At 40.9% G+C, this 144,179-nt stretch overlaps 1 protein-coding gene across 1 annotated transcript; it reads right to left on the minus strand.

The window, feature by feature from the left end:
* Window positions 1-1,543: 1,543 nt before the first annotated feature.
* On the minus strand, window positions 1,544-74,590 carry LOC124804698. The gene is made up of 6 exons (XM_047264953.1): window positions 74,018-74,590; window positions 48,711-48,943; window positions 21,618-21,824; window positions 21,194-21,381; window positions 19,264-19,539; window positions 1,544-7,233 (listed from the first exon to the last, which is right to left on the minus strand). Exons 1-5 carry the CDS (start codon window positions 74,245-74,247, stop codon window positions 19,291-19,293), a joined length of 1,107 nt encoding a protein of 368 aa, XP_047120909.1. The 5' UTR covers window positions 74,248-74,590; the 3' UTR covers window positions 1,544-7,233; window positions 19,264-19,290.
* Window positions 74,591-144,179: the final 69,589 nt, after the last annotated feature.

The raw sequence follows: 144,179 nt of genomic DNA on the forward strand, positions 1-144,179 counted from the left end.
TACAAGCAATGATCACACGCACGGCACAGCGGACACACCAGGAACCGCGGTGTTGGCCGTCGAATGGCGCTAGCTGCACAGCATTTGTGCACCTCCGCCGTCAGTGTCAGCCAGTTCGCCGTGGCATACGGAGCTCCATCGCAGTCTTTAACACTGGTAGCATGCCGCGACAGCGTGGACGTGAACCGTATGTGCAGTTGACGAACTTTGAGCGAGGGCGATAGTGGGCATGCGGGAGGCCGGGTGGACGTACCGCCGAATTGCTCAACACGTGGGGTGTGAGGTCTCCACAGTACATCGATGTTGTCGCCAGTGGTCGGCGGAAGGTACACGTGCCCGTCGACCTGGGACCGGACCGCAGCGACGCACGGATGCACGCCAAGACCGTAGGATCCTACGCAGTGCCGTAGGGGACCGCACCGCCACTTCCCAGCAAATTAGGGACACTGTTGCTCCTGGGGTATCGGCGAGGACCATTCGCAACCGTCTCCATGAAGCTGGGCTACGGTCCCGCACACCGTTAGGCCGTCTTCCGCTCACGCCCCAACATCGTGCAGCCCGCCTCCAGTGGTGTCGCGACAGGCGTGAATGGAGGGACGAATGGAGACGTGTCGTCTTCAGCGATGAGAGTCGCTTCTGCCTTGGTGCCAATGATGGTCGTATGAGTGTTTGGCGCCGTGCAGGTGAGCGCCACAATCAGGACTGCATACGACCGAGGCACACAGGGCCAACACCCGGCATCATGGTGTGGGGAGCGATCTCCTACACTGGCTGTACACCACTGGTGATCGTCGAGGGGACACTGAATAGTGCACAGTACATCCAAACCGTCATCGAACCCATCGTTCTACCATTCCTAGACCGGCAAGGGAACTTGCTGTTCCAACAGGACAATGCACGTCCGCATGTATCCCGTGCCACCCAACGTGCTCTAAAAGGTGTAAGTCAACTACCCTGGCCAGCAAGATCTCCGGATCTGTCCCCCATTGAGCATGTTTAGGACTGGATGAAGCGTCGTCTCACGCGGTCTGCACGTCCAGCACGAACGCTGGTCCAACTGAGGCGCCAGGTGGAAATGGCATGGCAAGCCGTTCCACAGGACTACATCCAGCATCTCTACGATCGTCTCCATGGGAGAATAGCAGCCTGCATTGCTGCGAAAGGTGGATATACACTGTACTAGTGCCGACATTGTGCATGCTCTGTTGCCTGTGTCTATGTGCCTGTGGTTCTGTCAGTGTGATCATGTGATGTATCTGACCCCAGGAATGTGTCAATAAAGTTTCCCCTTCCTGGGACAATGAATTCACGGTGTTCTTATTTCAATTTCCAGGAGTGTAGAGTCAACCCTAATATGTGATGGTGAAAAATCATTTCCAGAATTTGGTTTTTGTCTTCTGCAAGATGTCCCACAGATAAATGTGGTGGCTGTCTTCAACTTTAGACATTAACCCACTAAAGGATCCAGTAAGGCTCTGACAGGAAAGTTGGCTGACATTATATTATTATTTATTGGGATTCAATTCTCAAGAATAAACATTGATTCTAATATTAAATGCTTTATATTTCTTAATAACCAATCAAATCACACTAATCATTGATACAAAAAATTAGTCTTCTTTATCACATTTTAAAACAGAGAATGAGCATTTCATGTAATCTTAAAAAAGAAGAAACATATTGCTTTATATCACATGCATTGATTATAGTTTCAAAATACAATAAATCAAGCTCATTTACACGTTAAGATCTGTCACAACCTAATATATAGTATTTGTACTATAGACACATCAAATACACCAGTAAGTATTCTACACAAAATGCACATCAGGCATACAATGTAAATTATATATCTTTGACCACTATTTTTTAAAACCTGTCTTTTTTTTTAACACATGACTCTCACAATATCATCTTCAAAGTTAAATTCCAAGGTATTTAGTGAAGCATCCGATACAGTTATTTCTGAAAGTCTACAAATAAATTTAATCATCAGTAATTAACAAAAAATGGGTTTAGAAATTCTGCAGCAAGACCTTCAAGAAAATTCATAACAAAAATAATTATGTGTTTAAAATAATTCACCTACATATTTTGAATCATGTGAACATTGGATATCAAAATCACAAGGTTTTGCAATTCATCTCCAAGGAAGACTGAGATGGTAATATATAATTCAGACGAGTACTTACCTATGACACACAAAATCAAAATTAAGACAATGTACTTTCAAAATTTCTATAGAAAACATGGAAGACAAAATATTTAAACAACTGAGCTGATTACACAACCGATGCTGCATTAAATAAATTGCAGACTATCAGTCTCTAATATCTATTGTATAAAAATTCAAATATGTACACATCAAAAGAAGATCTACAATATTATTCTTGGACATACATCGGAATAAAGTCAAAGACAATATCACATTTTAGAACATCTACTGAAATTTTGTAGAATATCAGATGCATATATTAAAAGGCTCAAGAAGAGTTCTACCACATTTTGGACATAAAAACTCACTCTCCTCATTTCCTGCTACTGCTAATGGTATTTAAAATCTTCATAATTAGAAAAACTAGACAACTGAGACTACCCACAGTGAGTTTTGAGAGAAAAAAGCAGCTTCAAGGCAGGAAGGGGCAGGGCATAGTAGTTTTTCTAATGGATTAGAAATGCATGTGATATTTTTTCCTTTCCTTTTTTCTACTGTGGACAACACACTGATTAAAATGATTAAAACACAGCATCGTGAAGAAGTTATTCAAATTCATGATCACAATAACGAGACAGCCAAACTTTGTCTGTCTGTTACATTATTTGTTTAACATTCACTTTTAAATATCACAACACAATTACTCCACAAATATACAAATATTTAAAAATTTACCATATCTTTGGTGTCTCAAAATGGTGTCCCATTGACTACTGAATCTCAGTTTTGTTTTTATTTAGTTTATAGTTTCTTTTTTAAGTGTAACAGGTGTAGATAACTGATGACTGTTGTAACAGACTGGCAGTCAATTTCACAATTTATCATCATTTATATGGACCACAAACAAACTGTAGGCTATATCTGAAGATCTTTTAATAAATTTGTGTCGAGATTAACACACCTGCCATTTGACTGTATGCTTGCAAAACTGTAAGTTCTCAAAAACCTGGCAGCGTTGCGGGGAAGAGAAGTGACTTCACAAGCACATGCTATAAGGTTAGTGAAACTTGTCCATTTTCTTAAACTTCCATTAACCACTGTATTTGAAAAATATGTTTTGGCACTAAAAACAGATCTCATTTCATGAAGTGACTGCACAAATTACACCACACAGTAGTGGATATTTCAGTGTGTATAACATGCACACACCTAAGTGTAACACCAAAAATATGAGTGTGATTTGAGAAAAGAGAATAAATTAACACAATGCTTTGAATATTAAAAAAATTCAAACATAACAGGAAAGACCTGCCTGCAATGGAAATGTGATTATGCAGCTGGGCTAACACTATCATGAGCAGTTTAGAAGAGGAGGATAATACCACAACAACAAACCCGTGAACACTGTATGTAGATGCATACCTAACATGTCAAATCTTTTGCATAAGAATGACAAAAAGAAATGACAAAATATATTATATGGAAACATAAAAGTCCCACATTACACTACTAAAAAACGAAAGACAATTTACACTGCAGTAGCAGAGCACTCAAATTCATGAACAAAAAGTATTTGTAAAAGCACCAAAAGAAAAATCAATCATATGTCCTGAAAGCTAAAATGTAGCAAAGAGAAACTACTAGGAACTGGTATGTATATGTAATTTCTGGCACCCGGCATTAGACTTTAGAATTCTTTTTCAGATGTTTTAATATAAGTAGTTGCCCATGGAATGTGCGTAAATGCACGCACCACTAAAGAAATGAGAATATTATTAGAAAATAAGACATGTGGATTAGAGACAAGGATCCTACAATTATGAAATAAAGGACATCATAGGAAAAACTTAAGTCAACATATAACCTTGAAATGAAAAATATCTGTCACATTTCATTTATGAAAGACAAATAAACAGATAAATAGTCATAAAGAATTTGCAAAAATACTAGAGTCATTTTAGGGTAACTTGGTAGTTACCTATCTTAGCGATGACAGTTAAGAGTAATATAAAGATATTTTGTGTATTTTACGAAATAGATTGCATACACTGTGTTGTAAACTTTTGTGAAAAAGTTATCAATGAGTAAAAAAATGCAAATAATTCTAAATATTTGAACACTTTCACCAAAAATATATGTATTAAATGCAAGAATTCACAAAACTGGGCTCTTCTACATGAAAGTGTCAATAAACTTATCAGTATCGAAAGGTAAAAACTGATGAAACAAATACTCATTTTAGTAGTAAATGTGGATGCATACGAGTATGAAAATTCCAGAACTTTAAAAAGAAAGTGTTTTTTGTTGTTTCCACTATTTATTTGGAGAATGAGAAGTTTGTGTCATGACCATTTACGTATGGTTATTATTGTAACAATCTGACACATTCTACATCCTAGCGATGCACTTGTGTCAAGAATCTGTGGAACTTGAAAATAAATAAAACATATTCAATTAATCTTTAATAATTGGAAAGAGGGACACTTTGGATTTATGAACTAAAAATTGCGAAGATACTTACTAATAATGTCAGTACTATTGCTTGACACCAAAAATCTACTGAAATAGTAAAGATGTAATATCTGTGTCTACATATCTCAAACTTCCTGTTTAATGTGTTAACCAAATGCTGACTGTCAACTCTAACAAAATGTGTCTCAAAGGAGTAAAAATGTGCTTTTTAGTCTGAAGTATTCATGTGAGATGTCTGGCTGAAAACTTCGAGTCAGCAAACTTAACACTGTGAAAACTTTAACACTGGTCTAGGAGATCTGGTATTTCCCATGCAATCCTCAACAGAATAGAGAGATTGATTTCTGTCCACACAAATGTCAATATCAGAAACAGTGTAAAAATGTTTTCAAAACTAAGTAATGTAAATATGGATAAGGAGGAAAACGAAGAGGAAGTGAAGTAATAGTCAAATGGGGGTACCAGTGATAAAAGAGCAAGACAGCCTTAAGTAGAAATATGAAGAAGACCTGATGCATATCAAACTAATATGTAAATCACAAATAAAAAGTTTATATTTGATAGATCAGTTATCAGGAGAATCATAGACATATATAAACACACTTAACAAAAGCTTACCGACAGGAAATTTTAGCCTCACGAGACAAAATAGTAGAACAGAAACAGTGAGCAATGAAAAAAAAAAAACTATGATTATCCTTTAAATGTAGAAAATACAGGTGGAATGTATAGGCCAAGCAACACAAGGAGCAACAGCAATGAGAAAATAATGAGGGCGAAGAAGAATAGGAAGGTTGGGCTACTGGGAGCAACACTAACCAGAACTGCTCAAATGCACCAAAAATATGTCTCCTGTGTAAATTGTAAGCTATTGTATCAACAGTGTTTTGTTGGCAATCTGCTGCTACAAAACAGCACCTCATTAAATGGAAATTTCTGTTTAAACACTGCATGAGGGAAAATTATGAGGAGGACAAGTTAACAGAGTTAAAAAATTAAAATTTCTTTTAGCAGGATAAACGTGAACACAGCAAGAAGAACTAGCAAAAGAACCAAAGCAGTCAAATTTATGATAGTGGTTCAAGCTTTGAGTTGTACACCAAGACCTGTGCATCATGTAAAAACAAGCTACAAGCAGAAGCTGGATTGGATATAAGAAGCTCCCCAATGTTAAATTCATACAGGTGGCAGCAATAAAGGTTACAATGTGAACACTTATTGTATCACTAAGAAAAAGGCAAAGGGAAGTTGATGAAACAGAACTGAGAAACATCAAAGAAATGTGAAGCATTACAAAAAATGAAGTTGGGATGAAAAAGAAAGGTAAATAATGCTGAGACATCCATTAGACCTCTCATGGAGAGGAGGGAAAACACATTATGAAAAGGACCAATGAATCCACAGAGGGAGACAACTTGCACAAAGAAGTAATATATTAACTGAACAGGGATTAATGGCAGCAATTTTAATGTTAGTAGCAATTAATATGGCTGGATAGTTGAATTTCAGCGAAAACAAGACATAAATGAGATTTATGCTGGGAATTGTCAGTACAAAACATTCATGTGTATTTAGAGTTATACAATGAAGATGTCGTTTCTGCACATTGGATACATATTTATTAAGACCTATTCTTAGTTACAGAAGTTGTTTCTAATTAAAATGTTATTTTTTAGGTTTACCCAAAGCAGTGAACTCATATAATGTGTTATCATTTGTAATGTTTTACAAATTACACTGTTTTTTTATAGTTTAACACATAATGAGTTTGCTATTTTCGTGAGTATGTCAGCTTACTCTCGGTAAATACTCTAAAATGGCTTTTTAAACCCAAGCTAGTTGTGTAACTAAGAAGAGATCTTACTAAATATGCAGCATAAGAGGAAAAATGTTGAAGTAATTCAATAAATTCACGACTGTGGTCCCACTAATAAAAAACAGAATTTAATAAAAAGAATGAAACGCAAAAATAAAGTTTCGAGTACACTGGTGAACACAGGGAAGACACACAAACCTACAAAAAGTATCAAAAGAAATGGTTAAAGAAAATATGCAGAAAGATTAAAGGCAAATGAATTACAGTTTCAATCCATACAGGCAACCTCCTCACTGTTTGCATTTACTTAATGTTTGCATTTACTTAAATCCTGAATACATGAGAATGACTATCACAATTTTTGCATATGATAAATCACAGCATGATAATAACAAACAGCATATTATTACAGTACAGTGTATCAAAATAAGTTCTCTGCATAAGTCATGTCATTGCTCCTTCACAATAATTCAGTGAACCAGGTTGTGATCACACCAAAGTTATCTCAATGCACAAGGAAAGATTTGTACAATTCCTTTCTCTGATTGTTGGTAGACTGCTGGTCTATTGTTGCTGTCAGCATAAAGCACTAAAACAACATCATGTGTATTTAAATGAAGAATTCTGTTTGTTTTGGTGATAACACACATTACTTCCATGCCTCCCAGCAATGCAGCTGATGCTTGGGTTTTTCCTTACAGCTGCTGCTCCTCTTATTCCAAAAATAATTAAACTTGACCAGATGTCTCCTCAAGGAAGAGCTGAACAATTGGTTTTCAGATCATCTCAGCTGCAGGCACAATAAGAAACAAAAAAGTTACCACTTGACTACATTTCAAAGTGCAATTTTAAACTAACAGCCAAATGCTAATCTATAAACTACATTATTAGAGCAGAAAATGTTGACTATCACACTTCCATTTCATTAAAATATATTTTTGTATTTGACCTGACAAAATTAGAGTTTTAATATCTTCTCTAACATCCAAAGACTACTCCTTAGAGAGTACATCCAAATAATCAGTCTTACAGAGTTAACACTGTACCATTCACAGCGCTCGAGATGTACTGCATGGCAGACCAAGCTGGTAACATGGCCATCTGGCAGCACTGTCATGTTTATGCCTGATAAGCAGGGAGGAAAGGTATCAAAAGCGTACAACCTAGTACTCTTACAAATGGAGCACTGTGACAGTCTACATGTCTTTAAGCAACACTGAATGAAGTGCCCATTTAGAACAAGAACAGAAACAGAACGTACAATATTTCTCGCATTAGCCACTCATGACGCTTCACTGACAGTATCCATAAAACTACCCTCACTGATGATGTTTCTATTTTCCGCAGTGGTGATTGTTAAGTCACTGTCTGCTACTTCAGCTGTGGATGATAATGTCGACTCTTTGCTTGAATCTATGCCTTTTGATTTTATTATGTTTTAAGTTTCTCATCTGCCATATATTTCTCCTACAGCAGTCATCAACACTTTTTTGGTGTGACCCATGGCCTTCTAAAGTCTTCTGTCATAACAGTCAAAGTTAACTTCACAGCTACAAAAGCAAACTGACCATATGGGCTAGCAGTTAGCATTTTTGGCTAACACCAGGGATCAGGATAAATTCCCATTGATCACTTCGATGTATATATATATATTTTAGGAAGGGTGAGGGGAGGGTGGGGAAGTTCTGGATGCAGGCCCACCAAGGCTTGTGAGGCCAACTGAAAAGCTACTTGAACATAAAAACAGCAAAACTGGTGTGCAAATCACCGAAGCAGACTTACACCAGGCTTGCAACAGGCAAGATGACTCACGATCTTCATGAAGTAACTGCAAAAGCATCAGCCATTATGTTTTCAGGTTAGAGTGTGAGATGCCTGATGTACTACGAATCTTATTCTTTGCAAGATTTCAGACCAGTTGTATAGAACTTAGGCCTAGATGATATGGTGGCTGTAGGTAGGGAACCATTTTGTTGCAGAATATTGTCAGTGGGATAAAGAGGAGATTGTGTGTGCTCCTTAATTAATGCTAAAAGTTCAGCTTTCCCAGTCTCCAAATATTTTAATTGTTTTCTGTCCATTTCTATACGTCAGTTAGATTTCCTGTTACAGTCAACAGAAATTTAAATGACCACGAAACAAAACTCTGCATTCACAACAATGAAATGTTAACTGGCATTATTGTTTGGTATTACTCGTAGAACACTGCTCAACATTTATTCACAGTGCAGTGTGTACGAAAAACAAATAATAATTCATTTATTCAGGTACCTTCTAAAATCAAATCCCATAGATGGAACAGTTTCGTCTCGAATTTCTTTGCTAGCCTGGGAATATAGTTTTGTGTGACAAAGGCCGTGATATTTTTGCTGAGACAATTTTCTCTGCATTGTTCATAATATAGCAAAAACTGCTGTCTCATGATACATTATCTGTATCATTAATGGAATGTTTATAGTGTGCATTTAACTTCTACTTTGGAGCAGATACCTGAATCCTCCTCCACTTGGCTTCATACCCTTCCTTCAATAATTTTCACATGATTGACTCAACTTCTGCTTGTCAACATTTGTTTACACCTACCATTGCCTCCTCTGTCCAACACTATCACACTTTTTTTGTTCTCATTGTCAGTAACACTAATTATGCTAACAGCAAGTTGTCATGGCTTCATGCAAAGGTATTTCCTATGCTCATTTTTTGTGATCACTTTTCATGTTGATATAGCAAGTTAAGAACACATAATGATGATGATGGTGTGTTTATGGGGACTAAACTACTTGGTCATCAGTCCCTCCATTTCATGAGAGAAATATGTAAAAAGTAAAAAAAGTGGGTACTTGATGCTGCAACAATACAAGTAAGTCAAAGAGTTAGAAAAAGGGTGTGACAGTAGTTGTAACATGATAGGTAAAAGGAAACAGAGATAACCCAGGCAGCATTTTGCACAAGAGGGGTCTCAAGGCACAACAAGGTGAGGGTGGAAGAAAGTAACATGCAGTCTCATGGAGGGTACTGGCTGCTGGGGGACGATCTGCCCCCCCTCCCCCCCCCCCCCAAACCACTCCCAACATTGAAAGTAGAGGAGTATTATAGTTTAGCGTAAAATCCACTCTCCCACAGGAAATGCAACACTTTGGTAGTGGCTGACTCAACATCTGCAGGCATCTAAGGTAGTGATGTTGACAAGCTGAGTGTGCCCGGATCGGCCAGCAGGGCCCACTCAACAAGAACATGTGCTTTTGTCAGTAGACTACTGCAGTTGCAGTGAAGAGAACCCTTCTGACGCAGAAGGAACTCCTGAGTGAGTCTCATGCGGCTGCTGCGTTGTCGGCACAACATAATGGCATCTTTCTGAGAGGCCTGGAAGGATGTATGCCACACCTTAGCAGAACTTTTAATCACTCTCAATTTGTTTTGGGTTATAGTAGCCTGCCATTCCAGTCCACAGAACCTCAAAAAGTTCTAATTGTATGTCACCACCTGGAATTCTAACGTCAAATTGATCTCCTGCCATTGCATCTTTAGCTAGATGCCTATGTGGCTCGGTGTCCACATGAAATTCACTGTTCAAAAATGGCTCTGAGCACTATGGGACTTAACATCTTAGGTCATCAGTCCCCTAGAACTTAGAACTACTTAAATCTAATGAACCTAAGGACATCACACACATCCATGCCCGAAGCAGGATTCGAACCTGCGACCATAGCAGTCGCGCAGTTCCAGACTGAAGTGCCTAGAACCGCTTGGCCACTCCGGCTGGCGAACTTCACTGTCTTTTCAGAGTTGTACGTGTCAACTAATAGGTCCTGGATGCTGGCAACCAAAAGATTTTTGGTATAGCACAGGCATATGTCTTTTAAGCAACTCATAGAATCGTTACAGATCTGAAAAAGTTTGCCATCACGAGGGATTTGACATACCGCAAAGCCTGAGATATGGCAACCAACTCTAGTGTATATACTGCAGGCATTCAGCAGAGAACACTTCTCGTGTCCCCTTGCATGTACTAAAGTGTAACCAATGCAATGACTTTCGATCTGTATGCCAAATTAGAATAATCATAAAGCATCACAGAGCATTGAAACAGGTAACAGAGAAGGGTAGGAAGAACTATGTGGTCTGTGCCCCACTAGGAGTGACTAAGAAAACGAGAGCATTCAGCTTCTTCATGCAAGTTGCCTCAAGCTAGCAGACATAAGGCAGCCAAGTTAGCGTGTTGTCAAATAAAATACCTAAGAACTGAAAAGTTTCAAGGACTTCAAGTAACTGGTCATCAAGATGAATTTCTAGGTGTGGGTGCACTGTCAGGAGTCAACAAAAATGCATAACTCATGATTTTGCAGGAGAAAATTGGTAGCTGTGAGTCAGGGCCTGATCATGGATTCTCCAGTCACCCCCTGAAGATGGCATTTAGCAGTGCGCAGTGATGCAGAGGCACAGTAGAGGCAAAGATCATCCACATACAGTGACAGAGACTACTATGAGGCCCATTGCATTTATGATACCACAGCAAACAGTGTTACACTCAGAATCGATCCCTGAGGGACCCCAGTTTCCTGCACATATTGGTCGCTCCACGTCAAACCTATCTGAACCCAAAAAGTTGGAGAGATAGAAAATTCTGGATAAAAATGGGTAAATTGCCCCAGAAACCACATTCTTGCAGTTTAGACAGGATGTGACATTGCCAGGTGGTATCGTATGCTTTCTGTAGGTCAAAGCACGCAGTAATCAGATGTCAATGACACGTGAAAGCATTGTGTGCTGCAGATTCCACCAGTGGTTCACCATTCCTTCGAATAGGTTACACAGCCCATTCATGAGAGAGACTGGCCGGAAGCTAGATAAAATATGTAGATCCTTTCTCAGTTTCAGGAAAGGAATAATAATACCTTCCTTCCATTGAGAGCGACATTCTCCAAATATGACGAGGGGTAAGATACTCGGACTCTAAACTTTGAGATCAGTAGCTGATTATGCTCCGTGGGTCACACTGATATGTGCTGCAGCTGAATTGTTGGGTAGGCAGATGTCCAATTCTGAAAGGAGGGATCCCAGTACTCTGCCTCTGCGAATAGTGCCGCTGCCCCACAGAGGATTATGGGCATTAAAGTCCCCCAGTAAGAGGAATGTGGAAGCAGCTCTTCAACTAACTAACAATTCGTGATATTGGAAAGGTCCATCCGGAGGCTGATAGACATTACATATTGTCATCAGAACTGACAGGCAGACACTAACAGCCACGCCTTTAGTGCAGTGGTAAGGGGCAACTGTTCACTGGAAGCATCAAAAGCGTATGAGGGTACAGACCCCACTAAATGCTCTTCCGACATTAATGCAATTGGTACAGTAGGAATTGCTGTTTTCCTGAGTGGGCAAGTATGTTGCTGTAAACTTTGTATTCTGAAGAACTATGCCAATTAAATGCCATTAAATGATGGAGTTGGGTCAGATGGTGACGGTAGCCATGACAGTTCAATTGAAGAAGATGAAGTCAGGCATGAGAAAGTGGCAAATGGAAAATTTGGGTGTAATTACTTCGTGACCAGGTCATATTCCATCTGGTTGTGTGATCCATCATCAGTGTACATAGACTCAACCTCTACAGGGTTTGCGAGCAGAACGTCCGAATCCACAGAAAGTAGTTTATCTTTCTTCTTATCCTTGTGAGACTTCGATTTCCGTGAAGATTTCCCCATGTTATCTTCTGGGAGCGAAAAAGGATTGTACTTTTCTTCAGCCCACAGCCTGTGGCTGCTAGTCCTTGTCTTGACAGGTGTCCTCGTCCCTGATGAAGTCAGAGGATGGCTAGACACTCTGGCCACAAGTATGGTGTGGGAACCACTGGTGGAGTACATGTACGGGGCAAGGGGGTTGACATTCCCTCAACTGTAGGACAGGCCCTGGAATATGACCAGTGCCAGGAGGTGTTGTGTGAGACCTTTTCATTGCGTGAGGTATGGACTGTGACAACAGTCGCAAAATTTGAGACCTTATCAGTCAGATGAAGCCTTTCAAACTTTTTCTTTGCATCTTGATAATACAGGTGATCAAGGATTTATACCCTTGAATTTTCTTTCCGTCTTGAACTCTGGGACATTGCGGTGAATGAGGAGGATGTGGCTCCATACAGTTGACATATTGAGGGGGTTGGTCATAAGGACTGCCCTCATGGACACCCGTCCACATGCGCTACGGATAGCCTCATTAGGATAGGTCTATGAACAAATCTTTGGCACTTAAAACATCTCATCGGAGGAGGAAAAATAAAGCCTGACATCACACCTATAAACCATGACCTTAACTTTCTCATGTAAGACATTGCCTTCGAAGGCAAGGATAAAAGCCTCATTATCTATGGGACCCTTCTGGATGCAGCAAACAAAATGGACTCCACAACATGCCTGATTAATATGCAGCTCTTCAGCAGTTTGTAGTGTTAGGTACCGATGCAAGATAACACCTTGAATGCTACCTAGCTTGTTATGAGGAGATGATTGGTATATCATAGGCCTGATGTGCCCGTGATCGGTTGGCGTGTGATGTTATGAACAGCAAAGATCCATTTCTCATCTACTCTATGCAGTAACCCCCCCCTCCCCCCCCCCCAACACACACACACACACACACACACACACACACACACACACACAAAACCCGATCTCCAATATTTTCAATGAAAAACAGTGCCTTTGTTGTAGTGAAAGATTCACTGTCAGTTTGGGAACAAACCAAGAGCTTGGCAAACTGTCCACTTTCATTTCTTCTTATCTGGCTCTTATCTTGAGGCAGGGACAAAGATAGAAATGCCTTAGGATTGTAAACCTCTGCATTAAAATCACAATTCCTGACTGCTGAGATGGCTGTAATGATTTGGACATCATAAAGTTTGATCCACTTCATTGCAGATCACCCATCCCAATGCCACTCAACCTGATCGGAGCTCTTCCCTTGGGCACCACCCTACCAAGGCAAAGGCCACCTTCCAAAAGTACCAATTGTCCGGAGTTGTGGTAACCCAAATTGGATAGGTACCTACTCCTTGGCTGACATGGGGAGGTTACACCTCAGGCATCGGCAGGGTGATACCTGCGTTGCCAGGGGACTACCACTGAGTGGGTACATGACAACTCCACCATAACAGAATGGTTACGGTGGCAGAATCTGTGTGCAAAGATAGATCCACTCAATTGATAGGTACAAAAAATAAACAGTGCACAGTGGAGCGTTAATGCACCACAGTAAGGTGTCCTTCCCCAAATGGCTTGCATTTCTGTAAAATTTGAAAAGTCGAGGTGCAACCCAAAAAAGAGACCAAAATTTTAAAAGCCAGAAAAGGTAAGGGAAATAGTGTAAAAAAATGAAACAAAAACCTTCAGAAGTAAAAAGAATAGGCAAAATATCCAGGTAAAAACATGACCAAATAAAAAGACTCCTATTAGTTGCCTCTTACAACAGGCAAGGAGTGACCATGGGTTTATCAGCCCCTGACACAGCAGGGGGAAACAAAACATGTTACTTTGAATCAGAACACGACTGTACCTAATTATGCGATGAAGATCATTCCTGCTAGGGTTTCACTTCACCTTGCAAGTAATAAATAATAATAATAATAATAATAATAATAATAATAATAATAACCATGAGTATATGGTATTAGAGCATTGTCCATCTTATTAACATTGTGTTAATTTTATCTCCTGTTTGGAAGCATTTATTTCCATTCTCTTCTTTCTAAGAGTCACTCGTAAGAGTTAAAAATAACTGCACTTGTTTTTAACTTTTATGTCTGCAGACTAACTGTTTACCTTACACATATCTTTATAAAATTTCCCTGTCCTCTGATCAGTGAAATTAATATGCACTCTGTTCTGGTTCACTTGCCCTATGTAACCAAGCACTACTAAGATACCATCAAAATTTTAAATTGCGTACACTATTGTCTTATTCCTGTGATTTATGTTTCAAACTGATATAATGTTTATACTGTCGATTTGAACGAAGCCCACATAAAAATCTTAAAACAGATATGCAATATCTGCTGTTTGAAACTAAAGCTTTCTTATTCTTTGTTTTACCTGTTGGGGTCATTGTAAAAATGAAATTTTACTGTCTTGCCTTCTTCTAGAATTAATCTCATACTGCCAACTGTCAATCACTAAATGTTAACACGTACACAATCAAACATACATGACCAAAGCTATTTCGGCCAGCACGTGTTTGCTATAGTTCAATTCTTTTATCATGGCAGCTCGCGCATGTCCGCCTAGACACAGGAGATTGCTGTGTTGCCAGTTGCACACGACGCACGCGCCAAGAGATCGGCGCCATAGTATAGGATAGTTCGCAAACTTACGTTAAGGGGGGAGTGCGCAGTTCATGAAGTAAAGCCACCACGGCCGCATTAACCCTTTCCCTGCTACAAAGACGTGCTCCCCGCATTCCGCACTGTGCGCGATTTCGTCATCACTGCACTGCTCGCCTGTGCAGACACATGGTGTTCCGACTGCTTTGATACACTTATTATTCGATTTCACAAAAACTATTTGGCCCAAAAATTTGATTTTTACACATCTTCTTGACTGATACCTTCCTCCCATAAATGACTTAATTTTGTTTCGATGCTCAACGCAGTTATTATGCAGCATTAAATGTAGTAAGCCATTGCACAAAATTTTGAAGAGTTTGCAGAGGTCAAAGTCCATAGCGTATACTCTTCAAAATTTCATGCAATGGTTTACTACATTTAATGCTGCATAATACCTGCGTTGAACATCGAAACAAAATTAAGTCATTTATGGGGGGAAGGTATCAGTCAAGAAGATGTGTAAAAATCAAATTTTTGGGCCAAATAGCTTTTGTTAAATCAAATGACAAGTGTGTCAAAGTCAGAACACTATGTGTCTACACAGGCGAGCAGTGCAGTGATGACAAAATCGCGCACAGCGCGGAATGCGGGGAGCACGTCTCTGTAGCAGCGGAAGGCTTAATGAAGAGACAAAGCACTAGAAATTTCAAAAAATTACATTCAAATGAATAAAATTCATGAAGTAAGACACTTCGATATTGTTTTTAAATAAAGAAAATATTAAGCACCGCACAAGGTTTGAACTCATAACCTTTCGTTTAGCAGCCCAACACCATAACCATTGCGCTAACACAGTTTGTCCGGCAGTAAAACTCCTTGACGACTCTGAAATGTCACGCAAAATACCGACAAACGCTGTTGGTATGACTATGAATTACTCACACTTCATCGAAGTACAATAGGAAATAAACAATTACCGCTGTTCTTTATTGCGAAAAAGCGGTTCGTGAGATTGACACAAACACCTTTCCTTGCTATCGCCTGAATTAGGAGGCTTATTGCTTGTTTGGCTTAATTAATTAATAGAATATGAAGCAGTTGATATAAAGAATGCTTTTTCCAAATTTTCTATAAAAGAAAGTCTGCTATCAAGACATTGCTTTTGTTCTATTACTTTATTTATGACTGAACATTTCTAAAATTGAAGACACTCATCCGTGCACTGCACTGCAGTCGAGCTCTGGCAACATCATTCTCTGCTCATTGGCTGACTGTGTTTTGTGACATCAGATGCGCAGAACGAACCTAAACTCGGCCGCCGTCGTAAATGACACACACTATAGCATTGAACACCTCTCCTCCCTCCCACCCCACCCCGTGGATGCCACCAACCGCTCCATGTCTTACCCTTCACCCCCCCCCCCCCCTTCCTTTCCTGCTGACCCTACCTTCAATAGCATGTCTTCTCATCTCCTCTTCTCTTCTCTCCTGTGCCCCCTCCCCCTTCCCCGCCAACATACAATGTTAAACTCTCCTCTTCCTGGAACCAGCATCATTAAGAGTATCCCTTCCCTGCCAACCTTGCCGTGCAGCAACATACTTATCACCTCCTACTATACCACCCATGACCACACTTTTTCAACCGATATTTGTAAGCATGCCTCATGTTTTGAATGTAGGTTCTCAATATTTCACAGACAGCTTAGGGCATTCTTTCACTTTCCTCTCAAACATCAGTGACATGCTATTTATGGATTTCTGTTATAGAATGTTAAACTGAAAGACTACCTAATAACTTTGTCTGTTACATAATACAAGCAGACTGAAAATGTCTCAAAGAATTTTGTGTTAATTCTGAATTTCATTTTTGTGTCTCCTGCATCACTGGCTTGTAATTACTGCACTTTGAGCATACAATTATCAAGGAGCTTTCACATTCTTTTATTTTGATTTTGTGTTGATTTTATGACTTCAGAGTAAAATTCTTCAAATATTTTCTTGCGATGTTTTGTTAATGAAGACTTACCATGATCTTGATGCATTTATATACTTTACTAACCTTTTGTTAATTCTAGAACCTGATGAAGACATACTGAGGAAAGCACTGTGTTCTCACATGGCTTTATGGAACTACTTTGTGTTAAACTCTTTCCTTTGTATGTTGTTTTGGGGGGCAATCTTGTGTGCTACAGGAGTAATACGATCTAAATGTTATGCCAATGGATTTTAGGCCAATTATTTAATGTGCTTTGATGAGATGCTTAACTTTTGGTGTACTGGCAAATTAATAGCAGGTGTTGGAGTGACTGTCTGAAACCAGGCCTTGTCTATAGCAACACTTAAGTAGAATAACTTTTCACTCGTATAACTGCACATTTTCCTTCTTTTGCCTAATTGGAATTAGCAATTTTTCATGTGCTTTAGTGGCAAAAGGAACTTAGAGTGGTACTGAATTAACGGATGGGTCTCATGCAGGTTAAAGGTTCTAGGAATTCACATTGAGGTTTCTTACTTTACACTAATTGTATACAGAGGAACTTTCAGAACTGATTAGTATTTTACAAACCACGTTTGATGATTATCTCTGTCATAAATATTGCACTATTTTATAGGTTTAATTATTTACTACTCCATTCTGTATCAATTTAAGTGAGAAATTGCTTGTGGTTAATGATGCACCCAAGTAAAGTGGAGGATAAATTACTGTGGTTGTCCATTAGTATCTATGTAACCCCTGAATTAACGATATGGACTGATCAATTTGAGGATGAGGTAATTCAATACTTTTTACAGTGAGTAGGTATATTATTTCCCTTTCTTCCATATGATGTCTGTTTGGAGTTTTGCGGAATACTAACTTGTTATGTTTCCACTTATTGTTTTTTTGTCTCCTTATTTGTATTGACATTTTCATAGAGGATGAAATGCTACATTGTTATTATTGTGTAACAGGAACTTTGTGTAAAGCATATATTTGACAGATTATTCTAGTTCTGAATTTTCACACATAAAAATAAAATCCTGGTAACAGTCTTTTTGACAAACCTCGATACTACAGCTACATTTAAGTCCCTCCCACATACACTAAATGCAAGCAATTGTAATAGAGACCTCCCAGAGTTTTAAGATCCCATCTGGGCAACCTGCCTTCCTGATGAAGTGTGTTACACCCTCTGTAATCAATAAAAGGCATCACTTCTTACTGAAGAGGGGAGGATGTGCAGGGTGGCCCACCAAATTAGGGATTTTTAGGAATTTATACATGATTTTATTTCAAACTTCATTTTTTGTAGAGCTTTTCAAGTACTTCACCATGTTACTGCACACAACATCATGCCACTGTTCCTGTGACTCTTCTGAATAAGCTGGCATATGCACAGTACACACACCACCGTTTTAACCCTCACGGAACATGAGAGGTGCATAAAGTGTGTGGTTGCTGGGAGGTCTTGGGGTGCAGATAACAGTTGCATCTCTGTCCTACTTCCCGACTTTTATTCAGAGCAAACACTCTCTCATGCTACAGACTTCAGCAGGAAAAATGGCTCCCACTGTCTGTCCTTGGCTGGGTGCACCAGAACTTGCCACCAGCTACGCAAACATTAACCACCACCTCTCCCATTCCCTATTACTCCAGAGCTGGCAGTCAGCCTCTAGCTCTGTCTCTGCCTCCAGGGCATGTCCCTCCTGTATTCCATTACTGACAATATATCCCAAGTTTTCATTAATTAACTCCTTTTATTTTGCCACCTCCCTTCTGACTCTCAACAATCGCAATCCACATCCTGTACAGCTGATATGGCAAGTAAGTGGAGAACTTTTTATTCAAGAATAACAGCTGATAATATAGAAAGATACTGGCTGTCACTAGGGGAGGCATCCTTAAATAAAACGTAAATCTGTATTCCACATGAAAGTTTGTTGAACACCAGAGTGCATAATGCATGGTCCTATTGGACATGGTGTGACCTTCCACAGACATTTGAAGCTGACTTAGTATCAATTATAAGGACACCTACAGCTTAATATGGACTCTGAACCATTACACAACTTATGTTTCATACATCAGATCATCATGAGAGGTGAGAAAAAAAGCAATGACAAAAAATTCCTGGATCAACTAAGGATTGGACCTCAAATCTCTGAATTAGCAGTCTAGCACTTCTGCAGTTAACCACAAAACCTCATTATTTGAGCAGATTAATGCAAAAGTCAGCTGTTAAGATGTGATATAGATTAATATGCCACTTCATTTGCACAAAATATGACATTTTTCTTAATATGATGTGATTAATATTTTCAACATAATTTACTACACGAGTAAAAAATATTCTTTTACATTTATTACAAATTACTAATGCAAGTATAGTACTAGATAAAATCAAGTTTCCGGGTTACTTTTACTAATGTAAAAAAAAAGGAGTAATGTGACCAATTCTTTCATATAATTTGTGAGTATGTGAATCATTATGCTAAGAAACTTTAAAGTACACTTTGATAGACACATACCTTTTGCAACAATGGCTAGACTCAAATTCAGCTGAGAGTATCACGCTGACTACATGGACTATCAAGGGCAGATGCAGGATACGACTCCTCACTTATGGTAGACAATGCCTTACGATCCTTTGGAGGTAGTTTCTTGTGACCAAGGGAAGCCACTACCGTGTGTGGTTGTTCACCATTCCCTAATGATGTAAAGTCTGATACAAATGGTAGCAGATGTGGGCTCAGTGGCGATGTCATTCTCTGATACTGATGAAATCCAGGCTCTGATGTACCGTCCTGCAATTTTTCACACATACCATTAAAAATTATTTTTATTGGAACAAGTAGATACTTAATTACTGTAATGTATGATGATGATGATGATGATGATGATGGACTCTCCAGCTTATTATAACATGGGATTTAAAGAACGACATACGATCAGTTGTGAAATTATGTGATGAAATACCACTCAATTCTTTTCCATCACACATACACAAATTCTGAACAACTGTGCTATAAGAATCTACCTATATCATTTTACCCAGGGATGAGGATTTTTTCCTCAGAAGCGACACATCAGTTGGTGATACCCCACATCCCCCAAAAAATTCATTTTATCACATAAGCAACACATTGGGCAACCCCACCCATCCATCCCTCCCCTCCCCCATACATAGTTGCCTTTCCTTGGGCTCTTGGTAAGACATTTAAAAAATCTAAATCTAGTGAGCCTGGGAACACATTGTTTTCACCACTAATTATGATACACACTGTGTGCAAATTCTGCATTAGGGGCACCTATGGTGCCCCTCTCTGCTTGACACCCTAGTGAGCCCCTTGTCTCACTTGGGTCTGTTTTTACCTGATATTGTCCACTATTAGCATCTAATAACAATGTTTTATATATAATAATTATTGCACATAGAAAATGTTCCTATGAGAAGATCACCAGTGAAGTTCAGGAAAGTCAAGCCATAAGGCAGAACTCATTTTATGAAATATGCGAATAATGCAAGAATTAGATTCAAAACACATGAGTACATGAATATTACGGTGAGAACACAATTTAAAATGTTAAGACTAGATTTGTGATTTTAATGTAGTTAAGTCAAAAGTGTGTTGCTTGAGAAAATCAGTACTTGATTAAATGTTTGTTGGCAGGAAATATGCAAGATGATGGACAAAATCAGAAAATAAATTACAGTTTATGAGTTCATAAGGGAAATATAGAAAATTCTAAATGGGAGATTCTGTGAAGTATCAAAATCCAAAGACTGACTGTTAGCTCTGCCTGACGCTTTCATACTATGGCAGTTGAGATTCATATTTACTACATATGAAGGGAACGAGCGTAGATGAATAGAATAAGGTACATTTGTGTTTCACATCAATTAATAACAGTTAGGAAGCAGTATTATAATGAATACTTAATAGCCTTCTGTTACCTATGTAATTCGTTTATCAATGTTATATGGTGCTATCATAATATCAGTGACTGCATACAATGTAGTATAGTTCCTGCTACAAAGGGAGAATATATATAAAGCTACATAAATGTAAGTAAATTAATAAATAAAATTATTTTTTGTGTAGTCTCAACAGCCACTCATGTGAACTGATAATTTAGTAATTGCCAAATTAAGGTATCTTGTCATTGGTAATTAAAGATGATGTATTCTCTTGAGCAGCTCTTCCTTCTATATCATACATTCAATATCTGTTAAGCAGTAACAAGCAGTGGTGATTTTTTAAATAGTGTTAACATATAATGAGATTATTCAGTTTCATAGAGAAAGTGACACACACATGCCCTAAAAATTAAAACAGACAGTCACAAACTTCCTTTCCTGTCAGAAAGTAACATTTATCTTTGCTGGGTTCAATAAGCAATTAACCCTGCTGTACGGTTCACACTAATAGCACATTTAATTTGCCTGAGCTTTCTCACCGCTGTGTTATAACGGCTTGCAAGGGCAACCTCCGAGTTATGAGTATCTCCTTCCACAGGTTGAAACACACACAATAAAGTCCATGTAGGAACCAGGAACTTTACAAGCATTAAAAGTGATGCAACCATTGAATAGAATATCTGTCTGTGAGCAAACAATGCACTGCAGCCTTCAGCTTCGGTACCAACTGAAACAGAAAGAAGAACAAGAAAAGTACTTGTAATAGAATTCTTAATAAATTCTGTTGTATTAATAATAAAATATATTTTTAACATATTTCAACATGTGTTTCAATTTATTTAGCAAATAATTCCAGTAAACTTAATAAATCTTACCTTTAATGTCTTACAGATTTCAGACCACTGTAATATAACCTAGCATGTGACATTGACTTTATGACTACATCTGTGACCCGATACTTACCAAATCGCATAACAGCATCGTGGGTAACAGTAAGCAGAGCAGAAAATTCATACACAACAATTATACTCCATAAATCTCTCTTTTGTGTGCCTTTGAATGAGGCAAGAGAAGATATTCCATCAGCACGTCTGGTAACATATAGTGCTACACCAACAAATAGTTGCACCATTAGTAAGTCCGCAGATGACAACATTACATAGTAAGGTCCTGCAAAAAACAAATAACTTTTTAGTTAGAATCATGGAGAATGGGATACTGAATTTATATTATAACTGTATATACTAAACTATAAGTAATACAATTCACGTAGAAGCATATATTTAAATATGAAAGAGGTGAGACTATCACTAAATTGGCACAAAAACTTCAATGATCCTCTTCAGTTGCTTCAGCTATAGTAGAACATAATGAGGTAACGCTGTGACATGTGATGTGTTGTATTACCTACAAAAGAGGCAATAACAATCATAGTCACTCTTTATTTTGCATGCTACAGGTTTGGTTGCCATAATTTTCTTCATACATTGCCATCAGTAAAGCTATTGATCTCTAAAGTATCAGGATTGCAGGCTATAGATTGACCACAGAAATTTCTCCCATGTGAGAGTGAATTCCAGTAATGCTGTTTCATTTATTGCTGGAATGGACCATTTGTCACTGCCCTCTAATAATTAAAGATTAATTTATGAAGATACATCGCTGAAACACAGCAAAGGATATAAAATCTTGTTTTATCTGGTAACTGTTAGGTGGTATAAATTTGGGGACTGCAAACCACTGAACCACTGTTAGTAATATAATAGGGAGTGCCTCTCGTCCTGAGTAGTCTCAAGTTACAATAGTAACTTATTTTAAGAGCACAAAAATTATGTTTGTTTATTCTTTTAATGCCTTTTATCTGGTACTGTTCTTCTGAGTGCAAACACAACTCCAAAGTCACAAAATCACAGACAGTATTTTCTTTTTCTTCTGAAAGATGGTTGTGGATTTTCAGCACCCACCACCAGCACTCTTACAAAAATGTTGAAAGATGAGTGTATTTACGAGAATTTAAAACTTTAAAATAGATATAAAAAATTTTACTCTCAAATACACGTATACACCCACCCTCTTGCATACAAATAAGTGTTGTTTTTTTTTCAATGCACTTATCAAATACAAATACAGTAGAAACTCGATATAACATGGTTGTCGGGGGACATACTTTACTCCCACATTCTAGCATACCTGCGGGATATTGAGAGTGAGCCACGTAATGACGAACTACATATGGAAAGTTAGGTAGAACATATAATGCAAAAGTTGTACATACCGTACTGTACTGTATTTAAATTTAAAGAACATTAGAAGTAAAACATCTCAGAAAGTTACCAGTGTGTAACAATTACACAAACTTCACTCAAACTTTGTCCAAACAGTAACATGAGTTCTGACACTATCTGTAAAGTATACTATCAAATACAGTATGGTAATTTATAACACGGCCTGCAAGATACAGCAAGTAATTATTCTACTGCAATAAATAAGTCAGTCAGCTTTCTTTGTGCATCATTTCACATGGTTTCTGTAGTGCATATTGTTTTTTGCTTATCAGGTGCAACGGCTCAATTTAGTTTGGTCCAATTTGTCGCTCCGTCCACATAATCTGACATGTACTGGGATCATCATCTATACTTCCTTCTTCAGTTTCGTCATCCTCATCCTCAAGTGTTTCACTACTCTCACTTAGACCAGAATCAATAATGTCCTTGACACCTATGATCTCCACATTCGGTTCTTCGCTGTTGACAACTACTCAACGGTTAGTCTTCAAGATCAATATTGCACTGTATAACATCAAATGCAGACTGGATGTCACAGCAGTTGAGATCTACATCACTATAGCATTCATATGTTGCATGTCCTTCAATGAGAAACTTGTTCCAGTAATTCCCAATAGTGGTTGGACCAATGCTTTACTGCAATGCCAGGCCTACTGAATACAGAACTCTCTTTAGATTACAAGTTTCAAGAAGATCTCCACTTCCTCATCTGAATTTACTATCAATGAGAACAATTCACTGCAATAATGAGCCTTAAATGCTCACATGATGCCCTGATCCAGTGGCTGAATTAATGCCATCATGTTGTTTTAGTAAAAACAAAGTTTTTTTTCTCTTTTTATCTTCCAATTGCAGCACATCAGAAGGTGGATAGATGGACAGTGATCAGGTGCTTACTCATTGATGGAACAAACTCTTCTTGAAAACAACTGGTCATCCAAGCATTCTTTGAATGCCTGTAAGTGAACTGTATGATGACATGTTTACATGCCTGAAACATTTTGGGCTTTTACATTTACCTATACAAAGATGTTTCAGCTTATGTCAGCCCCGTTTATTTGTGGTGGAAAAGAAGAGAGTTATTCTGTCTTTATTCATCTTCAGACCCATTTTGTTTCCGGATTTTTTCTATATCGAGAGGTCTGGTTGGAAGCAACTGGTAATAAAGCACTGCTTCATCACAATTATAACCTTGATTATCATTAAATTTTCATCTACTATTACTATGTCCACAATTTCAGGAAACTGTGAAACAGATTCACTGTCACAAGACCAGTGAAACAGATTCACTGTTACAAGACCATGCATCTCCTTCAATGGTCATTTGGGTGAATTCCATGGCAATATTTCCATCTGGGAAACCATCCATTGGAAGCTATAAAACCTTTGTTTCCATGTAAATCAAAGTTAAGTTCTTCAGCTTGGGCTTTAATCATTGGCCTCAAAAGTGGCACACCTTCACTTCTCTTTGTTAAATACCACCTAAATAAAGACATTTGTCAAGTTCACTGTCTTCTCCTAGTTTAGTACTTTTTCTGTCAATTCCCACATCACTTTCAACTGTGTTCACAAAACTTCTAAGTTTATTCTCTTCTTTTGCCCATCCTCTGGTAGTTACTTTTGATACACCACACTTGCATGATAAACTTACTTTTGTTTCACAGCTCTCCACAAGATCAATAATTTTTAGCTTACCATTCACAGAAAACGCTTTCCATTCCTGCGATGCAACAAGCACACAGAAATCTAGCCACTGAATACATAACTTATGATCCACAACCTGCCATTTCAATTATTGCCAAGCACTGCTGCATAGTCACTTTGCTGACCACATCACAATGTTAACTATGAGATGTGTATTCAAAGCTTCTTTAAAGCAACAGTCCTGATATGCTGATAAGACAAACCGAAGGTTGAGTTCAGTTACACCCAGCTATTCTCGTTATTGTTTAGAAAGCTTGGAGGCTGTAGGTTCATACAGACGGTAATAAGATTTTTTTTTTTTTTTTTCTCCAAGTTTATAAAATATACTAGAGTGCAAAAATCATTAATAAATGGTATTTTATCTTGGGGGACATACTTCATACCAAATTATATCTGAATCTGTGGTGTACAAGAAAATGGTATATCAGTCTTCCACTGTACAAACATGGAAGAAACTAAAACAGTTAGTCAAGATACTGTGGATGACTTATCACTTACACAAAAACACAGATGAGACAGGCACCCTGAGAACACACTAAAATATCCTAACAGTTCAGGTGAACTTTGATTAAAAGAACTTTGTACCGATGTTTCGGCAAGTTGTGTGGTAGAGGCCAACAGCTAGCCACTTTCTTGAGTGCCGTGTGTTCCCCGTCTTTTCTGTACATTCAGGGCCTTGACAAGCAAGGCAGCCTGGTAGGCTGTAAACCAGCAACACTGCCTCCCCCCACCCCGCCTCTGTAATCTGTTAATGACAAAGTGATTTTATTTGAGCTATAGAAAGATGAACACAACACACAGCCCCAAAACACATATCACTTTTTTTCTTTTGTCACTTACAATAGGGTGTTTTCAAGATTCTGGTTTCTCATCATGATATATAAAACAATAATTTAAAGTGTGACACAGGCCTACTGAAGTATATATGCCACTTCTTATGTGGGAAGATCCCTTGCATTATACAACATTGCCTTAAATGGCAATGCATTAATTAATTCATTCATCATCTACTGTAGATCTCATCAACGAGGAGAACCTTCAGCAGTGTTGAACAAGTCAATGTACACATTCAAATGTCTTCAAATGGCTCTGAGCACTATAGGACGTAACTTCTGAGGTCATCAGTCCCCTAGAACTTAGAACTACTTAAACCTAACTAACTTAACTAACCTAAGGACATCACACACATCCAAGCCCGAGGTAGGATTCAAACCTGCAACCGTAGCGGTCGCGTGGTTCCAGACTGTAGCGCCTAGAACCACTCAGCCACACCGGCCGACTCAATGTACACATTAACATGAGTCAAAGAACTCATAGAAACTTAATCTGTATACTATATTAACAATAAACTATCACTATACTGCTTAATGTTATTCATGCTTATGCTGTATAAATTTAATCAAGTAAATCAGTGAGGAAGCTACTGGGTCAATCCAAATGAAGTGGCCCAATAAAAATTAAGTTGGTCGCTTGACCATTTTTAAATATTTTTTTATATGTGATTACTGTATAATTGAGATGTTCAATAGAGTTTTTTTTTAATTACCTTTCACCATTACTTAATGGTGGGCATTTTTATTTGTAGGCGCGTGACGATTTTTCAGTTTAGAGATGTTAGAAAAATATGAATATATCTACACTGGGTTAAGTTACAACACTGCAACTGACATGATTGTTTTTAGAAAAGTGTCCTCTACAACACTGTTTATTACACAAAATACCCTAAATTCAACAATAACCAGTCAAAATGACCTCTGAAGTTTGGTATCCAAATTTTCAAAAATCCACTTTTTAGGCCCAAAAATAACAAACAAGGAGTGATTTATGAGAGTCTATTTTTTCTTATAGTTAGATATCATACACTACTAGCCTCATATGGAGCAAGAACATTTACAAATGTTTCCTTAATTTTTTATGAATTTTTGAAATTTGAAAATTTTCATTTGTTGTAAGTTTGGGGTTAGTTATCTCAGGTGGGACTGAATATAAAAATTTGATTTGTGCACAGTTTGTACACCTATACGATAGCAATGATCTGTAAAAATTCTAACATTGATATCTGACTATGAACAAAGATATGAGTTTTTGAAAATTAGGAGATAATTCACATTACAACTGATCTTATGGCTGTTGCCTATTCATGTGTGATATTGGCAGGATATAATCAATTATTATTGAAGTAAGGAACTGAATTATATATAAAAATTGGAAACATCACTGAAATTAACATTTATATTATTTTGAAATACTTAATAAATATTTCCAATTAACATCCTTCGAGATGCGACTATTCCTAAACCTGGTGGTGAATGTTAATAACACTTATTTTCTTCACACAGCTTCTGTGATGTAGAATAAGACCTTCCAGCTGCTGTGGTAAGTTCAAGCACTGGAAGTTTCCTTAAAACATTTCTCATTGGTATCCACACTTTGTCACTTGTAGATTTCTTGAATGATGGTCTTGGGCCAGCAGGGTGGTAAAAATGCACAAAAACAACATTGTTTTCCAAACTTATTCTTTCAACCTCAGCAAGCCACCACTGTTCATCATACACACATGCCACTATGTCATTCAACGTTAAAGGCAGCGATGTAATTTTACTGACACAATGATCCCCATAAATTTCGGTTTCTGATGTTACATAGCATCAAACCTCCCCCATGAACCATGGACCTTGCTGTTGGTGGGGAGGCTTGCGTGCCTCAGCCGTAACGGAGGGGTATCTGTTGAGAGTCCAGACAAACATGTGTTTCCTGAAGAGGGGCAGCAGCCTTTTCAGTAGTTGCAGGGGCAACAGTCTGGATGATTGACTGATCTGGCCTTGTAACACTAACCAAAACGGCCTTGCTGTGCTGGTACTGTGAACGGCTGAAAGCAAGGGGACACTACAGCCGTAATTGTTCCCAAGGGCATGCAGCTGTACTGTATGATTAAATCATGATGGCATCCTCTTGGGTAAAATATTCCGGAGGTAAAATAGTCCCCCATTCGGAGCTACGGGTGAGGACTACTCAGGAGGACGTCGTTATCAGGAGAAAGAAAACTGGCGCTCTACGGATCGGAGCGAGGAATCTCAGAGCCCTTAATCGGCAGGGAGGTTAGAAAATTAAAAAGGGAAATGGATAAGTTAAAGTTAAATATAATGGGAATTAGTGAAGTTCGGTGGCAGAATCAACAAGACTTCTGGTCAGGTAACTACAGGGTTATAAACACAAAATCAAATAGGGGTAATGCAGGAGTAGGTTTAATAATGAATAGGAAAATAGGAATGCGGGTAAGCTACTGCAAACAGCATAGTGAACGCATTATTATGGCCAAGATAGATATGAAGCCCACGCCTACCACAGTAGTACAAGTTTATATGCCAATTAGCTCTGCAGATGATGAAGACATTGAAGAAATGTATGATGAAATAAAAGAAATTATTCAGATAGTGAAGGGAGATGAAAATTTAATAGTCATGGGTGACTGGAATTCGTCAGTAGGAAAAGGGAGACAAGGAAACGTAGTAGGTGAATATGGATTGGGGGTAAGAAACGAAAGAGGAAGTCGCCTGGTAGAATTTTGCACAGAGCACAACTTAATCATAGCTAACACTTGGTTCAAGAATCATAAAAGAAGATTATATAAATGGAAGAATCCTGGAGATACTGACAGGTTTCGGATAGATTATATAATGGTAAGACAGAGATTTAGGAACCAGGTTTTAAATTGTAAGACATTTCCAGGGGCAGATGTGGACTCTGACCACAATCTATTGGTTATGAACTGTACAATAAAACTGAAGAAACTGCAAAAAGGTGGGAATTTAAGGAGATGGGACCTGGATAAACTGAAAGAACCACAGGTTGTAGAGAGTTTCTGGGAGAGCATAAGGGAACAATTGACAAGAATGGGGGAAAGAAATACAGTAGAAGAAGAAATGGTAGCTTTGAGGGATGAAGTAGTGAAGGCAGCAGAGGATCAAGCAGGTAAAAAGACGAGGGCTAGTAGAAATCCTTGGGTAACAGAAGAAATACTGAACTTAATTGATGAAAGGAGAAAATATAAAAATGCAGTAAATGAAGCAGGCAAAAAGGAATACAAACGTCTCAAAAATGAGATCGACAGGAAGTGCAAAATGGCTAAGCAGGGATGGCTACAGAACAAATGTAAGGATGTAGAGGCTTGTCTCACTAGGGGTAAGATAAATACTGCCTACAGGAAAATTAGAGAGACTTTTGGAGAAAAGAGAACCACTTGTATGAATATCAAGAGCTCAGATGGAAAACCAGTTCTAAGCAAAGAAGGGAAAGCAGAAAGGTGGAAGGAGTATATAGAGGGTCTACACAAGGGCGATGTACTTGAGGACAATATTTTGGAAATGGAAGAGCATGTAGATGAAGATGAAATGGGAGATATGATACTGCTTGAAGAGTTTGACAGAGCTCTGAAAGACCTAAGTCGAAACAAGGCCCCGGGAGTAGACAACATCCATTAGAACTACTGACAGCTTTGGGAGAGCCAGTCCTGACAAAACTCTACCATCTGGTGAGCAAGATGTATGAGACAGGCGAAATACCCTCAGACATCAAGAAGAATATAATAATTCTAATCCCAAAGAAAGCAGGTGTTGACAAATGTGAAAATTACCAAACTATCAGTTTAATAAGTCATAGCTGCAAGATACTAACGGGAATTCTTTACAGACGAATGGAAAAACTAGTAGAAGCCGACCTCGGGGAAGATCAGTTTGGATTCCGTAGAAATATCGGAACACGTGAGGCAATACTGACCCTATGACTTATCTTAGAAGCTAGAATAAGGAAAGGCAAACCTACATTTGTAGCATTTGTAGACTTAGAGAAAGCTTTTGACAATGTTGACTGGAATACTCTCTTTCAAATTCTGAAGGTGGCAGGGGTAAAATACAGAGAGCACAAGGCTATTTACAATTTGTACAGAAACCAGATGGCAGTTATAAGAGTTGAGGGGCATGAAAGGGAAGCAGTGGTTGGGAAGGGAGTGAGACAGGGTTGTAGCCTCTCCCCGATGTTATTCAGTCTCTATATTGAGCAAGCAGTGAAGGAATCAAAAGAAAAATTCGGAGTAGGTATTAAAATCCATGGAGAAGAAATAAAAACTTTGAGGTTCTCCAATGACATTGTAATTCTGTCAGAGACAGCAAAGGACTTAGAAGAGCAGTTGAACGGAATGGATAGTGTCTTGAAAGGAGGATATAAGATGAACATCAACAAAAGCAAAACGAGGATAATGGAATGTATTCTAATTAAGTCGGGTGATGCTGAGAGAATTATATTAGGAAATGAGAAACTTAAAGTAGTAAAGGAGTTTTGCTATTTGGGGAGCAAAATAATTGATGATGGTCGAAGTAGAGAGGATATAAAATGTAGACTGGCAATGGCAAGGAAAGTGTTTCTGAAGAAGAGAAATTTGTTAGCATCGAGTATAGATTTAAGTGTCAGGAAGTCGTTTCTGAAAGTATTTGTATGGAGTGTAGCCATGTATGGAAGTGAAACATGGACGATAAATATTTTGGACAAGAAGAGAATAGAAGCTTTCGAAATGTGGTGCTACAGAAGAATGCTGAAGATTAGATGGGTAGTTCACATAACTAATGAGGAAGTATTGAATAGGATTGGGGAGAAGAGAAGTTTGTGGCACAACTTGACCAGAAGAAGGGATCGGTTGGTAGGACATGTTCTGAGGCATCAAGGGCTCACCAGTTTAGTATTGGAGGGCAGCGTGGAGGGTAAAAATCGTAGAGGGAGACCAAGAGATGAATACACTAATCAGATTCAGAAGGATGTAGGTTGCAGTAGGTACTGGGAGATGAAGAAGCTTGCACAGGATAGAGTAGCATGGAGAGCTGCATCAAACCAGTCTCTGGACTGAAGGCAACAACAACAACAACAACAACAACAACACAGCATCAAACTAAGTTTTCTGCAATGCCAAGGAATTTCTGGGAATGCCTTGTTCCTTTTATTGCTATACAGTTTTCAAATCTGGTTTGAAGTGTTGTTTTCATATGCAGAAGCATTTCTTCTTTCTTGATCAGAAAATAGGTAATGCCTTTAATACTATCCTTGCAAAAGACATACATGTCCTGTACTGTGAGAATTTTGTCTGTGATTGGTCTTCGTAGGCTGACTTTACTTACTTCACGTTTTTTGTACCTCCTACTCTGTCACATGCGTTTTTACCATGGCAAGATGCAAAAAAGTGCCAGTCAGCCTCCAACCCAAAGTCTACTTTGTGGTTGCACAGATTTGAAAAATTCTTTTTGTTCTTCTACTGACTACTAATTTCTTCTGAAAAGTATATCAGCTTCTAAACCTTGGGAAAAATTTCTTTTATGTAATTTATTATATACTTTTGAAATACATGTACAGAAAAATTTTGTGCTCCAAGTAGTCACTTAGAATGTAAATTGAAGAACTGCGCACTTCATCTCTCTCTCTCTCTCTTTCTTTCTCTCTTCTTCCCCCCCCCCCCCCCCCCCCAACCCCACCCCCGGTCATTGACCCAGTGATACCTTTGTATTGCATCCTGAATTGCAAATGTAAAATTTTCTGCAAAATCAGCTATCACTAAGCTTTCAATTTCATGAAGTTGTGCTTTTTTGTCCTTCAAAAACTTACTTTGGATTTTGGAAACATAGTGGTGACTTCTGAGTGTTTGTAAGCTATCAATTAAAGATTCCAAGTACTCTTCCTGAGATTTAACCATTGTTATCATTTCTGCCCTGTCAGTTGTGACACACTGTTTGAAGGTAATACTGCCCGGTATTTCCTCATATTCGTGAAACAATTCAATAACGGTTTCCTTACCAGGGCATTTATTGCTCAAACTCATCATGCAGTCATAACTGTTAGTGTCACAGACCATCAAATCTAATAACTCTTTGTAGTTAAGATCACTGATTTTTGCACACGCAATCATCACTTTGACATTTTGAGCCAAAATACACCACTTAGGGTGGAGGTCACAAAATTTTGACCTTCCAATATTGCATTTAGGATGAGAATTTTTGAAAGCTGCATAAAGTTCATTTAAATTTGACAGCACTAGTCATTTCTGCTTTATTACTTTAACTCCATTTATAACAACTCTTTTGCTATCTTTGCAACTGGGGCACAGTCTACTGTTTTCATCATCTTCACAAACAGCTGGATCTTTTAAATTGTTTCTTCACTTATACCTACTCCTTTCTTCTTTCCTAAAACTGGAAGAATGCCTTGCTCTTTCACTAATTTCCGGGTTAGTTCAACCAAACAATGAGAAACGTTGAATTCATGAACTATTTTTTCTCATGACCATGTGTCAGGGAGCAAACTTAAAATTTTAACTTTTTCTCTTTAGATATCACTGAACATTTAACTTTTAATTTCTCTATTAAGCTCAAATATTCTGTGTCAGATGATGCTGGTGGTAGGTTTTCTTCTTCTTTAGAAATAATGTTGGTATCTGTATTATTAAAGCATGATTCCAAGTCTTTTCTAATTTTGTCTGAAATTTGTTGTCCCTTATTTTCAATGGCTGCTTTTCTTTTTCTGTTACTTAATTTTATTATTTTCAAAGCAGGAGATATGCCTAACTTAGAAGAAGCAAAATCCAATATGCTAACAGCTCATTAGGAATATAAATGTCATTAACAGGATTACCTGATTATGGTTCTGGATTCACAACAAAGATTTTTGAGTACCGTAACAATCTGGGCACAGGGAATTTCCAGGAATCACATTATTTTTCAATTGGGAAGCTGTTTCACTCTCACATAACAAGGACAAATGTTCAAGTTTTATTTCCCTCAAATCTTTAGTAATAGGCTTTTTATGAAATTTAAGTGGATCACAGCACTTTCTTCAAAAATGTGGTTGTACTTCAGAATATATTTCTTCTCATGATACTCACACAGTGATATTACAGAAGAACTTACTCCAAATTTAAACAAAGTTTTTCTAACTTCATCAAAGTCATTGACATTTTTCAAGTTTTTTGAAACTGAACTGTACTGTTTTGTGACACACTTCACTTGCTATCTGTCCAACAGAGCACTGTTCATCCCCGTTATTGCATTCCAGTTAATGTCTCAAAATTAATTACAAATTACACACAGAACAAAGCACATAACATATTCTACACTCTTGATGAAGTATGTACATACACTCTAACAGAGGTTTCAGAACTGACTGACTCGTCGTCGTCGGCTGATACTCGTATCCGAGTTTTCATTTCTCTCCTGAGATTTCCTTTGTCACGGTTCAGGCGTGGAAGTGTCGTTGATGGCTTAGCAATCCAATCCTAGCGTGGAACAGGCGGCCACAGACATTACAGCTGATGGAAGGTGGAGGATGTGGCTGAGCCTGGAGGAGTTTACGTCTCTGGCGTTTGTCATTCTCCATTCTTCGACGTTCCAGCTCAAAGTTTTGAAGAGCATTTGAGGTAACTGAGCGCCAGCGACTTCGGTCTTCTGCTATTGTGGACCAGTTACTCGGATCGATGTTCAAGTTTTTCAGATTTTTCTTGTACTGATCCTCATAACGTTTGAGAGGGGCACCTCGTGGCCTTTTACCTGTGCTCACTTCGCTGTACAGCATTTGGCGTGGAAGTCTGACTGACTACAACAATGCCAAACCCAGCAATAATGTACTTCCACAATATCACACCCAGCAATAATGTACTTCTTTATTGACAATAAACTTAAATGTAAATGGGCATTTTTATTACCGCAGAACAAAAGCAAAAGCTCCTATTGTTTAATATTGCATTATTAAAAATAAATAAACTAAATGATTATTGGCTGATAGTGTTAACTAAATATATATAACAATTAAATTTTATTACAATGAAACAATAAACCATTTAAATAGGCAACAGCCATAAGATCAGTTGTAGAGTAATGTGAATTATTTACTCATTTTTAAAAACTCATATCTTTGTTCACAGTCAGATATCAATGTTAAAATTTTTACAGTACATTGCTGTCATATAGGTGTACAAATTGTGCAAAAATCATATTTTTATATTCAGTCCCACCTGAGATAAATAAACCTGAACTTTACAAAAAATGAAAATTTACAAATTTCAAAAATTCATAAAAAAATTAAGGAAACATTTGTAAGTGTTCTTGCTCTATATGAGGCTAGTAGTGTATATCTAACTACAGGAAAAAGCATACTCTCATAAATCACTCCTTGTTTGTTATTTTTTGGCCTAAACAGTGGATTTTTGAAAATTTGGATACCAAACTTTGTAGGTCATTTTGACTGATTATTTTTGAATTTAGGGTATTTTGTATAATAGACAATGTTGTAGAGAACACTTTTCTAAAAACAATCATGTCAATTGCAATGTTGTAACTTAACATTGTGCAGAAATATTCAAATTTTTGCTAATGTCTCTAGACTGAATAATCATCACACGCCCACAAGTAAAAATGGCCACCATCCAGTAAAGGTGCAAGACAAATTATTTTAAAAAACTGTTTTGAACTTCTCAAATATATGGCAATCACATATAAAAAATTAAAATATTTAAAAATGGTCAAGCAACCATCACTGGACCACTTCATATGGATTGACCCTTACTTCAAAAGAAGTTGCTGCCGCCTAAATTTTACTATATCGCTGCTGTTTATCTGCCATTACTAGTTCCATATTTACTTGATCACAATGGTATTTTTCAAAGAAAATATTTTTATATCTATAACTACTGAGTCCTATTTATAATACATTATTATTACTTGTCATATAGCTCTTTAACAAACATTGCTACTTGTCATGTAGGTAACAAAAACTATTGAACCCATGGATCTAGATAGTAACGATAGATAATTCAGATAATTTGTAAAAAAGGTGGCTAATAACATATGTTTTAATTGTTATATGAATTGGTAGAAATTCTCAATTTCTTGCTTTATGTTTGATGGGAACATATTAACACCACAGTACGTAACTTCATCCTGAACCCTGGACAAGGAGACAAAAGTCTAAGAGAAAATTATTTCTGTGTTTTCAAACAATGGGAAATTCATGATGTATTTAATTTTTTTTCCACCTTTTGCACCTGTTTCATCTTTCTCATGATTTTCCCACGTATCTGGGTGTATTTTTGTGAATTTTTTGTATGTATTCTCATTTTTTTTTTTTTTTTTTTTTTTTTTTTTTTCACCAGCATGGATCCTTGCTCCTTCCACCCGCATCAATATGGAAAAGTTTCCTTGCCCTAGCCAGAATCCAGTCCCACATACTGTTCCTGTGTTGTTGCTTGGCTCATGGAATTCCCCCCCAAATGGCCTTACCAACAAATTACCCCCCTCAGGCTGTCGCCCCTCCTTGCACAATGACATTCACCTGTTCAGATTCAGGCAATCCTTAGCCCTCACCAACATAGTCCCCCAAAACCATATCAACCAAGCTCAAACCTCCTTGCAGTACCTTCACTCCATCCACAAAATTCTGCTGCTATGTAATCTCAAATCCCTGGAGCCCATAACACACATTGAAACTCTTGCCCTCCACGAGCTAGAGCAACATGCACAATGCCACCTCAAAAAGCTCTCCATCCCGATCACTTGCTATTCCCGCCTCAATGTACCACTGTCCACCACCTCTACAAAAACCTCCAAACCTCCTCTGTGTCCCTTCATAGCTGACAAACCCTGTCTCGCAGACCTACTACATTTACCCCACCCTCCAAAACTCCCTCACACTAACACACAGAATCCAGAACCTAAGCAGACCCGAAACACTGTCATGAATCTTTTCTCCAGAAGCTTTAGCGCCACAGAAATATCAGTCCTTTCCAAAGGCCTTACCTTTTGTCCCATTCCCAAAGCCAATCATGCAGGACTTGTTAAAGACCTTCTCTCCTTCTTCTCTCCTTCTCCCGCTCCCTACAGGGGAAACACTTGTTCACCACCAACCCTACAAATCAGACTCAACCAAAGACCAATGTTGAACTCTGACTAACTCAGTTCACTCCTCCATCCAACTGTGATCCACCCCCACTGTTCCCAAATCACCCCCCGTTATCTTTCCAGAATTTCTTAATCTCGAACCTTGCCTCACTATCATTCCCCAAATCCCTCAACATCCAAACTAACCTTACATCCACAGAAAGAGCCACAGTCCACCATCTAAAAACTGATCCTGGCCTTATAATCCTACCTCCATACAAAAGGCTCTACCACTGTTGTTTTGAATCACAAGGATTACCTGGCAGAAGGACTCCATCAGCTGTCAGACACATCCACCTACAAACCTTGCCACAGTGACCCCATTCCAGAAACCCAGCAGGATCTCAGCCACTCCTCAAATCCTTAGGCCCAGAACCTCTGTCCAGACTCCCTCTTTCTGCTCACCCCTACCATTCCCCACACTCCTACCTTCTACGTGCTTTCTAAAGTCCATAAACCCAAATACCCAGGACGCCCCATTGTGACCGGTTACTGTGCCCCCAATGAGAGAATCTCTGCTCTCATAGACCAACACCTTCAACCTATTACCCGGAACCTACCCTCCTATATAAAATACTCTCCACAGTTCCTGCCCCTTTACCACATGGTGCCCTGCTCATCACTATTGACACCACCTCCCTTTACATTAACATCCCTAATGCCCATGGCTTTACCGCTATTGAACATTACCTTTTCCAATGCCCGACGGATTCCAAACCAACAACCTCCTTCCTAATCGCCATGACCAACTATATCCTCGCCACAATTACTTCTCCTTTGAAGGTATTATCTACAAACAAATCTGAGGTATGGCTATGGGCACCCGCATGGCACCACTCTATGCCAACCTATTCATGGGTAATCTAGAGGAATCCTTCCTATACACCCAGAATCCTAAACCTCTCACCTGGTTCAGATTCACTGCCGACATTTTTGCGATCTGGATTGAAGGTGAGGACACCTTATCCAAATTCCTCCAGAACCTCAATAACTTATCCCCCATTTGCTGCACCTGGTCCTACTCAGCCCATCAAGCAACCTTCCTAGATGTTGACTTCCACCTCAAAGATGGCTACATCAGTACCTCAGTCCATATCAAACCTACTAACCACCAGCAATAACTCCACTTCAACAGCTGCCACTTGTTCCATACCAAGAAGTCCCTTCAGTACAGCCTACCCACCCGTGGTTGTCGCATCTGCAGTGACAAACAATCCCTCTCGAAACATACTGAGGGTCTCACTGAAGCCTTCACAGACCATAATTATCCTCCCAACCTTGTACAAAAACAAATCTCCCATGCTTTATCTTTTCAGTCACCCACCACCTCCCCAAGTTCCACCGTCCGGCCACAGAGGAGCATTCCCAACGTAACTAAGTACCACTCCAGACTGATGCAACTGAATTACATTCTCTGCCAGGGTTTCGTCTACCTCTCATCAAGCCCTGAAATGAGAAATATCCTGCCCACTATCCTTCCTACCCCTCCCACAGTGGTATTCCGCCGTCCACCAAACCTACACAATATACTTGTCCATCCCTACACAACCCTGCCCCCAACTCCTTACCTCATGGCTCATACCCCTGTAATAGGCCTAGATGAAAGATCTGCCCCGTACATCCTTCCACCACCACCACCACCACCACCACATACTCCAGTCTGATCACAAACATCACCTATGCCATCAAAGGCAAGGCTACTGGTGAAACCAGTCAACTACTGTGCTACATTCTATGTGTGGGCATGACAACTAACAAACTGTGGCCAAGAAACAAGTTGATCACCCTATTGTCAAGCATGCTGCCGAACATGACATCCTTCATTTTAATGACTGCTTCACAGCCTGTTCCATATGGATCCTTCCCACCGACACTAGCTTTTCTGAATTGCGCAGATGGGAACTTTCCCTGCTATATCCTACATTCCCATAACCCTCCTGGCCTCAACCTTTGTTAGTCATTGTTCTCATCCATCCAGCCTCCTTGTTCCCATTCCAGCACTATACAGCCCTCAATTCCACCATCACACCCAATCTTTTTTACTTCTCTCCTTTTCCACTAACCCCTCTCTCCCCATCTCTGCCCTGCCCTCCATCTACCCTGCGGATTGCACATAGCTGCCATATCCTCTCCACCTCGTCCTTGCGCACTCCCCAACAGCACTGCACTGTCCGCCACCCCTATCCACTATCCCTCCCCCTCTCCACTTCAGGCTCCTCCTTACTCCACCAGTTGCCACTCTCGTCGTGCACTGGTGCTGCTGCTCGCAGTGTGGCTAAGGTTGTGTGTGTGTGTGTGTGTGTGTGTGTGTGTGTGTGTGTGTGTGTGTTGTCGCCTATTTTTGATGAAGACCTTATGGGCCAAAAGCTTTATTTCTAACAAGTCTTTTTGTTGTGCCTATATGTGACTTAGCATCTCCACTATTGGTGAGTGGCAACTTTCCTTTTCATACTATTATTTCTGTGTTTTGTGTTGTGACTGTGAATCTCACAGTTCAGTTGAAACTGATGTTTTGCTATCAGCAACAGAAACCATTAAGGAGTCAATGTATTGGGGTGAGAGTGTATGAATTCCAAGACCCTTAAAATGACTTCTACAAGTTGTATGGTTATCAACTTGTTTCATGTACATCCTCCCACCTGTTCCAAGCCCATCTGCATTCCCTTGTCAACTTATTAGTTGTTTGTATTAACATTTTCTATGTCTTTTGTCAATAAACCAGATTGTTACAGTGACAAATAGTTTCCTTTCATAGTTTGATGGATCCCGTTATCAGTATGTCCATGTGAGGTATGATACCCATACTCTCATTTTTAATTGGGCCACCCCTAGTAATTTTCATTTAATAAACCATTATCTTTTAATTTACATGAGCTTATGAGCAGCTTTCCATATCTGTCGGTGGCTGGGAATAGTATTTGTAGCATCTCAGGTATATGCCAACCCACAGCCCATAGAAGGTACAGGAAACATGCAGTTACCTTCTTTTAGGCATGAATTTTCGGGTAAATTTTAGAAAAAGAAAGAGAACAGTAAAGAACTATATTACAAACATGGTTAAACAGTTAATAAAAGAAATGGCAACTTGGTCAGTGTAAGGGAAACAATGAACTTATCCATTAAAAAATTTAAACAATCTGTCAAGGTCAGCTTCTCGAATCACAACAGCAAATTGGAAAAATCTGAAGATATTTCTACGGATGGGTTATGTACAACATAACATAGTTTTTAAAGCACAGGAATTGAACAGATGCACCTACACAGATATAAATGAGAATCATTTAAAGTCAGTCAGGACAATTGCAATGGAAGCTGAGACAGTGTGGCTACCGTCTGGAATCAAAGTACGAGGGGCAGTCATAAAGTTTTACTCATTACCTGAAAACCATCAAGCTATGGCCATGAAAATACTGAAGGTTCTTCATAAACTGTGATTTTTGCTAATAAAACAGTTATACTGATGAAGGTCTCAAATAGATTGATTCCAAACACAGCCAGAAGAGTAATGATTATTCATGGAAAACAACTTAATGCTTAAATCTTACACACACTCATGTCATACAATTCCAAATCAGTTAAATCATCAAACTGTATCCATTTACATCTCCACAATGTGGTACCTTGAGTATTTCTTTCTGTTACTGTTACCTTTATTTAAACATTAAGACATAAAATGAGCTTTTGATGTAAACGAACACTTTGTTTCATCCATGACACAAATAAAGCCAATACAAAAATAATAGAGTGTACAGTAAGATTGTCAGTATCCAATGAGGTAAAAAAAAAAACAAGAACAACAATACATAGGCTACACTAGATTGCACATTACACTACACATAATAATTTCTGATTTTTTTTATAGAACTGTGTGTGTGTGTGTGTGTGTGTATCTTGTACATTTGACATCCAAGTTTATCTTCACAGAGCCAGTATATACAAGTACAATTTGCAAACACTCATCACACTTTGCTGAACCCTATGCAATATACATGCCTCCACCATTGCCGAAGTGGCATGCACATGAGCTATAAGACCATGTTCATCCAGGTGTGGCGTACTAATCACTTTTATTAACAAATAAAAATCTGTTGAGTTAAGGTCTGTGGAACTTGGGGGCCAGAACATTGGAACTGCATGACCAATCCATTTTCTGGAAACACTTCATTTAAATAGTTATGCACATTCATTCCAAAGCCTGGCACTGCACTAAATTACTGAAAACATAGCTGGCTGCCCCCAAACAACAAGTGGAATGCACAAAAACATACAATAAAGGGGCGCATTCAACTTGTCTGGCAATAGATAAGGAGCCCCCCCCCCCCCCCCCCCCAGCCGCAATTACAGCCCACAGGTTTATGCCAAAGTGTACCTGAAAGACACGTTCATGGCTGACAAAGGTAGTGTTCCCATCAGTAACAGCTGTTGTGGTGGTTGAAAATAACGTCATCAGTGAAGCTATATTCATTAGATCATTTCATGTTATTTATAAAATGTTTGTTATCTTCCACCTGGTGCAAAAGCCATTCACAAATGCACTCTTCAGGCCATTGGTGTTGAGTTAACCTGTAATGATATGGATGCAGTTCTTCATCATGCAACACTTCAACAGCCAGTCTTTGAGATATCTGGAACTGCCTTGAAATATTGCGGGTACATCACCAAGGTGATTAGTGAACAGTTTCAAGAATAATATTCTCTTTTTGCAGAATACATCTAGTCCTTGGATGACCTCTGCCCATTACTTGTGGATGAAGATTACCGGTTTCTCGAAGGCATTGCTCAAGGCAATGAAAAACATTCTTATCGAGATGGCACCTTTGAGTGCATCATGCAGCATAGGCATGAGCAGCACCAGCACCAAAGCATATTGACTTATTCATCATTTGTATACTCCATCAGGAAGCCATCGTGTATGAACTTGAAAGGATCAGTTATGGTTGTGCACTACTTGGTTAGATACACATGGACGCAATTTCATGGATCCTACTGTCATGTGATAGGCTATGTCATGTGACAAAATCATGTCCTGCTTATTAATGACAGGAAGTAGGGACCAGACATCTAAAAAATAAAAAAGGGACCTTACAAGGATTTAAACCATAGCTACATGATGGAAGTGGGTTCGATGTTCCAGGATCACTCAGTGAGCTATGACAGCTGGTACATTAGTTCAGGGAGACACATGTTCCTCTGTACATTCTGATGCACTGCATGATGTGACAGTGTTGCCAGCTCCTTGTTTTCATACACATTTTCAAAATGCAGCTGATCTGATTTTGCTAGATAAACTTTTGTCATGAATCTGGATGAGGATTCGCATGCTGACCTCCCAGTGCAGCATTTTTTTCTTCACCATGTGTAGTGTTTTTGGGAGGAATTTTAGTATTTTAGCATGTTAGTACAAGCAAATTTGAATAAAATTTTCCTAGTAACCAATTCTTATTGGTTTGAGAGATAGAGCAGTTTACAGAGGTGACTTTTCATTTCATGTGTATAAATAAATCAGTTATAATAATCTCAATTCCAAAGAAATAAGGCACTGGCAGGTGTGGAAATTAATGAACTATCAGTTTAATAAGTCACGGCTGCAAAACACTAACATGAATCCTTTATAGAAGAATGGAAAAACTGGCAGAATCCGACCTTGGGGAAGATCAGTTTGGATTCCGGAGAAATGTAGGACCACGTGAGGCAATACTGACCCTACGACTTCCCATAGAAGATAGGTTGAGGGCAGGCAAACCTACATTTATAGCATTTGTAGTCTTAAGAGAAAGCTTTGACAATGTTGACTGGAATGTTCTCTCTTTCAAATTCTGAAAGTGGCAGGGGTAAAATACAGGGAGTGAAAGACAATTTACAATTTGTACAGAAACCAGATGGCAGTTATAAGGGTCAAGGTGCACGAAAGGGAAGCAGTGGTTGAGAAGGGAGTGAGATAGGGTTGTAGCCTATTCTTGATGTTATTCAATCTGTGTACTGAGCAAGCAGTAAAGGAAATTAACGAAAAATTTGGTGTAGGAATTGAAGTGCACGGAGAAGAAATAAAAGCTTTGAGGTTTGCCAACAACATTTAATTCTGTCAGAGGCAGCAAAGGACTTGGAAGAGCAGTTGAATGGAATGGACAGTATCTGGAAAGGAGGATATAAGGTGAACATCAACAAAAGTAAAACAAGGATAATGGAATGTGGTCAAATAAATCAGATGATGCTGAGGGGATTAGATTAGAAAATGAGAAGCTTAAAGTAGTAAGAGAGTTTTCCTATTTGGGAAGCAAAATAACTGATGTTGGTCGAAGTAGGGAGGATAGAAAATGTACACTGGCAATGGCAAGAAAAACAATTCTGAAGAAGAGAAATTTGTTAAAATTGAGTACAGATTTTGTGGTGTCACCGCCAGACACCACACTTGCTAGGTGGTAGCCTTTAAATCGGCCGCGGTCCATTAGTATACGTCGGACCCGCGTGTCGCCACTGTCAGTGACTGCAGACCTAGCGCCGCCACATGGCAGGTCTACAGAGACTTCCTAGCACTCACCCCAGTAGTACAACTGACTTTGCTAGCGATGGTTCACTGACAAATTACGCTCTCATTTGCCGAGACGATAGTTAGCATAGCCTTCAGCTACGTCATTTGCTACGACCTAGCAAGGCGCCATTTCCAGTTACTACTGATACTGTAAAACATGGACCGTCAAGAGCGACATTCACCAATTATGGATTAAAGTTAAGTATTCCAGCAGCTACATACATTTTTTGCTAAAGTCTAATTTCCTTGACCTGTTCCAGACCTCACGCCAGCCTGCGTGAGCTAAAACCCGTGCCTTTCGGCTTCCTCTAGTATCATGGTGTTGGCTCTCCTGCCAACCCACAACAGATTTAACTGTCACAGAGTCCATTCTGAAAGTATTTGTGTGGAGTGTAGCCATGTATGGAACTGAAACATGGATGATAAGCAGTTTAGACGAGAAGAGAATAGCTTTTGAAATATGGTGCTACAAAAGAATGCTGAAGATTAGATGGATAGATCACATAACTAATGAGGGGGTACTTATAGAATTGGGGAGAAGAGAAATCTGTGGCACAGCCTGACTAAAAGAAGAGATCGTTTGGTAGGACACATTCTGAGGCATCAAGGGATCACTACTTTAGTACTGGAGGGAAGCGCGTGGGGTAAAAACCATAGAGGGAGACCAAGAGATGAATACAGTAAGCAGATTCAGAGGACTGTAGGTTGCAGTAGTTACTTGGAGATGAAGAGCCTTGCACAGGATAGAGTAGCATGGAGAGTTGCATCAAACCAGTCTTTGGACTTAAGACAACAACAACAACAACAACAACATGTTCCATCAAAGCTGTCAAGTTGAACTTAAGTTTACAAAACTGAATTTTTCAACTATGATTGATTGTGATTTGTTAGCCAATTCTACTGTATCATTTAAGAATGCCATGTGTATTTACAAATGCTGAGTATGTCGATATGGTATTTGTGTAGGATTGTGTGCTGCTGCTGCCTGTAGAGAATACAGAAGACAATTTCCTAATCACTGAGTACCAGATTCAAGAGAGTTTACTCACGTTTTCAATCAACTGTGTGAACTGGTACAGTGCCCAGCAGACACATTTCATCTGAATGTAGGGATGAAGGAGATGACATTATTCAGTTGTTGGAATTAGTTCTTCAACAAGCACTCACAGAATTTCTATGTGTATACATGTTCCACACAGAAGAATATGGTGAACATTATTAATGTACAGCCTCTATCCTTATCACTTACGATGGAGTCAATACCTTCAATAAGGAGATGAAGGTAGATAATTAGAATTTTGTCATTGGGTAATGGCACATCAAGGAGTAATCTCACTAATAATGTGTAGTGATGAAGACACTCACACTCTTGATGGTATCAATAACATTCATAACTCACAGTAGTGGTCTGACAAATACCTCCCAAGCCTTTGTGGAAAGACATTTTCAAGAATACTTCTCAGTAAATGTGTGGTGTGGTGGTGTGGGGAGTGGTACTGATTGGCCCTGTTGTGTTACTGTGTTGTCATACAGGGCCCTCTTGTCCAGACTGCCTTGGAAGTGAGCTTCCAGCATTACTGAAAGAGGTTCCTTTGGTACAAGGATGAGTGATGTATCATCCAAATTTAGTATTTCCCTGAAGACGAGTTGACAGAAATGGTTACCTTTTCTTTGCCACCAAGGTCACTGGACCTTATCAATTTAAGTTTTTGTCTGAGGGGATGGTTGAATGCCAAAGCCCACAAAGCAAAAGTAAACACAATAGACAAAGTGAGCATTCAGATTATGAATAGTGTTACGCTCATAAAAGAATTTCAAGATGACTTCAGAAGACATGTCATGTTAAGAGAATTTGAAAGTGCACAGAAGTTGGAACAAGAATTTATTAAAATCATCTCTGAACTTAAATGATTTGCCTTTGCTTAACACCTCCAGTGATTACTTGGGTTACATTCTAACAGCTGTATCTCTGTAATCAATAACGCTTGGATGCACAATATGCGGAATGTTTTATTTGAATTAGTTGGTATTATCACCACCTAAAACACTTTCTACTCCTCCTACAACACCTTGTATACACAATTCAAGGGAGCCTGGTTAAAATACAATCATGGAGGCTAGCTGTTTGAAAGTCCTTTGTCCTACTGGACTAGATCAACCTGGAGGTTTCAACTAAAATGACATGAAAAACCACTCCACGACCAGCACTACTTTGTATATATCCAGTCACTAATGTTCGCTGTCATAATCTTCTGCTGTATGGCAGGTAAGGTCAATAAAGCCTTTATTCTACAGACACGGGCAGAAAGAACATTCTTTAAAATTGTTAAATGAAAAATCTTTGAGAAGCCTCCTCAAGAACCTTGAGATTCTTGCACACACATTCCAATACAATTACTCCCTAATAGGGTTTGTGGTTAATAATAAAAATGAATTTAGTATGAACTGAAAAAATTCAGGATCACAATAAATTAAACTCCTCCCGAACAGGGCACAAAGGCCCAACAGTACTGATCGGCCGCCAAACAATCCTCAGCCCATAGGCGTCAATGGATGCGGATATGGAGGGGCATATGGTCAGCACACCACTCTCCTGGGCACATATCAGTTTCTGAGACCGGAGCCACTACTTCTCAATCAAGTAGCTCCTCAGTTTGCCTCACAAGGGCTGAATGCACCCCGCTTGCCAACAGCGCTCGGCAGAACGAATTGTCACCCATCCAAGTACTAGCCCAACCCGACATTGATTAACCTGACGGGAACCAGTGTTACCACTGCGGCAAGACCATTGGCCACGATCACGATAGAAGAAGTAAAAATAATTTCCATACAGAATATCCCTATCTAGAGTTCAGAGGGGAGTTTTATATTCTTGTGAAAAGTCTAACAGGTTGCCATCAAATATCAATGAGTCATTCCCTCTATGGTTTATCAGAATATATAGACTAGGGTTATCACTGATGCCCACATTAAACAGGCCTTAAATGCCCCAGTGCACAGAGAGCTGATAATTTTATGTGGAGCATTTATATAAAAGTGTAATTTGAATTATTATACACAAACATCACTGAATAGTGTAAGGACAATTTTTTCTTCTAAATCTGTTATGATTCTGTCAATATACTTGTAAAAAAGTAATCTAAAAGTATACCATAACTGTGCTGTCCAGTCACATTAATGTGACCACCTGTCAAAAGCCAGAATAACCACCTTCTGTGTCCTGGAAGATACCGATAGGGATGTGGAGCCAACCCCAGTGCAGTGGCTAGCTATGCTAGATTTCTCAACTGAGGATCCGTGGCACTCAAGGTGGTCCCACAGTTTGTCAACCGTGTTTAAATCTGGGGAGTTTGCTGGTCCAGCAAGTACAGTAAATTCATCCTGGTGCTCTTCAAACCACACACATACACTGTGAACAGTGAGACACATTGCACTGTTCTGCTGGTAGATGCCATCATGCCAAGGGATAAAAAACTGCATGTAGGGGTGGACATAGTCCCCAAGGATAGGTGCAAACTTATATTGATCCACTGTGCCCACCAGAATAACGAAATCGCCCAGGGAATGCCACAAAACATTCCCCAGACCATAACACTCCCTCCTCCATGCTGAGCCCTTCCAACGATTGCTGCACAACGTTTGCCTTCAGACATCCATTATTAGATGGAGCACAGAAAGGGATTCAGCTGAATAGGCCACCTGTTGCCACTTGGTGGACACCCATTTGCGGTACTGGCATACAAATTCCAGCCTTCCATCACTGATGAACAGCAGTCAACATGGGTGCATGAACTAGGTAACTGTTGTGGAGGCCTATACACAGCAATGTTCACTAAACGGTTGTTGAAGAGACACTGTTGGTAAAGCCTTGGTTCATCTGGGCAGTCAGTTGCTCAACAGCTGCATGTCTATTCGCCTATACACATCTTCTTAACTGTCACCTCTCATATCTATGGCACATGCTGCGCCACAGTTGCCTTGGCACTAGTTTTGGATAGTGCCATTTTGCCATGCAAGGTATACTTTAATCACGGTGGCATGTGAACAGTATACAAACATAGCTGTTTCCGAAATGCTTTCACCCTTGGGCCAAAAGCCAATGATCATGCGCTTTTGGATGTCAGATAAATTGCTCCATTTCTGCAATACAACAACAACTGCACTGTTTCCGGTGTCCTCCTGGCACGCTTTATACACCCTCCACTCATAGTGCTGCCACCTGCCAACTGTGAGTGGTTGCTGTACACTGATGCTGAACATACGCAGTGGTCACATTAATGTACAATGTGATTGGACCATGTATCTATGTGACTACATTACCACTAGTTATAACTGGCACATTATCTACTTCACAGTTGTAAGCCAGTAATGATGCTTCTGCCAGCTGACATATAACAAGATTCGTTCCACATACCTAAAGGCTCTCCATCATGACATATTTATGGAAGCTGATGTGCAAATGAATGACAGTGACTGTTACTGCTTACAAATCTGTGGTGACTAAAACAGGTGAGGTAGACTTTCACTACCGTCACATACAGCAATGACTTATTTCTCTCAGTAGTGAGAACCCTTATGAAGTGTGGGCCGAGTGACAAAGAGTTTACAAGAGTGTATTAACAAGCCTCGTAAAAAGCCAATATAAAATTGCTTTACTTTTCACCTCATTGAAGAAGTACCTGAATCCATAGTTGAGGACACAAATATACACTACCAAGATGGAACTCAACACAGAGGTAGCTAATTTGAATCCTGGTAGTGGAAGAAACTTTCTGTCACCAACATTTGCAGTAGCAAAAGGAGAAGTGGTAGCAGAAAGCTCCTAATCATCAAACCTCAAAGCTCCAAACATCACACCAAGGTTCTAGATTAAATTTCAAATCTCCATGCAGTGTTTCAAGGTGTGAAAAAAATGAGACTGTTGGTGGCAACTTTTTTCAGTGAGAGAGTGATCTTAGTGCCTTATCTGACACTAAATGAGATGCACAGAGTGTTTGCTGGCTGATAATTTCACCCTGGTCCATCCTTTGATTGTGTACTCATCCATGAGAACACAGAAATACTGTACTGCACAAGCACTCATCACAGTGCAGCCCAAGACAGATAACACACTTGACATTTTCCAACAGGCCATACAAAGAGGACAGGAAAGTACCCCACTAAATGTTGCCCAAAACAATAATTTAGAATTCTTCTATTATTCTCAATACATTACCTGGTTACGGGACCAACTGTATAAGTGGGGTCTGTCACACTAAATACTATGTTAAGAACACACTCATTTTCATATTTTATGAAAATTTATTTCCACCAATTCATACATTTTCCAAAAACAGGGAATATGAATAAATCACTTCAGGCCAAATCAGAAGAACAAGATATGTGAAAAACCAATTCAAATTCCAACTTATGCTTCTTCATTACTGTTATGCCGACATGAGCATTTTTCTAGTGTGCCAATCTCGGAGGTTTTCAGTTAACTTCTGTTTCAAACATTTAAATAATGAAGCGTAGCAGGATCAAATTATAGTCTTGCCCATCACTGAGTAAGCTAACAGCATTACACACTGGGAATTCAAAAATACAATGTCCATCATTGACGAAATAGTATCCAATTGCTTTGATGAAATCTCACAAGACTTTGTTCACAATTTTGGTTTCTGTTTCATCCAAAAAATACAATGGTAGGTCCAAACTTTAACTGCTGCCACTGTTGCACGAATGAAGTCTCAATGAATGGACCTAAAAATTGCTAAATTCTGACATCCATTGTCAGATGGAGCACAGAAAGGGATTCATCTGAATAGGCCACCTGTTGCCACTTGGTGGCATCTCTTTCTGGTCAAAAGTCTGCTAGTTAGGTACCCAACACAGGATTCTCTCCTGTTTACTTTTCATGATGAATGCAATGTGCGCATTCAATTGAGACATCTACAGTATTAACTAGATGGTTTTCTATGTTTAATAACAATGGACAATTCACTTTTTTAATATTTGAATCTATACATCACACTGCAGATGTCTGCCAACTACCAAATGCACATCATATCCACTTGAAAATTTCAGCAAAAATGTTATTAAATTAATGTTTTCTATGGGATGGCAATTTAATAACAATTCCCCTTTCTTCATTAAAATTTTCCAAACCTATCACTCTACCCTCTAAACATTCCTCTTGAAGAACTAAATGGGATATTCTTTTTGCATTAGCAGTTTGGTCCATGATTGATCTTCTCACCATTTACATATATATAACAATGAGAGAAACAGTGCAACAAGCACAATTTCTTTAATAGAAAGAAAGTAGTGCAACAAGCATGATTTCTTTAATGGAACTATTTATTTACTGATAGCTTTTTTTCTAATTTAAGTCTATCTTTAGATGGGAGAAACATTTCTTGTGGCATTTAATTTCTTATGCAGATACAGTATTCTTTCCTAAAACAGTACAGAGTACACAATGTCTTCTGTTGCCATGATGACTCAAGGGTCTCCAGCAATTTATGGCAAATTTAACTTAATTAAAAGCACATTTGTCAAGCTCATGTACAGAGAAATCTGTAAAAATACTTACGCATGCATTGTGTCCATGTGTCAGATATGTCAACCATACCCATGAGTGCAACTGTAGTGCAGTAAAGAATATATAGGCAAAGGACTGGATTGACAACATTCTGCACAAGCACAGGAGTCCTTGCATACAGTGACCAGTGGAGATGACAGACTGCAGCTAGCTGCAGCAACCGTAAAAAGTAGGCGGCAAATTCCAGTTGTGGGACAAGAAGGTTGGCAGCAGCTGCAGCAGCACTGCAAATAACATACAAATGCGAACATACTCTTCAACACATGCACTTGTTGCATTAGCTCTATTGTGTATCAAAATGACAAGGTGTGACTTGAGGAAAGGGTACAGGACTACATATTGCCCAGTTGTTGACTGTATCCTCCAGCTTACTAAAATGTTAGTAGTTTAGTTATTTACGCATTCCACAAACTATAGACTTGCAATCTTCAAATTTGTTGACTGATTTATTGTAATACACATATTTTCAGCAAATATACAGTTGCATGAAGATCAAATACAAAAGTTCATTGTACTTATATATTTTATACTCATTTAGTTCTAGATTTGTTTTACTTTAAAATTTCTTCTGTCAGCGTCTTTAAGAAGCAGTTAAAAGAGTATTATAGCTGTGTAAATAACTCATAAACCTAAGAAACTGTCAATCAATGATAGGAAAATTAAAGTAATATTAAATACAGTCTTCGCTCCAGTTAATATGGCAGTGACAGGCCATTTAATGAACAGAAAGGTTTGTAGGGAATGCAGCACACCACAGTGGTGTCAGGTGGAAAGCTGATTCACTTGAGGAGCTGTCAACAGGGATCAATTACTGGCTGCCAGGAGTACTGTGATCAGTTTCTCCTTGCCACAGTGTGAAGTTCTGTAACTATTTATTTCTGTGTTTTAATTCTCATTTGGTTACCACACAAACTTGATGCTATGTGTTTGTATGTTAAATTAGTTATACAACAGCTTCTCTGTGAACTGTTCCAATTGTTCTACACATGAATATGCATGACTGTTCTGAAAAAAACACTGTCTCAAGATACCGCGTTACATTTAATGTGTGTGTCCTCACTGTATTACAACTCAGCATACGTATTAAGTTCATAAGTCTATCAACAGACTGTGACAGTGATGATCCTAATGTGATACAACTACAGGAAATAAAGTCAGTAATACAGAAGCATCACACCAAATTTTCAATGAACAGCCAGTCCTAGTCACAGACATGGAGTCCATAGTGTTATCACAGTGCCCATACAGGAGCTCAGCGCAGTAAGATCTATATTACACTGCACATTCAGCTACAGTAATTCCATCTACAGGTCAATATTGAGGGCCACTACATCTCTCATGAATCTTGAAACCTGTTATCACTTGGGTCGCCCCACTCTTCCTCAACAGATTGTCGTTCGGTCAGTTATGGTGAGCAGCACATTCCTGTTCATGGCTAGTTCACAATTGACATTACCTATCACCAAATATTCCAGAGATAATATAGCCCCCATTCACATCTCTGGGCAGGGACTACTCAGGACTACTTAGTTATCACAAGAAACAAAACTGGCATTCTAAGGACTGGAGCGTGGAATGTCAGATTCCTTAATCGAGCAGGTAGGTTAGAAAATTTAAGAAGGGAAATGGATAGGTTAACGTTAGATATAGGGATAATTTGTGAATTTTTGAGGCAGGAGGAGCAAGACTTCTGGTTAGATGAATACAGGGTTATAAATACAAAAACAAATAAGGGTAATGCAGGTGTAGGCTTAAAAATGAATAAAAAATAGGAACACGGATAAGATACTACGAACAGCATAGTGATCACATTATTGCAGCCAAGGTAGACAAGAAGCCCACAAGTACCACAGTAGCACAAGTTTATAAGCCAACTAGCTCCTCAAATGATGAAGAGGTTGAAGAAATGTATGATATGATAAAAGAAATTATTCAGACAGTTAAGGGAGACAAAAATTTAACAGACATGTGGGACTGGAATTTGACAGTAAGAAAAGGAAGAAAAGGAAATGTAGAAGGTGAACATGGACTGGGGGTAAGGAATGAAAGAGGAAGCCACCTGGTAGAATTTTGCATAGAGCATTACTTAATCATAGCTAATACTTGGTTTAAGAATCATGAAAGAAGGTTGAATACGAGGAAGAGGCCTGGAGACACTGGAAGGTTTCAGACAGATTATATAATGGTAAGACAGAGATTTAGGAACCAGGTATTAAATTGTAAGACATTTCCAGGGGCAGATGTGGACTCTGACCACAATCTATTGGTTATGAACTGCAGAGTAAAACTGAAGAAACCGCAAAGAGGTGGGAATTCAAGTAGACGGGACTTTGATAAACTGAAACATTCAGAGGTTCTAGAGAGTTTCAGAGAGAATATTAGGAAACGACTGACAAGAACAGGGGAAAGAAATACAGTAGAAGAAAAATGGGTAGCTTTGAGAGATGAAATAGTGAAGGCAGCAGAGGATCAACTAGGTAAGAAGACGAGGGCTAGTAGAAATCCTTGTGTAACTGAAGAGATATTGAATTTAATTGATGAAAGGAGAAAATATAAACATGCAGTAAATGAAGTAGATGAAAAGGAATACAAACATCTCAAAAATGAGATCAACAGGAGGTGCAGGCTAAGCAGGAATGGGTGGAGGACAAATTTTAGGATGTAAAAACATATATCACTAGGGGTAAGATAGATACTGCCTACAGGAAAATTAGAGAGACTTTTGGAGAAAAGAGATCCACCTCTATGAATATCAAGAGATCAGATGGAAAACCAGTCCTAAGCAAGGAAGGGAAAACAGAAAGATGGAAGGTGTATATAGAGGGTCCATACAAGGGCACTGTACTTGAGGGCAATTTAGAGAAATGGAAGAGGACATAGATGAAGATGAAATGGGAGATATGATACTGCCTGAAGAATATGATATAAGTCAAAATAAGGCCCTGGCAGTAGACAACATTCCCTCTAAAATCTGGTGAGCAAGATGTCTGAGATAGGCAAAATAGCCTCAGACTTCATGAAGAATACAATAATTCCAATCCCAAACAAAGCAGGTGTTGACATGTGAGAAAATTACAAACTATCAGTTTAATAAGTCATGGTTGCCAAATACTAAAACGAATTCTTTACAGATTAATGGTAAAACTGGGAGAAGCCGCCCTTGGGGAAGATCAGTTTGGATTCCATAGAAATGTTGAAACACGCTAGGCAATACTGAACCTACAACTTATTTTGGAAAATAGGTTAAGGAAAGGGAAACTACATTTCTTGCTTTTGTGGACTTAAAGAAGGCTTTTGACAAAGTTGATTGGAATACTCTCAAATTCTGAAAGTGGCAGCAGTAAAACACAAGGAGCAAAAGACCATTTACAATTTGTACAGATACCAGATGGTACTTATAAGAATTGATGAGCATAAAAGGGAAGCAGTGGTTGAGAAGGGGGTGAAACAGGGCTGCAGCCTATCCCTGATGTTATTCAATCTGTATATTGACCAAGCAGTAAAGGAAACGAAAGAAAATTTGGAGTAGGAACTAAAATCCAAGAAAAAGACATAAAAACTTTGAGTTTTGTCGACGACACTGTAATTCTGTCAGAGATAGCAAGGGATCTGCAAGAGCATCTGAATGGAAAAGAGGATATAAGATGAACATCAACAAAAGCAAAATGAGGATAATGGAATGTAGTCAAATTAATTCAAGTGATGCTGAGGGAATTATATTAGAAAATGAGACATTTAAAGTTGTAGATGGGTTTTGCTATCTGGGGAGCAAAAGAAATGATAGTCGAAGTAGAGAGGATATAAAATGTAGACAGGCAATTGCATGAAAAGCGTTTTTGAAGAAGAGAAATTAATATTGAGTATATATGAAAGGGTCAGGAATTCTTTTTTGAAAGTATGTGCGTGGAGTGTAGCTATGCATGGAAATGACACATGGATTATAAACAGTTTAGACAAGAAGAGAATAGAAGCTTTTGAAATGTGGTGCTACTGAAGAATGATGAAGATTAGACGGATAGATCACATAACTAATGAGGAGGTACTGAATAGAATTGAGGAGAAGAGATATTTGTGGTACAATCTGACTAAAAGAGGGTATTGGTTGGTAGGACACATTCTGAGGCATCAAGGAATCACCAATTTAGTATTGGAGGGGACCGTGGAGGATAAAAATTGTAGAGGGAGACCAAGAGATCAATGCATTAAGTAGATTCAGAAAAATGTAGGCTGCAGTAGCTATCTGGAGATGAAAAGTTCTGCACAGGACAGAGTAGCATGGAGAGCTGCATCAAACCAGTCTCTGGACTGCAGACCACAACAACATCACAAGGGCAATCACATTTTTTGGCAATCAATATTGCAATTTCAGAAAACATTTTCGGTCTTGACACATTCACAGTTTTTAAATTCATGTTCAGGATTCAGCGCATCTTGTTTCCAACTGCATTCTGTTCCAGCCACTGCCAGGCATTCAGGTCTCTGTTTTCATGTGGCCTGAGTGCCACGATGGATTATGAAGCTTCCATCACCATTAACCCTATGGCCATTACCAAGTTTTAATACGCTCAAGCTATTCTTTTTGCTCTGTGACCAGCTGTCAAGGATGACTTAGGTTGCAGAACCTGAGCATTATTGAACCAGTTCACTCTTCCCAGTAAGTTATACCTCTGATGGTTATGTGTAAGCCTCAGGGGGCACTTCATTTGTGCAGGAATTTTAAGTCCACCATTAATGTGTCAATAGTCATTTGCTATCGCATTCCATGCACTGAAAAAATTCTGATGAAGTGGAAGTCAGTGAGTGTTTTTCAAAAATTGAATTGGCAGAGATGTACCTGCAGGTCATTAAAACTCCCTTCTGGTCATAGCAATATATATATATGCATGCCATTCAACATCGTGAGTGCTTTCACAGTTTTTCAGAGATTTTTAGAATAGTTATTGCAGGATGTACTGTGCTGCACCAACTATCCTGATGATATCATTGTCACTAGTCCCTCACAACAGGAACATCTCACTAACCTTCATATCCTGTTGACTAAACTGCAAGAGGTGGGTCTTAAGTGCAATTTGCAAAAGTCAAAGTTTTCCAGATGTAAATAGGGTATCTGAGCCACCTTCTTTTGAAGTATGGTGTCAAACCTATGGAACAGCATGTGACAATGATTCCCAACCTACCTCCACCGCAGAACCTGAAGGAACTCCTTCCCACAGATGCTTCCCCACACACGGTTAGAGCAGGAGGAGGAAAAGGAGATTAGTGTTTTAACGTCCCATCGACAACGAGGTCATTAGAGACGGAGCGCAAGCTCGGGTGAGGGAAGGATGGGGAAGGAAATCGGCCGTGCCCTTTCAAAGGAACCATCCCGGCATTTGCCTGAAGCAATTTAGGGAAATCACGGAAAACCTAAATCAGGATGGCCGGAGATGGGATTGAACCGTTGTCCTCCCGAATGCGAGTCCAGTGTGCTAGGTTAGAGCAGTCTTGGCTCACAAAACTGCTGAGGTTCTAAACAGCCTATCGCTTATGCCTCCAAGATATGGATAGCAACACAATTATTCTCAAATCGAAAAGGAGGTGTGTGCCAGCAAACTCACATGTGGTGTCAAGACGACCGCAACAAATGCCATCTCTTCACCAATCATAAGCTGCTTGTAGCACTCCTCAGCCCTTGTTCGCAACTTCTCCACAGAACCTTTGTGCTTTGTATTCAAGTGTTTATCACTATGAGATTCACCACAGATTGAAATCATAGCATGCAAATATGGACGAACTGTAACACTTGCCCATGGCACCTGACCCAGATATTGACAATGCTCAGATTGTTTGTTTTCAGATCAATGATCATTTACAGCAAACACTGGATTGACTTCCAGTTAACAGCCCATCATACAGCCCACACCACCTGTCAGGATCCTGTGTTGCATCAAGCAGTTCAGTTTTTGTGCAATGGTAGGCCCAAGTGTTTGCTCACCAAGGAGTCTGAACGGTGCACTCCTGCTTAGCATCATTTCAGATGACACCCACGTCATCATCCCTCCAGTCCCGAGAGCTCACATACTGTTCTCCTTCAATGTGGCCAGTGGGGCACAACCTACATTCAGGTACTGGCACAGTGCTTTGTTTACTGACTTGGCATTGACTCAAGATACTGAAAAGGTCTTCAGTGAGTGCAAACAGTGAGTCGAGCAGCAGAGGGTTCCACCATAGACTTATGTTCCATGACCCACTCCCAATCGTCCATGATACCACGTCCACATCAACTTGCAGGCCCCTTCTGTAATTCCTTGTAATAGTTGATAGTAACTGATGCACTGTCCGACCATCCATATGCTATATGCATGCGTACCACAGTAGAAGCTACTATGTAGGCACTAACCCAGGTTTTCACACACAAAGGTGTGCCCTGGACAATCGTCTCTGATAATGGCCCATAGTTTGCTTTGGCATTGTTCCAGACTTTTTTGCACCTACCACACTTTACCCACCTCACTTCTGCTCCATTTCACATGCAGTCAAATGAGGTGGCAGAGCATTTGGTGCACATATTTAAGAATGAGTTAAAACAGTGCTTGGCAGATTTGTCAGCAGACTCAGCGTTGTCCTTTTCTAAGCATGTACAGGACCACTCCACTGAACTAGGCCTCCTGGCAGAAATCTTCCATGGTTATCAGCCCTGAACTCTGCTTCATCTGCTCTACTGTGCACCACAACCTGAGGTGCGTTTGTGTCCTTCACTTTACAATCTGTGTGATACTGTTTGGGTGGGCACTTTCTGATTGTGGTCTGAGTGGGCTCCAGGCGCAATCAGTGGATGTCCATAGTGGATGCCAGCAGGGTGACCCTCTACTGCCATCAGAACCAGCTGCACACTCGGTGGGGTCCTGAACCACCTTGTCCACATACGCCAGCTCACCTGTGAGTGCTACCCCACCTCAGGGGCAGGCGTAATTGGTGTACCTCTGGCCACCACCAGCGGGTCACCTTGGCAGACCCCATGGCCTCCTTGGCCATGCCCGGCGTTTGCTGGTGGCTCTGCACATTTTGTTCTCTGCCTTTGTTCACTTATATGCCTGCCGTGTCAGCTCCCCAGAGGAGGGGAGAGGTGTGGTAGTGTGCTCACATATGCTGCCACAATGACCACAACATTTATATTCAGCATTACCCACAAGAAGGTAATATGAGGGTGCCTGCTTCATTTGATGGCAGTGCCACTGCTGGACATGTGTTCCCAGTGGCACACAGCAAGCAAAGCCTCATTATCTTGTGCTTCAGCAGTGCTACGTAGATGTTCCACTCACAGACTTAAAACAGATCCGTGGTGTTTTTGGGCAAACATTGCATGCAATCTGACTTGACCTACACTTTTGGTTAATTTTCTCTCATGCTTGCATATTTCCAGTGCTTGGTTGACCACCAATGTTCATATCTGTGTGTGGCTGCCAATAAAGAACTGAAGATACTACAACCACACAAAAAAATAAAGCAAAGCTGTGTTCGGATAGAAAGGTTGGATTAAATACCACAGTGCTTTACTACTCATGCTCTTATTGGAGATGGTGTGTCCTTGCCTTCCTCAAATCTTTGAACTAACTTACTACATCAGATATAAGGGGATCCAAAGTTAGTGTGGACTCCCAACTGTGATGCAACTTGCCATATTCCACATGGATAAATTATAACCAGATGTGAAATAATCCTTAAGTGCCAGGAAAAAAATTCTAGGACTTACTGGAGATTGAATTTCTGACTTTTTGGACTTGTAGCCTGGCACTTATCCACTGAGCAAAAGAAAAAAGGACAAGTGCAGCCAGAACTCGCACTGTTAGGGTTCCATATAAACTTAATTATGTATGTAGACAATAATAATAATAATAATAATAATAATAATAATAATAGTGTCATGTAGCCCAACGGCCTGGTGCAAGTCTTTCTATGAGTTTGCAAGTATCAAAATGTGACATGCATGGTCATATCTTTTGATTGCACTGAGTTAGAAGTTTAAATCACTTACACTGGCAAGGGACCAAAATCACTTACAGATCTTCTTAGCATTTGCCATAAATTTCAAATTTATACATAAACCCATTCCTGCTTAAAAGGAGTCTTTACAGATGGCCGCACCTTTTAATTGCTTTGCCTTAGAAGCTTAAATCATTTACTTTGCCAAGAACCGTAGATCTTACTATCTTACAAACTTCAGCTTTATACCTCGTCCCGTTCCTGACAAAAAGGCATCTTCACAGTCAGACAGCCAGACAGACATACAATAAAGTGATCCTATAAGTGTTCCATTGTTACAGAACCCTAAAAACTATGGGAAACGACAGAACTAATAAGTTTGTATTTGTTTGCACATGGAAAATTCAGAAGATAGTTTTAAAGGTAAGAAACCTCCATAGCAGGAAGGAATGCCAACTGAAACACAACAAATAAGACATATCCCGACAATCATTCTTCCCACGTACTATTCATGAGTGGAACAGGGTTGGAGGGATCAGCTAGTGGTACCGAAAGTACCCTCCGCCACATACCATTAGGTGGCTTGTGGAGTAGGATGTAGCTGTAGATATATTAACTGTAAAATGAGTGCTCCCTACAAGGGAGGATTTCAGTACCTCGGATGAAAGCTTTGGCAACTATCACCAGTAAAGAGCATGATGACTCCATTATTCTACAGACCCATTTGTCTCTTAAATGTTCTGGATAAGGCATTTGAGAAACTAATACGTTAGTGCAGCATGATGTGTCCACATCATCTAGTGTTTAAGAGGCATAAATCCACATACGGTTGTGGCAGATTTACCAACAGTAGTGCTAGTAGTTTAGCAATCAGGGTAAAATATTAATGGTAGTTATGTGAAGTAGGAATGAATTACCTTGTAACACCACTAGGGCCATACATGGAAGTTCTTGGCCTGGGTCAGAAACTGGGTCAACATCCACAAAATTTTGTTCTGTAATGTTGTTGTTTTTTGTGCAGGGTACTCAGCACTGTGGTTATCACAGCCTGCCTAACAATTTAGGTAACTGAGCTGCAATTAATGCGCAGGATTTTATGTGGCAAGGACCACAAACAAACTGTCCACCAGAGTTAAGGCCGCCATTCTGGCTACCACCAAACTGTGACTAACAAAGTTGACCATCCAGTTTTGTTTTGTTTTATTTTATGGCACAAAAACAACTAGGGTCACACACATCTATGTCAGAACTGTATAACAAGAAGGCAAAGAGAGGAGTTAAAAACAACTACACGTTAATCCCAATCGACAGAAGAGAAGACAGCTGAAAACAGGGACGTGGAGGGAAAGAGCTACAAAATATGCCATAGAGAAACGGAGGTCCTGAACTAAAAATTAAATGTCCTTTGCCATATTGCTAAGACAGATAAGAAGTAAAATGCAGTTGACAACCCACGCGTCGTTCGCTAGAACGGCCGATAACTCAGATGGCAAACACAAACAAGAATGTAAGTGGTTAAAAAAAAAAGGGCATTCTGTCAAGAAATGGTGGACTGTCGAAGGTTGAGCACAAAGTGGTGAGGGAGCACTACTTTGCAAATGGCGATGGCTAAAAAGACAGTGCCCAATACACAGCCTAACTAAAATGATCTCCTCAGGGTGAGAGGGCTGAGAGGAGGTTGTCCAGGAGCGGCTTACTAACCCGGAATTTGTTCCCATGAATGGAGGACCAGTGGTGATGCCATTTGATGGCTTCATTTGATGTCCATCGGATGATGAGAAAGGTAGATGCATCCTCAGTGCCCACACACATACTTTTTCTCGCTTTTGGTAGAGTGGTGCCACCATCCAAGATCCAAGAAGATTACGAAGTTATTGCAGTCCGACAGTACATTCTGAACCCAATGCGCTGCTACCTGTATTATTGTTTCAACCACACTTGAATGTCCTGTCTACACCCGGCCAAATGTGTAACCTGTGATACGGATGCTCACGATGGACAACACCTGCTGACAGACGGCAACACAGAGATCATCAGAGGTGTAAGGACTGCAGCCTTGACAGCATCAGTGGCCCAGAACCCACATAAACATCACCATGGCTCCATAAAAAGTGAGCAAATGACAGCTTTCCAGGACCCACTGCACTAAGGGATGGATGGTGTACAGCACACAGAGGCTTCAGAGGGCACTGAGAGTCGGAGCAGACGATGCAATTGAAGAGCCTGTGACGCAGGATGTACTGCATGGCCTGATAGAAGGCGAAGAGCTCTGTTGTAAATACTGAGCAGTGTTCCGGAAGCCGATACTGAAAAAATGTCGGTGTCAATGACGAAGGCACACCTGACACCATGGTCCGACCAAGAGCCATCAGCGTACACAAATGTATTATTGCAAAGTTCCGTGAGAAGATTGTGAAACTGAAGGCAACAGAGTGAGGCTGAAGTAGTGTCTTAGGAAGCGAAAGAAGGCCAAGGCGAACAAGTGTGAAGTGAAGCTGCAGGAGCAAGAGCCGAAAACTAACTCCAGGAGGTAATGGAGAAGAATAACACACCTCATACTGGCAATCAAATGACTCATCGAAGAAGGAGGTACGGGATGCATGGCCAAGCATGGCAGACAAATGACATGCATATCTGCTGAGGAGAAAGTCACGGCTGTAGGACAGCAGTAGATTGGCAGCTTCTGCATACAGAGTCTCAACTGAGATGGTGCAAAAGGTGCCAGTGGCCAAACGGATGCCACGGCCATGATAGTGGATAGTATTAAGACGGCATAAGAGGGATGGACATGTGGATGCATAAACCAAACACCCATAGTCTAGTTTTGAACGGACAAGGGACCGGGACAAACGAAGGAGAGTAGTTCGATCTGCTCCCCAGGAAGTACCACTGCGGACACACAGGACACTGAGTGACCTCTTACAGCAGGGGGTGCCAGGTAAGACATGTGGGAGGACCAAGAAAATTTCTTATCGAGCATGAGCCCCAAGACTTTCATAGTTTCAATGAACAGAAGAGCAACAGGCCCAAGACGTAAAGATGGTGGATGAAATCAACTGTACTGCCAGAAATTCATACAAACGGTTTTGTCAGCGAAAAAAATGAAAACCATTGTCAATGCTCCATGAGTAAAGACAATCAAGATATCACTGAACACGCCACCTATGAGACAAATCCTTGGAGAACTTAAATAGATTGCAAAATAAGGGAGCCGGAGATGCCCAGTGGGAGACAGACCATTATAGAGTTACGGGCAATAGCAATGAGGACGATGCTCAGACGGAACTCTGAGGTACACCGTTTTCTTGGATAAAGGTCACTGATAAGACGGAACCCACATGTACCTTGACACCTCGATCTTTTAAAAATATCTGAAGGAAACAGGGCATGCGGCCACAGAAGCCCCACATGTACATCCCAGTTCTCCAGCAGGTGGTGTAGGCTTTCGCCAAATTGAAAAACATGGCCACAATCTGGAATTTCCACAGACAACCATTCATGACATGGGTGGACAAAGTGACAAGATGGTCAACTGCAGAACAGCGTGCTCAAAATCCACACTGTGCAGTGGTTAGTAAATTGTGAGACTTGAGCCACCATATCAGTCAGGCATGAATCATATGTCCAATCACCCTGCAAACACAGCTGGTAAGAGAACTGGGGCAGCAGCTAGAAGGAAGGTGTTTGTCCTTGCTGGGCTTGGGTATGGGTAAGACTGTGGCTTTACGCCAGCATCTGGGAAATGTGCCCTCCGCCCAGATGCGGTTGTACGTATGAAGCAGAAAGTGCTTGCCTGCAAGAGAAAGGCACTGCAACATCAGAATGTGAACTTTATCTGGCTCTGGGGCAGCGGATCAGGATGAATTAAAAGCATGCTCCAGCTCCCTCATAGTAAAGGTGGCATTTTAGCACTCATGATTCAGAGAAGACAAGGGTATCAACCAAGCCCCTTCTGCTTGTTTCTGAGGGAGGAAGGCAGGGTGATAGTGGGAGAAGCTCAAAATCTCTGCTAAACGGTGATCCAAGATGTCAGAGATAGCAATAGGGTCCACTATGACATCGTCTGCTACTGTCAGGCCGGAAATTGGGGAATGTATATTGGTCCCAGAGAGCCGTCGGAGGTTGGCCCACATGACAGAAGAGGGAGTGCAGCTGTTAAAAGAACGAGTGAATGAAATCCAGCCAGCTTGTTTGCTATCCTGAAGAACACGATGACACTGTGCATGTTTATAAAGAATTCAGTTTACTATAGTAGGATGACAATTAAAAATGCAGAGAGCACATACCCGCGTACAAACTGCGACGTGGAATGCCTCAGTCCACCAAGGGATTGGGACACAGCATGGTGGAGAGGAAGTGCGGAAAACAAAACATTCGGTAGCAGTAAGGATTATGTTTTAAGATATTCTAAATGGTCATCACAATTGGGGAAGTGCTGTTTGTTGAAGGTCGCCAGGGAGGGGTAAAGCCTCCAGTTGGCCTTGGAAAATTGCCATTTGGGTGTGCACATAGGTGGGGTAGGAGTCAGCAAATGGATGGCACACGGGAAATGGTCGCTCATGTATGTGTCGGAGAGAACAGACCACTCGAGACAATGGGCAATGCAGAAGAAAAGGTCCAAATGGGAATAGGTGTGTGTGGAGTCTGAAAGGAAAGTGGGTGCTCCTGTGTTAAGGTCAGCCAAAGGGGATGGTGCACATTAAGGGAAGCAGAAAGGGGAGACATAACTGCTCAATAAGCTGGAGGAAGTCTGCCCTGGTGACATTGAATGATGGACGGATGTACTGGTAAAGAGGGAGAAGGTGTGACTATGAACGTCATTCCGTACAAGCAGCATGACTCCCCCATGACACAGAATGCCTTCCTTGGGAGGAAGGTCAAAACAGACCAGGAAGAAATGCGAGAGCGGAAAGCAGTGGTGAGGATGCAATATTGTTTCCTGGAGGCAGAGAACAAGGACACTGCTATTCTAAGAGCAGCCGTAAATCGTCTTTGTTTGACTGAAGGCCATGAACATTTCATTGAAGAAGAATTATAACGAGGAAAGGGGAGAAGGGAAAAAAAGGGTTGTCACCTTGGCAGCTGCCAAGTGCCAGCCTTCAAAAGCACACTGCTACGGGGTGCAGCAGCTGGAGGATCCTGCCCCATGAGATCTACAGAGCCATCAGCATTCTCTCTCTCTGTTGATCTGTGGAGTCCAGGACAAAAAATCGGTTAGCAATGCACATCAGCAACACGGAGGTCAGCCAGGCGAGGGTATCACACGGCAAAATTGTCAAAGAGGCTCTCCGAGTCAGTGAAGGAGACGACCATTTGCCTTTGACTTCTTGGAGCCTTTACGGTTGGCAGCAGAAGACTAAGATGTTTGTTGGCTGGATGAACATAGGAAGTCTTTGTGGGAGTAGTCCTTGTCTCCTTTCCAGCCTGCCATTTGAGTAGCAGGTGATTTTCCCACATGAGCGAAAGTTTGGTGGATTGTTGCACAGCTGCACGAGGAGAAGATGATGTTACCATGACACTGGGTGATTTCACAACCACAGTGCTGAATTTGAGGTCGCATGTCTGTGTGGCCATGTCCTTCATGGAGCAAGATGTGGCGAGAATAGTACTGTAAGTGCCAGATGGTAGAACACAGAGTTTGCAACTAGCCAATAACTTGTGAGCGACCAGATGCGGCACTTTTTCCTTTACCCAGATCTCCGGGACAGCCTGCTTAGCGAGATACATGGAACAATCTCAAGAGGAGGCAGCATGGTTGCCATTTTAGATGATACAGCAGGAAGAAGGAGGCAGACAATCACCATCGTGAGCATCTGTATCACAGGTTACACATTTGGCCGGGTGTAGAGAGGACATTCAAGTGTGGTTGAAACAATAATACAGGTAGCAGCGCATTGGGTTCAGAATGTACTGTCGGACTGCAATAACTTCATAATCTTCTTGGATCTTGGATGGTGGCACCACTCTACCAAAAGCGAGAAAAAGTATGTAAGCGTAGGCTTCCGCGGCCGTTGTCTTCTTCAATAAAATTCTTCAGGGTATCAGACCGCATCGTCATAATTTTAAAATGCGCCAACGTTTCGGCCAGCGTTGCAGCTAGCCTTCATCAGGGCCTTACGTTAGGCCTTACGTAAGGCCCTGATGAAGGCTAGCTGCAACGCTGTCCGAAACATTGGCGCATTTTAAAATTATGACGATGCGGTCTGATACCCTGAAGAATTTTATTGAAGGAGAAAAAGTATGTGTGTGGGCACTGTGGATGCATCTACCTTTCTCATCATCTGATGGACAACAATGACAATCTGATCAGAGTTACATTTGGATTTCTGCCTCAAGCAAAGTGGCATTGTGTAAATGACAGCAGGATTTCACAAGGGCTGCCATTGCATCAACACCTTTCTGAATAAGAAACAGATTTACCATTGCAAAAGACTGACCGTCTTCAGTATGTGAAGCCATGAGGAACTGTGGTGCAGCTGGGAGGGTGTTTGAATTGGGAGCTTCATTCCATTTATGTTTGGTAGACATTGATTATGAAGATGATGACTGGCGCATTGCGAGAAAATCCCCACGATTGCCAGCATCTCCAACGGCGTGCTCCTTCCAACTGGTGATCCCCTTCAAAAGGGAGCGCACCTGCCTTAGGTCACACCTCCTGAACATCTGACGGGGAATAATCAGCAATTTGGAAAGGTAGCAGCTCAGGCAATCACCCCTCCCTGGGCTTGGCCTGTACCAGCGGGTACATGCGAACCCTAGCTGTTGACCTGGGGCTGTTAGTTAGGCATTACCCAGTCACCTGTTATGCGTCAGATGCATGGGCTGGCCTTCAGGAGTGCACAGGGAGGAAGAAGAAAAAGAGGAAACTCAAACTCCGAAGCAGAGTAAGGGTAGAAGGAGGTGAACGAAGAAAGAAAAAAGGTGGGAAAAACAGTGGTGAGACTGTTCTAATGCCAGCTATGGAAAATGTGGAACACATTCCGAAAAACAGCCCAGACATGTTCCCCAAGGGAGGGGAAAAGTAATAGCAAGAGGATAGACACGAAGCATGGAAGGGAAAAGATGCCACAAAGGCTGGGGCCTTGTGGTAGCCAAGCACGAACCCACCAGAAAGCAGCGAGCCCCATGTGGGCTTGACACCCAGTGGCACAACACACTGCTGAACACAGTTTGCTCAAGTTTAGTGGCTGCTTCACAAACTGTACTCTCTGGATCCTTCCCTCCAGCATTGGCTTTTCTGACCTATGTAGATTGGAGTTATTCTTGCAACACACCCTTCACTCGCATAATTCTCCTGGCCTCAATCTCCACTCACTCACTGTCCTCACACCCCCTAAACAACAGTTTCCCCTTTCTCTGTCTGTCACACCTCCCAATCCACACCTCCATGTTGCATTCATGGCATGCTGCACCTAACTGGATATGGTACCCAAATGTCACAAGCTCAACCTGTGCACCTGCCACCCTGCCCTTCGAGACACTAGCTACCTGTCTCCAATCTCTCCTCCTGTTGCCACCTCTTTCTCTCTCTACTTCACCTCAACCAACACAAACCCCACCCCAATCCATTCCATGATAAGCATCACAAATGTGTGGTTCTTCATGTCTGAGAAGGAAGCCATGTTTTAGGAGGCTGTGTCCTATTCAAAGACATGATAAGCAGATTTCATACTTCTAATTGGTGGAAGGAGACGCACACTCTCTTATAGTCCACTTTACTGATACAATTTATTTTCCATCATGGACAGCCCCCCCCCCCCCCCCCCAAGACATGTTGTGGACCATCTCAGCCATGATATAAAGGCACACATAGGCACAGGACACTGACTGGCTAACTCATTCCCACAAATTATTCTGTGTCATGGTACAAGTTGTGCTACAACATGATGTGTCAACTTGACCTGAAAAATAGGGATATGTGACTTTTAAAAATCGTAATCCAATGCATTTTTCTTAAAAATGTTAATCTGAAATACAATCATGTGACATAATTCTCTGTTTAGGACAATTTATTATCAAAAGAAACACTTCTAAATATGTGATGGTTTACAGCTACACTGCGGCTTCATTTTCAACAGTTAAAAATGAGAAAACTGAAATCAATGAGACCATACTTCTCTTGTAGAAGACTTATGAAAGACATCACAAAGCTGGAACCACAAATAAAAAACAGTCAGAATGTACAATATCTGACAATCAGCAATTACAAGCGAACACTGCAGATGTGTCGGAAGGAACAGAACAATACGTGAAGGATTAACTGTAGCCCAAGAGAAAAATAGAATTGACATCCCCTGGGGATAAAAAGAAGACAGCCTTGATTGAAATGTAGTAAAAATGTACAAGGAGCCTTGGAAGCCTGAGGACTGCAAGCTGGGGTTTGGGTAGAATGAAAAGCTTCACTAATGAGATGTAAGAGATGGCAGCATGCGTAACCAAACACCAGGTGAGTGAAGTATAAGAAAGCTTTGTGCAAAACGGATTCCATATTTACAAAATGTTGACAAAATATAAAAGCAAATTTCTACACTACTTTTAAGAATAATGCAATTGATTGTTGTTGTTGTTGTGGTCTTCAGTCCTGAGACTGGTTTGATGCAGCTCTCCATGCTACTCTATCCTGTGCAAGCTTCTTCATCTCCCAGTACCTACTGCAACATACATCCTTCTGAATCTGCTTAGTGTATTCATCTCTTGGTCTCCCCCTATGATTTTTACCCTCCACGCTGCCCTCCAATACTAAATTGGTGATCCCTTGATGCCTCAGAACATGTCCTACCAACCGATCCCTTCTTCTCGTCAAGTTGTGCCACAAACTTCTCTTCTCCCCAATCCTATTCAATACTTCCTCATTAGTTATGTGATCTACCCATTTAATCTTCAGCATTCTTCTGTAGCACCACATTTCAAAAGCTTCTATTCTCTTCTTGTCCAAACTATTTACCATCCATGTTTCACTTCCATACATGGCTACACTCCATACAAATACTTTCAGAAATAACTTCCTGACACTTAAATCTATACTCGATGTTAACAAATTTCTCTTCTTCAGAAACGCTTTCCTTGCCATTGCCAGTCTACATTTTATATCCTCTCTACTTCGTCCATCATCAGTTATTTTGCTCCCCAAATAGCAAAACTCCTTTACTACTTTAAGTGTCTCATTTCCTAATCTAATACCCTCAGCAACACTCGACTTAACTTGACTACATTCCATTATCCTCGTTTTGCTTTTGTTGATGTTCATCTTATATCCTCCCTTCAAGACACCATCCATTCCGTTCAACTGCTCTTCCAAGTCCTTTGCTGTCTCTGACAGAATTACAATGTCATCGGCGAACCTCAAAGTTTTTATTTCTTCTCCATGGATTTTAATACCTACTCCAAATTTTTCTTTTGTTTCCTTTACTGCTTGCTCAATATAGAGATTGAATAACATCGGGGAGAGGCTACAACCCTGTCTCACTCCCTTCCCAACCACTGCTTCTCTTTCATGTCCCTCAACTCTTATAACTGCCGTCTGGTTTCTGTACAAGTTGTAAATAGCCTTTCGCTCCCTGTATTTTACCCCTCCCACTTTTAGAATTTGAAAGAGAGTATTCCAGTCAACATTGTCAAAAGCTTTCTCTAAGTCTACAAATGCTAGAAACGTAGGTTTGCCTTTCCTTAATCTTTCTTCTAAGATAAGTCGTAAGGTCAGTATTGCGTCACGTGTTCCAGTATTTCTACGGAATCCAAACTGATCTTCCCCAAGGTCGGCTTCTACTAGTTTTTCCATTCGTCTGTAAAGAATTCGTGTTAGTACTTTGCAGCTGTGGCTTATTAAACTGATTGTTCGGTAATTTTCACATCTGTCAACACCTGCTTTCTTTGGGATTGGAATTATTATATTCTTCTTGAAGTCTGAGGGTATTTCGCCTGTTTCATACATCTCGCTCACCAGATGGTAGAGTTTTGTCAGGACTGGCTCTCCCAAGGCCGTCAGTAGTTCCAATGGAATGTTGTCTACTCCGGGGGCCTTGTTTCGACTGAGGTCCTTCAGTGCTCTGTCAAACTCTTCACACGGTATCGTATCTCCCATTTCATCTTCATCTACATCCTCTTCCATTTCCATAATATTGTCCTCAAGTGCATCGCCCTTGTATAGACTCTCTATATACTCCTTCCACCTTTCTGCTTTCCCTTCTTTGCTTAGAACTGGGTTTCCATCTGAGTTCTTGATGTTCATACATGTGGTTCTCTTATCTCCAAAGGTCTCTTTAATTTTCCTGTAGGCAGTATCTATCTTACCCCTAGTGAGATAAGCCTCTACATCCTTACATTTGTCCTCTAGCCATCCCTGCTTAGCCATTTTGCACTTCCTGTCGATCTCATTTTTGAGACGTTTGTATTCCTTTTTGCCTGCTTCATTTGCTGCATTTTTATATTTTCTCCTTTCATCAATTAAATTCAATATTTCTTCTGTTACCCAAGGATTTCTACTAACCCTCTTCTTTTTACCTACTTGATCGTCTGCTGCCTTCCCTACTTCATCCCTCAGAGCTACCCATTCTTCTTCTACTGTATTTCTTTCCCCCATTCCTTTCAATTGTTCCCTTATGCTCTCCCTGAAACTCTGTAAAACCTCTGGTTCTTTCAGTTTATCCAGGTCCCATCTCCTTAAATTCCCACCTTTTTGCAGTTTCTTCAGTTTTAATCTACAGGTCATAACCAATAGATTGTGGTCAGAGTCCACATCTGCCCCTGGAAATGTCTTACAATTTAAAACCTGGTTCCTAAATCTCTGTCTTACCATTATATAATTTATCTGATACCTTTTAGTATCTCCAGGGTTCTTCCATGTATACAACCTTCTATCATGATTCTTAAACCAAGTGTTAGCTATGATTAAGTTGTGCTCTGTGCAAAATTCTATCAGGTGGCTTCCTCTTTCATTTCTTAGCCCCAATCCATATTCACCTACTACGTTTCCTTCTCTCCCTTTTCCTACACTCGAATTCCAGTCACCCATGACTATTAAATTTTCGTCTCCCTTCACTATCTGAATAATTTCTTTTATTTCATCATACATTTCTTCAATTTCTTCGTCATCTGCAGAGCTAGTTGGCATATAAACTTGTACTACTGTAGTAGGTGTGGGCTTCTTATCTATCTTGGCCACAATAATGCATTCACTATGCTGTTTGTAGTAGCTTACCCGCATTCCTATTTTCCTATTCATTATTAAACCTACTCCTGCATTACCCCTATTTGACTTTGTGTTTATAACCCTGTAGTCACCTGACCAAAAGTCTTGTTCCTCCTGCCACCGAACTTCACTAATTCCCACAATATCTAACTTTAACCTATCCATTTCCCTTTTTAAATTTTCTAACCTACCTGCCCGATTAAGGGATCTGACATTCCACGCTCCGATCCGTAGAACGCCAGTTTTCTTTCTCCTGATAATGTGTGCCTATTGGTCAGTGTCTCAAGAGATACGGATCCACTACTTTACATCATAAATTAAACAACAACCAAAACAGTGGTGGAAGTTTACAAACACATGATAAATCACACAAAGTCTATTTATCATACAGAAAACATGGCCAATGTTTTCTGTAATGCAAAAGGAATTATCCTCTTTGACCAGCTCACAAAGGATAACAGTAGGTCATGAATACTGGCTACATCAGTACTTCTGTCCACATCAAACCTACCAACCACCAGCAATTTCTCCAAGACAGCTGCCACCCATTCCATACCAAGAAGTCACTCCCACATAGCCAAGCCATCCGTAGCTTTAACATCTGCAGTGATGAGTAGTCCCTCTTGAAATACACCGAGGGTCTCACTGAGGCCTTCACAGACTGTAATTACCCTCCCTACCTTGTAAAATAACAGATCTCCTGTGTCTTATCTTTCGAGTCACCCACCACTTCCCAAACTCCCACCATTTGGCCACAGAGAGCATTCCCCTCATGACTCAATACCACCCAGGACTGGAGGAACTGAACTACATTCTCTGCCAGGTTTTCAACTACCTCCCATTGTGTCCTGAAATGAGAAATGTCCTACCCACTATTCTTTCCATCCCTCCCACCGTGGTATTCCCCTGCCCGCCAAACCTACACAATGTCCTCACCAATCCCTACACAAGCCTCACTGCTCATATCCCTTTAATAGATGTAGATGCAAGACCTGTTCTATACATCCTCACACCATCACCTACCCCAGTCCAGTCACAAACATCACTTATCCCATCAAAGGTAGGTGTACTTGTGAAACCAGTCATGTGATCTACAAACTAAGCTGCAACCACTGTGCTGCATTTTATGTAAACATGACAACCAACAAGCTGTCTGTCTGCAAGAATGGCCACCAACAAATTGTGGCCAAGAGACTACTGGAGCACTCTGTTGCTGAGCACGCCACCCAATACGAAGTTATTCATTTCAATGACTGGTTCAAACCTGTGCCATCTGGATCCTTCCCATCAAAACCAGATTTTCTGAATTGTGCAAGTGGGAACTCTCCCTGCAATATACCCTATGTTCCCGTAACCCTTCTGGCCTCAACCTTCGTTAGTCACTGTTCTTACCCATCTACCCCCTTTCCTGTTCCCATTCCAGCATTACTCAAGTCCTCTATTCCACCAACATACCTGGTCTTTTTACTTCTCTCCTTTTCCGCTACCCCACCCTCTCTCCCCTCCCACCCTCTATCTAATCTCCCAACTACACCCAACTGCTCTACCCTCTCTCCACCTTGTCCCTGCATGCTCCCACTAGCAGCACTTTACCTATTTTCAACAAAGATCACATTGGCCAAAAGCTCACTTTCCAACAGTCTTTTTGTAGTGGCTACCTGCCACTCAGAATCTCCACTATATGGTGAGTAGCAACTATCCTTTTCATAATGCTGTTACATTCCATCCTGGATTTTCCATTGTTTGGCACAAATCTTCTGGATGAACTAGATTAAAAATATGGGAGAAGAAGCTTCACTGCCAACAGAAAAAAAATCTTTGAAGACCACGAAAGGAGCTTTGGCAAGGGGAAACAGGAATAGCTCATACAAGACATGATGGCCTACACACAGAATACAAAATACTTACATTAATCAGGGGAAAGTCTATTACTTTGATATGAAGAGAACACCTCTTCATGTGCCTGTGGATTGTGTCAGTGCACCTGACTGTTCTTATTAATACCTATATACCACTCAGACCAGTCTCACACCCATTATGCTAAATAGTGATGTCATCAGTCCCTCATTCAAGGGATAGTCCATCTGGAGTTAGTAACATCAGCCAGAAATTTGATCAAATTGTAATGTAGGAGCAGTAAACTCAGGATACTGAAAGCTATATTGATGCCAGAGATGAGAAGATATTGAATGAGAGGTAAAAGTATATGGCTTGGGTGGGTCTGCAGGTCAGAATCAGACAAGGATTTCTCAGGAGTCATGTGTGGTGAGAGAATATTATGAGGGAGACAGACAAGAATACTGAATATGGATTTGCAAGCAGAAACAGCAGAATGAGTCAGTCAGGGGAGCTCGGTAACATCAAACATGAACCAGTCATTGGATGCCATCAGAGTAACAAATCCATCAGGGACGGTTGGTGATGTGGTTGTGAACTGGAAACTGAAGGAACAACTACAGCTAAATCAAAGTCAGGCAGACCTCATGTACTGACAGGCAGGGACTGTTGAGCAATGTGAAAGGGGTTGTAAAAAATCTCATTAAATCAGTGGAATCACTTGTGAGTTCCTAAGCAATACCAGCAGTCCAACTAGCACATAACTGTGTATAGAGAGTTAGAAAGAATGGGATATAATTATCAAGCAGCTCCTCATAAGCCACACATTTCTGTAGTCAATGCTAAGTGATGCTTAATGTGGAGTAAAGAGTGATGTGGAAATTGGATGATTGGAAAGGATGGATTTAAAGTGATGAATTGTGCTATACCTGTGGCAATCTGATGGAAAGGATTGAACTTGGCTGGTGACAACAGTTAAGGACAGAGGAGGTCATGTTCAGTATTGAGATGTTTCTCATAGTTAGGGTGTAGTCTCTTTATGGTGCTTAAGAAAATGCTAAATACAGAAGAATATGAAGACATTTTACAGCACTGTGTACTAGGTACAGTAGAGACCATTTCAGAGATGATGACTGACTGCATAGCAACACAATACATCATGTCACAATGCAGCATTTGTGAGGCAATGGTTTGTGGACAATATCATTTCCATAGTTGACTGACCTACCCAGAGTCCATGTCTGAATCCAGTGGAACATCTTTAGGATAAGTTAGTAACTTGACTCTGCCCCAGACCGCTGCATCCAATGTTCACTAGTTTCGGCTCTTGAGGAAGAATGGGCTGCCATTCTACAGCAGATAATTCAGACAACTCATTGAATGTGTCCCCAGCAAAGTTCAAGCCATCAAAGGGTGGACAACTGCAATACTAATGTCCACTAATATGTATCCAGATGCTTTGATAAGATAGTGTAATGTACAGTCAATATTCTGATAATTATATGCCAAAAATTAATGATTAAATTATCAAAATTAACAAATTTGTATACTTATGATAAATAAAAACAACAAGCCTTTGGACACTTAAAGAAAGAAACAGTGGTGTAAAAATGCATTGGAGTTCATGTGGGAAACAGAAAGCTGAATTTAGAATTAAATTCCCTACGTTTCTTAAAAGGGAAAACCTTTATGCTGCCAGTACTAACTTATGGAAGTGAAAACCAAAGACATTAAAGGTGCAAGATATAAAAAATAAGGGTTGACAAATAAAAATTGAAAACAGCACTTAAGGAATGACAAGAGGGGGCAGTAAGACAAATAACTGAATAAAAGAAAAGACAGGAATTGAGGAAGTAATACTGAATGTTACAAAACTGATACAGTGAGACAAACTGATGGTGGGCAGACTAAGGAGATGAAATTCTATGTTTGCATCAATATCTTGTATTAATTTCTAAACCTCTCTGTAGTTTCTGACTGAGTGAAGGTAAGTTACAATATTGATAATTCTCTATCTGTTAGGGGTGGATGTTAAGCTTGGCTGTTTGATGATATTTCACAACTGTATAGATCACGTGCTGCTCTCCCTCATCAAGAACACAAACGAGCAATTATACTCCATACACTCTCATCACAGTCACCTACCAGGACAGTTACAATTAAAGAAATCTGAAATACAAGCCTATAACATGGCATCAGCTACATGGAAGGAAGGAAGGAAGGAAGGAAAATCAATTTTTAACACTGCACTAACCAAGTCTTCGCAGACAGAGAACAAGCTCAAATATGAAAAGGCTGGGTGAAGGACAACACCATGCCACAGTACTACTGCACACAACTAGAGGAGCCAAAACCAAAAGTTGCAGATCATATAATAAAATGGAGTATGTGGATCACCCAAAGCACTCGAGATCAGGTTAATAACCCACAATAAAACAGTCAAATCTCAATCTAACTTAGACTTCGAGCTGCACTATAGATCAGTATGCCACCACAACAAAGATTTTGCATTCACATTCAGTAAATACAGTAGCTCACAAACCTAACTAGACCTCGGGCTATCCTGCTGATCAGTCTGTCACCACAACTTCTGTCAAGATTCCGTTCTCTTTCTGTTTGTGCATGTATGAAGTCACATGTCACATCATCACTAAATTTCAGGGTGAATCTTACAACTGGTGTTGACAGTCCTGTTGACCTGAGTATTGTGGCATAATTTGTTTTCAGCAGCAGCAGAAATATTACAGATGTGTCAGACCAATCTAGTTGACTTCAATGATGAACAAGTTGGCCTGACATAGCTGCAACATTTCTGCTGCTGCTTAACACAAATTATCACATGACACTCCATTTTATCAATAAGTTGCAGCATACTGTTTTGGCTCCTCTAGCTGTGTGTTACACTACTGCTGCACGGGTATTTCAATGTACACATGGACTGCAGGTTGTACTTTCAAATAAACAAATTAGTATGTAACTTTAGTTTATAAGATGATAATTAAAAGTTTATGACCATCCCTTGTAGATTTGGAGAAACCCTTTGTCTCAATTTTAACAAAATCTATACTAACAATCTATGCAAAACAAGGCATTGATTCAACCTGTATTAGGTATACTGAAAAATGTATTGGTGCTAACACTTCCATGAGACTATATAATGATGAATAATTCAGAACTGACTGTTTCAGGAATTGAAATATCACCAAAATAATACTCAGTAGTCTGAGGTCATAAGTGTCCACGTCATGATCTTAGAACACTAATATAAAAAAAGTTAAAAGCGACTACATGTTAAGCCCAATTGACGGAAGTCATCCACATTTAACATACTGTGTAATAATATGAGGTAAGGTAGCAAATGAACAGATAAGCGGACTGGTGAAGCTAAAAAAGGGAAGCCATCAGATGTACTGCAGTACTACCACAAAAACTATCTTGCAACGTAAAATTCAAAAATTGTGGCAGGTCATATTTCAAATAAACTGTGCACTAATACTAAACAGAGAACTACACAATTACAGCACAAGAGTTAGAGATGTTATTGCCTCAACAGTTTCTCACTGTAAAAGATCCTACTAAAGGTGGTTGGTTAACATAGAACAGGCTACAACGCAGTCTTTTTTTAAAAAAAGTAAACACACTACCAGTCTTCAAAACAAGAGAGTACTTGAACACAGCATGTCCCTACAGTGATAAGGAATATTCCGAGACTAGCCTACACTGAAACTTGAAAAAAAGTTATGGCTGTGTCAGTGAGCAGCGCATATATGCCATTTTTTATGTTTAATAAACACTCAGGCTTGCAGCAGAAAGTGGTATTGGGTGTCTATCTCTAGTAAGTTAAATTAATAATAAAGTTTTTTTTTTCTTTATTCTCATTTATTGTGTGGTTTTGTCAAATATTAGAAGTGCTCAAATTGTATTTTTCCCTGTAACTGTACATATATTTTGGTGAAATACAGCTCTAAGAAGTGATCAATGGATGGATATTATGTATGTATGTATGAATGAATAAATAAATAGCCTAATTATTCTTAACTTACGTAAGTAACATAGTTAGCCTGCTCTGCTTAACACACTGGTTGTTACTTTCTACATCTACATCTATGTTACACTGCAGACAAACCGAGCAATTACATTTGTCTTTACTAAAATTAATGACACTGCATCCTGATCCCCCAATACTGTGAAAACATGCATGTTTACATAGTGTACAGTAAATTATATGGAAAATAATTTGTATTAACATGGTATTACTGACGCAAAGACCTTCCCAGTGCAGTGAAGAGAAAAATACGGCGTAAAAACTCACCATAATACGATTTCTCCTGCTGATATATAGAATATTGCAAAGTGGTGAATTTGAGGATGTCTGAGTACATGGTACTTTATAAGTTTCAGGAGTATCAACAGCAAAGTAAGTATGGCAAATATCACTAAAAGGCATGTACGGACGCATGCTAACGTGTCGAAGTATATAAAACAGCTCTTATTTGCAACGTCAATCGTATCGTTTCCCTGCTTTCGTCCCCTCGAAAACATTGTTTTAACGCGCCCCTTTATCGCAGAATTCGGGGACTATCACTCTCGCCAAACTCTAACTATGAAACTATTTCTAAAAAGCTGCATTTATAAAATCTAGATGTTTCAAACCATTTTTTTACGCGACAGTATTACACAAAGAAACCAAAACATTTAGGGAAACAGCTTTTCATAATAGGAATGTCACGGATAGTTTGATTTCCTTATAAAAGCAAGGCACGGCCAAATCGTGATTCATAGTGCACTAGCGAAATAAGACGTTTCATTTCGCGGTAACGTTCTCTCTATTAGTTTTTCCATTTCACGCCCCTCAAATTAACAGCAGCCATACTTGCAGTCTCTCCCAAAAAAATGTACAGCCGCAGCTGTCACTTGTTTCTGCTTAGTGCTTTTTAGCTGCTTACGTTTAACAAAACACAATCTGGAGAGTGGTTGATATGGACGTGTAAACTGTAAAAGTGTAAATAAATTTTTTACTTTTGTGCTTTATATCTGACAACGGATCGCGAAGAGTTTAGTGTGTAGCGCAATAATAATTATTAAAGAAACCAGAATCAGATTTGCACAGACTAGGTTTTGTGGAAAGAACTTAGATTAAATACGGCATAAAAATTCGGAGACACGAATAAAAATTACAGTAAGAAAAAAATGATAAAATGTAACGTATTCGGTAAAGAATTAAAAAAACATCTGTTTCAAGTAAATATATGTGAGGTAACTGAACTAAGGAGAAGTGACTTGTAAAAAAATAAAAAAAAAATACTATTATCCATTTGGGTTGAACATTACTTTTTCAAAAATTCGGGTAGAAAATGCTAGAAATATTTTCCGTCACAGCAAATTCATATTTAGAGTTGAGAAAAAAAGATTTCTTGAAAATATATTAGTGCAACTGCTTGTAACAAATTGCCTTTTTAAAATTTGAAGAGATAAAGAACAGGAATAAACATAAATTGGTGATAGTGGTGTTAATAAAAATTGTCACTGACGGCTGCTAATTCTTATTGTGATTTGTTGTGTAAATTCTCGGAATCAGAGGTTGAAACAGTTTTCCTCTGCAGCAGGCCTACATGGCTGGCCAAGGGAGGTGAGGCTGAGAAGTGAAGTTCCTGGGCACTAGACATTATGTCCTGGTTTAAATCCTACAACTGTGTTCAATTTCTCACAGTGAGAGTTTATGTGATTTGTCAGAAGGGGATGTTGAGCTCATTGGCTCCACTACTTCTGTTCAACAGAAGTATGCTATGTGCCAGCAGCAGGATTCCCTTCTGTTAAACAATGAGTACCAAAACAAACATGACACTATAACTCCACATGCACTCATTTCAGCCACCTGCTGTAAACACATACGGAATACACTGATCAGCCAAAATATGATGACCTCCTACGTAATAGCCGGTGTAGTTACCGAATTCCTGTAAATTCTGGGGAGGGGGCGATCAGGTCTGGCGCATGTTCTATCAGATCCCAGATGTGTTCGATCAGGTTCAGATCTTGAGAGTTGGTGGGCCAGCACATCAACTGGAATTGTCACTGTGTTCTTTGAACCACTCCATCATACTCCTGGCCTTGTGACATGGTGCACTATCTTGTAGAAAGAGACACTGCTGTTGGGGAAAATCATCATGAAAGGGTGTATGATACTCCTTGCCTTGCATGAGCTCCACTGGACACACAGATGTTCAAGTGAATATTTCCCAGTGCATAATGGAGCAGCCACCAGTTTGTCTCCTTCCTGCAGTACAGGCTTCAAGGAGCTGTTCCCTAGGAAGATGATTGATTCATGTCCTTCCAATGGCATGATGATGAAGGTGTTGAGATCCATCAGACCGTGCAGTCCTTTGCACACTACGCCAAAATCCAGTGCCGATGGTCAGGTGCCCATTTCAGTCGTAGTTGCCGATGTCGTGGTTTTACCACTGCCACATACATGGGTCATTGGCTGCGGAGAGTTATTGCTAGGAGTGTTCGGAGCACTATGTGTTCAGACACACTTGTACTCTGCCCAGCATTAAAGTCTGATGTTAGTTCCGCCTGTCCTGTTTTATCGGTCTGCCCAGCCTATGATGTCCAACACCTGTAATGAGGGGTGGCAGCCCAAATTGTCAATGTCTGGATGTGGTTTCACCTTGGTTTCGCCACATAATGAAGACACTCACCACAAAACTCCTTGAACGCCCTGCAAGTCATGCAGTTTCTGAAATGCTCATGCCCTACCTCCGAGCAACACAATTTGCCCATGGTCAAACTCAGATTGATTGCATACTTTCTGTTGTGACTTGGCAAGACAGGCAAGTCACAATGAGAGGAAGCCGAAAGGCACGCGTTAAGCTCACGCAGATTGGCGTGAGGTCTGGAACAGTTAAAGGAATTAATAGTAGCAAATAAAGTACGTAGTTGACATAATACTCAACTTTAATCCATAATTGTAGAACATCTCTCTTGACGGTACATGTTATAAGCACAATATAAAATAATATCAAATGCTATGGCGCCTTGCTAGGTCGTAGCAAATGATGTAGCTGAAGGCTATGCTGACTATCATCTCGGCAAATGAGAGCGTAGTTGTCAGTGATCCATCTCTGGCTAAGTCGGCTGTACAACTGGGGCGAGTGCCAGGACGTCTCTCTAGACCTGCCGTGTGGTGGCGCTCGGTCTGCTATCACTGACAGTGGCGACACGCGGGTCCGACGTATACTAAAGGCTACCACCTAGCAAGTGTGGTGTCTGGCGGTGACACCACATTTTCCCCATTCAACACACGGACAGCATGCTCATGCTCACTGATACTACATGCACCATGTATTTATCTAACTGGATGAATTTATATTGATAGCAGTTGGTGGTCATAAAGTTCTGGAAGATCATTGTATATGGATAAGAAGCAACTCCCCTCAGTTTGCCAAATAATTTCCAACTAAGTTGCTGAAAATGCCCCTTGATGCCGCTGGCCAGTAATATATGACTATGGCTTTGACTATATATAGAAATATACAGGATGTTTCCTTAAAATCACACAAAGCTGAAATGAAATAGTGGCCGTAGCATTGTGCATTTTGATATAGGGTCATCTGGTCTTTGTGGGCAGTGATGAAGGTATGGTTACAAAATTGTGTGGCGCCGATGAGGTAGACACCAGCATCAATATGCATTCATCTTTGGACTCTGAGCATCGTCTTTGGTCTGAGCATTGTCTTTGGGATTTTTCCTCCATGTCAGTTCTTTGTGAGCCTTGCATGTTTTTGGGTGAATAAATTAACTACTGCTAAATGGGTGTTGTTTGGTGTAATCAACCTGAACTCACTCCTCACTGGTGAACCTGAGTTGTAACGTCGTGCGTTTTCGCAGTTTTACTGTGTCCACACCTCTGCGTCGGTTATTTTCGCGTGTATTACATCGATACAGCATTCGAACAATGACTTCGGCCCAGCGCCTAACGCCAGATTTTGTGATCGACATGCATCGTGTTGTGGGCAATGTACACCTGCCAGGATTGCAACACAATGCCTCTCACTCGATGATTCCGCCGATTTCGCCGGACGTTTTCGAGCCTGCAACAATAAGTGAGGTTAGGAGTGTGCATGGCTCTGGCTATCACACGCCTTTGTTCCCGCCACATGTGCCCTCCCTCATCAACAGTGCAGTTACCTCTTACGGATCTCCGTGCAGTGCGGGACCAATGCCGATTTCTGCAACTGCTTCGTCAGACAACCTACTACCGCCAGGACAACGACTTGCCACACCGAAATCTGTGCAGTACCACACGCATACCTGCCACGTGGCCGGAACTGCTTCGTTTACAGGTCAACCTCCTCCGCATCCGACCACGCCCGCACCTGCCTCAGTTCAGCATCAGCACATGCCTTCCTACTTCGATACCTCGGCCTGCAACAGGAACAATAACTTGTTATCTGTGCCCGACCTCCACCTTCGTCCCACTGCTACGCGTCAGTGTTTTGTGCCACAACATTCACCTTATCCGCACAACGTTCTGAATGGAGTGACTATGAACAGTGAACATTCACACATTCCGTCCCACGTTCGACATCATTTCCCACACTGTGCTTCTGGACAGCCGGCACCTCCGCAGCCTCCCTGCGACACAGGTGACCATGGCTCTGATCATATGTCGAGCTTTACGCGGACTAACATGCGTTCTCAAACTTTGAACTTTTTCTCACTTGTCGCCCCTGCACCGGCTCCAGTTGAGCTTCCACTACAGTTCTCAGCACATATCGGTGCCTCATCTGCGTCGGTCTTCCGCGATGCATCAATCCGAACACACCCGCAATTTGTTGAGCTTCTGAAACCACAATCAACACATTACGGTGTCTCACCCACGTCGGCCTTCCGCGTCGTGACAGATCGCGCTCAACCATAACGTGTCACCTTCACGCTGCCACCCGAACAGCCATCGTTGCCACATCCCCTGGAAGCACACTCTCCTGGAATACTACAGCAACGACAGCTCGATTCAGGCAGTGCCCCGACGAACTCAACTCAATCTGTTCTTCCGAACATTCTACAACGCTTACCGATGCTGCCGCCATTTAATCCTGACAGAGCAACAACCTGGTTCAAAATTGTGGACGAAGTGTTCGACCATTACAAACTCGATGAGTCAACCAGGTTTCTGTGCCTCATCACCCACCTGCATGACCAGGAGGACTTGATTGCTGACCTGGTTGTCACCCCAGACTCATCTACCCGGTACACTCTAGCCAAAAAGACAGTTCTACATCGGCTTGCACACTCAACTGAGGCAGCAATACGGCAAGTGCTCCATGTCGAGCAACTAGGCAACAACAAACCTTACCAGCTCTGGAGATGGCTACGTGCCCTGGTCAGTGCCGATGTACTCTCTGACACAGCTCTCCTCGCCATCTGGTCAGATAAACTATCTCCTCACATCTGCTTTGCTCTGGCTCAAAGGTCTCCTGAACCTCTCGAGCAGAGAATGAAATTGCTGACAAGCTACACGATGCATCACTGCTCTATTTTGCCAGCCACTGCCTACCTGACAAGTCTCAGGTTCAGGCTCATCGCCCTGTGTCCAGACGTGGCCGGGGCCGTACTGTGCCGAGCATTCCGCTCGCTCCGAGAAGCAGTAAACAAGCAACTGGGATGTCACTGGCTCCGCCCACGGTCACGCCCCTTCCTACAACCGAACCAGCTGCGGCCACCAAACCTCGGCCACTACAACTGGCAACGAACCTTCCACAGGAAATGCAACCGCACTACCTGTACTGTTACTTCCACACACGGTTTGGTGAGGCAGCACCAAACTGCAGACCACCCTGCTACTTCCCAAATGCCAATCGCAGGTAGGTCCAGGTGCTGCCTCCTGCGCACAACATGACAGGAACCCCCCAATGCTCCATTCTGTCCGGAAACGACCGGATAATTGCAGACAACTTTACATTAAAGACATTTTGTCGGGATACCATTTCCTAGTGGACACAGGCGCTGATGTTTCGCTGCTGCCTACGTCCTTAGCATCGTTGAACATCCGCCCTCGTCATACTTCACTGCAAGCCGTGAATTCAACTAAACTACAATGCTCGGGTTCAACTTCCCACATCGTCTATCTCTCCGCAAACTTCAGCGGACTTCTTTAGTGTGTGAAATTGATGAACCTATAATAGGCATTGACTTCTTGCGACACCACAAACTTTCACCGGACCTAGTGCGAAACACCGTGTTTCATCATCCATCCAAGACTCACTTCCCCTGTGCTCCATCGAGCAAACCCCCCTGTGACACATTGGTCCGCGATCATCTCATCCGTACATGCTCGCCTCTGTCGACAGCGTTACGAGAAACCACGCACAATTGCCTTGTTGGGCTTGAACATGTCGCTTGCCTACGCAAGGAAAACTTCAAGCTCTCCCTCCAGCTCCACGAAACACAGCTCCAGCTCTCCAACGCAGCAAAGGAATTACAGACACTACAGCAAGGACAAAGCAAGGTCAGTCAGTGCGCCGAATCTGGTTGCAATCCCAGCAATCGAGCCTCCATGTGTTTACCTCCCATTACCCCTCACGACTGTGCTATAAAGACTGTAAAGACTGCCATAACATGTACTGACAGTTCCGCAGGGCCACACCCTCCTAACACGGCAGTGTTTGACACACACACAAGTGCGCATGCACAATGAGCGTGTTCATGAACTGACGGCTCCTACCCCACCCCTCGCGGACAGCACCTCAAACTATGCAACTTTGGCTCCTGTGCGCCGCCGTGCAACTGCCACTGACAACACAAACAGTGCACTCGCGCCAAGTGTTTCGCCCGTGACCGTGCTGCCACAGGCCGCACCCTCGGACAATGGACTCACTAACGGCTCACGAGCTCTACCAAGCTCACCCAACCACGATGCCACTGCTTCGGGCCGGCTTCTTGTCGCGTTGACTCCTGGTACACTTCGCCACCTCGGCTCCCGTCGGATCTGCCTAGTGGCTCCAAACACCACGACCATGCCTCGCCTGCCCCGCCAGCCACACATTGTAAACAAACCGCCTCCCATGCCACCGGCAACATTTCCATCATCACCAACGGCACGGTTCACAAGCTTCACCTCATCCCAGGTCCCCCGATCTCCAGTAAACCACGTCAACTTTGTCCCGAATGCATCTCCAACGTTAAAAATCAGATTTCTGAACTACTAAGCTCAGGCGTCATTGAACCCTCTGCCAGTAGCTGGTCTCTGCCCATACACATGACACCCAAGAAAGACGGGTCGTGGCGCATGTGCGGAGACTACCGTCGACTAAATGCATGAACTATTATAGACACCTACTCCATACCCAACACTGCCGACTTTACCAGTTTCCTTGCAGGTGCGACCACGTTCTCTGTCATTGATTGCAAATGGGCCTACCACCAGATCCCCATGGCACCTGAAGACATCGAGAAGACAGCAATCACCACCCCAATTGGGTTATTTCAGTTTCGAATCATGCCCTTCGGTCTGAAAAACGCAACCCAGACCTGGCAATGCTTCATCAACGAAGTGCTATTCGACCTAAAATTCTGCTTGGCATATCTTGATGACATTCTTGTGTTCAGATCCTCCGTCGAGGACAACATTCGACATGTGCAAACTGTTATGAACACTCTCGCGGCAATAGGCACCGAAACCAACCAGGACAAATTGCAGCTACATCAACCCGCAGTCACTTTTCTTGGTTTTCGGGTCTCTGCTGACGGCATTTCACCGCCCCGTGAGAAAGTACAAACAATACTAAACCTACCCAGATCTTCGTCATTCAAAGAGCTCTGGCGCTTTCTGGGGACAGTTAATTATTATCGCTGACATCTACCTCGAGCTGCAGAGATTCAGGCTCCACTGACGGACGCCTTGGCAGGCACCAACACTTCTGGATCTCGCCCATTCCATGGACCCCTGCTATGGCTAACTCTTTCACTGCCCTCAAAAATCTTCTTGCCGAGGCCTGAACCATCGCGCATCCTCATCCCAATGCACAGCTTTTCATCACCACAGACGCGAGCGATACTGCTATCGGCGCTGTCCTTAGCCAGACAATCGACGGCCAAACTTCGCCTGTGCAGTTCTTCTCGCACAAGTTCACCAATGCACAACGGAAATATTCCACGTTTGACAGGGAGCTGCTCCCAGTCTACGAAGCGATCAAGCATTTTAAGACTGACATTGAGGGACGCCCTTTCTATGTTTTAACGGACCACAAATTCTGGCTGAGGCCATTACAAACCTGCCAGCTGACCCGCCTCCTCGTCGCTTCAGATACATGGACTTCATATCTCAGTTCACCACCGATGTCAGACACATAAAGGGTGCTGACAATATAGTTGCTGACTTCCTTTCACGAGTCGACATCGTCCATTCGCTGTTAGACCGCTCTGAACTGCCTAACCTCCAACCCGACGACTAGGAAACACAAAACCTGATTTCAGATGCTACCTCTGCACTACACTTCGTCCACACAACCTTCCCTGGCATTTCTGGTGAGATCTGGTGCGACGACAGTACAGGCACGTTACACCCACTCATCCCAACCACATTCCGTCGAACTGTCTTCAACGCATTGCATAATTTAGCCCACCCTGGCGTTTTTGCGTACGCCCACCCGCCTTGTAGCGGAGTGCTTTGTGTGGAGAAATGTCGACAAGGACTGCCAACAATGGACACGCTCCTGTGTCGCGTGCCAACGCTGCAAAGTACACAGGTACACTTCACTCCATGCTTGGCACCTTTTCGATCCCTCCTGGGCATTTCCAGCATATTCATATTGACATTGTCGGCCCTCTCTCCCCCTCTTATGGCTTTCATTATGTTCTCTCGTCTATCAACCGAACAACTCGCTGGGTCGAGGCTGTCCCCCTCCCCAATATTACAGCAGAAACTGTTGCTTGAGCTTTCGTCGAGTCATGGGTATTGCGTTTTGGATGTCCAGCTATCATCATGACTGACCAGGGCAGTCAATTTGAGTTGGCCCTGTTCAACGGGATTTGTAACATTTGCAGCATCCGGTGCATCCATACCACAGCATAACACCCGCAAAGTAACGGGCTAGTCGCACTTTCAAGGCGGCTCTTGGATGCCACGACTCTCTATGGACTGAGGCCCTTCCCCTTGTGCTACTCGGCATTCATGCGATCTATAAGGAAGACCTCAAAGGCACAATAGCCGAGTTCGTATATGGCCAGAACATTGTTCTCCCTGGCGTAATTGTGAGCCCTTCCACTTCTCTCCCTCAGTCTGACTTACCTTCCTTTGTGGACCGCGTCAGATGCCACTTCATCAACCTCCATATCCCCCCACCCACCAGCCATTCCCGTCCTAAGGTTCACGTCCCGAAATCTCTGGACAATTGCAAGTATGTGATGCTCTTAGATAACACTGTCCGTGCTCCCCTCCAGCCTCCATATACCGGCCCGCACCGAGTTCTCCAGCACTCAGCCAACACCTGTGACATCCAGATGAAAGATTCAGCTGTTACAGTCTCTCTCAACAGACTTAAGCCTGCCCATGTCAAGCCTTCTTCTACCCCCCTTCAGGCCACGACCATGCCACTCACTGTCGTGGCTCACGACATTCCAACCACTCCCTCCACGCCCGCATCTCGTGGTCGTGCGGTAGCGTTCTCGCTTCCCACGCCCGGGTTCCCGGGTTCGATTCTCGGCGGGGTCAGGGATTTTCTCTGCCTCGTGATGGCTGGGTGTTGTGTGCTGTCCTTAGGTTAGTTAGGTTTAAGTAGTTCTAAGTTCTAGGGGACTGATGACCATAGATGTTAAGTCCCATAGTGCTCAGAGCCATTTGACCACTCCCTCCACGTTGGACTTACACACTCGATCGAGTGACTTCCGGCTCCAATTGTCGAGCTCTCCTCCAACCTTGCCCTCTACACCGGGCTCACGCACTCTGTCAAGTGACCACACGCTTCCCACGTTGAGCTTACCTACGATCATGCCCTTGCCGCCGGGCCCTTTGCCGGTCCCTTCAACCTCTCCACCATCGCCTGCCTCGCCCTGTCGACGTTTCTCACGCTTCCCCCCCCCCCCCCCCATCTTGAACATGCCTTCGCTCGAGGTGTTTGTGCCTGTGCCCCCAGACAAAGTCCACGACATCTCAATAATATCAATAATACTGCGTGATTGTACACTGCTCATCATGTGTTTCTCTTCATCCAGTGCTCGTAACACAACCTCCGCCATTCGCTGCCACCTGGTGAAATGTGTTCCCCTCCTGCCCAACGTTGACATGGACATGCTTCATGTGTTCACCACACCCACCGGAGACATCATCGTTGTCGCTCCGTTCCACCCGCAAAACACCAGCCTACCTGTCACCGCACGCCCAGTACGATGCCCAGCTCACTTCAACGACTTCCAGGTTCGGTGGCCGAACCTTCCTTCATGACATCTACCCACACTATCCACACAGCTCCCCAATGACGCTGTTGAGCTGACCGTGGTCCGGCTCCCGCAGACCCCCCTCCCTCCCCCCCCCCCCTCGGCCTCTCAAGAGGTGGGAGAGGGGGGGGGGGGGCTATGTGACACCGATGAGATCGGCACCAGCATCGATATGCATTCGTCTTTGGACTCTGATCATCATCTTTGGACTCTGAGCATTGTCTTTTGGTTTTTTTCCACCATGTCAGTTCTTTGTGAGCCTTGCATGTTTTTAGGTGAATAAATGAACTACTGCTAAATGGGTGTTGTTTGGTGTAACCAACCCGAACTCACTCCTTAATTGTATATGAACCGTGATGTTCTTGTAGTTTACCTATCATCCAGAAGGTGCCTCTGCAACATCTAAAAATAATTTTTATAGTTATATGGAAGAATTATTAGAAAATTTCAACTCCTTCAAGAAAGATAATTGTGTATTTGGATATTTCAGTGATGATTTCTCCAAACCTAATAAATTTAAATATGGGTGTGAAAGGTATACTGAAGTTTCTGAAGGGTTCCGTATGTCTGAAATAGTGCATATGTTCACACTGTGAGTGCTGTTATTCTTAAAAACTGAACTGTAGCCTCCTGAAATACTGTTCAGACAACTGCGTAGCTATTCTTGATACAAATTTCTTGACTGTTGCAACTGTTCCCATGCTGGAATCTGGAAGCTCCAATCTATTCTCAATCTTCTCTATCAAAATAATAGAAAGCTCTTCCATTCAATACAGTTGTATTGCATCTGCTGTTACGATATCATAAGTAAGGTAACATTTCATTTACAATTCGTGAGCACATATTGATCTGATATTAACCCCTTATAATGTTCATGAAGTACAGTTCTATACATTCTTCACAATATAATGAAATTTCTTTCCTTTTCCTTGTCTGGCATACACACAGCTGTTATGCGATGTCAGTTTTCTCAATCATGTGCCCTGCTTTTCTGAGCTGGGACATCATAGATGGAATAACTTTCCATCCAGTAAGTACCAGAACACACTGAAAAACTGCTAAGCCCTGCCTTGGAGACATATAGCATCCATCAGGGCCAGTGTACATGAAAATACAACACAACTTCCAGACAGTTTACAATTGTAAACAAATGAACTAATAATAAATGCTTTCGCTGTGGTGATTATCATTCATTGGCCATGTAAACATTGGGTAACAAATCACTTGACCAAAAAAGTTATATATCACAACACATATCTCCACCTTTATGTCATTGCAACCATAGTAAACAACTACATAAAAGATATTTGTAGTTCTGAACACACTTTAGGATTAACCACTAAAATAATGACAATTTGTCTCTCTTATTTTATCCATTTTTAAAATTCTTGCGCTCGCATCTGTTTATGCATAGCATTTGTGCTGTATAACAACTCCCATAAAATTCAGCTGTAAAAGTCTTTAAGCATGACAGAGCCAAATGTGACTTAATTAAAATCTTTGTCTCCATTCATGTTTACCTGTAGACTAACTGCAAAGAGGGATTGTAAATCAGTTGAACCTGTAATTTATACACCAGTTCTTCAGTTACATCAGTGTAAGAAGACATCACTTAACCATGCTCATTAGTCATCAAGTAAGTATCCTTTTTGGTTGCTATCTTAATCTTGTTTAACGTCTTCTGGAAGGTACTTGTACATTTGCTACATCTATGACAATCCTGCGAAAACAGTTTTAATATTTGGATAAGAGAAGGATTTCCTCATTGGTAATTGTTGAATGTGACAAGAAGAATGACAGATGTGGTACTCCAAGTGGAGAAGAAATAAAGGAAAGAAAAGACTATCAATATTAGAATCAAAGAAAGAAAGAAAACAGGCCTCCACAACAGAAATCCATCCCACTCCCCACCACAAGGATCCCTCCCTGGGAGGTACTTCACCAGTTGTCTGGAGGACGAACATGTTCATCAGTCCTATAGAATGTATACCACTGGCTTCACATCCACAGGCCTAAAAAATTTGTTTGAACGCCCTATTATTAATGAATTAAAGAGTATGTAGCAACAAAAATAGTAACCTCTATCCAATTAATTAGCTGAAGTACTAAAGGAAGTTGTGAGTCATATCCCTCACTGCCATGCAGTGTGTCCCAACCGCACACAGCTGTGTGCGCTGTTGTGGCACACTCAGCACTAAAAAGGTTAAGAGAGAACTTCGATTTATAGTTAGAAGTGACATGATTTCTTTGAGTGAAGAAAACGTTTTGAGCTATCAGTAGTAGAGTTAAAAGAACAAAATACACTTAAAAAACTGATTATACTGAACTTATTTGGGGATCCTAATGATAATGTCAGTATTTTTTCACTAAAAGTTAATGCACTTGCTAGAGATATGTACTCCTAAAGAAAATATTCTTATTTGTGCAAATTCAAATGCAATATGATTAAAGTGGATTAAGTCACCAACAGGTTTCTGAATATCTTGTACAATTATGGTAGCTATCTCACAATGGGTAACAAGTGCAACAAGAATAACCAAACACTCATTATCAGTTATTGATCACGTCCTAATAGTTATCAACAAAAAATACTGTGAGGTTGTCATTAAAAACCTTGTGTTGTCAGACCATTTTTTTCGAATTGCAAAACTTAAAATATCTGCAAAGGAAAGACAAATGTGTGTAGCTACAGAAAGGTGTACTCCATATCAAAAAGCAGTGAACTTGCAGTGCAGATGACCAGCAAGATATGGTCAGAAGTATATCCAGGAACATTTAAATGAAAAAATTAACAAATTCATGACTACATTAAAATTAAAATTTGGGGAGACATTACCTAAAAGAGTATATTTTGTTTGAGAATCTAATACAAAGAACTTAGCAACAAAAGGTGTCAGAAAATCCTCTGAAATGCTCAAATATCTCAACTCTATCAAAGATCATGGGGTGACTGAGCCATCTTACAGTTTTTTCTCAGGTACAAACGTGTGTGTAAGAGACTGCTGCAGTAGGCAAAAAGAATCTAAAATGATCTAACCATACAGAACTCAAACAATACAAGAAAAGCAATTTGTAATATAGTCAAACAATTAACTGGTCGCACAAACCAAAAAAAGATAAACATAAAAATCACAAATAAAGACAGTTTAATAGGTAACCCTAAGGACCTGGTCAACTTTGTAAACAATTACTTTAGTAATATAGCAATCAAACTGTAAGAAAAGCTTCCCAAATCACAACATACACTATAGATAACTATGCACCTTATACGGTGCTGCTACTGTCCACCACTGGTATAATAGATAAATTTAAGAGTAAAATGTCCTCAATCTAGAGAAAACTGCAATGTGTTAACTGTAGAAGTCTGGGATGAGTTGAGATGGTGGGTTGTCATGAGGATGTTGACTGAAATGTTGTGTGGCTAGGGCCTCCCGTTAGGTAGACCGTTCGCCTGGTGCAGGTCTTTCGAGTTGACGCCACTTCGGCGACCTGCGTGTTGATGGGGATGAAATGATGATGATTAGGACAACACAACACCCAGTCCCTGAGCGGAGAAAAACTCCGACCCAGCCGGGAATCGAACCCGGGACCTTAGGATTGACAGTCTGTCACGCTGACCATTCAGCTGCTGGGGTCGGACACAGGATGTTGACTGATCATGGCCTAACAAAACATCATTAACAGTCACATTTTTTTAAAATTAGAAAGCAAGTCACATTTTTTTTTAAATTAGAAAGCAAGCTACAGCAATCGTAGCATTGTTCAGCAGTGGCAACACCCACTTGGATTGTGCTGACAGCAGCGTATTGGTGCAGCAGACAGCCAGCACCCTGCTGGTGGCTAGGCTGGAATGCTGACGCATGATGTCTATGGCAGCAAGTGCACCATCTTGGTGCTACTCTGCAGCTCAGGGAAGGGCACACCAGCAGATGCAGAAGCCTGCCATGATTCTTGTAGAGGATTGCAGGCTCCAGCACTGTTGTCCACCCTTGTGAGCAAGGCGTACAGCATCAATTTGCCTGCAGAAGTTCAAGTGGTGGAATGTCCTCACTGCCCCAGTCACAAATAGTGGCCCTCATCGGCAGAAGGATGGCTGCTAATGGATGATCACTCAGATGGCCCACCAGCTGGAAGGTACCAGGTCCATAGGAGTTGACTTGAACTAGTAGTAGGCTCATCAGTGATGGAGCCTGTGTCTCATAGTGGCTGCTTCCAGAATCATGTCACCATATTGCCTGGCATATTTCTTCCTTCATAGATGGTGCTGCCAGAATGAGATGCATTTGGCTAAAAATGATGGGTATTTACAAAGGCTCTGTACCTACTTGTTGCGCCAAGGCATGGCATCCAACCATGTACACCAAAACAAGGTGGCAGCCAGAGGGTGTAGCAAGTGACTTTGCTGCTGTTGCCATGGTCACCCTACCTTTCTACAGTGTCATTGGTATTGTGGCCGATGGCTCTGGCTCACAAAGTGTTAACAGGGTGATGGTATTGCTGCATCTGATGTAATGGTGGTGTTGTCAGCTTTGCTCTCACTTATTTCCATCCTCCATTTCCAACAGCAGTGGCAGCATTGCTATTTAACACCACAGTGCTGAAAAATAGTGGCAGCACTACATAAATTGCCCCCCCCCCCCCCTCCTCACACCAGTAAATCCAGTCTCTTGTTCTTAGCTCAGGGTCATTCTGCAAAGACTCAACATACATTTCCACACTAATAATAGTATACCATAAATTTTCCTAAGTGTAGACAGTTTGACTCACAAGTTCATCAAATGTATATTAAGCCTACTACACTAGCTCACTGCGATTTTATTAACATGTGTTATGCAATTTCTTTAGGTGATTACTTATCAACTAACAGAGTAATGTTAACAAATTCTTCTCCCCCATTGGATATCCCTTAATATCTGTTTAACAGAGAATCGGCTTAATAGATTCCTTGCAAAATTACACAAAACAAAGTACAATAGTTACACTAATTCCCTCTAATACACATAGCACTGGTAATTCTTCATCATGTCATTAACTGCTTACATCTCTTACTACTCATAATATAAAAAATTCTTAAAGCATTATGTCATCAGTCTCCTTAGTGCATTATAGCTCAAGATCCAATCACACAAAACAGTCAAAAAATCTCCAAAATCATCTGTAAAATATCATTAATCATGGATACAAATATTCCTATCATTTATCACAAAAAATGAAATGAAATGATTGTATGGCAATAAATATAGAACAAATGAGTAGAACACTGGAATAAGTTTTTCCCTCTGAACAATCTCTTGTGTTTCTCACTTAATTGCATCCTGCACTTGTCAGTTAGTCCAACCTACTGGTATCTGGTGTACATGGGTGTGGCTCTTTGCCTAAAGTAAATAAAGGTTGCACAACACAGATTAAAAGCTATTAATGTATCAGATATCATGACGCTCAAGGACACAACCACATGATATTGGTTACACAGTATTGCTATAAGTGTTGTGGCATCCATTCTGCAGAAATATGCCACTCCTGGGTTGCTATGAGTTGGTTCAGTGTGAGCATGATTTTAGGTTCTAGAGTACTATAGTGACAGGTCAGGTTTTGTGCTGGGAATACCCGTAACAGTTTATCCAGCCAGTACAACAGTGGCAGATTTTTGTTCATCCTGATGGTTCTTGTAAAAATGGCCAGGAGTGGGTACATCAGTTCCACTATGGCACAAGCCGTCCTGTTTCATCGCTCAGTGACCTGCTGCCATGCAGATCCAATTGCATCACCCCTTTAAGTCTCCCTTGCTCATAACAATTCATGCTGCTGCTACTATGGCATGTTCGTGGAGTAGATCCAGTGCAAGCCTGCTCACTGAAAATAGAATTGCAGTTCCAGAATATCCCATTTGCATCCCTATTTGACTGTCGTGCCTAAGAATAACTGACTTTCGCATGTTTTGTTGCCACTCTGGAACAAAGGGACCACTTGTTCCTTCTGTCAGTTCAGAATTTTTCCTTTGACATTACAACTGCCTTCCCCTACCCTGAGATTAGCATTACCTCCCTGGTCTTTAATTGCACATACTTCACTAGGGCTCTCCACTTCACCAAGTAAGGGTCGATGGTAAAATACTTATACCATGTGTGGACATCTGCTGCCAGGAACTGAACCAGCACATAGAGCTGTGTTTGGTCTGTCTGATTTCCACTGTTGCCACATGGTACCATACAGTAGATACTGTGTGCTTGTCTTGATGAAGAGCTCCATTTCTGGAAGTAATGCTCTCTGAACCTTTCTTAAGCCAGCCAGGTACTCTTCCAGTGCCAGTAGCAGCAGAGTCAACTGTCTGTGCTTGACATGGTGTATGGCTTCCAATAATTTCATCAATTTCATATGAGCAGCCCTTATGCTGTCAGTTAGTAACTGGAAAACGTTGCAGCCATTACCCCCATATAAATAAAATCATGTTTGTATAACCCCAGTGTCCTTGTTCACCATATCTACAGTTGTCTTACATATTCCGTTAGCTCTGTGGTCAGCTTTCACAAAGTGTGTGTGTTGTTTACCACAACCTGCTTCAAGTTCAACAGTTGCATAACGTGCCCTTCTAGTATTACTGATATTTTTAAAACTATGGCACCCACAGTTAAAGTAGTTATACATAATTGACTGACCAGTTCATACAGTATAACAGGTATTGACACATAAGTGTTAAAACTATTGAAATATAAAACTGAATGAAAAATGCAATAGTCCACTGTAGCTATATTTATTTAAGGCAAAAAAAAAGATCCACACAACCAGCTTCATAACTTTTAAGTTACATGTTCTGGCATGGATAAATGCCATGTCATATGTAGAGGGAGTTGTTACAGAACACCACAAAGTAACACTTGATGTGGCTAGGCAAAGTTCTCAGCATTCTTCAATTGATAAAAACCATCATCAATGATGAATGTCCAGTCTGTGTTAAAGTCATGAACTGTCATCAGTTTACTGATTAAAATATGTTCCTGCAAGACTGTGTCAAGCAACAGACAATGCCCCTCATAAATGTTACCCACAAAAATATTGAGTCTGGAAGCTGACAGCTTATGTATATTGGTCACCAACATAATCATAAACATAGCATCAGACAACTAAAGCTAAGAGGTGTCCAGTGTGTTATCACAGCATGTGAAATGGCTGCCGTCGGGGTACTGACAAACTTTAATAGTTTAAAGCTGTATGTAAACACTGTTATACAGTATGAATTGACCAATCAGTTATGTATTCTAGTAGCGCTTTGTTACTATATGCCACTTCCCTTATTCTTATCATGGTGCCATTCAGTACTCCGACATCATTGTTGTTTGCACACCCAATTACTGTTTTTAATATTTTCTCAACAGCTTCCAAACATCTCGTTTTGCACCGTTGCAAGTTTTGTGGTACTACATGTATTACTTGCTGCAATTGCCTCTGTAACCACTCATAGGACATGCACACCCTGCTATATTCCCCCTATATTTCTCCAAATATTCCTTTATCTTTGCTTCCCATTCTGATTTCAAAAATATTTCCTCCAACTTCTACACCTCATTCCTCATTTCCTGTATGTCAGCCTAAGAGCCCATCAGTGACTGGTGAGTATAATAAGAGGATATATTTTTGCCTGGTGAACAGCACTCCACTTTCTAATGCTGGTTTTGCAGTGCTCCTACTCCACCCTCCATGAAAAGGTGTAGCACTGTTGGGATTAGGATGCCCATGAGATCCGACCTCTAGCATGCAGCAACCTGGGAAAAATAAGCCATTCTTATCCCCCCCCCCCCTTGAGAAGACCTGACATCCTCCACACCACTTCTTGCATGGAGGGGGGGGGGGGGGCAAGGCCGGAACCCCTGATGCAAATCAACAATTTTTACTGATTTCCTCCATAGTCTTTCTAACAAAGGAACCATGCTGTGCAACAATTACTTGCTGTCCTTCCCAACTCTTCCATAAGTGCACCTTAATGTTTCAGCCCAAAATAATCTTACTCACTACTTACGTTAAACTAAATTTCATGGCACTCCACATCTCTCTTTCTTACTTCTGAGATATCAACCCTTACAGTATCACGCTAGTAGATGGTGCAAGATCTTTTGGTTTTCATTCTCCCTATGTTTTCTTGCTCTTTCTTAGCTATTGGCACTGTCTCCAGTGGCAATGATTCTGGAGGCCTGGAAACATTCAAGTTGGCAAATGTAACTAGATATTTACTAGTGCATAAACTCAGCCACTTGGTATGGCCCCTGGTATCATGAAATAAACTTCTTGATATTACCCTTTGGGGTATATGGACTTGATAGCATCACCCATTGTCCTACTCTATACTTGCTAACTTTCCTGTATGTTGCCCCACCTCTTCCTAAGATTCCAGGGCTCTGACTTTTGATCTCTACACATGTTTCCATACATCCCTTAATATCTTTATGAAATTCCAAACAGTCTGTACCTTCTGATTTTTGGTTTGTTTATATTGAATTGTGAAGGCATCTTCCCCCATACACTGCCTCAAATGGAGAAAGCCCAGTGCTAGTGTGCGTTTTGGAATTATATGTTGCAATAACAAGTGGTGAGTAAACATCCCAGTCATTAAGGTTGTTGCTGACATAGTAACCCAATACTGTATGAATAATACAGTGCACATATTCCATTCTACCATTAGCTTGTGAGTGCAATGAGCCATTACTTAGTTTCTGAACTCACAGGAAATGACATAATCGCTTCATCAAGTGTGGCATGAATTTAATACCTCGGTCTGTGATTACCATTTCAGGGACACCATACTTCAACAACTAATTATTCACCATGGCTCTGCCACTGTTGTTGCTTGTTGATTTGAAATGTCAATCATAGCAGTGTATCATAAGAAATGATCAATAGCAGTTAGAGTGTTACAATTTCCCACTCGTGTCTGGCAAAAAAGATCATAAAATATCTATCCCTATTGTCTCAAAAGGCTTGGCTGCCTCTGGTAACCTCTGTAGCAGTGCTTCCTAAAGGGGGTATTACACAATAATCCACGAGGACAATATTGGTCTAGCGCAACAGCCATCTAGCGTTTGAACATGTGAAACTACGAAAATTAGCACACACATTATCCATGCACCAGAATAGACAGCAGTTCTAAACTGCTGTCAATCTGCACTAGGCAGCAATAATCTGCACATGCACAGAAGAGGGTACCACAGTGCTTTCTGCTTGTTATTTGCTTATTGTTAGGTGACTAATGGCTAATTTCAGATTTTTGGGTTGGGGATTTTCCGAATTTCTTCAGTAAGTAGATTTTCATAAAAGTAGTGAGAAAAGCAATATTTTTTGCCAGTAGACTTTCTGTTATAGAAACTGTTTGTGAAAGCATTTTTTCTACTGATTGCTTCATATTCTATAAAAAAGGGATGGAACAAAGAGGTGTCAAGCATCTTAATTCAGGCATACAGCGGGAAAGGTGTGTGTGTGTGTGTGTGTGTGTGTGTGTGTGTGTGTGTGTGTGTGTGTGTGTCTGCGTGTGTGTATGACTTGCACAACGTGCTGTATAATAATAAAGTACGTTGGCAACTGTTTATTTCTGAGTAATATACATATAACATTACATTGTGGTTTTCGATTTGTATCATACCTTAGCATACAAAAGTTCGTTTTTCATTTGACTGCATTGCTTGCTTTATTTCAGCATGCCAGGAAAGTGAAACTGGCAGTGATACCCCAGAAAGTCCGTGCAGTTTTTCCCAGTGTGACAGATGAGGACTGCAAAACTCTGAGTGACACACACACACACACACACACACACACAACACACACACACACACACACACACACACACACACAGGGGAGAGGCAAAATAATGCGAATACCTGTACTCACTTGGGAATGGTTTATTAATGAGGGAGTTAGATCCCCACTTACCCATAATACAGCTGCAATTTTTCTTGGAATACTGGCATATAATGATTGTATAGCCTCCAGTGGAATGTTATGCCTCTCTTAGAACAGAACCCCTTCTAACTCCTGTAGTGACAAGGGAGGAGAAATCTGCTCCGACGTCTGTACGCCAAAACCGCCCACATGGGTTCAATAATGTTGAAGTCTGGGGACTGTGCTGGCCAGGGAAGATTCTGCAGTTCAGTTGCATGCTCCTCACACCATGATTATACTGTTATGGCTGTGTGCATAATCGTACTGAAATGTGGCATCATTGTTGGGGAACAACATTTGGATCATAGGGTGCACCTGATCCCTAAAAAGTTCACATAATCATTGCCTGCAACATGGCCGTAGAGAGTAATGATGAGACCAGCAGAATACCATGATATGGCTGCCCACACTATCACACTTTCATCTCCATGCTTCACAGTTTGAGTAAGGCAGCCAGGATTGTAGGCTTCTTTTGGCGTTCTCCAGACATAAGCCCAGCCCAATGTTGGAAATAACAAAAACGTTGACTCGTCGGACCTATGATGTGTTTCCACTGGTCAGTCATCAAGTATTTATGCTCCTGACACCATGTTTTACACTGCTTTGCATTGGTTGTCATCACTAATGGTTTCATTATAGCAGCTTGTCCAAGAATATTTGCTTTATGGAGTTCTCAGTGGACAGTGTCGATAGATATGGAGTCTTGAAGAGCTATTGAGCTCTGAAGTCACTTTAGCTGCCGTAGTTTTGTGTTGTTTTGACACAATTCGTGTTAGTGTACAACAATGTCTGTCATTTAGTTTTGATTTGCACCCACTATTACATTTACATAATGATGTCTTTCCATGCTTTGTGTAGGCTGTCACAACTGTCAAAACAGTTGCTTTTGTAATATTCAGTAAATTGACTGTTTTGGTTACTGATGCTCCAGCTTATCAGGCCCCCACAATCTGCTCTCTTTGTAACTCGTTTAGGTCTTTCATTGCATGCCAACCTTGGCCTCTGAATGCAAATACGAAGTGTGCTCTACTCATAAACAACCTGCAATGATGCCTAGTCTCTACTGAACATGCACAGTCCAGTGCAACACGTGCCTTACCTGTGTTGTTGACCATCAAACACAACCATCCCCTTAATACCACTGTTCATATTACTTTGCCTATCCCCTGTATATTCCAAACTCGGAAAAATAGCACCTGTAATGAGTACTGGTTGTTTAAAGTGTTGAAAATTGCAATGCATACATCCACAAAAGCTTTTGAAATGGTGGGCTGTGCTATTCTGTGGCTAAAAGCCAGTCTTGTAAAAGATTCCCCAGTCACCAGGAAAATTCATCATCGATGAATATATGCCCCTGCCCTCATCCTTTCTTTTCAGCCAGGTTAGAACCCAACAAGATCTGGCTTTTCATTTTTGTCATTGTTCTGCCCTAATCCAAAGATTTACTGTCACTACCGGGTCAATAGCTCCAAAAACAAGTGGGTCCTCCATGTGCAAAACGCTGTATAAATATAATTTAGATATACACATACCCCTGTAACCAAGTGTCGTAGTATAAAACTAACTGTCGAGTCCGTAATTCAGAACAGTAGTAACCTACATAAGAGAATAACAGTTACTTAATAAATAATGATAAAAACAACTTCTTATTAAATGGGAACCTTGAGCTTACATAAATAATTTGAACAAAAGACGTTACAATATATCACATGTTCCCCTAGTGTTTCGTGTGGTAGAACAAATGACTTTACAAGAGATCAGACTGTTCTATTTGTGTTTTGCACATTACTACTGTCTACTGAGCATATGTGTCAGGTATATACCACGTGGATGGTGTAATAGGTCAACAGAAACCAGTTACAGATTCGCACGACTGGGGTGCTGGTGCATAGGTGCACAGTTTAGATGTATCATGTAATAGGGGCTTAATGGCTCTGATACGCTCACTTTGAATATGGTACTCAGTTCTACACATACTGGTCTACATCCCTTTTCCTTGTCCTCCATCTGAAAAGTTCTGCCACTCTTGACCCATCATCATACGTCCCCCAGGCTTTCTGCAATACTCTTCCTTTAGCTTAGCAGGTAGCATGGTGCACAGTTCCAGTCTCACTGGCCTACGTAACAACCCATCATGCACAATGAACTGTGGCTGTGTTATAAACGTCTTGCAGTCTGCATCAGCAGCTTGTGATGCCTGTCACTCTACTAAACTGTGACCTAGTGACCATTCTACTGTAGCATTCCTGCTCACGCCATCTATATTTCCATGCTTCCTGCCTAGTTTATGGAATACTTCAAACTCAAACTCACTTAGTCTCAACACCCACTTCGTGAGTCTGCTTGATGGAGCCTTCAACCCTAACAATCACTTTAAGGCCAGTGACTAATTGTCACCTTGAATTGTTTACGATACAGATAACATCTAAGATATGTAACCCCGTACATCAGGATCAATATTGTGTTCTCTACTGTGCAGAAATTCCTCTCAGCATTATTCAGTTGTCATGAGGCATGAGCTACAGTATGTTCTTCGGCATGTTTTACCTGATTCAAAACATATCCCAATGCCTGGTTGGAAGCGCCACATGACAGTACAAACTCCTTCTCATAATCTGGAAAGATCAATACTGGATCAATGTCACATCCTCTTTCAGCCTATCAAACAAGGTTCAACACTAAGCTGTCCATTGAAATTTTACCCAATTTTACAGTAATTGCATAAGTGGATGTTGTGGCATCGATAGTTCGTATCAACCATGAAACTTAATATCTGTGAACTCTAAGCGCTCTGTTGAGCCTCCATCTTAACTTTACTTTAGAAAGTTCTTTGTTATACTTCATTCTGTATGGACGCAGTGTCAAGTGTAAATACATACAAGCTACGACATATATGGGGATTAAGTTTTCTATATGCCAATTACTGATCCCATTCCCATAATGTGTAATGTCTGCAAAGCCCTTCACGAATTTTCTATAGTAATTGACTATGCCCAAAAATGTCTGTAATTTGTTAGTTGTGCAGTGAGATGGAAAATACCGCACCACATGTACTAATTTCAGGTCAGTCTTTATCCCTTTGTGACTAATCACACGTCCTAAATATCTCATTTCTTCCTGAGCAAAATGACACTTTTCCATACTTATGTATGGCATGCAGCATATAATCTCTTACACACTTCCCTCAACTGCCATATCTGTTAATTCATATCCCTTGAAAACACAATTATATTATCAATGTACATCATATATTGCTGTGGTTCCAAACCCCTCAGTAATCTGTCCATCAACCACTGAAACACGGCCAATGCATTTTTCAACCCAAATGGTATTTGTCGATACTGCTAATGGCCCAAGTCGACTAAAACAAAGCTTTTGTCCACTCCCTGAAACTGCCTCAATTTATGAACCTCAATTGATGATACTAGCTACTCAAATTTATCGTAGAGAAGCACTGGCACTACTGCAAGTTGTCAAATGCATCCATAGTTAGTTATTGGGTATGCATCTGTTACTATTTCAATGGTCAGATGTCAATTGTCACAGTTAAATATATATTGTTTTGTCCATCCACTGGTGTTTTCAGTGTCATGACAACTGCTGCCCACCAAAGGCTAGTGCTCTCCTCTAATAAGCCATCATTCAGTTGTCAATTAATTAAATCCTCCATTATTGGCTATAGATTCCAAGACATACATTATGGTTGCCGATACGTGGGCTACACTGGCAGTGGGCTCTGAGGATTAAATAGTTCCTTGAATTCCAGTAATAGTTGTTCCATCTCTACTCTCTCTCTGTTCCCATCAAATGCTCTGCCTTCTCACATAAAGTGGTTCTAGTGGCACCTTGTGTATGATTATGGCGCATGTGTGATGTGCCCAAATCATTTTTGTCCAAAAGGTCTAAACTCACTACCAACAATCCTTTGGTTAGCTTCACCCCATTAGTGCTAAAGTTATCTAAACTGATGGATATCATTCTCTCACCCTGTCTGGTGGCTGTATCATTGTCCATGTTTCACTTCCATACATCGCTACACTCCATACAAATACATCGAGAAGAGACTTCCTGACACTGAAATCTACATTCAATGTTAACAAATTTCTATTATTCAGAAACACTTTTCTTGCCATTGTCAGTGTAGATTTTGTACTCTTCTACTTCAGCTGGCATAAATTGTTTTGCTGCCCAAATAGCAAAACTCTTCTGTTACTTTAAGTGTCACATTTCCTAATCTATTTCCATTAGCATCACCTGATTTAATTAGACTACATTCCATTATCCTTGTTTTGCTTTTGTTGATATTCAACTTAAATCCTCCTTTCAAGACACTACCCATTCTGTTCAACTGTTCTTCTAAGCCATTTGCTGTCTCTGACAGAATTACCATATCATCATCAAACCTCAAAGTTTCTATTTCGTCTCCCTGGATTTTTCTTTAGCTTCCTTCATTGCTTGCACAATGTACAGATTGAACAACATCTGAGACAGCGTACAGCCCTGACGCACTGTCTTCTCAACCACTTCTCTTTCATACCCCTTGACTATTATTACTTCCATCTGGTTTCTGTACAAGTTGTAAATATGCTTTTGCTTCCTGTATTTTATCCTGCTACCTTCAGAATTTCTGAAAGTGTATCCCAGTCAATATTTGCAAAAGCTTTCTCTAAGTCTACAAATCCCATAAACGTAGTTTTGCCTTTCCTTAACTTACCTTCTAAGAGAAGTTGTAGGGATAGTATTGCTTAATGTGTTCCTACATTTCTCCAGAACCCAAACTGCTCTTTTCTGAGGTTGGCTTCTACCAGTTTTTCCATTCTTCTGTAAAGAATTCATGTTAGCATTTTGCAGTGATGATTTATTAATCCCACCGTTCAGTAATATTCACATCTATCAGCACCTGCTTTTTTTCACATAAGAATTATTATATTCTTCTTGAAGTCTGAGGGTATTTCACCTCTCTCATACATCTTGCACACCAGATGGAAGAGTTTTGTCATGGCTGTTTCTCCCACAGCTATCAGTAGTTATAACATAATGTTGTCAACTCCCAGTGCCTTGTTGCAACTTTGATTTTTCAGTGTTCTATCAAATTCGTCATGCAGTATCATGTCTCCCACTTCATCTTCATCTACATCTTCTTCCCTTTCAATAATATTGCTGTAAGTTCATCTCCCTTGTGTAGATCCTCTATATACTCCTTCCATCTGTCAGCCTTTCCTTCTTTGCTTAGGACATGTTTTCCATCTGAGCTCTTTATGTTCATACAGCTGCTTCTCTTTTCTCCAAAGGCCTCTTTAATTCTCCAGTAGGTAGTATCTATCTTTCCCCTATTGATATATGCTTTTAAATCCTTACAGTTGTCCTCTGGCCATTCCAGCTTAGCCATTTTGCAATTCCTGTCAGATTTTTTAGATGTTTGTATTTGCTTTTGCCTGCTTCGTTTACTGCATTTTTATATTTTCCACTTTCATCAATTAATTTCAATATCTCCAGTACCATCAAAGTATTTCTATTTTGCCTTGTCGTCCTACCTATTTGACCCTTAACTGCCTTCACTATTTCATTTCTCAAAGTTACCCATTTGTCTTCCACTGTATTCCTTTCCCTGTTCTAGTCAATCATTGCCTCATGCTCCCTCTGAAATTCTCAACAACATCTGGTTCTTTCAACTTATGCAGGTTCTATCTCCTCACTTTCCTATCTTTTTCAATTTCTTCAGTTATAATCTATAGTTCATAAACAATAAATTGTGGTGAGAGTCCATATCTAACCATTATATAATCAGGCTGAAACCTTCCAGTGTTTCCAGGTCTCTTCCACATGTACAGCCTCCTTTCATGATTTTTAAACAAGGTTGTTAGCGATAATTAAACTGTGCTCTGAGTAAAATTCTACCAGGTGGTTGCCTCTTTCATTCCTTTACCCCAGTCCATATTCACCTACAATTTTTCCTTCTCTTCCTTTTCCTACTATCGAATTTCAGTCATCTATCACTAATAAGTTTTCATCTCCGTTAACTATGTGAATGATTTCTTTTATTTCATCATACATTTCTTCAATATCTTCAATGTCAGTGGGGATAGTTGGCTTGTAAACTTTTACTACTGTGGTTTTCATGTCTATCTTGGCTACAATAATGCATTCACTATGCTGTTCATAGTAGTATACCCACATTCCTATTTTCTTAATCACTATTAAACCTACTCCAGCATTACCCCTATTAGATTTTGTATTTATAACCCTGTATTCACCTGACCAGAAGGTCTGTTCCACCTGCCACCAAACTTCACTAATTCCTACAATTTCTAACTGTAGCCTATCCATTTCTGTCTGCAAATTTTTTAACCTTCCTGTCTGATTAAGTGATCTAACATTCCACACCTCCAATGTGTAGAACGACAGTTTTGCTTCTCCTAATTATGACATCCTCCAGCGTAGTCCGCCCAAGGAGATCTGAATGGGTGACTATTTTACCACCAGAATTGTTTACCCAGGAGGATTCCATCACTATTTAACCATATAGTAGAGCTGCATGCCCTCGGGAAAAATTATGGCTGTAGCTTCCCCTTGCTTTCAGCCATCTTCAGTAGCAGCTGTTTCCTCTGAGTCCATTGATAAGGCTACTGCCCCTTATCAGGGGCCATACGTATACGTTTGTCTCGCCTCCACTGTGGTTGCACCTGCTGTACGGCTGTCTGTATTACTGAGCTATGCAAGCGCCCCCCTCCCCCAACACACACACACCAATGGCAATGTCCATGGTTCATGGGAGGAGGTTACAAACAGCACTCCACAAATATTAGGAATCAAAGCTGACACGATGATCATGGCAGTCACAATAAGGTAACTCATAATATGGAAAAGGTAATAACATGAACTTCTATGTAAACAAAAATGTGACGCCATAATGAGACAGTAGATTGTGTAGCTAGTAAAACATTTCAGTTACATACTTTCATCAGTAATTAAAATGGAATGAACATATTGGAGTAGTTAGAAAAAGAATTACCACAGTCTGCTATATCCTACAAATATCAACAACAGTATGTAGTGGCCCGTGGCTATAACAACATACTTTGCAAAAATGCATTCTATCATCAATTATGGCATAGGTATTTTAATAGTTACAAGTAAATACATCTTTCAAATTACAGTTTTCATATGGAAAGACGTTGAGCAATGTATAGCAAAACAGCCCCATACATGATCAGTAAACCAGATAGAGTGTTTACTTGTACCTTGACAGAAAGACTAAAGTTAAAATGCAAATAAGTATGTTTTACCAAGGTGTCAAGCTACATAAGGAACAACCAAAAGAGATAAAAGTATGTAAGCATCACAGTACATGTCTAGTTTGTAAATTGTTCCATATAATTAAAAACTGAAGTGTATTATTAGAGAAGTCATGTGATTCATCTCTCTAGATAAACAGCACATACCTGTCTGCATCATGAATTTGTTGTATGTATCTTTTTTTCCCCCATTATTCTTATCTTACGTAGTTCTTATACAAATAACACATGCACGTAGCCCCCCCCCCACTCCCCCCCCCCAAAACACACACACACACACACACACACACACACACACACACACACACACACACACAATGAAAACAATCATTTTTTTAAAAATAAATTAACTGGGTACATAAAAAATTTACTTGCCAAGTGGCGGCAGAACACACACATAAAAGAAGATTATAATTAGGCAAGCTTTTAGAACCAGTGGCTCTTTCTTCAGGCAGAAGGGGAAGGAAGAGGGGTGAAGGAAAAGGACTGAAGAAGTCTAGGGAAAGGAGTAAATTTTGGGAAAGTCACCCAGAATTGCAGGTCAAGGGAAGACTGATTGTTGAGAACTGCATTGGACATGATTTGAAAGCCTGAGAGCTTAAAGGTGGAAGACAGGGTAATAAGTGCTCAGGTTTTCAAATTTCATCTGATGCAGTCCCCAACAATCAGTCTTTTCTTCTCATCCTGTCTGTTAAGTCTCCCCTGACCCATAGTTCAGGGTGACTTCCCCAAATTGTACCCCTTCTCCTAGATCTCTCCAGTCCTTTTTCTTCACCCCTCTTCCTTCCTCTTCAACCTCTCTGCCTAAAGGAGGAGCCACTGACTCTGAAAGCTTGCCTAATTATAACCTTCTTTTATGTGTGTGTTCTGCTACTGCTTCGTGAGTAGATTTTTTATCTATCAAATTAATATATCCAATTAACATATATATGGTGTGTGTGTGTGTGTGTGTGTGTGTGTGTGTGTGTGTGTGTATGGGCGCGCGTGCGCGCGCATTTGTTTGTTTTGAGATTTCTATACAGGGCATATCACGATTAGAAGCAGCCACTTTGGTTTCCAAGTTGAGGTGGGAACCAGAGGTGCTTAAGTGCAATATTTGTATACAACACTTCTACCAATATACTAGCAGTGAAAACTTATATGAGTGAAAGTGTACAAGTTAAAGAAGGGGAGGAGGTTGGCAGTGTCAAATGATAAGTCACTCTTGTAGAAACATATTCTCTTGAGAAGAGCAAACTGGACTGCTGTTTGCAGTTCGGACAATACAGATGACAAGTCTGATAAATTTATGGCGACATACAAACATTTTTTTGAAACAGCTTTTCTCAAGCAAACATCAGTAATACACTGTGTACACTGTTCAGACAAGTGGATCACAGCAGGAATAAAAGTATCATGCCAGGATAAAAGGAGATTACGTGAATATTCAAAGCAAACTACAAATCTTGTTTTTATTAACTGTTTTAAACACTACATTTGAAGACTCACAGAAGTGATACCACAATTAAAGAAAGGAAAAAAATGACAAACAGGTAGCAAATTCCAGGAACAGTATCAAAGAAATCTTGAAAATTATCAGAGACAAACCATAGTACTTGCTAGTAAATTTAACAGGTAGGGTGGCAGGTATATGGGTTGGCATGACAGTAGCAACCTGTGGGAGGTGGCACATAGTGAAAGTGTTTTTGAGACGTGAATTGGGAGGGATTGACAGGACTAGGGATGGGGAAAGTGTTGGATGGAGGGTGCGGTAACAGTGAGTTACCTCAGATTGAGGTTAACTCCCTCTCGCATAGTTCAGAGAAATTGGCAGGGAAGGGAAGCATCCACATGGCTTGGGTTGTGAAGCAGCCATTGAAACTGAGCTTGTTGAGCTCAGCTGCATGTTGTGTCAAAGGATGGTTAGCTTTGTTTGGTGGTGGCCATTCATCCTTGCAGACAGCTGACTGGTAGTCATACCAACATAAAAGGCTGCGCAGTATTTGCAGCGAAGTTGGTGTATGATGGCTGCTTTCACAGATGGCCTAGCCTCTGATGGGATAGGATAAGCCTGAGACAGGACTGGAGTAGGAAGTGCTGGGTGGATGGGTTTGGTAGGCCTTGAACCTTGGTCTGCCACAGGGATATGATCCCTGTGGCAAGGGGCTGGAAGTGGGAGTCGCATAGGGATGGACTAGGATGCTTTGTAGGTTGGGTGGGTGACAGAACATCACTTTACAAGAGGTGAGAAGGATCTTGGGTTGGATGAGAGGTAAGCAAAGCCCTGGCAGAGGGTTGGGATTATTGGTAGTTGGGAGCTCCAACATTAGGCACGTTATGGGACCCCTTAGGGACTTGGCTGAAAAGAAGGGAAATAAAACCATACTGGGTGGTGTCATTCCAGATGTGGAAAGGGTCCTCCCGGATGCCATGAAGAGCACAGGGTGCAGCCAACTGCAGGTGGTTGCTCACGTCAGTAGTACCAATGATGTGTGTCACTTTGGATCAGAAGAGATTCTCTCTGGTTTCGAGCGGCTAACAGAAGTGGTAAAGGCTGCCAGTCATGCTTGAAAGATGAAAGCAGAACTGACCATTTGCAGCATAGTCTACAGGACCAACTGCAGACCTCTGGTACAGAGCCAAGTGGAGGGTCTGAATCAGAGGCTCAGACTGTTCTGCGAGTGTGTAGGCTGCAGATTCCTCGACTTGCATCAAAGGGCGGTTGGGTTTTGGGTTCCGCTGAATAGGTCAGATGTCCACTATATGCAGGAGGCAGCTACACTGGCAGCAGGGACTGTGTGGCATGGACTGGGCGGTTTTTCAGGTTAGAGGGTCTCGGGAAACACAAGAAGGGCTTCAGTCACAAAGGGTGCTGGCCAAACACAGGAAGAAAGTAGATACAGGGACCATTGGTATAACAGTTGCAAATTGTCGTAGCTGTGTTGGGAAAGTACCAGAGCTCCAAGCACTAATAGAAAGCACTGATGCTCAAATCGTTATAGGCACTGAAAGCTGGCTAAAGCCGGAAAGCACAGCTGAAATTTTTGCGAAGAACCTAATGGTCTTCCGAAAGGATAACCTAAACACAGTTGGTGGTGGCATGTTTGTTGCTGTTAGAAGTAGTTTTACTTGTTGCAAAATTGAAGTAGATTCTTCCTGTGAGTTAGTATGGGCAGAGGTCATTGTTGGCAACCGGAATAAAATAATAATAGGATCCTTTTACTGACCTCCCAATTCAGATGATACAGTTGCTGAAAGGTTCAAAGAAAAAAAAATGGTTCAAATGGCTCTGAGCGCTATGGGACTCAACTTCTGAGGTCATTAGTCCCCTAGAACTTAAAACTAGTTAAACCTAACTAACCTAAAGACATCACAAACATCCATGCCCGAGGCAGGATTCGAACCTGCGACCGTAGCGGTCTTGCGGTTCCAGACTGCAGCGCCTTTAACCGCACGGCCACTTTGGCCGGCGGTTCAAAGAAAACTTGAGTTTGATTTCAAACACGTACCTGACTCATATGATAATAGCTGGTGGTGACTTTAAGATACCCTCAATATGTTGGTGAAACTACATGTTTAATTCTGGAGGTAAGCATAAAATATCATCTGAAATTGTGCTAAATGCATTCTCTGAAAATTATTTTGAGCAGTTAGTTCATGAGCCCACACCAGTAGTTAACGGTTGTGAAAACACACTTGACCTCTTAAGCAACAAACAATCCTGAGTTAATAATGAGCATCAAAACCAATACAGGGATTAGTGAATACAGGATTGTCATAGTGAGATTGAATACTGTAATCCCTAAATCCTCCAAAAATAAGCAAAAAATATACCTATTCAAAAAAGCAGATAAAAATTCACTTGACACCTTCCAGAGAGACAATCTCCACTCATTCCAAATTAATAATATAAGTGTAGACCGGATGTGGCTTGAATTCAAAGAAATAGTATCAGCAGCAATTGAGAGATTTATACCAAATAAATTAACAAATGATGGAGATGATCCTCCTTGGTACACAAAACGGGTTGGAAACTGTTGCAGAAACAATGAAACAAACATGCCAAATTTAAACAGATGCAAAATCCCCAAGATTGGCTATCTCTTACAGAAGCTCAAAATTTAGCACGGGCTTCAATGCATGATGCTTATAACAGTTTCCACAATGAAACTTTGTCTCGAAACCTGGCAGAAAATCCAAAAAGATTCTGGTTGTATGTGAAGTATGATAGCGGCAAGAAAGTATCAATGCCTTCTCTGCACAATAGCAATGGAGATACTATCGAAGACAGTGCTGCCAAAGCAGCGTTACTAAACACAGCCTTCCAAAATGCCTTCACAAAAGAAGATGAAGTAAATATTCCAGAATTCGAATCGAGAACAGCTGCCAACCTGAGTAACGTAGAAGTAAATATCCTCAGAGGAGTGAAGCAACTTAAATCACTTAATAAAAGCAAGTCTTCTGGTCCAGACTGTATAACCAATTAGGTTCCTTTCTGAGTATGCTGATGCATTAGCTCCATACTTAAAAATCATATACAACTGATCACTTGACGAATGATCCGTACCCAAAGACTGGAAAGTTGCACAGGTCACACCAATATTCAAGAAAGGTAGTAGAAGGAATCCACTAAATTACAGGTCCATATCATTCACGTTGATATGCAGCAGGATTTTGGAACATATATTGTGTTCAAACATTATGAATTACCTAGAAGAAAACTGTCTATTGACACACAGGCAACATGGGTTTAGAAAACATCATTCCCGTGAAACACAACTAACTCTTTATTCATGAAGTGTTGAGTGCTATTGACAAGGGATTTCAGATCGATTCCATATTTCTGGATTTCTGGAAGGCTTTTGACACTGTACCATACAAGTGGCTTGTAGTGAAATTGCGTGCTTATGGAATACCGTCTCAGTTATGTGACTGGATTTGTGTTTTCCTGTCAGAGAGGTCACAGTTCGTAGTAATTGATGGAAAGTCATCGAGTAAAATAGAAGTGATTTCTGGCATTCCCCAAGTTAGTGTTATAGGCTCTTTGCTGTTCCTTATCAATATAAACGATTTGGGAGACAACCTGAGCAGCCGTCTTCATTTGTTTGCAGAGGATGCTGTTGTTTATTGACTAATAAAGTCATCAGAAGATCAAAACAAATTGCAAAATGATTTAGAAAAGATATCTGAATGGTGTGAAAATTGGCAGTTGACCCTAAATAACGAAAAGTGTGAGGTCATCCACATGAATGCTAAAAGGAATTCATTAAACTTTGGTTACACAATAAATCAGTCTAATCAAAAAGCCATAAATTCAACTAATTACCTAGGTATTACAATTACAAACAACGTAAATTGGAAAGAACACATAGAAAATGTTGTGGGGAAGGTTAACCAAAGACTGCGTTTATTGGCAGGACACTTAGAAAATGTAACAGGAGACTGCCTGCACTATGCTTGTCCGTCCTCTTTTAGAATACTGCTGCGCAGTGTGGTATCCTTACCAGATAGGACTGATTGAGTACATCAAAAAAGTTCAAAGAAGGCAGCACATTTTGTATTATCGTGAAATATGGGAGAGAGTGTCACAGGAATGATACAGGATTTGAGCTGGACATCATTAAAAGAAAGGCATTTTTCATTGCGACGGAATCTTCTCACAGAATTCCAATCACCAACTTTCTCCTCCGAATGCAATAATATTTTGTTGACACTGACCTACATAGAGAGAAATGATCACCACAATAAAATGAGGGAAATCGGAGCTCGTACGGAAAGATATAGGTGTTTGTTCTTTCCGCGCACTATACAAGATTGGAATAATAGAGAATTGTGAAGGTGGTTTGATGAACCCTCTGCCAGGCACTTAAATGTGATTTGTAGAGTATCCATGTAGATGTAGATGTAGATGGCAAAGGAAATGATTCAGTAGTTCCAGCCTAGGGTGATAATTGGTAATGAGGAGGAACTCCTTTGTAGTTGATTCTTGGGGGTTGGGGAAGAAATGGAGATGTGTGAGGATACAACATGTGAAATCTGTTTGTGGACTAGTTTGGGGAGGAGGGGGGGGGGATTGCCTGTCTTTGAAGGCATTTTTGAGGCCTTTAGTGTACTGGGCAAGAAATTCTCATCAGTGAGGCATGTCATCCACGTGTGGGGTGGGTAGGCTGTATGGGAGCAATCTTTTTGGTATGGAAGGGATGGTGGCTGCCAAAATGCTGGTACTGTTGGTGGGTGGTGGTTTTAATGTGAACAGAGATGTGGATGGAGGCTTCAGAGAGATGGGGGTCAACATTCAGGAAGACCGGGTGAAGTGTATGGGAGAAAAGTTGTTGAGCTTGTGAAGGGTGTCTTGGCCCTGAGGTCAGATCATGAAGATATCATCAACAAACCAGAACTAGACTGGGGACAGAGTATTGGGAGGTTAGAAAGCTTTCCTCTAGATGGCCCATGAACAAGTCAGCATAGGATACCTATGGCTGTGCTGTGGATTTATTTGAAGGGTAGGTTTATAAACAGATCCGTAGCACAGCCATGGGCACCCACAAGGCACTCTCCAACGTCAATATGGCTATGGGCCATCTAGCCTCCGAATCCCTAGTCTGGTTCAGGTTCATTGATGATATCTTCATTATCTGGACTCAGGACCAAGACATCCTATCCACTATGAATGAAAACACACAGAATACTCGTGTAATATTCTATAGCATTTATCATTAATTTCATAAATTGACTTTTTGATGTTATGCCAACACCAGGTATATAGATAAATATGTGGTGCAGAGAGACTTAGTTGGATCAAAGATTTTAAACTAGTGCATTGACAAAGTATCTCCATTTTCAGAGGTGAAAATGTTAATGTTAGATTTAGGAATAAAATGAGAAGAATTATTTCAGTGTAAACGTGATGTAAGATTATGTCACTAAGATAAAATATGTGATATGTTAACTAATGAACTATACACAAATTTCAACAATTGTTCACAGAAGAAAATAAATTTAACAATTAACTTTGGTGACAAGTTCCATAGGTGTGGCTGAACAAAATAATCTTGTCTGTAATAGGTCCTCAATTACAAACAGATACGATATATATTATTGAGATTAAGAAGGTAAGTGAAGCAGCTATGACTATACAAAACAATTTTTTGAACACGACAAGAGAAATTATAGTAACTGAGGTAAAGAAAAATATGGAGCACGCGAGTAAGAGGGGTGAAATATAACATGGCCTGGATGGAACTATGATAACTATCTGCATTTGGAAGAGGTAAGTAAGGGAACTGTGTCTGGCCATTCAATACTAAGGTTGGGAGCTGGATATCTCATCTGTCCATCTCCTCCTTCCCCCCTCTCTATTTCCATTTCTTCTTCCACCCCTTCCTGCCCATCACCTCTTCCCCCTTCTCTCTGACTTCGACATTGTTTATTGTTATTACAAATTCAGATTCAACAATATAGGAAAAGACAGATTGTTACTTACCATAAAGAGGACACATCATGTTGCAGACAGTCACAATTAAAAGGTACTTACATAAAGCTTGCAGCCATAGCCTTCATCAGTAAAAGAGAGACACATGTTACTCACACACACAAGCCAGCACATCTCAGGCACACATGACCGCCAACTCCAGTACCTCAGGCCGGAATGTAACTATCATGTGGGATGCAAGCAGCAATCTGGAGGGGGCAGGGAAGGGTAAGGGATAGTAGTGTATGGGTGGTGAGGGAGACGAATGCTGTCCAGTGGAGTATTTAGGGACTAGACTGCCAACAGGTGCAGTGTCAGGAGGTTGTGGGACATGGAGGTGGGGAAAGAAGGAGAGGAGTGGAGAAAGATGGACAGGTGCATTGGCAGAGAGCTGCAAATAAACAGGGTGGGAGGTGAGAGGACAGAGGTGGTGGAAACAGTTCAGTGGAGGGTATGGGGATAGTACGTTACTGTAGGTTGAGGCTGGGATAATTATGTGAGTGGAGAATGTGTTGTATGGACAACTCCTATCTGCGCAGTTCAGAAAAGCTGCTGATTGAGGGAAGAATCCAGATGGCTCAGGTAGTGAAGCAGCCATTGATATCAAGTGTGTTGTGTTCAGCTGCATGTTGTGCCACAGGGTGGTCTACTCTGCTCTTGTCCACAGTTTGGAGGTGGCCATTTATTGTGGTGGACAGCTGGTTGGTAGTTATACCATTATAAAAAGCTATGCAATGATTGTAGCAGAGCTGGTAAATAACATGCTGCTTTTACAGGTGGCCAGGCCCCTGATAGAGTGGGATAAACCTGTGCGAGGACTGGAGTAGGAAGCGCTAGTTGGGTGGATTAGGCAGATTTTGCACTGAGTCTTGCACAGGGATGTGATCCTGGTGGCAAGGGATCAGGATTCTGAATGGCATATGGATGGACTAGGATGTTGTCGAGGCTGGGTGGGCAATGGAACACTGCTTTTAGGAGGGGTGGGAAGTATCTCAGGTAAGATGTCCCTCATTTCATGGCATGCTGATAGGTAATCAAAGCCCTGGCGAAGGATGTGGTTCAGTCGTTCCAGTCCGGGGTGCTATTGGGTGATGAAGGGCACACTCCTTTGTGGCTAGTTCTTGGAGGGGGGGGGGGGGGAGGAGGAGGATTGGGGTGTGAGGGGAAGTGGGGCATGGGAGATCTGTTTGCAGACTATGTCTGGGGGATAGTGCCTGTCTGTGAAAGCTTGGTGAGACACTCAGCAAGGGAGTTTTTGTCACTACAAATACACCATCCCTGTGTGGCCAGGCTGTATGGGGCAGATTTTTTGGTGTGAAAGGGACGAGAGCTGTCAAAATACAGGTACTGTTGGTGGTTGGTGTGTTTAATGTGGACGGAGGTGCAGATGAAGCCATCAGAGAGGAGTAGTTCAACATCTTGGAAGGTGGCACATTTAGTTGAGGAGAACCACATGAAGCATACAGGAGAGAAGGTGTTGTTGTTTTGAAGAAACAAAGATAGGGTGTCTTGGTCCTAAGTCCAGATCATGAATATATAATCAGTGAACCAGAACCAAACTAGGTGTTTGGTATTTTGAGAGGCTAGGGAGGTCTCTTCTAGATGACCCATAAAAAGGTTGGGATAGGAGGGTGCCATGTGGGTGCGCATGACTGCGCTGTAGGTTTGTTTACATATCTTCTCTTCAAATGAGAAGTAGTTGTTAGTGATCATGGAAGACATGGATGGGGACTACAGATAGGTAGTGGTAGGTGGGAATGTGAGTCAGCCAGGGAGCATACTGACATAATCCGTGCATTTGCGATAAACGCTTTGGCTGTTTGGCACAGTGGTTAATGCAACTGCCTAGTAAGCAGATGTCGTGTTTGAATCTTGGTCCAGCACACATTTTCATTCATTACAGCTGATTCTGCAAAACAATCAGTACCTTCACTGCATGATAACAATGGTGAAGTCACTGTTGACAGTGACACTAAAGCAGAGTTATTAAACATGGTTTTCTGAAACTCCTTCACCAAAGAAGACAAAGTAAATATTCCTGCAAGAACAACTGCAAAGTTGAGAAACATAGAAGTAGGTTTCCTCAGTGTAGCAAAGCAGTTTAAATCACTTAACAAAGGCAAGGCCTCTGGTCCAGATTGTATACGAGTCAGGTTCCTTTCAGAGTATGCTGATGCAATAGCTCCATATTTAGCAATTATATACAACTGCTCGCTCACAGAAAGTTCCACACCTAAAGACTGGAAAATTGCTCAAGTCACACCAATGCCCAAAAAGGGAAATAGGAGTAATCCGCTGAATTACAGACCCGTATCACTAATGTCAATTTACAGTAGGGTTTTGGAACATATACTGCATTCGAACATTATGAATGACCTTGAAGAAAACGAAAATTATTGAACATAGTCAGCATGGATTCAGGAAACATTGTTCTTGTGAAACACAACTACCGTATTTACTCGAATCTAAGCCGCACTCGAATCTAAGCCGCACCTGAAAAATGAGACTCGAAATAAAGGAAAAAAAAAATTCCCGAATCTAAGCCGCACCTGAAATTTGCGACTCGAAATTCAAGGGGAGAGAAAAGTTTTAGGCCGCACCTCCAAATCGAAACAAAGTTGGTCCATTGTAATATGAGACACAATTTACATCGAATGAATGACGATACAGCGACAGTAGTTTGGTTCAAGTCGTAAGCTTAGCAATTAAGCTTTACCAGGTAGCCATTGCTATGCGTCAGGCGCTCCGTCCGTATTTATGCGAGTACCATTCCTTTTTCATGTGCTCTGTCTGGTTTGAATCGATTGCTTATTTTGCTTTGATCTGATAAGTCCTGTTTTCTATGTTATAGGTGTTCACGTCATCCTAAGCTGAAAATGCATTGCTGTACTGTCATGCATTGTTTGTCGCATTCTGACAGTGCTTGTTTATGGCCTGTCACCGCTCGCGGCACGGCTGCAAGAGACTGCTATTTGTTGTTACTTACACTGCTGCTTTCTTTGATAATGATCAACAAGAACGAAATAATAGACTGCGTATTTCAGAACATGTTCTGAACGAGAGTTCGGCGAAAATTTTTCTCCGTTTGAAAATCTTTGCGGCCGCTTCTGTAGTACATCAAATTCTGCACAGAAATTAGAGTCGTCTTAGATTTAAAAATCTGGTCAGTTGTCATACTTCATTTCTGACTGTATCACATTAGGCATAAGAATAATACGAATATAAACATGACACGATACGTATATTCTTCCGCGTTTGCTGTTGTCTCACTCTAGTTTCGTAGTTTATTAGGCAGGATTTAAATGAGATAGCAGCAAACGCGAAAGAATACAAGGCAAAATGTTTATATTCGATTAATCTTATGGAGAAGAGAATATTGCATGTGATTCACATTTCATCAGGTTCCTATTAGCAACCAACTCTTCTCACTGGTAGGAAAAAATTCAGAACGTAGAGTTGGCCATATTGACAAACATCCTAAACAGTCTTGCCAGTCGGATTTTCGTAGTGCATTGAAATTCTGCTACATTCAAAGATGAACAATACGGAATTTGTATTTACTTCATTGGATAATGTATGAAAATGCAGTGGTCGAAACTCGGGGCGGAGAAAAAAAAAGCTCGTCTTCCACCTTTTTTTTTTATGACGCAGAGGTTTTGGCGAAAGTATTTATCTTTGTGCCTACAAAGCATACCTGTGTAGCGCTACATATATTCGACAGCAGAAGTTATAGTTGTAGCGGCACCTACCAACATTTTTCAGAACTTCCGCTTGCTTTGCACTCGATTCTAAGCCGCAGGCGGTTTTTTGGATTACAAAAATCGGAAAAAAAGTGCGGCTTAGATTCGAGTAAATACGGTAGCTCTTTATACTCATGAAGTAATGAGTGCTATCGACAGGGGATGTCAAATTGATTCCATATTTTTAGATTTCCAGAATGCTTTTGACACCGTTCCTCACAAGTGTCTTCTAACCAAACTGTGTGCCTATGGAATATGGCCTCAGTTGTGTGACTGGATTCATGATTTCCTGTCAGAAAGATCACAGTTCATAGTAATAGACATAAAGTCATCGAGTAAAACAGAAGTAATATCCAGCACTCCCCAACAAAGTGTTATAGGCCCTCTATTGTTCCTGATCTATATTAATGACATAGGAGACAATTTGAGTAGCCCTCTTAGATTATTTGCACATGATGCTGTCATTTACCGTCTTGTCAAGTCATCAAATGACCAAAATGAATTGCAAAATGATTTAGAAGAGATACCTGTGTAGAGTGAAAAGTGGCAGTTGACTCTGAGTAAAGAAAAGTGTGAAGTTATTCACATGAGTACTAAAAGAAATCCACTAAATTTCGATTACGCGATAAGTCACAAATCTGAAGGCTGTAAATTCAACTAAATGCTTAGGGAGTACAATTACAAGTAACCTAAATTGGATTGATCACATACATAATGTTGTGGGTAGAGCAAATCAGAGACTGCGATTCATTGGCAGAACACTTAGAAGGTGCAACAGATCTACTACAGAGACCCTTGTCCACCCTGTTCTGGAGTATTGCTGTGTGGTGTGGGATCCACATCAGGTGGGACTGGCGGATGCCATCGAAAAAGTTCAAAGAAGGGCAGCTCAGTTAGCATTCTCACAAAATAGGGGAGATAGCACCACAGACATGATACGTGAATTGGAGTGGCAATCATTAAAACAAAGGTGTTTACATTGTGACGGGATCTTCTCATAAAATTTCAATCACCAGTTTTCTCCTCTTATTGTGGAAACATTATGTTGGCACCTGCCTACATAGGGAGATATGATCATCACTATAAAATAAGAGAAATCAGGATTCGCACAGAAAAATTTAAGCGTTTGTTTTTACCGCGTACCGTTCAGGAGTGGAAAGGAACCCTCTGCCATACACTTAATTGTGAATAGCAGAGTAACCATGTAGCTGTAGATGGTCCCAATGCAGGTAATATCATTGGTTCCTTCCCTTTCCTTTCCTTTTTCTTTCCTTTTCTTTTTCTTTCCTTTCTTCCCCCCTCCACCTTCAAATTTACATAATATGTATCACAGGTACGGATTCTGTGTGGTGTCTGTTCTTTCAGATATGTTCAAAAGAACAGACACGAGGCATTCAAATATGATTCACCATATGGTTGAGTCACCGAGTTGTTGAAAGCTCTAAATGAGATTGAAATTAGTGCTCGATTTTCTGTTAATGCTTCCTATGGACCTAACAGCTGTGTGTGCCTATGGGCTCTTTTTTTGAGGCAACAAGGGAGGGGATTGTGGGGTGTTTCATTAGATCCAATAAAGGATGCCAAGTGATGATATCAGTTTTGTTTATATGCTGTTAACTACTTTACTCCTTCTATTGTTTACATACCACACAGGACTCCTAACAATAATACCGGGTCCCCTATTCTCAGTTATACTAAACACTGGCTTACATATTGACTTACGTTATAAGTATCTTCTAGTGCTTCATTTTATTTTTGTTAACTTCTACAAAATATATTACTTTTTCCTATCATAGTATTATGTTGAGATACTGTCCCTGAAATTCACAGTTTTAATTATTAGATGATATTCTTCTTTGATATACATTGATCTGTGTGTTAAAGCACATCCTGATTTCAAGAATCCTTGAGCAATATAATAACATGTTTTATTAATATGGCTTGGTGGCGATATTGCTCGCAATGCTTTGATCTGCCTTGGTGCTGTACCAGGTGGCAGCACCTCTGCTCTTGTAACTGCAGACAGAATGAGCTGGCAAGTGGTCCCAGTGATAGATGACAGACGGCCCATGGTCAGGACCTGGGACCAGTGGCTGGATGGTGGCAGCTGGCACTGTCAGGCCCTAGTGCCTTGGAGCTGATGTAGCTCATCTCCCAGCCTGTCCATGATGCAATTGGACATCAGCTGATACTCTTGTTGGGATGGGGGTGGAAGAATGTTGGTGGCCTCACAATAGCAGTCAATAAACAGAGGACATTGATTTGAAGACTGGCTGTTGCAAAATGCCCAGCCTGGCCAGATGGACAGCTTTTTTGCATGACAAAGCAGATTTTGTTGTGGCTGAAGTCATGTATGCCACCTGATAGGTACCACTGAAGCATTTTGAAATGCCAGTTATTGCCCCGGGACCCAGATCATGGTTGCAGAATTGCTGGCATGGTGTAAATGCTTAGTTAGTGGGTTCAAAAGTTCTCAGATTTCAGCATCAGGTACCACTGATTATCCCTCAGACCTCTTGGTCTATCACACCAATGGTAGCAAATGTAATACCACATTTTATTACAGAAATAACTGCATCAGATACTGTGCTGTGTGTAGGAACCAATGACATTACTCCTTGCATAAGAAAAGTGAATATTGTCATTCCATTATCCATGATTATTATTATCTCTGTTGCTGAATGTAATGTTAATGACTCTGACTTTGTTCTTGTTCTGATAAAGATAAAGGGAACTTGTAATTGTGAATATTACATATTGCAACTCAAAAATAAGAGTAAAAGTTGTATTCATGGAAGAAATAAATGAGAGTTCATCTCTGATAGATAATTAGGTGAAATTATTTAATTGGATACATAAAAAAATCTTCTCAGCATGTGGCAGCAGAACACACACACATAAAAGACTGTTGTGATTGGCAAGCTTTTGGAGCCAGTGAATCCTTCTTCAGACAGAAGGATTGAAGGGAAGGAAGAAGGGTGAAGGAAAAGGACTGGAGAGGTCTAGGAAAAGGGGTACAGTTTGGGAAAGTCGTCCAGAACTTCAGGTCAGGAGAGACTTGCTGTATGGGATGAGAGGGAAAGACTCATCATCCTTCTCATCAAAACTCATCATCCTTCTCATCGAAGCTCATCATCCTTCTCATCAAAACTCATCATCCCTCTCATCCTGTATCATAAGTCTCCCTTGACTCTGAGTGACTTTCCCAAAATGTACCCCTTTTCAAGGACATTTCCAGTCCTTTTCCTTCACCCCTCTTCCTTCCCCTTCAATCCTTCTGCCTGAAGAAGGAGCCACTGGCTCCAAATGCTTGCCAATCACAACAGTCTTTTGTGTGTGTGTTCTGCCACCACTTGGCGAGTAAATTTTTTATCTACCCAATTAAATAAGTAGGTGAGACTCGAATGTAAATATTAATCTTTCTAGTCATTCTAATTACTACGGAAAGTTTCAGCTACACTACATCAGTGTGGAGTTGGAGAAATGCTGGGGATATTGACGAATGAACTTCCAATGGACTCAACAGTATGCAACAAAAAGTCTGCCACAGCTCTTTAACAACATATTATCACATGACAAAACATGCACAAGGTGAGCTTAGTTTCAATAGAAATTTCAATACACCATTATAAAACCAAGAATATGTGGTAATCTTGACTATAAAATCATAAAATACAATTAAAACAACAATATATGAAGATTATCTTTATTGCTTGACCTCCTGTGCCTATCAAGCCTCTCTTCTGTTGGACTCATGGAATCAGTTCCATATCATGACATCATGGCCCTGCAGCCATGCGAAAGAGAACCATAATAGTTGCTACTCCCCTTTAGAGTCATTCAGTATCATTTTACTGTGGATCAAGAGTTGCAGTTTCTCGAAGGTTTCCTCCAACCATTCAATTCCGTTTAGCATTGCCCAAGCCACGAAAACATAGATAAAATTCACATATGCATTGTGTCTTAGAAGAAAAGTGATTCACAGTCAGATCACAAGGTCATCTCATGACTTTAGGGTGTATGGATATGTCACAGTAAGCACAGGGGTATCTTGCTCCTTTTGCCTGACCTTACCTTTCTTCCTTACCACTCCCCTCCACCCCCCACCCCCCCCCACCAACCCTCTTTGCTTGTGAAGGAGCTGCCAGCAAATGAGGCAGTGCTTCGGAGGCACCCTTAAATGGGCAGACTCACTCTACATGTACAACCATGGCACAATTCAGAAATTGCTGTTCTACATTGACTGGAGGCATCATTTCATTACTTGCTATGGCCATTGATACCATGCAACAAACTTTTTTCCTTTCCCCTTTTGCACATAGGTGCTAGTCAACATTATCCTCTGTCAAATGTGATACATGAGTAGTTTGATTTTTCCCTTTTTGTGTGCCCTCTTGCCACTTGAGGGCTTTTGTATTCATCTTCTGAACCTGGTACCAGAGACCTTTCAATCTCTTAGCAAAATTCTGATCAGAGGATACATAGTTTATACAATTACAATGGGGATGGCATCTTTTACCCATAAACAACCTCATGCGATGAAAACCCTTTACTTTCATGTACCTTTGAAATATGGTGCAAGTCAGTATGTAGCGGCTGTCACAGATGTTCAGTTTATATTTTACACACAGTAGTTCAGTTTAATTTGTTTTTATGTACTTCTCCAAAAAAGTGAATTGTACCTGTGTATTTTACTTTGTAGACTAGTGTGCATTGTTGTTGTTGTGGTCTTCAGTCCTGAGACTGGTTTGATGCAGCTCTCCATGCTACTCTATCCTGTGCAACCTTCTTCATCTCCCAGTACCTACTGCAACCTACATCCTTCTGAATCTGCTTAGTGTATTCATCTCTTGGTCTCCCTCTACGATTTTCACCCTCCACGCTGCCCTCCAATGCTAAATTTGTGATCCCTTGATGCCTCAAAACATGTCCTACCAACCGATCCCTTCTTCTAGTCAAGTTGTGCCACAACCTTCTCTTCTCCCCAATCCTATTCAATACCTCCTCATTAGTTATGTGATCTACCCACCTAATCTTCAACATTCTTCTGTAGCACCACATTTCGAAAGCTTCTATTCTCTTCTTGTCCAAACTAGCTATTGTCCATGTTTCACTTCCATACATGGCTACACTCCATACAAATACTTTCAGAAACGACTTGCTGACACTTAAATCTATACTCAACGTTAACAAATTTCTCTTCTTCAGAAACGATTTCCTTGCCATTGCCAGTCTACATTTTATATCCTCTCTACTTCGACCATCATCAGTTATTTTACTCCCTAAATAGCGAAACTCCTTTACTACTTCAAGTGTCTCATTTCCTAATTTAATTCCCTCAGCATCACCCGATTTAATTTGACTACATTCCATTATCCTCATTTTGCTTTTGTTGATGTTCATCTTATATCCTCCTTTCAAGACACTGTCCATTCCGTTCAACTGCTCTTCCAAGTCCTTTGCTGTCTCTGACAGAATTACAATGTCATCGGCGAACCTCAAAGTTTTTACTTCTTCTCCATGAATTTTAATACCTACTCCAATTTTTCTTTTGTTTCCTTTACTGCTTGCTCAATATACAGATTGAATAACATCAGGGAGAGGCTACAACCCTGTCTCACTCCCTTCCCAACCACTGCTTCCCTTTCATGCCCCTCGACTCTTATAACTGCCACCTGGTTTCTGTACAAATTGTAAATAGCCTTTCGCTCCCTGTATTTTACCCCTGCCACCTTCAGAATTTGAAAGAGAGTATTCCAGTTAACATTGTCAAAAGCTTTCTCTAAGTCTACAAATGCTAGAAACGTAGGTTTGCCTTTTCTTAATCTTTCCTCTAACATAAGTCGTAAGGTTAGTATTGCCTCACGTGTTCCAACATTTCTACAGAATCCAAACTGATCTTCCCCGAGGTCCACTTCTACCAGTTTTTCCATTCGTCTGTAAAGAATTCGCGGTAGTATTTTGCAGCCATGACTTATTAAACTGATAGTTCGGTAATTTTCACATCTGTCAACATCTGCTTTCTTTGGGATTGGAATTATTATATTCTTCTTGAAGTCTGAGGGTATTTCGCCTGTCTCATACATGTTGCTCACCAGATGGTAGAGCTTTGTCATGACTGGCTCTCCCAAGGCCATCAGTAGTTCTAATGGAATGTTGTCTACCCCCCCCCCCTCCCCCCCCCCCCCCCCCCCCCCCCCCGGGGCCTTGTTTCGACTCAGGCCTTTCAGTGCTCTGTCAAACTCTTCACGCAGTATCTTATCTCCCATTTCGTCTTCATCTATATCCTCTTCCATTTCCATAATATTGTCCTCAAGTACATCGCCCTTGTATAAACGCTCTATATACTCCTTCCACCTTTCTGCCTTCCCTTCTTTGCTTAGAACTGGGTTGCCATCTGAGCTCTTGATATTCATACAAGTGGTTCTCTTCTCTCCAAAGGTCTCTTTAATTTTCCTGTAGGCAGTATCTATCTTACCCCTAGTGAGACAAGCCTCTACATCCTTACATTTGTTCTCTAGCCATCCCTGCTTAGCCATTTTTCACTTCCTGTCTATCTCATTTTTGAGACGTTTGTATTCCTTTTTGCCTGCTTCATTTACTGCATTTTTATATTTTCTCCTTTCATCAATTAAATTCAATATTTCTGTTACCCAAGGATTTCTATTAGCCCTCGTCTTTTTACCTACTTGATGTCTGCCGCCTTCACTACTTCATCCCTCAGAGCTACCCATTCTTCTTCTACTGTATTTCTTTCCCCCATTCCTGTCAATTGTTCCCTTATGCTCTCCCTGAAACTCTGTACAACCTCTGGTTCTTTCAGTTTATCCAGGTCCCATCTCCTTAAATTCCCACCTTTTTGCAGTTTCTTCAGTTTCAATCTGCAGTTCATAACCAATAGATTGTGGTCAGAGTCCACATCTGCCCCTGGAAATGTCTTACAATTTAAAACCTGGTTCCTAAATCTCTGTCTTACCATTATATAATCTATCTGATACCTTATAGTATCTCCAGGATTCTTCCAGGTATACAACTTTCTTTTATGATTCTTGAACCAAGTGTTAGCTATGATTAAGTCATGCTCTGTGCAAAATTCTACAAGGTGGCTTCCTCTTTCATTTCTTAGCCCCAATTCCATATTCACCTATTATGTTTCCTTCTCTCCCTTTTCCTACACTCAAATTCCAGTCACCCATGACTATTAAATTTTCGTCTCCCTTCACTACCTGAATAATTTCTTTTATCTCGTCATACATTTCATCTATTTCTTCATCATCTGCAGAGCTAGTTGGCATATAAACTTGTACTACTGTAGTAGCCATGGGCTTTGTGTCTATCTTGGCCACAATAATGCGTTCACTACGTTGTTTGTAGTAGCTAACCCGCACTCCTATTTTTTTATTCATTATTAAACCTACTCCTGCATTACCCCTACTTGATTTTGTATTTATAACCCTGTATTCACCTGACCAAAAGTCTTGTTCCTCCTGCCACCGAACTTCACTAATTCCCACTATATGTGCATTAACTTACTCAAAGTTTTTTGCGTAAATTTTTGGTGTGTTAGCTTTGCATGAGCCAACTTTGGAGTGTTGTATAAACTACAGGTAGTGTAGCAGCAGAACTTAAGAGTGCACCCAGCGACTTCTTGGGTTAGTGTTACATTACTTGTGACATAGACAAAAACTGATTAAAATTGGACAGGGACTGCATCTATTGTGTATGGATACAAAGGGAATTGGACACACTCTGTAAACAGCTGAAAGCTATGTTGCCCACAGTTGACAGGCTTCCAGCTGCTGCCCTGGTCTGTGGTGGCCCTGGGGCACCAGAGAGAGATGTGTTGACTCCCCTGGAGCCTATAGCATCACCTGGGATCCCTGATCCCACTGTGCCTTCCCATTTGCAAGTACCAGCTAGTTGACACTTGCCTGACAGTGGTTGCCAAACAGTGGCAGAGCCGAGAAACTCTGGGCAGAGGGCAAAATTGGGTGCCAGTCACATGGCTGTCCCCCATACCTCATAAAAACAGGTCTGAGGTATTTTCCACTTCTGTAAGTATGCCTTAGCAAGCACAGGGCACCTCACCTGTTGGGACTGTGGCTGACCTTCCAGAGAGGTCTGGATGAGGACAGAGAGCGGCATTGCTTCTCATTGGGAGGGCCAGTGTTACATGGATGGTGGAGCCTCTCAGAGAAATGTCACGCAAATCAGGAAAGAAGGCTAGTGTCCACTCTGTTCACTTTCCAGAGCTCTTGTCCAAGATGTGGAGGCGGCTCTGCCAGCAGCAACTACGTGCACTGGGTGCACCTGGCTGTGGTCTGTGGCTCATGTCATCACTTATGCCACCTGCTGCCCGGATTCAGAGACCATCCACGGTTCCTACAGGAGGCTGGTTGACTTGGCGAAGTTACAGATGGCCTCGCTCATCCATAATGGATCAACAAAGATCAAATCTTGGATGTGGATTTCTGGATTTCAGCTATTGGGTTGAGAAATGTAGGATTCCCGCCCTTCCTTAAGAGATCAGGTGAGCACTGCCGGAAGTGTCTATTAGGGTAGTGGAATAGATGTGGCATGCACATGTGTGTTTTTATAATAGAGAAATCCATCTACAGACCCGATAAGATGCATTTTGATTTCAGACAGGGTAGCATTCATCATAGCAGATCGGAGAAATAAAACGTTAATATAAACGAGATAATTGCAAGAGACTCTACGAAAAGGTCCCAGACCTAGTCTCACTTATTAATGGTAGAACTAGGGAGACAACATGGCAGAAACCAAAAATTAGTAGCAATGAAATTCTAAACTCTGACTGGAATGTATACTGCAAAGATAGGTTGAACACTGATGGAGGAGGCAATTTATAAACATAAAAAATACGATAATACCTAATGAGATTAGTACAAATTCAGAATGCGAAATAATTTGAGTGAAAGTAAGTGTTCAAGGTGGATCAAATATGGTCATTGGATGTTCTTATAGACTCCCTACCTCAGCAACAGTGGTCATCAAACATCTGAGCGGTAGCTTGCAGAACATTTTGCGTAAATCTCCTGGTCATGTTATAATTTTAGATGGAGACTTCAACTTACCAGCTATAGACTGGGAGACTCAAGAGATAACGGCTGGTAATAGGTGCATGGAATAGTGCAGAATTGTCGTATGTGACTGATCTGAAAATTATCTTGAGCAGTTAACCAGAGAACTGACTAATGAAGGTAACATCTTAGACCTGCTGGTGACAAGTAGGTCTGAATTTTTGACTTGGCACAGAACTGGAATCAGCAATGATAAGGGCCTTACAGCATCGATGAATACAGCTGTAAATAGAGACACAAAGAAAAATAGGAGGACCTTTCTATTTAGTAAGAGCAACAAGAAACATATTTTTGGTTATCTGACAGGTCAACATGAAAATTTCACCTCCAACAGTGACACTGTTGATTATCAATGGACAAAGTTCAAGAGCATTGTACAGTACATTTCTGAGAAGTATGTTTTGAGCAAAGTTGTGAGGGATGGGAAAGACCTGCTGTAGTTAGACAACCATATCACAAAGCTGCTATAAAAGCAAAGACAGCTTTACTGCAAATTTAAAAGTAGCCATAGCCTCACAGACAAACACAAATGAAACAAAGCCAAAATTACAGTAAGAAGGGCTACGTGTGAAGCACTCAGTGAATTCGTAAGCAAAATTAAGTCTACTGACTTGAGAGAAAATCCTAGGAAATTTTGATATTATGTTAAATAAGTAAGTGGATCAAAGACAATCTGTGGTCATAATGGCATTGAAATGGAGGATAACGTAGAAAAATGCCAAAATACTAAATGCCTCTTGTTCAAAAACTATCGCACAGGGGAGGATTGCACTGTACTTCCTTCTTTAAATCATTGCACAAACAACAAAATGACAGCAAAATAAGTGACCACGGGATAGAAAAGCAACTGAACTGGTTCAAAAGAGAACAGGCCAATGGAATAGAAAGGACATCACTTTGATTCTACATACAGTATGCGGAAGAGCTTGTCCCCTCTTCTCGCAGTAGTGTACCATAGGAGTAAAGCATTCCTAATGATTCGAAAAAAGCACAGATGATTCCTGTTTTCAAGTAGGGTTGTTGAAAAGATGCACGAAACTACAGGCTTAGATTGTTAAGGTTAATAAATGAACTATTGCTAAATGGGTGTGAATATTGGTCCAACCAACCCATTAATCCTCCTCAGGTTTATATCTATGACACTGGTATGTTGTATAATTTTGGAACAAGTCTTATGTTCGCTTATTACGACATCCCCCTGCGTGAACCATGGACCTTGCCGTTGGATGGGAGGCTTGCATGCCTCAGTGATACAGATAGCCGTACCGTAGGTGCAACCACAACGGAGGGGTACCTGTTGAGAGGGCAGACAAACTTGTGGTTCCTGAAGAGGGGCAGCAGCCTTTCCAGTAGTTGCAGGGGCAACAGTCTGGATGATTGACGATCCTGGCCTCATAAGCTAACCAAAACGGCCTTGCTGTGCTGGTACTGTGAACGGCTGAAAGCAAGGGGAAAATACAGCCATAATTTTTCCTGAGGGCATGCAGCTTTATTGTATGGTTAAATGATGATGGTGTCCTCTTGAGTAAAACATTCCAGAGGTAAAATAGTCCCCCATTCAGATCTCTGGCGGGGACTACTCAAGAGGACGCTGTTATCAGGAGAAAGAAAACGCATTCTACGGATCGGAGCATTGAATGTCAGATCCCTTAATCGGTCAGGTAGGTTAGAAAATTTAAAAAGGGAAATGGATAAGTTAAAGTTAGATATAGTGGGAATTAGTGAAGTTCGATGGCAGGAAGAACAAGACTTCTGGTCAGGTGAATACAGGATTATAAATACAAAATCAAATAGAGGTAATGCAGGAGTAGGTTTAATAATGAATAGTAAAATAGGAATGTGGGTAAGCTACTACAAACAGCATAGTGACTGCATTATTGTGGCCAATATAGATATGAAGCCCACGCCTACCACAGGAGTACAAGTTTGTATGCCAACTAACTCCGCAGATGATGAAGAGATTGATGAAATGTATGATGAGATAAAAGAAATTATTCAGATAGTGAAGGGAGGTGAAAATTTAATAGTCATGGGTGACTGGAAGTTGATAGTAGGAAAAGGAAGAGAAGGAAACATAATAGGTGAATATGGAATGGGAGTAAGGAGTGAAAGAAGAAGCTGCCTGGTAGAATTTTGCACAGAGCGTAACTTAATCGTAGCTAACACTTGGTTCAAGAATCATAAAGGAAGGTTGTATACATGAAAGAAGCCTGGAGATACTGGAAGGTCTCAGATAGATTATATAATGGTAAGACAGAGATTCGGGAAGCAGGTTTTAAATTGTAAGACATTTCCAGGGGCAGATGTGGACTCTGACCACAATCTATTGGTTATGAACTGCAGATTAAAACTGAAGAAACTGCAAAAAGGGTGGGAATTTGAGGAGATGGGACCTGGATAAACTGAAAGAACCAGAGGTTGCAGAGTGTTTCAGGGAGAGCATTAGGGAATGATTGACAAGAATGGGGGAAAGAAATACAGTAGAAGAAGAATGGGTAGCTTTCAGAGACGAAATAGTGAAGGTAGCAGAGGTTCAAGAAGGTAAAAAAAACGACGGCTAATAGAAATCCCTGGGTAACAGAAGATATATTGAATTTAATTGATGAAAGGAGAAAATATAAAAATGCAGTGAATGAAGCAAGCAAAAAGGAATACAAATGTCTCAAAAATGAGATAGACAGGAAGTGCAAAATGGCTAAGCAGGGATGGCTAGAGGACAAATGTAAGGATGTAGAGGCACATATCACTAGGGGTAAGATAGATACTACCTACAGGAAAATTAAAGAGACCTTTGGAGAAGAGAGAGCCACTTGCATGAATATCAAGAGCTCAGATGGAAACCCAGTTCAAAGCATAGAAGGGAAAGCAGAAAGGTGGAAGGAGTATATAGAGGGTCTATACAAGGGTGATGTTCTTGAGGACAATATTGTAGAAATGGAAGAGAATAACATGAAGATGAAATAGGAGATATGATACTGTATGAAGAGTTTGACAGAGCACTGAAAGACCTAAGTTGAAACAAGGCCCCGGGAGTAGACAGCATTCCATTAGAACTACTGATAGCCTTGGGAGATGATCCAGGCCTAAAAAAACTCTACCATCTAGTTCAAAATGGTTCAAATGCCTCTGAGCACTATGGGACTCAACTGCTGAGGTCATTAGTCCCTTAGAACTTAGAACTAGTTAAACCTAACTAACCTAAGGACATCACACACATCCATGCCCGAGGCAGGATTCGAACCTGCGACCGTAGCGGTCTCGCGGTTCCAGACTGCAGCGCCAGAACCACGCGGCCACTTCGGCCGGCTCTACCATCTAGTGAGCAAGATGTATGAGACAGGCGAAATACCCTCAGACTTCAAGAAGAATATAATAATTCCAATCCCAAAGAAAGCAGGTGTTAACAGATGTGAAAATTAGCTAACTATCAGTTTAATAAGCCACAGCTGAAAAATACTGTCACGAATTCTTTACAGATGATTGAAAAAACTGGTAGAAGCCGACCTCAGGGAAGATCAGTTTGAAGCAATACTGACCCTATGACTTATCTTAGACAATAGATTAAGGAAAGGCAAACCTACATTTCTAGCATTTGTAGACTTAGAGAAAGCTTTTGACAATGTTGACTGGAATACTCTCTTTCAAATTCTGAAGGTGGCAGGGATAAATTACAGGGAGCAAAAGGCTATTTATAATTTGTACAGAAACCAGATGGCAGTTATAAAAGTCGAGGGGCATGAAAGGGAAGCAGTGGTTGGGAAGGGAGTGAGACAGGGTTGTAGCCTATCCCCAATGTTATTCAATATGTATGTTGAGCAAGCAGTAAAGGAAACAAAAGAAAAATTCTGAGTAGGAATTAAAATCCATGGAGAAGAAATAAAAACTTTGAGGTTCACCGATGACATTGTAATTCTGTCAGAGACTGCAAAGGACCTGGGAGAGCAGCTGAACGGAATGGCCAGTGTCTTGAAAGGAGGATATAAGATGAACATCAACAAAAGCAAAATGAGGATAATGGAATGTAGTTGAATTAAATCGGGTGATGCTGCGGGAATTATACTAGGAAATGAGATGCTTAAAGTAGTAAATGAGTTTTGCTATTTGGCGAGCAAGATAACTGATGATGGTCAAAGTAGAGAGGATATAAAATGTGGACTGGCAATGGCAAGGAAAGCATTTCTGAAGAAGAGAAATTTGTTAACGTCGAGTATAGATTTAAGTGTCAGGAAGTCATTTCTGCAAGTATTTGTATGGAGTGTAGCCATCTATGGAAGTGAAACATGGACAATAAATAGTTTCGACAAGAAGAGAATAGAAGCTTTCAAAATGTTATGCTACAGAAGAATGCTGACGATTAGATGGGTAGATCACATAACTAATGAGGAGGTATTGAATAGAATTGGAGAGAAGAGAAATTTGTGGTACAACTTGAATAGAAGAAGGGATCAGTTGGTAGGGCATATTCTGAGGCATCAAGGGATCACCAATTTAGTATTTGAGGGCAGCATGGAGGGTAAAAATCGTAAAGAGCAAGAGATGAATACACTAAACAATTCAGAAGGATGTAGGTTGCAGTAGGTACTGGAAGATGAAGAACATTGCACAGGATAGAGTAGCATGGAGAGCTGCATCAAACCAGTCTCAGGACTGAAGACCACAACAACATATTACAACATTTATGGACTTCGAAAATCTCCTGTGTAGGAATCAACATGGATTCTGAAAGTAATAATCATGTGAAACTCAGCTTGCTCTGTTCGTCCATGAGACTCAGAAAACAGCAGATTCAGGGAGGTGTTCGATAGTGTTCAGGACTGCCACTCAGTGAACAAAATAGGAGTGTATGGAATGTGAGACCAACTGTGTTACTGGATTGAAGAGTTTCTAGAAAATGGAACACAGGAATGTAACGTTCCACGGAGAGAAGTCTTCGTACATAAAAATAACTTTAGGTTTATTCAAGGGAGTGTTATAGGACCATTAGTGTTCACAATATACACAGTCCAGTCACATTAAGATGTTCAATGTTAATGTATGATGACTGCTCATAGATGGCAGGTGTCACACTAGCGCTGTTAGTGAGGATGCAGAAAACAGTGCAGCCATCATCGTAATGTGGAAATAGAGAAACTTATCTAACTTCCAAAGGAGCATGATCATTAGTGGCTTTTGGGTGAATGGTGGAAGACCAAAACTACTAAGTTTGTAAACCCTTTGTTTGCCACCATGGTTAAAGTATACTGCCCACAACAAAATGGTAGTATGCAAAACCAGCACCAAAGCAAATGAGGTGCACCACGGGCCTTAGATCACTGGAGTGTATGACAGCTGTGGAGATGTGTACAGGCGAATAGACAAGCAACTGTTGGCAAGTGCCCACCCACATGAACCCAGGGGCTGCCAATAGTGTCTTCTCAATGACCGTTCAGCAAACGTTGCTACATATGTGTCTCTGCAGCAGGCACTTTGTCCATGCACCTGTGGTGATTGCTCTTCATTGGCAATAAAGGCTGGAACTTACATGCCAGAAGTGCAACTGGATGTACACTAAGCGATGGCAGGTGGCCTTTTCAGATGAATCATGTTTTATGTTTCATCAGACAGACGATCATCTGAAAGCGAACATCCTGCAATGATTGTTGGGAGGGTCGAGGGTGGAGGAGGAAGTGTTATGGTCTGAGGAATGTTTTCGTGGCATTCCGTGGGTGATCTCGTCATTCCGTAAGGCATAATGGATCAACACAAGTATGCATTCATCCTTGGGGAACATGCCTAGCCCTACCAGTAGGTCAGTGCAAGAGGTCACACAGCTTGCAGTATACACGTACGGTTCAAAGAACACCAGACTCCCCAGATTTAAATCCAACTGGGAACCTGTGGGACCACCTCAATCAAGCTTGAGAAACCTAGGGCATCTGGCCATGGCACTAGGGTCAACATGGCTCCACATCCCTGCCAGTAGCTTAAAGAACCTCATTGACTCTCTTCCTTCATGTCTTGCAGCAGTCTGCACTGCAAAAGATGGTTATTCAGGATTTTAAGAGATGGTCACATTAATGTGCCTGGATAGTGTGTGTAAATGATGTAGTAGCTAATGTTGGAAGTTCCATGAGGCTTCTTCCAGACGACACTGTGAAATGCAGGAAGATCGTCAGAGAGAGTTGGCAGAGTACAGATGTAGATGGTGACTATTAATAGAACTTGGCGTTTACCCTATTGTTCTGTTCAGCCTCTCTGTCCTTATGTATGTAGTGCAGTAATCCGCAACTTTTCAATTTGCGCAAGTCGACACAATGGCTTCATCAGTTAGGACATAAAATTAGTTTTCTTATTGGTTGTTATGGTCTCTGACATCCCAGACTTTAATAAGCAATGGTTTACCATTTCCTGAGCTACTTTTTCTGCTTGTTGATTCAGCATAACTATCAAAGGTACAAACTGCAAAAAATGGTCACTTTTAGACAACACATACGTTTCCCCGTCAGTGTCTGTGCAAAGGGACTGAGAATGTCCATACCAATCTGTCATGTCCTGAGAGGGAGGGTAAAGGACACTTTGTAATTACAATTACCTTGTTCGACGTAATCATGGGCGGATTTCGTGTAGCCAGCTTGCAGGACTCCACCTTGAAAAGAATCTACAAGCTAAAGAGGGTGTTCAGAGTCACAGAACTTGGTGTAAAGTGGAAGGAAACTCAGGTCTAATCAAACTCAGACTAATAAAGTTCATTGGAAGTTCACTTCTGGCTCTACTGAATTTAGCTGCTTCTATTCAATGCACAATCTTGCGATATATGGCTTCACGTAACTCTGTCAGCTGTCTGCTATCTTGCGGTCCTGAGACTAGCTTCTCAGTATTATCTCAATCCCGACATGACTAACTGTCCTAAGTCCTCAGCCTGACGGTGCCCAGCACAGTGGTAGCGTACTACATGACTACCAACTGTGTTCCCCCTTGGGTTGGGGCGGTCTTCTTTTTATAATGCTCATTGAGTTTCTACAACATCCCCTCTGATGCACATCACCAATGAGGAGTGTACATTACCATATATGGGAAACTCACAGTGCACTTGTCTCAATGTTACAAGCTGCTGCACGGGACCTCGGCCATGCGCTGACTGACCAGAGGCTGTTTCCATGTGTACTTAGCCTGTGTACCAACTGTCGCCAGTCTGTCACTGTTTGAATACCCAATTGTGCCAACTCCTCTGTCATCTTCCCAAGCGGCCCCTCGCTTACAACAATGAAATTTAATGCTGTATTCCATTCCTTAATAGTGGATTTCACAACATCTTCCATTTCCCAGGAAAAATTTTATAGAACTTGTCTTCAGGGACTATTAAATGTTCTGTTTGTATCATTAGTAGTGCCACTGGATCGCTGGTTCATTACATTTGTTCCATTCTATCAACAGAATTATGCAACATGACATACATCGTTACATGTGACCATTCATTTTTCTCATTGTCAGCATACATTTTTACATCATTATAAGTATAGCCAGTCTTATTTTCCATTTACAATATAGTTACACATTTATAAAATAATTCAACATCCTAATGCTGCAAGCATCATTGTCCAGTCTGTGCTGGGAATTTATCGTTTATCAGTGCGTAATTATGGGGAATTTGTTATAGGGTTGAGGGAGTCATTCTCCTTAATCCTCCCTGGCAGAGGACTGGTAGCCCTTCTTAGTTGAAGTTCAGCTGATGCAGGATGCTGGATGGACCTAGCATCGTAAGTGTCTAGCTCATTCTCCTCGTAGTTCACATCAGTTTGCCAAGCTAGGCTATATCTGTGATATACTCTTTCTATGGGGTCAATCAATAAACTATTCTCCCAACCAATTTCAATAACAAGTGACAAACAATCAGTTATCTTTAAAGGTAATGATAAGGGAAAGGATTAATTCGCCCCAATGCTTCAGTTTAGATTTTGCATTTACTGTCACACCCTTCAGTGCAAATCACAGAACACACAAGTGTAACAATGAGAGAATATTTGCACTCGTAATATTTTGTATATAACTTAAGAATTACTTAATAAATGACAGGAATCTATGATTACTCCTTTAAACAAACATATATTTAAGACCCTAAATGATAAGGATCAACAGTTAATAAAGCCCCACAGAACTAGATCAAGGATCACCTTTTCAGTCTCTGAATGAAGTCAGTAGATGACATATGGGACAATCAGATGTACATTAAGTATTACACTGTTAAAGATGATCAAGCATTAAGAATTATAACCACAAATTAAAGAAAATTCATCTAAAGCAATTAACATCAATTGCAAATAATTAAGTCACATCTCAGCAAATGCATCAAAACTAAGTCTTTCAGTTCTATAACAATGTTGGATTGTTGAATATGTCAGACTATTGACACAGAAGGCTTAATTTTACCAAACAGCAGTTTCTCCAAACCTAGAACTATCTTAATAGTGTAAAATCCTTAGGTTATCCAGAACTACTCTAATTCACCTTTCTTGGGCATAACGGTGGAGTAGATAATTAACCTCTTACTTCATTCTCCTGGAACATTGAGCAGCAATAGACACTCGGGCAACTCTTATCCCAGCGTGGCTCGGGAAAGAGGATGGCTCCACCAGGAGGAGGAAACATTTACCCGAACTGGAAAGGGAACTCGTCTAACACGAGCCACTAAGTTGGATGAAGACCAGTCGGTGATTTTTAATTATTACCCAAAGCTTGCTGTCCAGTGGACGAAAATTGCAGAGACAAAGGTAGCTTTATTTGTGCTCACAAGAATTGATAACTTCTGCAAATGAGATTCTGGCAGAAGTACCACCACAGTATCAATACAGGAATTCAGGACTGAGGGGAGCAAGTCAACAACGGTCTCCACCCAACAGACCCAACATTTCAGACAGACCGAGCAACCGACACCAGTCATAGCTAGGAGGATTACCAAATAGAAACTCTAGCACTACCTTAAATATAACTAAATAGAGAACTTAAATGTCATGGGGACCAAACTCCTTAACACAAGAATATGTACACAATAACAGTGACTAAAGTTAAATATGCCTACGTACTAATACACAACAGATATTAGTGAACATTAAGATAATCTCGCATTTCAGACATCCATAAAATTAATTGGCTACAGTTCACTCTCTCTCTCCGCCAGACAGTACAAGGTTATTTAAACATTTTACAGTGTGCTTATCCAAACAGTGACCTACACTATCCATGGCAAAACAGCAGCTTGCAGAAGGTTCACAGCCAAAAATTTTTCTTTTTTTCCTCTTTACGACGTGCACCTTAAGTAAGTCAGCATGGTGTTCAAATGCATGATCATGCGAGGGGGCAGTAACACACATGCAAGACAATTTCCGATCACAAACTCAAAGCAGGGAAAAGTTGCCACACAGTTACTAATAGCTCCCACAACACCGGGAGATTGGCCCCGCCAGACGATGACCGTTGCACTAACTAGATGAAAAATCTTACTTTCAGTGATGACACCACCTTCTGGAGGTTATTAGCAGCTGCAGACGGACTTCATAGCTTCCCCAGCCAATGAACAGAAACCAAATGTTGTCCACAGATTTTCGCCCTCTTGTATCCACATGCCCTGGGTTTTTGGGCCCAGGAACCGTGGCACATGACACGGTTCAGTCTGACATGTGTGCCTGGGGCACGTTCATTTACAATGGTATTTGTTACACAGATTCTAGCACAAGAATCTGTACTGGCTATTTTACACAATTTCTTACCACAAGTCCTACAACATCTATACTAAACACAACACAAAATTATAATTATAATTATAATTAATATAATGGATCCTGAGTATCCCCAGGTGGAATACTCGCTCATCAAGCATCCCTTGAAGGTCGTTCTTTGTTGATAATTAATTTCAACTTGCAACTCATCAATCTTATGCTCTGCAGCTTTCAAATCATCCAGCTGACGAACTACATGCTCTAAAGGTAACATTACAGGTATTTCTGGTATTTTCTGTTTTTCATCTTCTATAATACAACAGTCTACTTCTCTATTTAAGGCAGGTACTATGTCTACATTAGTTATATTGGTACATGGCATATGCTCTGATTGTAGCATGATCTGAGCTCCATAGCCCTTAAATTTTCCTAGAAATGTTAACTTGCCTGTACCACATACTATGACATCGGTCGGCTGTAACTCATTATACAGAACTGTTAATCCTTCATCCTTGGGAGCCACGAATAACCATTTGTTCTCCTGTATCTGTGCCCAGATACTTTTGTTTAGAATTATGTATTTTTGATTGCAATTCTTAGGTACGTCTTGAACTGGCTGCAGCACTTGTGCTTCGCATCTCTCATGATCATAGGTAGACATAAGTACAAAACTCTGCTTACATGTCTGATGCTTATTGTTATTATGTTTACATTTTACCTGCTCAAGAGACAGCTGCACATTGGCTTCATTGATTATTAAGAATTCTGTTGTGGGACTAATACTTGTGAACAATCTCTTAGTTGTATTAACTTCTACAGGTAACGGCTGTACCTTACATACAGTATACTCATTGCTATCCACTAATGGTACATTCATAACACAGCTTAAAGTACTGCCGGCTAAAAATACATCTAAATCTATAATATTTAGCATTTGGTAACACTCGACCTCAGTTAGTGTGATGGGGACCTTCTGTCTTTCATATCATATTTAACTAACTCTTAAGTATCACACTACCTGTACCGGGTTTATTAAGTGAGCCTCTAACAACCCTTTCAGTGTGTTCACTATGGCCGTAACTAGCAAACCAAATTCCTTTTCCAATTCATTAAACATTGATGTTAATCGTACCAACCGTTCAGTCACCATTATCAGAATTAAGGCTTGCTGTAACTTTTTAGACATACTATTTTTGTAATCTGGCATATGTTTACTTAAATTTTGAAATCCTTCAGTGATTATTTTCTCATTCTTCACGACCACATTGACCGTCTGATTGAAACTTGCTAGGGAGGTTTTCGCTATCGTAACTTGGTCCTTGGACAGCCTTAGTAATTCCCGTTGCTGTTCCTCCAGAACATCTATCTTAGTCTTGAAAAACAACACGTTCTCCTCATCTAAAGTGCCAAACAAAATCTTACTTGATTCCCCTATAAAATTCAAAATTTCTCTTTTCCGTTAGGCAGTTTCATGTCTCACTAACTGCCTATCAATTCTTTTGCTGTATTTATTTTTTCCACATGCCACATTATGGTTTGCTGTGCATGTTCACACTCGACTGTGGCCAACTTCACTTTTTGTAAACTCTTTATGCAAGTTGACACCGCTAGGTTCACAGCTTGGCGAGTCTTGTCAGACTCATCATGCACGTCCTTCAAATTAAAATATGTCACTACGGAACAAGTAGTACTGTATAAACTAAGCGTTCCTTGATTGTCACAATAAATTCCAGGTACAGACTGGAGTCGTCATAACCGTATGCCCCTCACCGTCTCTGTTTGTCCCCTCTACGCTTGTTACCATACTGCTGACGATTAGCCACCCCCACAAGTCTTTTACTCCTGCCATCTGTAATTAGCATAATTCCTTCAATCTATTTGCATGTACCTTCATACATTTCTGTCCCTTTATCCTAATTATCACATTTGGTCCATCCACAATGACCACTTGATAGGGTCCTCTCCATTGGCTGTCTAATTTCCTCGATCTACCCCTTTGTACCCCCTCATCATACAATAACACTCTGTTGTTAAACTTAAATGTCTTGGGATTTTGCGTTCTATCATACTGAATCTTATTCCTTTCTTTACTTTCTTGTGTGGTTGCCCTGGCATCTTTGTGTAACAATTGCATCCTATGGCATATCTCTGTGACATAATCATGGTAGTTATAGATAACGTTTGCAGCTTCTTTTGCAAAAGTTCTGGTATGTTGCATTTTCTGCTGAAGAATAAATGAAACGACATATACCCTGTAGCACTATGGGGGGGTCATATCGCATACGAATGTTACAAATGGCACCCACATATACCAGTTAGTTTGATCTCTGTTTACACATTGTCTTAGCATTTCTGTTAATGTTCTGTGCATTCACTCCAGTGCTCCATTTGTTTGTGGGTGGTAGCTCATCATTTGCAGCTTCTCCATTCTTGTCAGTTTGCATACACGTTTCATCATGTCGCTCACGAAATTACTGCCCATATCGCTCAGCAGTGCAGTTGGTATATCAGATTTTAGTATAATGTTCTCTACCAACTTCCTCGCGGTGGTATCTGTATCCTGTTTGTCCAGTGGCTCTGCCACAAGGAATTTCGTCAGGGAATCTTGAAATGTCAAAAGGTACTTGTTAGCAGCCTGCAATTATGGCAATGGACCCACTATGTCCACATCACATCACTCGAATATAAATTCTAGGGGGGGATGTTATCTTTAATGGTTGCTTAGTCTTAGCCTGTGTAATTTTATTTTTCTGACAACTTTCGCACTCATGAATAAACTTCTCTATGTCTGCCTTCATTCCCAGCTAGCTACAATATTACTTTAATCTATCATATTTTCTACCCATACCCTCATGTCCCCAAATTGGAGACGTGCAATTGCTTCATTATTGCTAGCTGCTTCTTGTTGCTTGCATCGGTCTCGTTTACTCCTTTTGGCGGCTCTCCTGGTGCTGTTTCTGACAGTCAGACAGTACTGTTGTCTCCGTGCATTATCTGCGAGTCATCACTGGTGGCCTGGGTTGTTGCATCTGTTGCATGGCCTGTGTCTACAGTGTTATCTTCTCCACTCGTGGTGCTTCCCATTGCTCTAGTCGCTGTGTCACTTTCTACTTCGCGTGCAGTCCAAATGCAAGACAATGGGTCTGCAACCATTTTGTTTGCTCTCTTTGTACAAAATCTGTAAGTCATATTCTTTTACTTTCAGCCTAAACTTTATCAGATGGGAAGACGGGTCAGAGATGCTACTGAGCCATGTGAGTGGCTTGTGATCTGTCACTGTCTTGAAATGTCTTCTGAACAGATAAGGCCTGAAGAACTACTATGCTGTAATTTTTGTTCAGCTTTTTTGATTGTTTGGGATATAAAGGCTATTGGTAGGTCCTTGCCAATTGGTCCTTCACTGAGTATAGGTCCAATAGTGTAAAGGATCGCGTCCATGGTCACTATAAACTCTTGTTCGAAACCTGGGTACTGCAATATAGGTGGACTAATTATTTTCTTCTTTAACTGTTGGAAAGCTGCTTCCTGTTGAGTCCCCCAGCTATACATAACTCCCTTCTTCAGCAATTCATATAACATTTTGGTTATCTTACTGAAATTGCTTAAAAAATGCCAGTAGTACTCACCAGGCCTAAATACGCTTTCAGCTGTGTCATCATTTGCAATTGTGGGTATTTCCTGATGGCTTCCACTTTGGATGGATCTGGCTGAACTCCCTTGGCCATCAACATATGATCCAAGAAAGTGGCTTCTTTTCTCAGATATTTGCACTTATCTATCCGTAGCTTTAAAGTGTTTTGTCTCATATATGAATACTTGGTTACCCTGTAACCCTGTATTCATCAATCTTTGGAATGTGGATGGTGCTGTCTTCAATCCCATGACCATTTTATTACATTCAAAGTGACCTGTGGGATTGCTAAATGTGGTTTTCTCATGATCTGTTTTGTCGATAAGCACTTGATAGTATTTTTTTGCCAGGTCCAACCTGGAAAAGTATTTTGCTTTTTCTAAGCTGTCCAGTATTTTGTCAATACAGGGAAGAGGATACATCATGTTGAGTGGTATCTCATTTAACTTTCAGTAGCCAACTCTTCACTTTTGTTGTTCACTCGCATCTAATTTCTTTGGCAACATTATTAAAGGAAAGTTATAAGGACCGTTACTAGGGGATATTATTCCATCTTCTAACATACTGTCAACCTCCTCCTTCAGTGCCTCTTGCTGGGTGTGCAGAATTCTGTACAGCCACTGATTGATAATCCTGCCTGCTGCGTCTGTAGTAGTGGTATCTGGTGCTTCACTACTGTTGTATGTGTTAGTTGATCACCTGCTAAATGAAACATGTTGTTATAAGCAACACACAATTCAGTAAGCGATTGTTTCTCTTTGTTTCCATGTGACCTACTTGCATGTTCCCTAGCAGAAGGCTTTTCCTAGACTTAACAGTAACGGTTGGTCCTCTTCATATGAGTCTGATTTTGCAGTCAGTTGGTGGAGGCACAGGCTCTGCAATTAACTCTGGTATTGGCATTTGCACTACTTCTTCACGAGTGTTTTTCATGCTCGTAATCCACATTGCATCCTTCAAGGTCACTATTGCATCTGGCGTGAACACACCTGGTTGTATTTCTTGTCTTGAAATAATAGCTTCGGTCCCTTTTTTCAAATTAATCTTACTTTCACAAAACGCTCTTCTTGTGCTCCTATCTGCACTTCTGTGTTAACTGCTGGTTGCCGTTGCTGCTAGCTTCTTATTGTTTGACTACTGTTGTTCCTCTGCTGCCTGGCAACATGTCCTGGTGAAATTTGTGGTTGCGATTCCTTTCTTTCTGTGATGCTGATAGGCTTAGTTTGGCAGCATGAAACATGTGTTAATGGTCTGTTTGGCTGCCTCTGCTGGGGGCCCGTATCTCTAGTTCTGCTTGTGTTTACTTGCTTGGGTAAACATCCCCTCCATGACTGTGCGGCTGCTAGTTTCTGCGCTATCGCTTCCCTGTTTGTGTACCTCTGGTTCCTTGTAACTCTTATGTCAGTACTTCTGTTTGGTGGCCTTCCCAATTTAGCAATTGTGGCATATTTGTCTGCCTCTTGCAACTCAACCCACTCATTCCATATATTAAGTCTTTGGCCAACGTAGTCCACAATTATGCTGTGCTGGTACAGGAAGCCCCTTCCTAATATCCCATCAAAGTGTAAATCAGTGATTGCCCCAATGACTTGGAAATTTTTGTCATGTTCTGTCATCTGTGGAGTGTACAAGAATAATCTCACTCTGCCTTTAGTTCAGATGTCCTCATTCACAATATTTTGAATAGTGACAGCTTTCCTTTTATCCTAGATTTTCCCGGGCCCCACCATGCGCTCCAATATCTATTAATAATTTTACCTGTAGGTTACATGAATCTGCACAGTTCAATTGAATAAAATCATTCTTGCTGGTGCAGTCTGCAGCATGTATAATGCTGGATGGAGCGTAACATGACTGGTCCATTACGCTTTGTGTTCGTTTCCCTACCCAGTCTTCTCGTGCATATTCAGCCATGGCTCTCTGTACAATCCCTGGTGTAGTGTCCCAAGCGGTGGCAGGTAAAACACGTCCCTGGTCTTCCTACTGTACACGGGGGAGTACGTCCTGCAAGGTTGCACTGACTGCACTGTTCTGGAGGTGGACACTGCAATCTGGACCCATTTCCTCTGAAGTAACAAATGTCAATCTCTTTAATAGGAATGCTACTCTGACCTTGTCTTGGAGGGATTTGAGTCTGATAGATTTCCCTTACTTGATATATGTGCCTACAATCGCACGCCAAGTTACCTTCCTGACTACACACAAAACACTTGGTACTCGCTCCACAGCTTTGTTTTAGAGGGGCTATCCCCTTGAACTTTTCTCGATCTGAGGTCATGGCATCACAGCAGTCTCTTCCATCGCAGCTAAATCAACAGTTTCCAACAACGTCAGACATTCCTCTTGAGCTCTAATGATCGTTTTTATCCTATCCTGAATATCAGAATATAAACTGCCCGTCCGAGTTTTCCAATCAATGCGTTACTTCCCGAGACATCATCTGCATTCATTATGCTTTTCATGGATGCTCTGAAATAAAATTGTATCCCATCTATTCTGGTGCTCCACTGAGCCACACTTTCATCCTGTGCTTGCCTAGTGCTGAATAATTTGCAAGTGTAATAGCTTAAAGTTTGCTTATTTTCAAAATTTCCAATTAGAATCGAACAAAACTGTGGACTGGGTTTCTTATGATTATGTACTAATAATTTACTACGAGCTGACCCAGTAATTTGTCCTGTAATAAATTTTAAAAATACTTTCTTACAACTAGGATTCACTAACTCATATGCTTTATCACAGTTGTTTATGAATTTGGGCAACTGTTCATGATCACCATCGAATTTTCGTAGCACTAGTTTGGTTGTTTCATTATAAATTAAAAATCCTCTATCCCTAATGTCTGGGAAGTCACTTCCTGTCTCGTTATGTGGATTCATGTTCACTAACCTCGTGGTACTGTCATCGTCATTCTCCTGATGTCTGCTTCCGAGTTAGCTCAGCCTCTCACTCACGTTGGGTGTGTTGGCAGTGGCAGCAGCAGTGACGGCAACGGTGTCGGTGGCAGCAGCGGCGGCAGTGCCAGCCCCTTTGGTCTCAAAATTTTTCCCTCTACACCTTCACGGTCAGTGTTAGTGATCCACTGAGCTCCCCTACACCTATTCCAGTACCCTGATACGCGTAAGTACTTGACTCAATTCGCCTATTCAGTACTCAAACCACACCCTACCCCACACTTGGCACCAAAAAGAGTTCACCACCCTTGTTGCGCCCCGAGAGGGAGTGAGAAGGACATGTTGTAATTACAAGGGCTTACCTTGATCGATGTAATTGATGGGCGAATTTTGTGTAGGAAGCTTGCAGAAATCTACCCTGTAAAGAATCTATAGGCTGAAGAGGGCGTTCAGGGACACAGAACGTGGTGTACAATGCAAGGAAACTCTGGTCTAATCAATCTCAAACTAATAATGTTCATTGGAAGTTCACTTCTGACTTTAGCTTCTTCTATTCAAATCACAACATTAGGATATATGGCTTCACATGGCTCTAACTCTCAGCTGCCTTCTATCTCGCAGTCCTGAGACTATCTTCTCAGTATTATCTCAATCCAGAACTGACTGTAACTGTTCTAAGTCCTCAGCCTGGCGATGCCTGGCACAGGAGTAGCATCCCAGACTACCAACTGCATTCCCCCTTGGGTTGGGGCGGGTCCCCTTTATATAACGCTCATAGTTTTTCTACGACATCCCCTCTAACGCACATTGTCAATGAGGTGCGTACATTACCGTATACGGGAAACTCACAAGGCACTTGTGTCACTGTCACGAGCTGCTATACAGGGCCTCAGTCTCACACTGGCTGACCAGAGGCTGTTTCCATGTGTACATAGACTGTGCACTGACCATCACCAGTCTGTTGCTCTCTGAATACCCGACTGCATCAACACTTCCGTCGTCTTCCCAAGCGGCCCCTCGCTTACAACTTTGAATTTAATGCCGCATTTCATCCCTTAATAGTGGATTTTGCGACAAATTATTTGGAATGGTCTGCTGGCCTCAGTTAATCTTATAACGGAATTTGTTAACAACTGAGCTGAGATCTTTGCATACACAATATGCAGTTTTTGGCGTACGGTACTATATCCCACTTATGCAGTCTCCTCCAATAATTTTTCGCAACACGTTATTCTGCAGCTCTCAGTCTACATCTACATCCATACTCCGCAAGCCATCAGACGGTACATGGCGGAGGGTACTTTGAGTACCTCTATCAGTTCTCCTTTCTATTCCAGTCTCGTATTGTTCGCGGAAAGAAAGATTGTCGGTATGCCTCTGTGTGGGCTCTAATCTCTCTGATTTTATCCTCATGGTCTCTTCGCGAGATATACGTAGGAAGAAGCAATATACTGCTTGACTTGTCAGTGAAGGTATGTTCTCGAAACTTCAACAAAAGCCCATACCGATCTACTGAGCGTCTTTCTTGCAGAGTCTTCCACTGGAGTTTATCTACAGTCTTCCACTGGAGTTTATCTATCATCTCCGTAACGCTTTCATGATTACTAAATGATCCTGTAATGAAGTGCGCTGCTCTCTGTTGAATCTTCTCTATCTCTTCTATCAACCCTATCTGGTACGGATCTCACACCGGTGAGCAGTATTCAAGCAGTGGGCGAACAAGTATACTGTAACCTACTTCCTTTGTTTTGGGATTGCATTTCCTTAGGATTCTTCCAATGAATCTCAGTCTGGCATCTGCTTTACTGATGATTAATTTTATATGGTCATTCCATTTTAAATCACTTCTAATGCCTACTCCCGGATAATTTATGGAATTAACTGATTCCAGTTGCTAACCTGCTATATTGTAGCTAAATGATAAATGATCTTTCTTTCTATGTATTCACAGCACATTACACTTGTCTACATTGAGATTCAATTGCCAGTTAATAGTTTGTGTGTAGTCCTTGATGGAAAACAAAGATTTGGATAAGGTACAGTGTTTCATTTGCTGCATTTATCCTATGTTCAAAAGGATGATGTAAGTTGGATAGTGCCTGTCAATTTGGATAATGTTGGTTCAGTAGAAGTACAGTTACCAAGAGGTGCACTGATAACTGACTTGGAAGTATTAGAGGAGGAAGAATTAGACAGAGGGAGGAAAATTCGAAAACATGAGAGTCTGTCAGTTTAGCTACACTGCGGGAAAGTGTCACATTGTATGTGATAGGGAGAAGATGAAACAATTCTTACCAGAATATGCGAAGTTGTATAACCCTCCAGGACTGTTATCAGCTACCCCACAAATACAGCATAGGATTCTCACTGGAAATGAACCAGCAGATATAGAAAACCATACCGAATTCCATGTCATCTACAACCAGTGATGGAAGAATTTTTAACCAGCAGCTGTGTGAAGGAATTATGGGAAAATGTACCAGCCACTATTCAGCAGTGATAGTGATTGTACCAAAAAAGAGCTCAGACAGACGTAAGGCTTATAGATTTTGTTGTGATTATTTGTTTTACGACCAAGGATTTGCAAAGTGGATACCATCCATTAGAGGTAGCACAATAGGATCAACACAAGATGGCATGTGCAGTCCCATTCAGTCATTTTCAGCACTGGCGAATGCATTCGGATTGAAGAATGTGCTGGCTACAATAGCACATTTTGGACAGAGTACTGTGTGGTCTGAATACAAAACAATGCATGGTGTACCTGAATGATACTGTAGTCTTTTCTAAGAACATCCAGAAACACTTGAGATGATTACACAATGTCTTTAATAGATTACGAGTGATTCAACTAAAACTTTATTGGCAAAGTATCATTTTGTACTGAAAGAAGTTGACTATTTTGCCCCATTATCAGCCAGGATGGAGTGTGAACTGACCCTCAGCTTATACAAGCCGTGCAGTAATTCCCAATGTCTAGAACAGAGAAAGAACTGCAGTCCTATTTTGGGAGAGCTAATTGTTATAGGAAGTTTGCACCAAAATTTGCAGAAATATCAAAACCCTGACACATTTATTAAAGAAGGGGATGAAGTTTCAATTGATACTGGAATTTGAAGAGCCTTTGTACAATTAAAGGATTTTTTGACCCTTGATCCTATCCTCACTATTCCGTATTATCAGAAGCAGTTTGTGTGCCTTGGGGCGCATTTTGAGTCAGGAATCACAGAGCATCCGATTGCTTATGCTTCTAGACAGCTAAATAAGGTGGACCAAAATTATTTGATTACTGAAATCAGGGAAGCTCAGTTTGATAAATGGAATAAATTATTTTCATTGCTTCTTGTAACAGTCAATGTTTTACAGTTAGAACAGATCCTGCAGCACTGACATGGCTCTGGGTCTTTAAAGATCTGTGTTACTACTTGACGTGGTGGGCTATGTGGTCAAAAGTGTTCAATTTTGAAGTCACACGTGGGAATCCAGACATGTTGAGTAGCAGTATGTCTCCCACAGGACTGCAGTTCTTTCTCTGTTCTAGACCTTGGGAATTCCTGCATGGCTTGTATAAGCTGAGGGTCAGTTCACACTCCATACCTGCAGACAAGTAGCAAAATGCTCAGTCCGCTGACCACAATTGTCAGTTGTTCGCAACACAGTCTCACTTCAATGCTGACAACGGAGTATTGCACAAACAAAAAATGTGTGATTGATGCTTAACCAAGCTGACACATTTAAAGCGATGAAGCACTGAGGCAGGCTCATGATTCTACCTTCACAGGGCATGGAGACCCATGAGCCTAAGCCTACACTACGGTGAACTTCCATGCAAGCCTGGAAGCCTTGCCGCCGCCCCCCCGCCTCCTCGCCCCCACTCAGAAAAACAACACTGCTGAACTGAGTGAGTAAATACTAGCTCAACCTTCACCACTTAGCCTACAACAAGATAGATTCAAATTTCTTACACCTAGTATGACCTAACTGGCTACAGGTACATACAGTCTTGTATCTAGAAAAAATTTGCACACACTTCCACCTACACAGCCAGTTAAACAATAGTCTGTCACTGATTATGCATAGGGGAACCTCGTGCTAACATTTCCTGGGAATACTGCACAGTGGCTACACTGTTCCCTCTTCTGTTTAACACTGGGCTGCAAGAACCTCCATGTGATCCCTGACCTCATGTTTGTGTATCCCCATGCCAGCAATCTTATTCGGTGTATCCAACCTATTTACACCTCTTACATTATGACTTCTACAGTAACACTGAATGTGGCCTGGCTGACCACATATGGTCTCAGAATTAAACTGCTTGGTTAGTACAGCGATCCTGGCCGTAGCTGCCATTGCTATTACAGCCTAGTTTAAAGTTTGTGGAAACTAAGAGGCATCTCAGGAGGCAAACCACATGAAAATATTTCTACTGCTATATGTTCTACCTCCTGCAAAATGGACTTATTGGTGTTGTCATCACCTGTCACTTCATATATTATCTTACTTATGCGTCTGACAAAACTGTCCACTGACTTTCCCTGTTTCTGACTTATCCCATTAAGTTATTCCTGGTAGTATCTAAGTGAGTTCTTTCCTCTAGGACGGCAATTCAGAAAGTTACCACCATTCTAGCATGGCATTAGTATTTGTGTGTGCAGTACCGCCATTGTCACCTTTGCATCTTCCCTGTCTCAGTAAGCGTCCAGCTGTGAAAGTGTGAACCTCATTCTTTTGTGCATTTGCTTGTTATAAGCTCAAAACATAAGCAATGTAATAAAAAATCCCGCAAAACGTGAAGTGCAAGAAGTAATAGGATTCCTTTCAGTGCAAAAGTTTCAGCAGCTGTCATGGATTGTCAATAATGTACTGCATACAGTTCAAACGTTTTGAGTGAAGGTCTTGTTTGGCAATGGGTCTTTTTAAAAGTGGTACAACAAATTTTCATGATGAGCTTTCTATTGTGAGTACTGATCTTGTCAAGAAAAATGAAGAACATAAAAACTGACAATTCACTATCTTTGAACAAGTCCTGCAAATTTCTCATATGGTTTTGTATGAAATTGTTACCGATAACTTAGACGAACAAAAGTTCTATGGTCAGTGGGTACCAAAATTGCTGACAGATGTCCACAAAACCAAGTGAATGGGATCTGCCTTGGACTTACGTTCTTGCTATGATGCAGAAGGAGAATGTTTTTTTTTTTAAGTGAATTGTCTGTTGACAAAACTGAGGTGGAATACATAGATGCCAAAATGAAGCAACAGTTGATTGCTTACGACCATGTCAGTTCCCCATGTATGCCAAAGAAAGCCCACCAAACTTTGTCCTCGATGAAGGTTATAGCATCAGTTTTTTAGTAGGATGAGGGAATTTTGCTGTTCGAATGTACTGAACATGGAATGATGATCACTTTAGATGTCTACTGTGAATCATTGAAGATTTGCAGTATGCTGACATCCAGTGTTGTGTTTTTTCATGACAGTGCTCATCTTCACAGTTCATAAAAAACTCTTTAGAGATTTAGAACCAATTCAGATGGGTCAGTTTTGATCATCCCCAGACTTGGTGCCAAGTGATTTTCAACTCTTCTCTCACATGAAGATGTGGTTTGCAAGGCAGCACTTTGATGATGATGACAAATTCAAAATGCTGTGAAAGATTGGCTACATGCCCATGCAGCAGAACTTCATGAAAACGGAAATAGTAAATTTGTGAAACTCTGCAACAAACACTTGAAATTAACTCATGACTATGTAGAAAAATAGCAATAAGCCATCGGTTCAAGATGTATATAATAAAATCTTTTTTCCATGCAAGTTTTTTTTCTGTACAGCCAAATAGAGGTAACTTTCTGAATGCCTCTCATATAATGCTCCACTAGTCCTTCATACAGATCCTGCAAAGATTGAGCGTTTTGCAACATCACATATGCTCTAGCATTAGTCACTAGTTTCAGTTGGGCCATACTTAAGTACTGTTTGTCATTTCAGTTCCCTAATTTTGCACCTGTATGTAAATTGTATACAGATGTGTTCAAATTATTAGACTAAAGACCTTTTTTCCAAAACTTTACATTTATTACACATTTACATCCACATACAGAATATATTTGTACATTGAATATTTTGTCTGCATGCCTTTGTCCTTAATCCACATTTTTATTCTGTTTGGCATAGTTGTTACTAACTTTTCACATGACATTTTAATATCATTGTCATGGTACCAAACTTCCTCTAGTTTCTCCTTGTGATCTTGTTTGGTGGTTATTGTAAATTTCCTTATCCTCTGTTTCGCAATAGCTCATAAATTC

Source organism: Schistocerca piceifrons, chromosome 7, assembly GCF_021461385.2.
Source record: "Schistocerca piceifrons isolate TAMUIC-IGC-003096 chromosome 7, iqSchPice1.1, whole genome shotgun sequence".
Classification (NCBI taxonomy): Eukaryota; Metazoa; Arthropoda; class Insecta; order Orthoptera; family Acrididae; genus Schistocerca; species Schistocerca piceifrons.

Coding starts and splice junctions, on each gene's coding strand:
- LOC124804698 (XM_047264953.1), bottom strand. CDS start 74,247: ATGTTTTCGAGGGGACGAAAGCAGGGAAACGATACGATTGACGTTGCA. Junction 48,944..74,017: donor GCAGGAGAAATCGTATTATG/GTGAGTTTTTAC, acceptor TGTTATTTGCAG/TGCTGCTGCAGCTGCTGCCA. Junction 21,382..21,617: donor CGATGCTGTTATGCGATTTG/GTAAGTATCGGG, acceptor TTTCTGTTTCAG/TTGGTACCGAAGCTGAAGGC.